Below are 144,179 nucleotides of genomic sequence, written 5' to 3'. Positions count from 1 at the left end.
TGAGGTAATTTAATCTTTTAAAAGCTTAATAATGTATTTTGGCATAGTACGACTTTATTCATTTCCCAGTGCTTTTCAATCGATGTAAAACAAATGTTAATATCTTTTTTACGCATATCACAACTTTATTTCTTTGGTTGTGATACCAAATGCCTATACCACACCGAAACGAACCAAAGCATATTGACATTGAAGACACACGAGTTCAACCAGGGCTATAACGAGTATTTCAACTAGGTGTAGCTAGCCGAGATTCTTGAATAGAGGTTGTTGCGTGTTGAGTTATGCAAGTGTAAGATGTAGAGAAAGTAATTATGTAGTGAAGGTTAGAAGGAAGAGACGCTTCTAGCTCAAAAAAACGTCATCATCGCCTTCACAATTGTCTCTCAGTGCATACAAGTGTGTATAGCATAAAGAGGTAGTATGAGGCTAGAGTGAGTGAGAGAATGAATTCTTTACTATTTGGTGGAGTCTCCTATTTTAGCCGGAGTTGTGGAGTGTTGTGGAAAACCTATTCAGCCACGTGGCAAGGGAATATCCGTTTTGTCCCTTCTGCAACTGTTATGGTGGAGATCGTGGATGTCGTTTTGCACGAAGCCCACTATTTAGTACTATTGTCTCCTTTGCATGGCCGTTGTGATGGTCCCACGCATACCCGTTGTACAAGTGACATTTTCCTGTTGATGCCTTTACCTGCATAGTTATGGTGTTGTCAGTGGTCCTGAATGTACCTTCTTTTACGCTACGTTTTGGACGTATTCGCCCAGGTGTGCGCTTGCAGGTGTGTTCTTTCCAATAATATTCCCCTCGTAATACTTGGCTTTCCTTCGGTTCAAATCCAAATCCGACCCGAATCCAAGACCATATCTCTTCAAAAACCAACCGAAACTGAAGAGGTAGGTCCCAGCAGAGCCCAGTTGGACCCGCAGGACTCACCTTGAAGAGAGACGTCTGCGCGGAAACCAACTGGATCCGCAGGACCCACCATGCTCAGAGACGTGACGTCCTTACGCGCAGTACGCAAGCGGTTCCTGCAGGAAATGCCTCCCAATGGTGAAGTACTCCGCCTGTTCCCGCAGCTGCGGATACAAGCCATCAGGGAAGGCCACCCGCGCAGCAAGGCTACACGCACAAGACACTTAGCTCTCAAATAATTCAGTAGTCACCTGAAGAAGGAATGAGCAAAGCCGGGAACAATCCCGCACAAAGGCGGGAGGGGGAATACTCCCGCCCAAATGAGCCAGTCCGTACGATACTGGAGGATCTTTTGTACTGTACCTGACGAGGTATGGGCAAAAGATCTGACCAGAGATACGACAGCTCATTGACAAACAGTATGGCGAGCAGCATGCTCTTGTACTGTATGTCACTATTAGCCGCTGCCTACTCACCAACTCCTGTCATACCACGTGCATAGCCTGCAGTTGGTGGAAAAGGAATAGTACACAGCAGGCCTGGTCACTATCAGCCGCTGCCTACCCACCAACTGCCAGCATGGCACGTGCGTAGGCCACAGTTGGTAGAAAAGGAATACTATTCAGCCGGCCATACTTTCTTGGAAACCTACCTTCGGCTATAAATACCCCAAATGGTATGATCATCTTATCTTATCTTGTATCTTATATCTTATACCTGATATATGCTCTAGCAATCTCTTAATATACACTTATATTCAAGAGCAATCTAGTCTGATTCTCACGCCGGAGGGTGGTCACAAGGAGGTACCCCCCCCCCCTTCTCAGTGACGAGCTCACGGTGTCTGTTTTGCATGTTATCAGAAGAACCATCTTCAAAGGGTCTAACCCCTCGTGGGAAACATCTATTTAACCCCCAGATTATCCGTAATCTGCCCGGGGTCGATTAGTGTTTCTCAGAAACTAAATTCACAACGCATCTTCAACCAAATATCTCTTACCAATAATTAACATATATCATGTTAAAATATTTAACCCAACACAACAACCAATTAAAACTGATTCGGATTATTTAAAGATGGGGTTGGCTAAGAGTATCCATGTATGTTAAACGTATCCCCAATGAGTCAAGTAGAGACACAATGTGACTAACTTAGTAGAAATGTGTACATTCTGTAAAAATACTAGGAAGGGGTACGTTTACAGAACATTTAAAGATATACATGTAATTAACGGAGGTGTTGGAAATTTTACTTTAGAATCATGAATTTAAGAAATTTTGCCCCAAAAAATAAAGTTATAATGAGTTTGGACATTCTAGTCTTTTTGTGTATTATCTAGTTATGCCTATGCTAGTATTAATATCGTATATGTTTGCGAATTAACAGTGGGGGCGAAGCCCAGGAAAGAAAGGCTCACATTTCAGCCCGGATAGCGATCTATTTCTTCCTAACGAAAGGAAAGACATCATCACATCAACGGGCTCAATACCCAGAATCCGGCACACCCACTCGAAGTGCCGGATCTTGGCAATCGCCATCGGATGCAACTCGGTTAGGTGCACACCGTGCCTCTCCAGGACACGGTACACAAACTTTGTCAATGGGAACCTAAGGTTCCCATAAACAAAGAATGCAGCATATACCCCGATCTTTCCACTGGGGGCATCGTACACAGTCTGGTGGGGTTCAGGAAACTCAGGCTCAAGAGACTCAAGCATGAATTTCCTGACGACGTACTGGTACTGATCGACAGGTAGAGCACACTGGCACTCGCCAGCAGTAAACTCGGGAATTTCTGCAAGTGACAAGGACTTCCGCGGGAAGAATCCCCATGGAAAACCTTAAAAAACCATTTTCAAAACCCTTTGTTTAAGTCCAAAAGTTCACCTCACTTTATTAAACACGCATGAGAAGAACATTGGACTGGGGGGACTTGAAGAGGTAGGTCCCAGCAGAGCCCAGTTGGACCCGCAAGACTCACCTTAAACAGGGACGTCTGCGCAGAAACCAACTGGATCCGCAGGACCAACCATGCTCAGAGACGTGACGTCCTTACGCGCAGTACGCAAGCTGGTCCCGCAGGAAATGCCTCCCAATGGTGAAGGACTCCGCCTGTCCCCGCAGCCTCGGATACAAGCCATTAGGGAAGGCCACCCGCGCAGCAAGGCTACACGCACAAGGCACTTAGCTCTCAATCGTTCAGTGTCACCTGAAGGAATGAGCGAAGCCGGGAACAATCCCGCACAAGGGCGGGAGGGGGAATACTCCCGCCCAAATAAGCCAGTCCGTACGATACGGGAAGATCTTCTGTACTGTACCTGACGAGGTATGGGAAAAAGATCTGACTAAAGATACGACAGCTTATAGACAACAGTATGGCGAGCAGCATGCTCCTACACTGTATGTCACTATTAGCCGCTGCCTACTCACCAACTCTTGTCATACCACGTGCGTAGCTGACAGTTGGTGGAAAAGGAATAGTATACAGCAGGCCTGGTCGCTATCAGCCGCTACCTACCCACCAACTACCAGCAGGGCACGTGCGTAAGCTACTGTTGGTGGAACAGGAACACTGTTGCAGCCGGCCATACCTCCTTGGAAACCTACCTTCGGCTATAAATACCACAAATGGTATGACCATCTCATCTCATCATATCTTATCACATTATCATCATATTATACCTGATATCTGCTCTAGCAATCTCTTAATATACTTTTATATTTAAAGAGCAATCTAGTCTGATTCTCACGCCGGAGGGTGGTCACAAGGAGGAACCCCCCCCTTCTCAGTGACGAGCTCACGGTGTCTGTTTTGCAGGTTATCAGAAGAACCATCTTCAAAGGGTTTAACCCCTCGTGGGAAACATCTATCTAACCCCCAGGTTACCAGTAATCTGCCCGGGGTCCGGTTAGTGTTTCTTCAGAAAGGCTCACATTTCAGCCCGGATAGCGATCTATTTCTTCCTAACGAAAGGAAAGACATCATCACATCAACGGTTTGTTGGACAGCGATGGCTGCCTTACTTGTGGGATTATCCTTCACAATGGGCCCTCTCCAAGTACTTAAACTCTATGGCATCCCTTATTGGGTCAGTCAAAAACTTAAAACAGTTTTTCTTCTTTAAAAGCTTCATATTCTTTCATTTTCTTTACACTAACAATCATGTTTCTTGATTCAAATACAGGGTTTTGTCATATGGCTTGATTTAGTAACCTATTTGCATCATCATGATCATGAAGATAAACTCCCATGGTATTGCGGAAAGGTTTGAACTTTAAACCAACCATGATATTATATTTACATTCCATCATAAAAAAAATGTTGAATTTGTTAAACGGGTGTTACAAGAATGGAGTTATCTAAGAGGAGGACTAACAACGCTCGATCGCGAACTATGGATGGATTAATAATATCCATCATGACATTGGAACCCATGTCATACATCATCTCTTCCCTCAAATCCCTCATTACAACCTAATTGAAGCAGTGAGTATTCTTGGTTACAAAAGTTTATCTTTATAATTATATGAGCATAATACTAGTGTTTCGTTTTCAATAGTGTTGACCGAAGCTGCAAAGCCGCTTTTTGTGTGACATTCGTCAATTTTTCGATTAGTATTTGTATTTGTAAACCCGACCCATTGGGTCGCTTGGTTAATTTGTCATGATTATTAATAAAGTGTCTCGACATTTAATGCTCAACGTTCATTCGCTTATTGCTACGTTCAAATTATTTATGAAGTTCCATGCCTTATCGATAATCAAGTTAAACGCGTAAATTATCCAAAACCGAAAACAATATAATTTAATTATAAACTTTAGGGTTAAAAGTGAAAAACTTTAAAACTTATATTAACTTAAAATAGTTTTAATTCCCATTTAAAAGGTTTATTAAACTCCAGGGGTTAAACGGTAACATTTATTTAATTATAATATTAAAAAAAAGAACCCAACCCTATCCCTTCCCTCCCTCCCGTCACGTTTTTCCGGTGGGCCTCCGGCTGTCGGAATCCGGCGCCAGAGGTGACCGCCGGCCCCCTTAACTTGTTTTTAAATCAAATTAATATATAAAATTCGTAATTCCTTCGTTAATACTCATTAACAAACTCGTTAAACATGTTAATACGCGTTAATCAACCGCGAATCAAACCCGTAACATACGCCGGAAAATCTGGAAACCAAATCAAACGAATTTACGCGAAGACGCTCCTCCACCTAGTATAAATAGATGCCTAAACTCATAAACAACTCGTTCACTTCTCTTAATCCCCCTCTAATATACTGACTTTTTTGTAATTGGGAGCTTCTTTATTAATTTTTCAGGCAACTGGGTTTCGACCAATTCAACATCATTTAAGGTAATTTTTGTATGCATCTGGTTAGTTTTGATCCAACAAACAAAACCCCTAAAGTAATTTTAAAAAATCAATGAATAGAAACCTTGATTTGAAATTAGGGTTTATAATGAAGAAGATGAACCTGGGCTATTATATTTATATATTGGAGTTCATAACTAAACCGAATAGCTTATCTGGTCCAGTGGTTTGCGTCTGATATTGTTAAACATGAGACCCGGGTTCGAAACCCAGGTCAGGCATGCTTTTCTTCTTTTTGATAACCTGTTATTATTATTATTTTAGTTATCCAAAATCATTAGAAACTATTAATGTATTTAACTAATGGAAACCATAACCTTAAAAAATAAGGGCCCAGACCAGTTGGTTAACACCGTAAACCTGTACAACCGAGACCTAGGTTCGAAACCCGGGTCATATATATTATTTTTAGTGTTAATTAATTCAGTTTATTATTAATCAATTGACCATTTTAATCAATTAAAAATCAAATAAAATTTATAAAAACCTTTTTAAGTTAAATAAAAATTATGTAAATTAACTATAAAATATATCTCACCATTTTGCACTTAAAAACCAAGTTTCTCGTTTTCGTAAACCATTATTAAAAATCTCTTATTAATCATAACGTAAACTTTAATTTTCTAAAAATCGTTTTGTTAAAGTAATAATTATAATTATGACTTATAAACGATAGTTCAAGCATTTCGGAAGTATGAACTCCATATTCTCGCTGTTAAGCTACTTACATCTTATTAATAAACAAGTTACCATTAAACATAAATAATAATATAATAACCAAAGAGCCATAAGATTTGTAATAAAATTAAAATAAAATAATAACTAACTTCTAAAATTATTCATGCAATTAATCAACTTTAAAATCTCGTTAGAATAGTCGTTAAAAGTCGTGTTTATTCTTATTTATAGTTCGTACGGATTGACCGCTTCAGTTTCCTTTGTCGCCTTCGAGTTATTCTTATTTCTTTTACTTCAATTACTAAGGTGAGTTTTCATAATCCCTTTTTAAATGTTTTAATGTTTTGGGGTGGCATATGTATCCATTATAAAATTCAAGTATTATTACTTCGATTACTTACAAACTACAATTAAATCATGGACTTGTGTGCTTATTTGTTTAATTGTTATATACGTGGAATTCAAGTGTTTGTCTCATTAAGTATGATCATACGCTCCCCTTTGCACTCATGTCCATTTGTATCGAGTGAAAAAGGGACCTCATTATCCAAGTACGTTGGTAGCCCCAACTGGAGAGGACATTCGTTTGTTCTTTACACTCAAGTCCATCGCATTGAGTGTAAAAAACCCTTATGTGCTCTTCACAAGTTTTCATGGAATTGTATGGATTTTACGTAGTATTTAAACTGTGGAAATCTCACCAGCTATATTTATAGCTGACCGTATTTTATACATATTTTACAGGTACCGTGATTAAAGGATGAAGGACTAGAAGACGCTTAGAATATCTAGGATATTTAATGAACGAGACATTTGTTTTTGTTATGATTTAATTTCAATTTGTATTCTTATTTGAACTTGTGTTACATGATGCTTTAATGAATTAATGTTATTATGGTCACTTATTAGTGTCACGTGTGTTTGGGCAATCTGTATGTCACACTTGGGCGTTTCCGCTTAAGCCGGGGTGTACATTTTGGAAAATATTATAGAGAGCCAAAGAAATCCGGGCCTCTTCCATTTCACTTGCTGGGAGTTCTTATTAACAGTTTGAAGAAAGATCACTATGTGAGTGATGATGGGGAGATTGTATACTATCAGACAGACCCAACAATGACCGCGAAATAGCCTGAATTGTTAAGATTTAACAAGAAAAGGGGATGCTAGAAGACCTAATGATTCTTTTCTTGACATGAAAACATTCAAGAAATTATATTTAGGAGCCCTTATTCATTTTCTTGAATTGAAAATAATGTAAACATATAGAGAATTGAAGATGATTACAACAATTTAGTATTGGGATTCTTGGGAGAACAAATATGTGGCCATGATTGAACGAACAAATATGAATTGTATATGATTTTTTCCAATCAATTAAATGTCCCTTTTTTCAATTTTTTTGGAGTTTGATGTATCACATGTTGTTTGATTGGTAGAATGCTACAACTTATAAACCATGGACAAATTTTAGATTCTTTTAAAAGAAATATACTTGTAGGCCTAAATATATTTAAGAATGTGACAAAATTAAGAACGTGACAAAGATGCATAAACCAATCAAGACATGTGAAACAATGGATGCTTCACTTTTGTGTGGTATTAGTCATTTTATGTGTCATTTTCATAAAATTACAATTTTAACTTAATGTTAACAAAATAACATTTCTATTAATTTATTTTATGTTTACAATTCACTTAGCATTTTTAAGGTTTAGGGGAGTCTACCCGCATCAACCTTCAGGGTGTGATTTTGGATGGCATCTCGATTCACATGCTTCACTACTTCGATACAACCACGCTGACTCCACTCAACATGCTTTCCTTCCCACAAATCCCGCGTCCATCCCTAACCCATTTCAAGCCTAAGCTCAACGTACACTTGTAAATATCTCATTAATCCTGGAAATAGGGAGGGGGGGCTCCCGCTAAGAGTCCGACTCCAAAACCCTTTTCTTAGCGTGTGAAAGTGTAGTATCCAAAATACATAAAGTATGGCATAGTGAATCAAAACAGTAACAAAAACAAAAGGTACTAATACTAGCATGTCACATCTTGCAAGGTATTAACCTTCCTAACTTTGTTCTTAAGTTGTCTCATCTTATGTAGTCAAATGATGTTTTGTTTATTGCTGAATGGTCTGAAGTTAACTTTATTAACCTTAACAGGACTCTTAGATGTTTTCATCTTGCGTTTGGTCAAAAATTAGTGTTCATAAAAAAAAGTTACTAGTGTTGGTGTGGATTTTATGGATATCACTGGACTTGCGTATTCTAATTTGTGAACCGGCTATTTTAATTTATCTTGGATTTCCTATTGATGCTAATATGAATCTTTCAATATCTTGGACTTCTAATATAACAGTTGACGTGATATATTTGAGTTCGTGTGCATCAAAACTCTTAGCATTGAGATTTGAGAGTGCTTTTTTTATCATTGCCGGGTATTAGTGTACCATATCTATCAACCACCATCCACCATTACCTATCCCACAACAATACAATACACAACACATTCCACCACCACATATTATCCACCACAACCTTCCTTTAATCATCAACAACCACTTAAAATGGATGAAAAGTTTGAAGCAGCTAAAATCTACTATAGAATAATTTTCTTATGAATTTAAGTCGCTGAAAAACAAAGAACATGTTTTATTTGAGAAATTGAAACATGTCAGAACATATTTCAAATGGATTTAATGTTTTTGATAAGAAGATATCTTACATAAATATTTTGCCTTTTTTTAATATATTTATCTTAACACATTTGTGGTAGTTTTAATAAAACTTATATGAATTAAATATGTGTTGTTTAATTTTAGTGCGAAATTTTTTCAACCAAACTATGCTGATAAATGCTTAGAAAAATTCCTTGTGGAGTTTTTAAAAGTAATCGGGACAACGCAAATAAGCCTTTTTTTCTACAACTACTTTGAGATAAAACATTGAATCGTACTTATAGAAGATGACATGTTATGGAACTCCTTAAACTACGTCATGATTTTGGTGCTAAAACTTTTTGGAAGACAATATCCATTTTTATATCATGTATTACTTTTTTTGAATGGCAATGTAATAATTCATTAATAGAAACAAGCCTAGCAAGATGTTATGCAAATACAGTTAGAGCGTTACAAAATGATTGCATGTATTATTTCATGGGATGCTTACGTAGTCATTGTTGTTTGTTATTTCATTATCTGGTAAAAGATCATAATTATCTTCAATAATTAAAAAGATTACCAGACGGATTTTGTATAATTTAGAAAGTGAAAAACGTAATTGCAATTTGCAATATTTATTAATGGTATTTATTGAAGTTTTTTTTTAAGAAAAACATTTTTATCTATTTTTAATGGTAATTAAAATTAATAATTAAAGACTTAAAAGTGATTTGAAAATTTGTACGATGCAAGTTGCAAGACAAGCATCGATGAAGTGTGGGGCCTCAATGTATATTCGGCCACTCATTAAAGAGGATGCCGACCACTCATCTCTTTTCCTTTTCTTTTCTTCATTTTGCCACTCGATTAAGACATAAGATAAAAATGATTTTCTGGTCTCTCAATCTTTATGAAAATAGTGGTCACGGTCGTAGCAAAATAAATGTCAAAAATCATAATAAATACTTTTAAAATATGAATGACTTTAAAGAGATGGGGTTAGTTTTAGAGTGGATTTCAACTATGGTTTATGTGGTGGAACTAGGCCTGTAAACAAACCGAACGTTCGGTGAACTACTCGTGAACTGTTCGGCGGAAAGTTCGATTATGTTCGTTTATTTAATAAACGAACGAACATGAACAAAAAATTTGAGTTCGTTTAATTAAACGAACAAACATGAACACATGTTCCGTTCGTTCATTTATGTTCATGAACGTTCGTTTATGTTCATTTATTTATGTTCGTTTATGTCTGTTTATTTATGTTTGTTTATGCATTAATAGAACATAATTAAATATTATCTAGAAACATCATCTGATTAAAGTTTTTATATTTGTTAATTTGTGTTCATTTAAGTTCATTTATGTTTGTTTGTGTTCATTTACATTTGTTCATGTATGTTCATTTATCTTTGTTCAGTTATGTTCGTTTAGATTTTAAACAAACAGACACAAATGCCCCTTTTTAAATAAACGAACATGAACATAAATATTTGTTCGATTAAGTGTCCGCGCTCTTTTAAAGTTAAATGAACGAACGAACAAGAGCATGCCCTTATTCGTGTTCATTCGATTCGTTTACAGGCTTTCATTATTCACAATGATGAGTACATTGGTCTCAATCTCTAGGCTCTGCCGATTTTATTTGTGTTCGTTTGTGTTCGTGAACCGTTCGTGAACACATTAATTTCCTTAATGAACGAACACGAACATAAAATCTCGTTCGGTAAGTGTTCGTGAACCGTTCATGAACACGTTATTTTCTTAATGAACGAACATGAACAAGGCCTTGTTCGTATTCGTTCGGTTCGTTTACAGCCCTAGGTGGAACCCAAAATGCAGGTTTCAACCTCGTTTTGATATTTTGCAGATATGGACCCTGTAACGGTCATTTTTTTTTTGTAATCGGAACCCCGCCGTGAACCCAAAGTTTGTTTTTATATGAAAAGACCGTTCTACCCTTGCAATTCGCAACCCTGTGGTTTTAAACATATAAAATTTGGACCCTCAGTCTGTTATCATATATTCCCTCCAACAATTTTAACCAAACGAATGCTGACTTTTTGTGGTTGACTATCTTTAACCCGTTGACCTGTATTGTAAGTTGCTTATTATAATCTACTAAACATAAATAATCATAATCTTGACTATCTAAACTGATTATTTGCATATAATTAACCAAATTGACATAAAATCAAAATTTTACATAGTTTGACTTTTTGACTTTCCTAAGTCAAACTATGACTTTACACAACATTAACCAACTGAAACACAATATGCACACATATATGTATATACATTCAAATCCATACGTTACGTACATACGTATACACACAGATACATTCAATCACCAGGCACCAACTACTTGTGCTAAATATACCCACGGATATCGATTAATCATTCTACGTTCTTTCAACAAATTACAACAAATAGTCTCACACTAGCCCCACTCAGATATATATTGTGGCAACTATTTATATAAATTTGTGGGCTAAGTTATCAAGAAAAAAAAAAGAAAGAGTAAAGGTTAGATACCCAGGATAATATATAAACCAAAACAAGATTGAAAGTGACTCACCTTGAACAGGGACGTCTGCGCAGAAACCAACTGGATCCGCAGGACCAACCATGCTCAGAGACGTGACGTCCTTACGCGCAGTACGCAAGCTGGTCCCGCAGGAAATGCCTCCCAATGGTGAAGGATTCCGCCTGTCCCCGCAGCCTCGGATACAAGCCATTAGGGAAGGCCACCCGCGCAGCAAGGCTACACGCACAAGGCACTTAGCTCTCAATCACAGTGTCACCTGAAGGAATGAGCGAAGCCGGGAACAATCCCGCACAAGGGCGGGAGGGGGAATAATCCCGCCCAAATAAGCCAGTCCGTACGATACGGGAAGATCTTCTGTACTGTACCTGACGAGGTATGGGAAAAAGATCTGACTAAAGATACGACAGCTTAATGGACAACAGTATGGCGAGCAGCATGCTCCTACACTGTATGTCACTATTAGCCGCTGCCTACTCACCAACTCTTGTCATACCACGTGCGTAGCCGGCAGTTGGTGGAAAAGGAATAGTATACAGCAGGCCTGGTCGCTATCAACCGCTACCTACCCACCAACTACCAGCAGGGCACGCGCTTAGGCTACTGTTGGTGGAACAGGAACACTGTTGCAGCTGGCCATACCTCCTTGGAAACCTACCTTCGGCTATAAATACCACAAATGGTATGACCATCTCATCTTATCACATTATCATCATATCATATCTTATATCATCATATTATACCTGATATCTGCTCTAGCAATCTCTTAATATACTTTTATATTTAAAGAGCAATCTAGTCTGATTCTCACGCCGGAGGGTGGTCACAAGGAGGAACCCCCCCCCCTTCTCAGTGACAAGCTCACGGTGTCTGTTTTGCAGGTTATCAGAAGAACCATCTTCTAAGAGTCTAACCCCTCGTGGGAAACATCTATCTAACCCCCAGGTTACCAGTAATCTGCCCGGGGTCCGGTTAGTGTTTCTTCATTGGCGCCATCCGTGCATAAAGCTAGAACTTTATTTTTCTCCAGTTTTTTCAAACTTCTAAGATGGTTAGAGAAATTCCGGTAACCACAACCCCAGCTACTGGGGGGAATACCGGCAACAACGTTTTTACAAACACTACCCCGGTTACCCAAGCCGGGGCAAGTGAAGTAAATTTTACGAACACTACCCCAGTTACTCAAGCTGGGGCAAGTGCAGTAAATGATCGCCTACTGGGATCCACTGATACCCAATTTGAGAAACGAAGACTCCCCCGCCAAACTCTCGATGAAGTTAAGGCATGGGCGGAGGCACGACAAAAGGAATTCCAGGCTGAGTTGGACGAACGCTTGCGTTCCGTACAACAGGCCGACGAATTCGAATACTGGGAGGATGACTCGGAGGAATCCGACTCCGACGCGAACCCTCGCCATAGGGCAAAAGGGAAGCGTAAGGAAATGGAATCCCAACCGAAAAGGCATTTTGGACAAGCCTTCAAACCAAAAAGCACAGGTGGAAGTCCACGAGACTTCTCCAAAACGTTCAGACCAAACGTTGCAAATGCGGGAACGTACAAATTTGCAAGGGACATTGCGGAAGCAATCGCCCCAAAGAGTGCCAAACAAATGCCTAACATAGGCACATATGACGGTATATCTGATCCAGACGATCATTTGAACAGGTTCATAGCGGGGGCAACCGTCAGCAATTGGACGGAACCCACGTGGTGTTACATGTTCCAAATGACGCTTGTTGGGGCTGCTAGAGCTTGGTTTGATCGTCTACCGGTCAACCACATCTACGACTGGGCAGACTTCCAGCAGAAGTTTAGCCAACACTTCAGCCAGCAACGGAAGTATACCGAGGAGCAATGGACAATCCTCAAATGCATACGACAAGAAGATGAATCTCTGCCAAACTTCATCACTCGCTTCAACTCAAAGAAGCTAAGTTTGGGCAATATCAGCGAAGATCTTGTTCGCGCTGCCTTCATCCAGGGCGCGCATGACCCAGAGCTCATCCGCACCCTAACGGGTAAAGATGGCATGCCATCCACATGGGATGCCATCATGACAGCAGCAAAACGCTATGCGGAAACGGAGAAGCAACTGGGTAGAGATCTCCCACAGAGCACAAACCTCTACACTCAGAAGACGAGAGAAGACAACGTCCTCACCGCCCGACTAAATAAAAAGCGGAAGCTAGGCATTTGGCAGTCAAGGGTAAACTTTGACACCTCATCCGGCTTGCAACATCGATTGGGCGGAAGGGATAATGTACAGCCGCACTGGAACTCCAGATGGACGCCACTCACCAAAAGCGTCACTGAGATATTCGCCACTGAAGAGCTCCCGTGGCCAAAGCCTCCAATAATCCGACATCGTCACGATGCTGATCGGAGCAAATACTGTGACTTTCACAAGACAAAAGGCCACAACACTGAAGAATGCATAGACGTAAAAGACATGGTCGAAGCATTTGTCAGAGATGGGACGCTCGCGCACCTCGTGGGGCAATAAAGGCTGAGCAGGCGGGTGCGTGTAGAACCCCAGCTGGGGAAAACACGAATAAAAATTCCAGCTTCAATGTCGAGACTACATGCTGCGTAAAGAACGAGATCTCGAACCAGGTGCGTATCGGCTCGATGGCACTCCCATCCCAACAATATGGAAGGGAGCTCATTTACACAGTTTGCATGTAAATCAATTCTAATTTGTAAAGAAAAGGCCAAGAGCCACTTCTATTGGAAATGATTCTCTTTAGAACATCGAAGCTGATGATTTTACATTTATACTTTTCTGAACACTGGTGACGGCATTCACATTACGTGAAGTCGTTGCGTGGGAAGGCGGTCCTACCCGCACAAACCCAATAACGTGACAAACCTTCACGCAGGTCAGTTGAAGGGGAAGAGTTCAATTATCCCATTAAATGAAAGTGCCGGTCTATCCGCACGAATCATAATGAGGAAACTGAACAATAACCTATCAACAACCGCGCGTCGAACGGTTAAACTATGCAACACTGGTGACGGCATTCACATTGCGTGAAGTCGTTGCGTGGGAAGGCGGTCCTACCCGCACAAACCCAATAACGTCTCACGCAGGTCAGTTGAAGGGGAAGAGTTCAATTATCCCATTAAATGAAAGTGCCGGTCTATCCGCATGAATCATGAAAGGAAACTGAACACTAACCTATTGACAACCGCGCGTCGAACGGTTCAAAACAAAATTCTTAAAAGGATGAGGAAAACCTACACGCAGGTCAGATATGGGTAAAGTTTTGCCATCCTACTAAGTGCAAGTGACAGTTCTACCCGCACAATCACGAAAGAGGAAGCAAAACTTCACACCTATTATCAACCACGTTCAAAGGTTAACTTATCCTCAAAGGATGAGGAAAACCTACACGCAGGTCAGATATGGGTAAAGTTTTGCCATCCTACTAAGTGCAAGTGACGGTTCTACCCGCACAATCACGAAAGAGGAAGCAAAACTTCACACCTATTATCAACCACGTTCAAAGGTTAACTTATCCTCAAAGGATGAGGAAAACCTACACGCAGGTCAGATATGGGTAAAGTTTTGCCATCCTACTAAGTGCAAGTGACGGTTCTACCCGCACAATCACGAAAGAGGAAGCAAAACTTCACACCTATTATCAACCACGTTCAAAGGTTAACTTATCCTCAAAGGATGAGGAAAACCTACACGCAGGTCAGATATGGGTAAAGTTTTGCCATCCTACTAAGTGCAAGTGACGGTTCTACCCGCACAATCACGAAAGAGGAAGCAAAACTTCACACCTATTATCAACCACGTTCAAAGGTTAACTTATCCTCAAAAGATGAGGAAAACCTACACGCAGGTCAGATGAAGGTTAAAGTTTAGCCATCCTACTAAGTGCAAGTGACGGTTCTACCCGCACAATCACGAAAGAGGAAGCAAAACTTTAACCCATTATCAACCACGTTCAACAGGTCAACTTATTCTAAACACTTGGAAAATTGCTAATTTAAACCAAGTATGCAAGTCATAAGTTTATAAAGCAAGAAACCCAAAGAAGGAAATAACAATCTTATACGCAAAAAGATTTATATTTCACAAACGAATTATTACAAGAATGGCCGGGTAACTACCCGCCTACAAAACAAAATCTATAGTCTATCCTAGCAGCGGGAAGGGATCTTCAGAATCAAGCTTCAGGACTACTTCCACTTGGACCCGCCCCATCAGTAGAGCGTGGCGGTTCAAGGAAAGCCTTGAGGATAGCAAGTCCATCATCAGCAGCAGCGACTTCCTTCACCTTCTCCACCACCGGATGCGGGAAGGCGGCATATTGGTTCACCGCTTGGTCATATGCAGCTTCGGTGTCCACATCGAACAAAGGGAAGTTGGAAGGCGGGACGCCTTTCTCAACGAACCCTAGACCAAGCAGGAAGCCGACCCTTTCCCCATCCTCATGAGAAGCGTTGAGGGCTGCGCTCATGGCATCATCGTAAGTAGTCTCTGAGAAGACCCGATGCACAACCTACAAAGAAAATACAAGTGTCAAAACACCTTTTCTATGTACAAAGGAAAGCGTGAAGACGTAAAGCTAAACATACCTGAGTCAACGCTTCTCGAAGAAGCCATTCCTTGGCAACCAGAGCTTCTTGGAGGGCGGCTTGAGCTTGGGTGCGGGCGCGTTCGGCTTCGCTTTTGTTAAGGTTGGCAAGTAGCACTTCCTTTGCAGCAGCCTCTTCAACGCCCTTAAGCTTCCGCTCGGTGTGGTCAAGCACGCCCCTCTGGTCCAGGATCTCTTGGAGCTTCTTGGCATCTTCCATCGCCAAGGCATCATGAGCACGTTGGAGAGCCTCTAATTTGGCCTTGAGCTCCTCGTTCTCCACGCGTAAAGGCTCAGCAACGGCTTCAGCCTTGGTGGCCCTCTCGGTTGCGTTCCTCGCAGTCTCCTTAGCCAGCCGAAGCTGTTCGTTAACAGCTTGGGCAGCCTTGGAGCGGGCCTCGAGTCGCGCTTGAACTTCAACCTCGAGGGCCTTGAAGGCCTTTTCCTTCTCCGCAGCAGCTGTGGCCAACTGTTGGTTCTCCTCCCGAAGAGCCCGCGCTTGAGATACTTCCTTGGCGCGAGCTGCTTTTAACTTGTCGTTTTCACGACAAAGCAGCTCGACGCGCGGCTGCATCCGGGCCTGGAGAACCCGAAGCTCATTGGTTAGCCTACCCTCCTGGTAGCTAGCCATGGCTTCCCCCAACGCACCATTGGGAGCAGCGTGGCGAGCCCATTCCACGCACTCCACAGGGGTACGAAAGGTTGTTCCTCGGCGTATGTTCCATCGCGGAACATACACTTCATTGGAATCCGACACTGCAAAAAACAAAAAAGCAGTTAGGAAAAAGATGATAAAAAATAAAAGTGAAAAAGGGCCAAAGGAACCCTACGCACCTGTAGGGTCTATAACAGGCCGATAGCCGCCGAACCCATCACCTGAACCCAAAGGAAACCCATCCAAAAGGTCAGGCAGATGGGAAGGTGGCAAAGATTGGCGAGTACTCCCATGCGTACCTGATGGGCCGGCCGTCGGTGCCGATGGCGGGGGCATGGTGGCAGCCGCCGCAGTCGCTGCCGCAGAATCCGCAGCAATCGTAACCGCCGGCTCGGTGAAAGATGCTGTAAAAATCGCACTTACCACCGGCGGTGACGTCATCTCGGCTGGAACAGTCGGCTCAAGGGAGTGAGCAACTGATCCAGCGGAAGCAGGCGCAGGCGCCTGGGTCGTCGCCTCAGGTAGGCTGACCGAGCCTACCGTCATCGGCGGAGGGGTACTCCTCTGCGCTCCACCCTGGAATGCGTCAACATCCACGCCTGCACAAGAAGATAAGTGTCAATAAATTTATAAAGTGAAATCTACAAAAATATGGATGTTTGTACTTACGGGTTTTCTTGAGCCTGAACGTACGGACGGGCGGGGACGAGCCCGATGGAGCCGGTCTCTTGATGCCGGTCACCGTCGCCGTTGGTTCTCCGGAGGTAACAGTCGTAGCCTCCGGAGCAGTGGTCTTCTCACCACCGGGGTTCCCCGCCACTTCTTCACTATCTGACTCGGTGTCAGATAGAAGCACCGGATCAGCTGTGGAGGCCACCTTCTCCTTCCCTTTCCCGCCGGCAGCCTTCTTCTTCCACACCAGCTGAGGACCATCTGCGGATTCCTCAGAAGAAGACAGGATGTCAGGAATTCCAGCAGCGGGTAAAGCATTGAGGGGTTGAGGATAGAGTATCGCCTTACCTGGCTGCCGTTGGCTCAGGATCTCGTGGCCCAGCGGATAGACCTCCACAAACCGATCCGCCGTTTGTTCCAGGATGGGCAACTCGTTCTCGTCTAGAGCACGAGTACCCACCCGCACGGGACCGTCAGCTTCCCGCGGGTACAGGAGCGACTCCAAATCGTTCCCCTCTAAAAAAAAAAAAAAAAAAAAAAAAAGAAACAGTTAGAAGACAAACTCATATCAGCAAGAAAGACAAGACATACCATAAGGAATAGAGTTCAAACCGTATTCGAGAAGGATGGGAAATCGAGACGCCTCCTTCCATACCCGGCTCATCCCCAGCATCACCATCCCGGACTCCGCAAACCGGTAAACCGGAGATTGGACCCGGGATATCTTCGCGAACCATTCCGCCTCCTGGTAGTTGGAAGCGTGAAGGCTCGGAAGCGCTTGCCCCTTCTTAAACTTCATGGCAATGGGGATGGCGCGGGCAGAAATGTAGAAGAACTCCCGCTTCCACGATCGGAGACTGCGCTCGGTCACGCAAATCTTCAAACCCTTAATACGGGTTGTCAGGGTGTACCACCCCTGGATGCACCTCCAAGTATAGAAGGTCATCAGGCGGTCCACATAGGGCTCAATACCCAGAATCCGGCACACCCACTCGAAGTGCCGGATCTTGGCAATCGCCATCGGATGCACCTCGGTCAGGTGCACACCGTGCCTCTCCAAGACACGGTACACAAACTTTGTCAATGGGAACCTAAGGTTCCCATAAACAAAGAATGCAGCATATACCCCGATCTTGCCGCTGGGGGCATCGTACACAGTCTGGTGGGGTTCAGGAAACTCAGGCTCAAGAGACTCAAGCATGAATTTCCTGACGACGTACTGGTACTGATCGACAGGTAGAGCACACTGGCACTCGCCAGCAGTACTCTTATCGTCGGCTACAGCTTCAGCATCATGGGAAGACATATTGCAGAGGAAGAAGAAACGATTTCGGAGGAATGCTCAACTGAATAAGAGAGTAGTCACCAGAAATCGCCTTAGAGATGAAGAGAAGTGAAGATGTGAATTACAAAGGACCCTCTTCCCCTTTATATAGTGATCGCAATTAATGTGGTGAATTTAATGCGAAGGAGAGAGAAATTGAAGGTGCAATGAAACCGTGACATGTGGCACCAGGCAAGCTGGCAACAGCTGTTGACAGGACGAGTGCCATTAATTTCGCGGCCACGCGCCCGAAAAATCGCGCCCATGCGCCGTAAAAAGCGTCTGGAATGACCATATAATGTCACGTCACCATAACTTCCTGCACGTCCTGACACAGTCAGAAGAAACCGTCGCACGACGTTTCAGAGGTTTGGACTGTTCCTATCTTTCCACCAACCTTTCGAATTTCAAAATTCAAATTTTGAAAATATTAAAAAGTAAGCGGGAAAATACCCCTTACCTTGGCAAACAAGTAACCGTAAGACGGATGCGGGTACAGTGTAAAGGCAAAACCCTTCACATACCTAGCACCCGCAGGGAATTGAAGCCAAGTAAAACCTTGGCAAACAAGCAACCGTAAGACGGATGCGGATACAGTGTAAAGGCAAAACCCTTCACGTACCTAGCACCCGCAGGGAATTGAAGCCAAGTAAATTTTGGCGAACAAGTAACCGTAAGACGGATGCGGGTACAGTGTAAAGGCAAAACCCTTCACATACCTAGCACCCGCAGGGAATTGAAGCCAAATATTCCTCGGCAACCAAGTAACTATAAGACGGGTGCGGGTACAGTGTAAAGGCAAAACCCTTCACATACCTAGCACCCGCAGGGAATTGACGCCAGGAATACCTTGGAAGTAAAGTAACCGTAAGACGAGCGCTGGTACAGTGTTAAGGCAAAACCCTTCACATACCTAGCGCTCCGCTGGGAATTGAAACCAAGAAGGATCTTCTGGGCAATGCTTGCGGAAGCGGAAATAACATCCCCGCATAGCGGGAACGTCGAGAACTACGTTGTTTGAAGCTCCAGGATGGAATTGGTGGTTTTAACATAATTGATCACTATGTTCAAAACTACCAAAACCTCATGGAGTCCACACAAGTGGGACTCAACGCTCCTGACTTGCGAGGAGGTTACAGACCTACCCGCATCATACCCAAAGACCAAGCAGGAAACTCGGGAATTTCTGCAAGTGACAAGGACTTCCGCGGGAGGAATACCCATTGAAAACCTTAAAAAACCCTTTTCAAAACCCTTTGCTTAAGTCCAAAATTCACCTCACTTTATTAAACACGCATGAGAAGAACATTGGACTGGGGGGACTTGAAGAGGTAGGTCCCAGCAGAGCCCAGTTGGACCCGCAAGACTCACCTTAAACAGGGATGTCTGCGCAGAAACCAACTGGATCCGCAGGACCAACCATGCTCAGAGACGTGACGTCCTTACGCGCAGTACGCAAGCTGGTCCCGCAGGAAATGCCTCCCAATGGTGAAGGACTCTGCCTGTCCCCGCAGCCTCGGATACAAGCCATTAGGGAAGGCCACCCGCGCAGCAAGGCTACACGCACAAGGCACTTAGCTCTCAATCAGTGTCACCTGAAGGAATGAGCGAAGCCGGGAACAATCCCGCACAAGGGCGGGAGGGGGAATACTCCCGCCCAAATAAGCCAGTCCGTACGATACGGGAAGATCTTCTGTACTGTACCTGACGAGGTATGGGAAAAAGATCTGACTAAAGATACGACAGCTTAATGGACAACAGTATGGCGAGCAGCATGCTCCTACACTGTATGTCACTATTAGCCGCTGCCTACTCACCAACTCTTGTCATACCATTTGCGTAGCCGGCAGTTGGTGGAAAAGGAATAGTATACAGCAGGCCTGGTCGCTATCAGCCGCTACCTACCCACCAACTACCAGCAGGGCACGTGCGTAGGCTACTGTTGGTGGAACAGGAACACTGTTGCAGCCGGCCATACCTCCTTGGAAACCTACCTTCGGCTATAAATACCACAAATGGTATGACCATCTCATCTTATCACATTATCATCATATCATATCTTATATCATCATATTATACCTGATATCTGCTCTAGCAATCTCTTAATATACTTTTATATTTAAAGAGCAATCTAGTCTGATTCTCACGCCGGAGGGTGGTCACAAGGAGGAACCCCCCCCCCCCCTTCTCAGTGACAAGCTCACGGTGTCTGTTTTGCAGGTTATCAGAAGAACCATCTTCTAAGAGTCTAACCCCTCGTGGGAAACATCTATCTAACCCCCAGGTTACCAGTAATCTACCCGGGGTCCGGTTAGTGTTTCTTCACAAAACAAGATTGAAAGTGAGTCTTTAGGAAGTCATTTGGCGTTCTTGTTCCTCCACTTGATTACTTCTAGGCTAATTATATTTAGGCATATTTTTATGGGTTATTTACTCGAACAAGCACATATAGATTATAAACTTGAACTTGACTTGAAACTTACACGGTCAACTAAGTCGTGCATAAATTATGACTTATTTGGACAACCCTAGAGTAAAATGCATATATGATCCATAGCATAGGTTCGTATTGCAAGCTAATTTCATCATATGAGAAATTACAGACATGGTCTATTTGTTCATCAAAATACGACATGTCTAGTTCTTTTTACTTGTATTGTTTACCTGTTTTATCCGTATGACCATTTTACCCATTTTCTTGAGGAATAATGTTTACGTTTTAATGTTAATAGTAATTAAAACGTTAGATTGTTTGAATATTTCTGTAAAGTTAGATGTGGTTATAATTATAAAAGTAAAGGCTATTGGGCTTGGTGGAATTTAAAGTTGTCACTTATTGACCGTTTGATAAAAATATTATATAGGTATAGCTAGAAGTGTTATTTAAGAATAACACAAACAAAAATTTATAAAAACATTCAATTCTTGTGTTATGGGTTGCTCTATATCATTCGTCACATTAGTATCATCTCGGTTTTTTCTGCATCATTCAATCCAACCACTCAGCCGATATTATACTTCATCATTTTCATTTATTATATTATTTAAAAACAAAAATAATTAAGCATTTGTAACACCACAAATCTCTCTTGTCAGTCTTTTTATTCAATCATGGTTTTTTTTTTTATTTCAAAAGAAATAAAAAAAAAAACCATGATTGAATAAAAAGACTGACAAGAGAGATTTGTGGTGTTACAAATGCTTAATTAGTTTATCATTTAAATAAATAATATTTTCAAAATTGATTTTGAGCACCAAGCTTACAACAAAAAACCATGTAGCATACAAAACTTTCTCTTTCATTTTAATAATTTACCTCTTCTATAAAAGTAATAACTCTGGCTCAAATAAGTTGCAGGGTGGAACCAATGGGTCAAGGGGTCTATTGAACACCTGATCTCCAGAACTTGTTAGATTTTGATCGTAAAATCTAAGGTTACTTTCTAATTAAAAGAATATGAGTTTAACCCTCTTGATCAAAAAAATTTGTGACCAGCCCACTTGTTATACAAGTATTTGTTAGTTTGTTTGGAGGGAAACAAAACACAAGCTATTTTGGTCATTTGTAAAATTAACACTTTAATATAACACAACTTACAAATAAAAAAAAAAGCATAACTATAAAAGTATATATTTTCAATTATATAAAGTATAAAGTTGCAAACATGCAAAATAGACCCATCTTTTAAAAAGCCCAGCACGCCAAGGCCGACATCAAACCGGCCACTTCTTGTCCTTTTCTTCTCCAATAATTCATATTTAATGATTTAGTTCTTTGAATGCATATGACAGTGAATCCCAAAGAAAAAAAAATCATCAAACCATTAATTTGACCATATCATCATGAAAAGTTGGTATGAATATATAAAACATTAAACTCCCATTTGGGAAATTATTAAGAACAAATTACATCAAATTATTAAAAAAAAACACCTCTTCATGTTCTAGGTTAATCAAGAGTCATCTAAGGCTCCAAATGCATAGACTTTGTGACTGATGTAAGCATGACTCTTTAAGAATTAATAAAACATATTAATCAAGAATTATCAAAGAATTAATGAAACTTATGATCTTATGCAATCAGCTTCTCTTGCTCTATGTACATCTGCTCAACCCATTGTGGCGCCTTCTCTGATGAACCATACACTCCGGCCCCAGCCCATGGATCATCTAGCTCATGATTCGCCTTGATGGGTGAACCCGAACTCCCACCTCTGTACCCAAAAGACGCCGATTTTCTAAACTTATTAGCATCTTCACTCTTGAACCCCCAGTCCACCTTCCCATCGGGCGAACCCCATTCAGAATAAGCAGGGGATTGCGCCATTGATCGGGGACTCATGGTGGATCCTAGCCCCCGGTCAATGAAACTCTGGCTCCTTTGTTTTGCAAAGGAGCTGGACCTCGTATTCATTACCGCTTGTGCCACTGCACTCGATGAATCAAACCCGAAACTTGTGGGTTTTCTTCCCGGAGACGACGGGTAGGTTGACCGGAGTGGGCTTGAGTCTAGCCAGATTTGTTGGCGAGACGGTGAACCATAAACATCATCAAAATTAGTTGGCTTCATTTCCCCAAATATATTGTTGTAAATATTAGTTGATAAATCATCAATCATTTGCTGCCTTTGTAGCATCTCAAGTTCCATATTCAAATCTCTAGCGTTTAACGACATCTTCAATCGGCTACCTGGAAGCTGTAACGCGGGAGGCGTTACATGAACAAACTTGTTCTGCCACAAATTCCCGTTCACGGGACCAATCGATGGTGACATCGGTGGCGTTGACCCGAGCCCTAACAGGCTCATGGAGCCCGTTTCGACCAGGCCAGCAGAACTCGACTTTGGAGACGGCACTGCTGACCCCGTCGAAGCATACACCGGTCTTAACTCCTCAACCTTATGCGCGAAAAAACAAACTTTTCGCGCACACCCAATTTCATCCTTGCACAACCGGGTCCGGTACTGAGCCGGGTGAAGCCACGATTCAAACACCCCGTGTGCATACTCGCAGTTATCCCCTTTAACGCAGCTTCCTTTACGAAACTCCAAACACGGCACGCAGCTATACTGGTGCTTCCTCGGGTCCCTCCGTCTTGCGTTCTCCTCCGGGTGCACAAACGGGCACTCGGTCCAGTCGTGAGAATAAGCTCTCGAACACGGTTTCACCTTAAACACATACATCCTAAACTCATCAGCACCATAAACACCATCGTTAATATCCGGTAACGACACATCGACTGGGTACTCTTTCTTCGCTGCAACAATCTCAGCCTCTTCAATCTCCTCCTCATCAATTGACAAACCATTCAACAACATAACCAAACACTTCCTAATCGAAGATTTCACCCCCCGAGCGATTAAATCCACCGGTTTATTCCCATTAAAGTCGGTTACATTCGGATCAGCCCCAGCCGATAACAACAGCTTCACGGCTTCCACCGAGGAAGCCGAGCCCCCTGCGACCGCGCAGTGGAGCGCGGTCGCACCGTCAGACTCAGAAGCTTTATTGGCATCAACGTTTTGGGTGTTAATTATGTGTTTAAGGATGTTTGTGCTACCGTACAAGGCGGCAACCATAAATGGGCTTCTTTCTTCAAACCCCATCTTTGTTTTACACCCTATTATAATATTTCTTCCGTACCATAAACCAACATCGTTTAAACCCATATTATTAATCTTAACCTCGGATTCGAAGTTAGAAACATCATCGGCAGCTGCTAATTCTAATAAAACCGAGGATTTGTAGAAATCCCCAAATTTATTTTGTTCCATGATTAAATTTGTGGATCCTTTACACATGAATCAAGACCTGAAGGTATTATAGAGCAACCCTAGTTAGCAATTATTTAACAAGAACAGTTGTCTAAAGATATTATTATGATGATTATTATTGTTACATACCTGGTTGAAAGTGAGTTGACGAAGAAAACAAGTGATGGTAGCTGTAAAGAGATTGTGATGAATATGAATATGAAGAATGAATTGGGATGGACGATATATATTTATATATGTATTTATAATGATGATTAAATTATTATTAATAAAGAAATAAAATAAAAAATGAAAAAGGGTACACGGGTGGAGAAGGGAGGAGGAAGGTGTGACTTTTCTGGATCTGTTTTGTCAGCTTCTTGGAGTGCGGTATGAAATGCAAATGCAAATGCAAATGCAAATGCAAATGCAAACGAAGATGGGTTTTGTGAGTGAATGTTTGACTGGCTTTTACCGGGTATGTGGAGGTTGACCCGGCTGGATAGGCTCAAGCGAATCTTACCCGCTTTAAGAAAAATCAACGAATTTTATATGTTTAGTCCTTGAACTTACAGACAATATGCAAGATGTAAAACGGGCTCAAACATGGGTTGTTTTAGTAATGGCCCAAAATAATGGGCTTATTCTCCACCTCAGTGAGAGTATGATGCCATGTTGAGGTGCACAAATCGGGTTTTTTAAATATCCGGGTTTGAATATAGAATCGGGTTCGGGTATGATCGAATATTAGAAAATCAGGTATTGAAAATACCCGGGTCGGGTTCGGGTCCGGTATTGTCTCTAAACACCATACCCTCTGTATCGGGTTCGGGTCGGGTATAGAATCGGATATTTTAAAACCGGGTCTTTGAATACCCTATTTTCAGGTATTGAAAAAACACTATTTTCTGAGTTTTTTTTTTTGTTTTTTCCATGTATTTTTCAACTATATATTGGATTTTTTTAAGGGAGTTGTACTTTTTTGGGGTATTTATCGGATATTTTTCAGGGATAGATCGGATATTTGAGAAACCCGATTCAGGTATTGGAAAAAACCCGGTTCCGGGTATGGAACCGGTTCCGTTTTTCGGGTATTACCTGGTACAAATCAGGTCCGGTTCGGGTACGGGTTTTAGTACTGAAATGCACACTCTATCCGTACCCTACGGGTAGGGTCGGGTACGGGTATAAAAAAACCGGTTCCAGGTTTTTTTTAGGGTCCGGTTCTGAGTTTGGGTTTTTTGTGCACCTCTAATACCATGATCAAAAGTTCAAAACAATATTTTTTGTCTTTTAAGTTTGTTTATTCTTCCTATCTTCCTATACTAATAAAAAAAATAATAATTCTAGATACATGACATTATGAGGTTAATTCTCACTAACAAATTCTCTCCCAAATCACTTATATTTTATTGATTGAAAAAAAAAAAATATTTTGGTTCAATATATAGTATTGATTATAAATTCAACATATCATATTAATTGGCCAGTCTCAATTGATTGCATTATTAATGCCATAATTATATTGTAAACATAATGTAAAAAATATTAAAATAATAATTGTATGCCATAAAGATATTTTCTTTAAAATTCAAATGCATATAAAAAAGTTTATGTTTAAAGAGTACACTAACATTCAATTTTTGAGACATCTTCATATTGAAGAAAACTATAATATTTTTTTAAACTTTTTTTATAAATATTCAATGTTTAATAAGTCTTAAAAATCATAGACAAATTTTCCATTTTTTATATTTAGTATAAGACTATTGTGACAACTGAACAACAGTGTGTTTATGAGGACATCATGGAAGCTGTTAAAAAGGAAAATCTTTTGTCTTTTTTGTCTATGGCCGGGTATGAAGTGTAAAACATTTTTGTAAAATATTTTAGCTACATCTTTCAGATCCAAAGGCCTCATTGTTTTAAATATTGTTTCCAGTGGCATTGCTTCATTATTGTATATCGATGGTAGAACAACCCATTCTCGATTTAAAATACAAATACGTTGTATGATATAAAGCGACTATATTTGTAATACATTTTTTTATATACTACCATACACTTGATTATCTTTGTGTTTATTTGTATTAAATTATTTATTGTAATTTATACATTAACTTATCATGTGTAATACATGGGTTTCTAAAGCTAGTAGTTAATGAACTAAAAAGTGTGGAGCTTGAATGAATGAAAATAAGTAGAATTTGAAATAGTTTTTATTGTGTGTCGTAATCTAAAAAGTTTGTTTTGATTTATTGATGTTTCAACACATATCTTTTCGTCTCATAAAAAAATAATCTTAACCGTCCGATAGTGTTCCAGAGGATGATTGGTTATCATATTACAAGGCATACAGACATCCAAAAATGGTTCATTAATATCCCATTGGTTTTGCTCGTCCATAAATACCGATTCGGTACCGGTATCCGTTTTGCTAATCTCTAGACTAGCATGGGTACCGGTATCCGTTTTGCTAATCTCTAGACTAGCATGGCAAAGGGTGATTCTTGACAAGGAAACAGATGGTTTGGGGGTGGTTAGCTTGCAAGCATTGAAAAGAGCGTTATTAGCCAACTGGGAGGTTGCAAGTATACAAGAACAAGGGTTCCTCACTTTGGGACAAGATGATAGCGACGTTGTATACGCACAAAAATGAGAAAGCATTTCGGTTAAAAAAATATCAAGGGGAAGCTCTTGGAGAAACATTAGAAACATGGAAATAGAGAAGCTTCTTGAAAGAATGAATATTAGGGAGAGAATTAAAATAAACATGGTAATGAGGATAAAACTCACTTTTGGCTAAATATATTAATGTACTTTATATTATTTTTTAGTTGAATTTGTATTTATATATAATTATAAGGTAAATTATTCAACCCAGATGAACCTTCCGATGCATTCTTGTTCAACCGGTTGTACTATTTTTTAATTAAATTTGGTACGGATATAATACCAATTTTTAAAACATTGGCCACCAAGGAGGCCTTTTGGTAAGGAGCATTAATTTTCTTGAATAAAAATTGTGTTTTTTTTATTTATTTTATGTTTGTGTAGACTACAGAGGAGAATTCGAAGCATATGATGATTAGTTGCGAAATGGTTGGGTTGTGGTATTGCAATGGATCAAAATTTCGGGCCCATCAGACCTATCTTTGGTAATGGAACTGTTGGGTATTCCAAATAAGCAAGGGCTAACAAAAGGAAATCTGAGTTGATCCAAACGGTGTTTGCGATTTGAGGTGGATACGGAAAGCAAGAAATGATATAATTTAAATAATAAACCTCTTTCGATAAGCAGTGGCGGAACTTGAACAGTTACACTGGAGGGGCCAAAAATTTTAAACTAGTCATAAGTTTATACATATAAAGCAGCCAAAATTTTTTTCATCAAATAAATAACATAAATCCGAAAAAATAAGATGTTCTTTCACATAGATGAATATGAGCTTTCGGATAGGGGACAAAAGATATAAAACATAGCATAATTACAAAGACATGGGTTATATATTCTACTTCTGAACCGAAAACCGCGGAGGGGGGCACAACCCCTCCCCGCCCTTAATAAGGTCCGCTCATGTCGATAAGCAAAATGGTGGGAGATATAAAGGCTACATAAGAATCTCATTCTTATGGATCAATCATAAAAAGATTGAAAATTGATCGGGAGAGTTGGTGGGATTTAATATCCCTTGTGCTATTTGTTTCATCTTTTCATTGTTTGTACTTTGGGGCCCTAGTTTTTACTTGGGTTTTCCTTCTTCTTTTTCTTTTTATTTAAATATAAATTTGGCTTAAAAAAAATAAAACAAAACAAAAAACAAACTAGAACTATACCATTGGTTTGTTTTGGAAGTACCAAGCCGCCACAGGCCCAAAGCAGCCTCAAAAGGACTTAGTCACTTAGGAGTATTACCTCATATTGGCCCAAGACCAGAAGGCCCATTCCGACCCACCTCTTCCAAAATGGCAGCCCAGAACCGTAAACCAAATCCCCTTTCATCGAAATTTCTACAATACATCTCGAATTCTCGATCTTCTACTTTAAAGAAGGACAAAGGTTTAACATCCTTGTAGTTACAAATTCACAACCTCTCACAACCTCACTTCGGGTATGTTTGGCAAAGAGCTTTTAGGCGCTTTAAGATTCAAGCTTTTAAGAAAAAGCTCTTACCCAATTAACTTTGTTTGGTTGAAGGAGCTTGAAGCTTTTAGGTCATAAAAAAAAGCTTAAAGCATAAAACTCCAACTAGTAGCGTTTAGAAAAAGCTACAAGCTTTTAATATTTTAATTACTTAAATAAGCTTCCAAAATAAGTATATTCAATATTATTTTTTTAGTTATGTCTATTTTGGTTATTTTATACGTTTTATTAAAAGCTCAAGCAACTCTGCCAAACATCTAAGGTAGCGTTTGGTATGCAGCAATGACAGTAGGAATGGAATGATTCATTACGTGAGAATGAAAAAAGTGGTGTTTGGTTGCTCAAGAGAATGAAATCATCCATTACACTTGGAATCTCATTCCATCAAAACCATGCTTTTCCACCCCCCTTCTTTTTTTTTTCTTTCCATTCCTCTTTCACCATACTTTCTCAACAACACCACTACCACCACTACCATCGGCACCACCACAAACTCCGCCGACACCACCACCATTTTAGTAGCCAGAGCTACCGCCGTGGCTATTGTAGTTTTTTTTTTGGGTCAAAAAGTATTTTGAGATAGGGGTGTTTTTATTTATAATTTGAATTAAAACAGAAAATACAAAGATTTGATTGGTTGACTTTTTTCTAATGTTAAGCTGAATGGCAATTAAATTAAGAAGAAACACAAGATATACACAACTAAGATACAAGAAACAAGAAACAACATCCATGTTGAGTTCGGTAGCATTTGTTTAAGTCAACTTGATTAACTAAGTTAGTGAGCAGTGGCGGATTCAGGAATTTTTTTCAGGGGGTTCACTCTTTTTAGATGTTTTAGTTTTATAGGGTTGGACATAAAATAATTACGGGTTGATTTAGCAATTTGGATCAGTAAGGTTCATCAAGTAATAAAAATACGATACATTAGTAAAATAAACATGAACAAACTAACAAGTTAACAATTTAAATAAGAGAATTAGAAATTTTAAAGTAACAAATAATCAAGAGTGGAGACGGCCAGTGACGGACCCAAAATTTTTTTTTTCATGTGGTCTGAAATTTTCCGGTTCGAGTCGGACTAGGTAATGTAAATTCCGGAGTCCGAAATAGGGATGATTGTATGAATCGGTCTCTGAAATTTAAATGACCAGTGGTCTTGAGGGTACGGAGACAATAGTAAAAGTTTGTTACTTAAAAGATCGTTTTTGGTTGTTTGGTTATGATTCAATTCACTTTTACATGCTACTAATTCTAAGTTTTCAAGTTAATATGTTGTACAATGACTTTAAATTTTTCTGATTTTATTTTGCTTTTACCAAAAGAACAATAAAAATTGTTATAAAAAAATAAATAATGTATGATATATACGTTTAGTAAAATTTAAAGATTTAAAGATAAATAATAAAGTAATATAATAATATAAAAGTAAGAGTCCTTTGGTTGGCCTTTAAAAAAAAAAGACTTTGATAAGAGTGGGATGAAATACTGAAAAGCAAAAGGTAAATTACACCCTATCTTAAAGCCTAGGTCTATACTCTATACTAACCATTAACCCCTCCGGCCTCACAAAGTTGCAGCAGTCGTCTCAGGCCACCGAAAAAATGAAAATCGTCGGACAGTTTCTTCCCAATCATCATCAGTTTTTTGTTCTTCTTAGGGGTTCACACCATAATTTTAGGGGGTTCACTCCCGTTTTTCTACATAACCTTACTCTATAATTCTGAAGCTCACAGGGGTTCCTGTGAACCCCCTCAGACCACCGCCACTGCTAGTGAGCTACATAAACGTAACATTGTTTTAACACATGTAGTGGATGGACAATTAATAATAACTTCAACTGCACATCTAATTGTTTAACGGCTTTAACCGATAAAGTAAAGATGCACGAGGTGATCACAAATAATCACCAACTCAATTATTTAACGACTATAAGTCTATAACTAATAAAATCAAAATTTATGCAGTTGTCACTTTGTCATGAATAGCTTGCTTTGCAACACACATTTTTTGTTTTACGGAGAATGATTGCAGTAACTTATCATCAAATTCTTGTGCTTAATGGGCCCTCGTGGCCTGTTCTTTACCAATTAATACACGGTCCATCAATATTAGTTAGCACACATTTCTTTCAACTTAGCCCAAGTAGGTTTAATTTCATACCCATCTTGTTTTCTCCTAAACCAATAAATTGATCCATCTTATATCTTCTTTTGAGCCCCTACTAAGTCACAATGACCAACCTACTCCCACGTCCAACTATTTCCATTCCTCTATCGGGTGAATTGGGCCACTATGATTGGCTCCAAGGACGTTCAGGGTGCTCGAAATTGGTCATATTTGGGATATCATATTGGCCTTCTTGCGAAGTAGTGTTGGAGATTCAAGAACGAGTCTCAAAGATTACGGAGTTATATCATGTTTTTATTCTACTAAAACCATCACCTACTCTATTGATTATAATCCTTCAATTTCAAGGGTATGAGGAAACATTTAGAAAAAGAGAACATAATATTAGTATATGATAACTTTACTGATAAATTGTTTAAAATAAATAACGAGTTATAAATTAGTTAAGTGTGTTAAATCTAGTAAATTTATGATAATGTTCATAGAAACTTATTAAAGAGAATACAAATTTGGCGCCTCTTCAGTGAAAGATCTTTTACATAAAGCTTGCAGGTGGGCTTATGATCCAATAACATTGTGGTGATAGTTAATGATTGAGATCTTATTATCTTAGATTTGAAACAAATTTATTGGTTTTCTCATTGTGGTGACTTTCCTCATTAATGGTGTTTCTGGGCGAGTTAGGGCTGGAATGCCAAAATTAGTGTGGACAATTGACATCATGTTTCAAGAAAGCTCACTTGAGTATTGAGAGTGGTTATAAACATAGTTAAAAAAGCACAAACATAAAACAAAGAAGCATTTGGTAATACAAATACATCATGCTGAAATTTAGAAAACATCGAAAACTCAACTTCATGTCGGCACTCATGTTTAATAATAACTAGGTAACAAAACCGTTGTGTTACGGCTAGTTAATGACGTTAACTTGTTTGGTATCGGTTAAGTTTGATATGGGTTCAGAAATAGATACAAAACTATAACTTTGTAAACACTCAAAACAATATCGGCATACGCTCTTATGATCATACTGACCCAATAGTTGGTTAGGTTTGTCACGGTACTGACTTTAAAGTCAAAATTAAATTGGTAAACATCCAGACTAGTATTGTTAAAAAAAATAAGAGATATAAAACAACATTTATTCTGATGGTAAAACCTAAACATTGTAAAAGCTAATCAAAGTAGATTCGGTTGTTATCAATTTGGTTTACAAGCTACTGAAACTTAGGGTGCTTTTGGTTTGTGGATTGCATTAGAATTGGAATTTGCGTTGGAATTGGAATTGATGAATTCTATTGAAAACCCATATGTTGTTTGGTTATACATTTGGAAAAATTTGAATGCAAATATAACCAACCCCCCTTTGAAAAATGATTGGGATTTCTGTTTCTATTTGAAGTCGTAGACCACCACTGTCGGTCACGACCACCACTATCCTCTCTTACTTACCACCGCCGTCAGTCACCATCTCCAACTACCACTAGCAATCAAAATTGATGACCTTATGGTTTAGGATTAGGTCTGGCCATAAAAAACACGGGTGTGGCGAAAATGCTTCAGATCTCGCTGAAATTGCGTTGGTGGTGGCGATGGCTTGAGAAAATGGTGCTGGTGGCCGATTAAATTGCCAGTGCCAGTGGTTGCTAAGGTTATTTGCGTAAATCTTTTGAAATATGGAGGAAATATTTCATTAAATGATGAATTTAATTAAAAATTAAATCAAATTCCATACCCTTTTCTTAGTCAACCAAGTACGTCAAGCAATGGAATTCGAATTCTAGATCCCTCAAAATCTCTTGGAATCCTCCAACCAAACTACCCATAAAGTTTAAAGAAAAAATCGATAAATAAACATATTTACGAAAAGAAACTCAAATAAAATATTGAAAAAGCCTATTGCAGCACCGGCCATGAGATTTAACCTTATATGTAACAAGCGTGACACACACTGAGACATGCACTGTCACCCACAAGAGTCTAAAACACACACTTCAATATCATTATATATTATATACATTTTCTGCACGTGTTCCTTAACATCAGTTCGATTACACCACGTCACCGTATCCTTGTCAGCATCCACATGCACCTCACCCTATAAAACCACCATCCATGTTCCACACTTCTTCTTCACCACCACCACCATCCCCATCATAATCTCTATATATTCTCTGGCCATGGTTTGCCCTTGTGACTGGCCCGAACCGGTGGTTCGGGTGCAATCCTTATCCGAAACCGGCAACTCAATAGTCCCCGACCGGTACATCAAACCGCCATCAGACCGGCCTTCACTTAACTCATCCCCTCAAGACATAAACATAAACATCCCACTCGTCGATATGTCCGGACTCACGGACGGCAATCTAGCCGTCCGTGTGTCAACGATGAAAAAAATCTCGGACGCGTGTCGTGAGTGGGGGTTTTTCCAAGTGGTTAATCATGGGTTGAAGGGTGAGTTGGTTGATGGAGTTAGAGAGATTTGGAGGGAGTTTTTTCATAAGTCGATGGAAGTGAAGCAAAAGTATGCGAATTCACCGATGACTTATGAAGGCTATGGAAGCAGATTAGGGCTTCAGAAGGGTGCGATTCTTGATTGGAGTGATTATTATTTTCTTCACTATCTTCCTTCTTCGTTAAAGGATCACCAGAAATGGCCTGAGAAGCCATCTTCTTTGAGGTCAGTTTGAACACATAAATTAAACATGTGTATATAATGCTTTAAATGCAACATATAATTAGACAACTACGTAACAACGTACAACACTATATATATACTGAATTATGCGGTTTTTGTATTTCTTGATATATTTTATACTTTTGGTTTCTTAATGCTGGAGGCTGTAAAGCTAGTTAGGTTCATGAATAATAATGTAATTATGACTCCTTGTACTATGAATGGCATTTTAACCTAGCTTTGTTATCCAAAAATAGCTAACGGCACATCTAGCTTGTTTGCATCTGTTTTTTTTTTTCAACTAATTTTTTTATTCTTCACATTTTGCACGTTCTATGAATGTAATTTTTTAAACTTAGTTTTTTATCAAAAAAAGCTAGCGTTACATTTAGCTTGCCGCATGCTCTTTTGCCTTTTGTTTCTTTTTCTTTTTTTTTTAAACTAATTTTTTTTATTCTCTATGCCAACACATCACAAGGGGTGAGGCTTTTGTCTTGTATTTCTGTATCGATGTAAACACTCTTTTTTAATGAAGTATATTTAATTGAAAAAACATATTATTGGTTCTCAAAATAAACATACATTAAAGTCACTTGCATGAGTAAGTTGTAGTTAAACTTTTACATGATTTAATGTAGGGAAATTGTGGAAGAATACTCCAAGGAGATAGTACGATTGGGTAACGTTTTGCTAGAGGTATTTTCGATAAACCTTGGTTTACGATCTGATTATCTTCAAAATGCGTTCGGTGGAGAAGATGTTGGGGCTTGTTTGAGAGTGAACTTTTATCCAAAATGCCCGCAACCCGACTTGACCTTAGGTCTTTCATCTCATTCTAATCTGGGAGGCATCACCTTTCTCCTCCCGGATGAGAATGTCAGCGGGCTTCAAGTCCGACGTGGCGAACAATGGATTACCGTAAAGCCAGTTCGGCATGGGATCATTGTCAATATCGGGGATCAAATTCAGGTAGATATTTTTCTAGATAAATTTTAAAATTGTGAAGTTCAATTTATATATATTTTTTTAAAATGTTAGGGCCATATATAAGATGGTGGTTGTCACATTTTTTATTTCCAAGAATCAACTACTTTTATTGGTGACCTCATAGAAGGTCATGACACTATTTAAAGAATAAATAAAAAGATTAAATTATGTTCACACTACAACCCGGGTTGCAACCCCAATCTAGCTCACAACCCATTTTTAATTAAATATTCTTTTGTTTTTTTTCAAACAATTTGTTTTTATATAATTTGAGTTTTATTTAATAATTTATATTATTTGACTTCTTTCAAAAATTTAAAAACATAGTCTTGTTTAGTTTATTTTTATGAATATTTCGATATCAATTTTATTAGAAATTGAGCACTTTTAAAAAAATATATTTTTTAATATTATTATATATAAAATTTTGTTTTTTTAATAGTTGTAAAAATTCAAGGTTTTTTTTAATAGAATTACGATATTATCTTTTTTAATGATTTTTATATTTAAAATAATATTGTTTAAAAATAAATATTTTTATTAATTTTACTAAATTTTATAGAATAAATAAAAGGCTAATAAGATATATGTGTTAAAATAATTGGTTTGGATTGGATTGAGTTGTGAATAAAAGTGAAAAGCTGGGTTGAGTTGGGTTGTGTAGGTGAAAGAGAGAGAAATTAATTTTTTATTAAAAAATTAAGTTGGGTTAGGTTGTGAATAAAAAAGTAGTCACATGCATGCAGGTTGTCATATTTTTATATATTCACATGTGGACAACAAGAACATTAAATGCACATGTTAACTTTTGGCTTTTGATGTGATCGTTATAACTTATAAATAATATTGATGCTAGTCATACTTTAATTTTACTTTTGTCGTGATCATATAAAGTTATAAATAGACATAAAATCATAAGTAGCAACCTTGGCTCTTTGGCCTCCCTTGTATATATCATTTTATTTATCTATACATTTGTATTTATTTCTATTTTTAGGTACTAAGCAATGCTACATACAAGAGTGTAGAACACAGGGTGATTGTGAATCCAAACAAAGAGCGAGTGTCGTTAGCTTATTTTTATAACCCGAAGAGTGATTTGCTTATTAGTCCCGCGCCTGAGCTGGTAACCACCGAGGCACCGTCTCTTTACCAGCCGATGACTTTTGATGAATACAGACTTTTCATACGAACAAAAGGACCTCAAGGAAAATCTCAAGTAGAGTCCTTAAAATCATAAAGATGGCCTTGTATGTGATGGAGTACGTAGAATATGTATGTGTATGATATAAATCTATAATATTAATCATGTACAGTTATCATTTTCTTGAAACTAGATAGATATATAAAGGTGTATGTGTGTAAGATAATCTTTTTGCAAGTATGTGTAATAACTAAGAGCATTCGCATCCCTCTTTTGTCTCAAAATTCAAAATTACACTAAAAATCAATATATTCTCTCTTTCTATTTCAATTAAATAATATTTTTTTTATATTTTTATCATTATTTTTTCCCTCTCATTCACTAACAAGCAGTGGCGAAGCTTGGACTAAGACATCGGGGGGGGGACTCAAAATGTATACAAAAATTCACAAATGATGGGGGGCCGGACTCAAATTTTCGGCCGAAAACGCCTAAATTTACACTACGCATAAAAAATTTCGGGACGAAAACAGAGAAATTTACACTACTACGCGAAAAAACCGGGGGGGGGGGGGGGGGCTCCCCCGGCCCTAAGTAAGCTTCGTCATTGCTAACAAGTCACAACCACTTTCATAAAGTACGCATTAAAAAATTATAAAAGGGTGAATAATAACTTTTCAAATATACAGAAAAACCACCGTGTTTTCTCTAATCTACTCACAACATCCTAAACAACTTCCTACATTTTAAAAATGCCCCTCATAAATTATAGTGAATAGGATGTGAATGGTCTAAAGTTCATGATTTTTTAAGTTAATTAATTATTGGTTATGGATTTATGGATGCGTAATAGTAACATGTTACATACTTAATTTACAAATTGGATATATCATTGGACTTGTAAAAGTTGTCTTTTCTATTAAAAGATGGCTTTGAGAGTTATACTTGTAACATACTTTCTTTACGCATTTGGGATTTGGGAATATCATTGGATCAGTTGTAAGTTTTAATTTCTATAGAAAAAAAATAAGGTTGCCTTAAGTGGTCGACAACTATAAAAAGATGCATTGATCGATCAATCTTCTTTAGAAGAACATAAGGTGGTCTGATGGGGCGTCCATTTTACGAGGGGTGAACATCGCGCCCCCTATCTGCATTCCACTAGTGAAACGGTTCACATGGTTAAGTCCAAGGAGAACACTAGCCCATACCTTTCTTTCTTTCCTTTTTTTCTTTTCTCATTATTTCTCTCGTTATATATATAAAACATAGATTGAATGGTGGGGCGGAATGGAGTAGATTTGCTAAGGTGACACTAGCTAGTAGACGAATGGTGAAAAATAGTGAACGGTATGTATACCTCATAGCCTAAACTAACTTACAATTTATCGATGGAGTGCATAGCTGACTGAGCTATAACATATAATATCATTGACTTACAGACAACTTTATTTATGAGATCAATAATTCTAAACAATTGTAACATTAATCAACCATCACTTTCACACGACGTGTTGAGTAACCATGCAAACTTCCATCTCTATCTCCCTCCCGTATTAATAGGCCGCTTGCACCCAAACGATATCATGAATTTATACATATCAAAACTTTTTACAACATACAATTCTTTTGATGAAGGGCACACATTTAAAAATCAACAAAATAATAAAATTAAAGATGTTTAGACCTTACAGCATATCTTTTAAGAATATGGGTGAATTTATTGCGGACTTCAACAAAATTGAGAACTGAGGAACTCACTTTTAAACCATCTATCTAATCTTATGATGTACCTTTTGTATTTTTTGATCTTCCAAAAAAAAAACATAACTCCCATCCCAACAAAACCTAACCATAAAAGTTAAACTAAACTCGAAGACTAAACCAAGATTTTTTTCGAAATGAGGAATGCTAGATAAACATTTTGGGTTTTCTATCTTTTTTTATTTTTCATTTTCTTTTTGTTTTATAATTTTTTATAGCTTTTGTGATTTTTTTGAACGGTTGTTTCTCATTACAAAAATAATATGATGTAAATGATCAATGGTACATCATAAAATGAAGGGAGATAATCAATAATCGGAAAAGAGATTATTTAGTTCTCCACTTTTTTTAGAGTTCTCTTTCAAAGCTATCTTTTTAAAAATATAACAAAAATGATAATTATACATGTGAAAGGAAATTGTTATATAAACACTAAAAGAATATTATTAATAATATCTTAAACTTTGCAAACAGTACACATCAACTCAGCTATAAACCTTTTTGTTAAAATCTAACATTATACATTTTTACATTTTGTTATTTCATTACTGTAAAGTGCAAACCACTTCACCTTTTGGAATTATCCATCAATAAATGAATGGTGAAGTATTCTGAGGGTAGGTTACCTCTTAGGCTGAGGGGTGTGGGGCTTCAACGGGGGCGCTAGAGCCCCTCCGCTCGCGCCCCCAGGCGCTAACACCACACCACCGGGGCGCTAACGGGGCGCTAGCGCGAAAAAACATGCAGGCGTGATGGGGTTAGCGGCAGAAGAGAGAGTAAAGTGGCATAGGGGAGTGTGCAAAGAGCCGTTGGTTTATATAAAGAGCCGTTGGGCTCTTATTTAATTAAAAAAAAACGTTTTTTTTCCTATATAATACCCCATTTCACCTATATCAATCACCACAACTTCAAACATTCACCCAAAATCAACTCATCTTCCCAACTTTTTTTTAAAAAAATGGCTGGAAATTGGTACACAGACCTTGATTCAGATTATATTGACGACGATTTATGGCCGTCACCACACCAACCGATTTTTTATTCGGAGCCGCAAGAATCACCCGGCTTTCAACCATCCAACACACAACCGTCTCCTAACTTTGTTGTTCCGGAGACACAAGAATCACACGGTGAAGCTACGGGACCAAAAAGACGCGTCCACCGGAAAAAACAACTTGCAACGGACGGGTCGGGACCGGCTTCGACTCCGAGGACGAAACGGAAAGCCACTCCGTGGTCATCGGATGAGAAGGAAGCCTAGTGTCGGGCTTGGATAGTCATTTCTGAGGATCGGCGTTGCGGTAATTGTTTTAACGTTTTTAAAAATGATTTTTAATAAAAAAGTTAAATAAAAAAGTTAAATGGAAATCTAATTTATTTATTCATTTTGCAGCCGACTACCAAAAGAGCAAGATTTTTTGGACAAAGGTTAGGGAGACGTTCAGTACAGAGCGGAACGCCGATATGATTTCGGGTCGGTGGTCCGAAATCAGAAAATTTGTCGGCTTGTTTACTAATCTTTTCAACAGGAACAGCGGTCGTATGAGACCAAGTGGCAGTGATGATTTGGCGGTTTACAATTTCACGGTTGAAAAGTGGAAGCAGGAGTGTTTGCGGAGGTATGAGATAGTGAAGACGTGGGACGATTTAAAGTTGTGGGAGAGGTTGAAAAGGTGTTCTAAGTGGGTTGAGCTGGTGGCGCCGGACGTTGATGCGGAAGTAGGGCCGAAACGGACTAAAACTAGTTCGTCTGGAGCGTATAGCACTTCAACCGGGTCGGATTGGCGCGTTGGATTCGACCTAAACATTGCGGGGGAGGAAACGTCTTCACCGCCGAGGAGGCGGCCATTGGGAAGGGACGCCAAGGGGAAAAAACCGGCTGAGGGGGAAGCCGTAAACATCGCCAATCTTGTTGAATTCCTCAATAAATTCAACAAAACCATGGAGGTGGTCTCTAATGACAAAAAGGAAAAAAGTCGAATGAGAGATTTGGACTTTCTTACTAGAGACTTCAGTAACCTAAATCCGGTCGATCAAATGCTAATGGAAAAGCAAAAGGAACGTATCCGAAAGAGGTTGATCGAAGAAGACCAAGCCGAAGAATAAGAATAATGTTTTTTTAGTACTTTAATTTTTATTTTATTTTTAGATATTAATGTGTTTTTTTATTAATATGTGTTTTTTTTAATTATTTATGAGTTTTTTTAATAATACGTTGTTTGAATATATTTATAAAAAAATAAAAAAAAAATTCGCTGGAGCCCCTCCACACCAGGGCCAGGGGCTCCAACGGGGGCTCCAACACCCCCCTTATCCAGTTTCTCTCTCTGCCACACGTCATAATATTATTGGTTGGAGGCCCCATTAAAGCCATCATTAAAGCCCCACACCCCTCAGCCTTATGGAAAGAGGCATGTGCCCAATATAGTAAGGCTGACCGAATTGAGTGGGTGGCCAAGTTGCACAAACTTTTGTCAGGGGTGCCTTAACTTTCATAACATTAAAGTTGAGTTGATAAGACTAATGGGTGGCATATCATTTTTTCATAGATTAAGGCATTTTAAATTTAATGTGAGTTAAAATATTAATGAGATTTAAAACCCTGTATACACAATCATAATAATTTTATAATTAATTTTATGTTAGAAATAAAGAGGTTAACTAATTTTCTTATGATGAGATGAAGTGAACCGCAGCAAAATATGTGATGTGATATCCACTACATGAAGTTAAAAAGGTTAAATATATACCCCATGATGTATATTCATTCAATTCAGGGGACACTAACAAACAAATATCCACCTTTATTTCTGCTCATGATATAAATGACTTGAAAAGACGGGTGATCCATACACATTTGATTAAGAGAGCAAGATAGGGCTGGTGTCTCCCTCGTAAGGTAGGGTCTGCAGGCCGGTGTTTTTCTTTATAATTAGACTGCTTTTTATTTAAAAAAAAAGGTGTATACAGAAAAAAGATAATTTACACAAAAATATATTATTATTATTATTGTTATTGTTATTGAGCAAATATTTATTTTCATTAATAATCCATTGATATAATCAGAAATATACTATACTATGTGTAATAGGTATGTGATACGTAAAATAATTATTTAACCACATAAGCATATGCGAAGATGAGTATTTTTTTATATGAAACATGATGTGTCATATGATTATAAGTTTTATTAATAACGTAAATATATATCTTACTAGTTTTAGAGTCCGTGTTATACACAGGATAATTCAAATTATAAAATTATAAGTAAAACAAATAATTACATAGCGTATATGAAAAAAATGTATTACATCTATGTTTGTATCTATACAATGTGTATAAAAATTGATTTTATTTATATCACAAAATGGTTTTTTTAAATGAACTTAATAAAAAATGTCCGTGCAAAATCGTACACGATGCTTCTTTCTATTAAAAAAATTCATTCTCGGTGTCATATATGTATAATTGAAAGAATTTTGGTTATGAACCAATTTCGAAAATAAGACTTCTCATATGATAGTAGTTCTAACCACTCAGCCTAAATACAAAAGAGGCGTTAACTTTATTGATATATTTATCAATTTACTACTCATCAAAGAAAAGTAGGATATTAAATTGCAACAATAGATGTTCTTCAAGAACTATGATTTTCGAAGTTACACCATAAAAAAAATGTTGATAAGTTTCAGAGGGCTTCATGACTTTGTCATAATGACAACATAAAAAATAACATGTTAACCCATTCAATTTTGTGAATATTTAGTTTCATTTGAGCATAGTTTTGCTTGACATGCTTCCCATACAACGTTCTGATCACCATTGAAGGAAAAATTAATGTTGACATATATAAATATTTGAAATTTGATAAAAGTTAGAAGCATTGATAGGCATGGGGGTGACATGTCGAAAGTGTCGCAATCTTTTCTTAAGTTTTAATAGTTGAGAAAAAAATAGTCAATTTGTCAAATCCCGAACCTTTTCATTATTTCAAAAAATGCACTTAAAAATAAACTTGAAACCCGAATCATATTTAAAATTCTAACTTTCATACTTTTGACATTTTAAAGTCAACACTTTGAACCCATAACAAATTTGACGATAAATCTATTTTGCATTCTCAAACTTTTAAAAATATTCAAAATTTTCATTTTTGACCCGTAACAAATTTTGACCTAAATATAGTTAACTTGTACCAAACAATCTATTTACCAACTTTTGACCCATAAAATTAAATTTAACTTCCACAAAAAACCCGAAACAATTTTCATTTGAGAAACATGATTTGTCGTTGATTTTTGGAATTCACCAAGTATTTTGAAATATATAGTAAAATAATATGTTAATTTTATATTTATAAAAATATATAGATATTATATAAATATAGTGTAAAAGGAAAGTGGATAATTATTGATTTATTACATATATATTAGGGTATATTAGTTTTGGAGGAAAAAAATTGTGAGAATTAACCAAAACATGACAAGTGTCCCAATTTATTTTACTTTATTAGAATAGGTAGATACGTGAAAAATGTTTTAAGATTAGAGGAAATGTGATATATATGATAGTTTGAAGCATATGTGGTCATGCTTGAATGCATCAAGATGATAGTTTATCTTCTCTTCCTCTTCATTTTTTACCTCCTAGTATCTCTTTATCCATCATTTACAGAAGTTCAATCTACATGGATGGACCTATTGTTTTCAATTACACATTGATTTCTAGAACGTAGTTGTGCAAATTCGAAGTCCTAAGCAGAGCTGTCCTAACTAAGTGGATGCGGAGATATAAATCAGATAAGAATGGGGTTTGGAAAATAGTTATTGAATGTATTCATTGGTCTAGAGATGATCGCAAAATGGTTCCGTTTATCAATAATATTTCAGGTGCTTGAAAGGTGGTGACGGAAAGTCATAATTTATTGGAGACGGGAGGGGTGAAGTTAGTGTACCTTTTTAAAGGGCATATGGGAGACCATAAGGTTTTGGTCGGATCTTTGGTATGGTAACTCCCAGCTGAAAGATAGGTTTCCTAATTTGTTTCTTTTGGAAAAGAATAAAAGCTGCAAAATAAGTGAGAGAGGATTTGGCGGTTAAATAACCAATATGGGTGGAAATGGAATTGATGGAGGGGAACGGCAACCAATTTCGTCAATGTGGGTGTGTTTGGGATTGCTTATTTAAGTTAAAAAGACTTTTTGTAAAAAGGACTTATTAACTTATAAGTTTCTTAAAAGAAGTTTTAAAAAAAATGTTTTGATTAGCTTATGTGTTAGGTAAAACTAAAATGACTAAAAAGGGCACTCTTTTTAAGGAGTATAATAAGCTTTGAGGGTTAAAGGGGTGTAATAGGTAAGTCAAACTCATTAAGCTAATAAGTTACATATTACTAACTTTTCAAAACTCCTTTATTTTGTTTTCTTCATAAGTTAAAATCCATAAGGACTTATGGTTCGCCAAACACCTTATACACCTTATTAACTTTTCAAAAAATTTATAAGTTGTAGGTTGATGAAAATAAAGAATCCCAACCACCCCCTTAATGTAACTGATTGTGTTGACAGTGGCTCCTCCGTGCACGGTGAAGAGGCTCTGTTTTCTTCATGTGGCTGTTTTGTTTTGATGGTTACTAAAGTTTATATATTAAAAAAAAATATTTGTCTTTTGGTCTTAGATTTTTGTTTGTGCATTTAGTTTCCTAAGTTATGAAATATGAGTTTATGTATTGCTTTTATTATTATTAAAATAAAAGATGTAACTATAGATTTTAATTATATTGTATATCTATACTAGCATATGCCACCATGTCTCTGGTCTGATGTCAGAGTGTTTTTCCATACATGTTCCTTCTGAGAAGGTCATAGGTTCGAATATTTGAAGCATCAAACTAATAGTCAGCAGTTAAAATCCTGTCTCTATGCCTAAACTCTAATATTATGATTGGTAGGCCAAATGGCTTACCGCTAAGTCAAAAGGTCGTTCAAAAAATCTGTACCAGCGTATGTTACTACGTTATTTATACTACCTTTTGAGGCTACCAAATTCCAAATTGCAAAAAGAACATGTGACTTATTTAGAAAGGGTATGACCAAATTGAGTTGACAGGCCAGCAAGAACCAAACATCAAGTTATGGCCAACTGGATTGCCAATCAAACACTTAACTTTTTATATTCAATAAATGCTAACAAACAAAAAATCCACCTTCCTTCACATGTAAAAATCGTAGGGTAGGCCGAGCCATACTAGCGGATTTGGCACGGCTCACAATCTTCAATCTAAGGTGGGGAGTTGAGCTCGAATTAAACTTCGATAAGATTATAATCCGGTGAGTCGATTCGTTTTAGTTATTTTCTCATAGAAGTCTTAAATAAAAGTGACATTATCAAACAAAATTATAAATGTCTCAAATAGGACTGTTTAAAGGGCAAGACCCTACCCTTTTACCTAATACCCTACTCGACCCTTTACCCTTTTAGGAAGAAATGTGGACCTAATACCCTACCCTCTAAACAATAAAATGGTCGGGTATAAATAAGGGTTTCAAGGGTCCAACCCTTTTCGCCTTTAAAGTTATAATCGCAACTCCTTTTCCGCATTTACTAGTTGTATATCTCATATATGAATCCTAGAACAATTAGATTTTTATTTAATAAATACAGTAAACTCTAACTTCGAAATGTTATCAACCATTTGAACCGATGGAAATAATATTCGCATTCACAAATTATATGTAGAGAACAACTCAGTGTTTTTCATACACATATATAAGGGAAGTATAGAATGAAAACTCATTTGAGTTGTGAAAACCCGTGAAAATCCTATGTAACATCGTTTTTTTTTTGCACATGTAATATATGTTGTTATATTTAATATAAAACATCGAAAAATAAAAAAAAATTGTTTTGCTATTTTTTAACATTTTTTTACTAATTTGTATACGTTTTCATGAGAGAGAAAAATTTATATTTACTTTTACATTTTTTATTAACTTTAATTGTGGATAACAAGTTTCAAACATTAATTAAAAACATGTGGTTGAGAATGAGTTGCTAGAGTTTTCACAACTCAAGTGGATTTTTATTTTAACCTTTCATATATATATATATATATATAAGAGTATGACCTTTTATTTTTTTTTCCTTAGTAGTTGGGAAATTTATGATGAATCATATATAAAATACAAACATCTCCTACATTTCAGATTAATCGTAAATCTGATGTATATATATCTAGAAACTAGTAAACGGGTCAAGGGTTTGAAAAAGGGTCGGACCCTTGAACCCTTTTACCCTTTAAAGTGAAATTTAAATACCCTTTACCCGACCCATATTATATAGTTGGGTCTAATTAAGGGTTTTACGAGTTAGGTAAATGGGTTTCAAGGGTATGACTCTTATCTTGCTCACCCTAGTCTCAAATAACATAATATCAAACAAACAATTTGAAAGAAACTTCAGGGCTATGATGCATATGGTTCCGAATACTTAGTTTGTGTTGGTTTATCTCGGGGCACTCATACCGGGAAAGATGATACATTATTATCACATTTTTTCTACGCGGATGGCATTATTATTTTTGGGGAATGGTTAGCCGAGAATCTTTCCAACATTGTTCGAGCATTTAATTGCTTTTACATGGCGTCCGATTTAAAACAAAAAATTGATAAATCTAATCTATTCGGTGTGGAAATCGAGATTGGTGAGATCTCTTTTTTTGGCTTCGCTACCAAGATGTAAGGCGGATATGTTTTACTTATTTTTGGTATCCCAGTTGGAGAGAATCTTCTCCGGTCAAAGGTTGGTTGTGGATAATTGATAAATTTTGGAAGAATTTAACCAAGTGGAAGGTAAATAGACGTAAGGGGGTAGAAATTAAGGGAAGATGTAGGAAAATAAGAACATATGCAGTGGGCATGTTCACATGCACAGTGTTGCCCAAACATCTTTCTCTTGTTGGCCAATCACATGGTACCTTTTTATTTTATTTTATTTGTTTAATTAATTAAACCTATTTAATTAATGTGGTCAAAATATACCGTCACGCCCTTAAATGGAACAAGCCTTGCTGCTTACGTGGCAGCGGTGTGCCAAATGTTTTTTTATTTTTTATCCATCATTATAGATGTCCAAAGGGATGACTACCTTTTATTCTATATAAGAGGAGGGTCGATCTCAATGCGTCAGGCTTTGATGGACATGAACCCAAATACTAGTCACGGTGCAAGGTTAAGGTAGAGGTACAAATCCTAACTGAATTCGAAGTTGACTCGAAAACGGTTAATGATTGGTATAGAAGAAACCGTTACAACCCGATGGTTAAAAACTGGCTAAGGATTTTTCATGTAAGAACCAGTTAACTGAAACCGGCCAACCAAACACATGTATTTCCAAGAATGATAGCTTGATGGTTGAGCTTTTAAAATGTCTTGTTAGGCTATTATCTAATCTTTTTAAACATATTTAATAAAAGGTAATTGGCAAACGTAGCCATCATTTCTTCTTTTGGCAGACTCAATTTCTTTATAGACACCAAACAAATGGGCCAATGGCCTGCGTTTTAATAAAATGACATGATGTTTAAGTGAGTTTAACAAAGGTCTAAAGTTTTTGAAGAAAATAAGGTTTGTGAAACCCAGATGTAAGGCCCATGCGTAGTGACACTGACATAACATAAGATGTGTTCCATAGTTCCGTTATTTGCAATAATATATATTTTCGGTGTATGAAAACTCATTGGAAATAATGTTAGAATTAATGAATATATCATGAGGTTCTGTATTAACAATCCATGATGTTAGCTGAGTTATTAAAGTCTTGATCCAAAAGTATGACCCGTATACTCATTTTTCAGCAAGTCAAGAAATCGTGTGGTTTTGATTTAGAGTTGGATTTCAAACTGAATCGACCAACTTTTAATTATTTAAATTAAGATTTTACCGTTTGCATTATTTGTTGTTATAATTATAACTTATGCTAGTATTGATATTTAATAGTAGCGCTATACTAATATAATATGAATATTACTATTACTGTTAGTAATTTCAATATAAATTATGGTGCAAGCGTCACGATTCAAAAACTCGATCCGTAGTATATCAATATACAATAAAGATTTGTGTCAAGTTTAGGACATAGTGAGAGACATGGTTGTGTTACTTGTGTACTCCAAAACCAAAGTAATGGGTGTTCAAGTTGTTAAAGTGAGGCCCATGATCTGGTTGTTACTCAAACAAGACTAAAGGCCCAAATTGGATACTACACATCATTAAATGACATAGGCTGGGCCCAAAGGTTCATCGGTTCGGGTTTGAAGGTTGTTTCGGCTGAAATCGAACCTGAATTGGAAAGAATTCAGGAAACTAGAAACCAAGATTTCAAATTTGGTATGATTTTCTGTTTAACCGAATAACCAGTTCTTGATATTGGAATTGATTGGGCTAAGTGAGATTGTGGTCAAATTGTAATTAGATTTAGCTAACCAACAATGCTTATTATAGGATCAGTTACTTCAAACTTATAATACTTATGAGACTACCTGTTGTGGGCTAACCCTCATGTACAAATAGACAACTAACGGCTTAACGACTTGAAACACCGCGCTGTGGGTGTTAAAAACCTTAACCAATCACTAGTTTTTTTTTCTTTTGTTTAATGATTTACCTCAACTTATTCTAATACAAATATATTTAGAATCTATTGCAAACGATGGGTTTGAAATTTGAAGTATGTAACGCCAAACAAAAGCAATTACGGTATTGAAGAAACACTAAGTGGCCCCGGGCAGATTACAGATAATCTGGGGGTTAAATAGATGTTTCCCACGAGGGTTAGGTCCGGCAAAGATGGTTCTTCTGATGACCTGCAAAACAGACACCGTGAGCTCGTCACTGAGAAGGGGGGGGGGGTACCTCCTTGTGACCACCCTCCGGTGTGAGAATCAGACTAGATTGCTCTTGAATATAAGTGTATATTAAGAGAATAACTAGAGCAGATATCAGATAATATATGAAGATATCAGATATGATAAGATAATCATACCGTTCCAAGGTGTTGGAGTATTTATAGCCGAAGGTAGGTTTCCAAGCAGGTACATCCGGCTGTATAGTATTCCTGTTCTACCAACAGTGGGATACGCACGTGCCATGCTGGTGGTTGGTGGGTAGGCAGCGGCTGATAGTGACATGGCCGGCTGTACACTATTCCTTTTCCACCAACTGCAGGCTACGCACGTGCCACAGTGAGGGTTGGTGAGTAGGCATCGGCTAATAGTGACTTTAAGTACTAGAGCGTGCTGCTCGTCGTACTGTTGTCAGTGAGCTGTCGCTGCTTTGGTCAGACCTTTTGTCCATACCTTGGCAGGAGCGTTGAGTTCCTCTTGTGTAGATTCTCCATGATGTTTTGGTAGTTTTAAACATAGTGATCAATTATGTTAAACAACCAATTCCATCTTGGAGCTTCAAACAATCTAGTTCTCAACGTTCCCGCTATGCGGGGATGTTATTTCCGTTTCCGCAAGCATGGCCCAGAAGATCCTTCTTGGTTTCAATTCCCTGCGAGGCTAAGTATGTGAAGGGTTTTGCCTTGACACTGTACCCGCACTCGTCTTATAGTTACTTTACTTCCAAGGTATTCCTGGCTTCAATTCCCTGCAAGTGCTAAGTATGTGAAGGGTTTTGCCTTGACACTGTACCCGCACCTGTCTTACGGTTACTTGGTTACCAAGGTAGGGGGTGTAGTCCCCCTTTTGAATCTTTTTGAATCCTTTTGAAATTCGAAGAGTTGGTGAAAGGATAAGAACAGTCCGAACTGTTGAAGGGACGTTAGTGTCGTCCGACGGTTTCTTCTGACAGTTTCTGGACGTGCAGGAAGTTATGGCGACGTGACAGTATATGGTCATTCCAGACGCGTTTTCAGGCGCGTGGGCTTGAGTTTTCGGGCGCGTGGCCGCGAATTTTACGGATCGCGTCCTGTCAATAGCTGTTGCCAGCTTGCTTTTTCCACGTGTCATAGTTTCATTGCACCTGCGTTTTCCTCTCTTCCGCATTAAATTCATCGCATTCATTGCGATGGGTATATAAAGGGAGGAGGGGATGCATCTCAACTCACAGTTTCACTTCTTCTTCTAAACAATTTCCGGCGAATACTCTCACTTTTCCGTCGAGCATTTTCCTGAAATCGTTCTTCTTTACATCCAAATTATGTCTTCTACTCATGATTTTGAGGCTACCGCCGAGGAGCCTGACGTGTACGTCGAGAACCCGACGTCTACGTCTGATAAGGATGACAAGAGTACTGCTGGCGAGTGCCAGTGTGCTCTTCCTGTCTATCTTTATCAGTACATCGTCAGGAAGTTCATGCTCGAGCCTTTCGAGCCTGAGTTTCCTGCGTCTCATCAGACGCTGTACGATGCCCCCAGAGGCAAGATCGGGGTATATGCTGCATTCTTCGTCTATGGGAATCTCAGGTTCCCATTGACGAAGTTTGTATACCGTGTTTTGGAGAGACACGGTGTGCACCTGACGGAGGTGCACCCGATGGCGATCGCCAAGGTTCGCCATTTTGAATGGGCGTGCCATATTTTGGGTGTGGAGCCCCATGTCGACCGCCTGATGACCTTCTACTCCTGGAGATGCATCCATGGGTGGTATACCTTGGTCAATCGGATCAAGGGTTTGAAGATCTGCGCTACCGAGCTCAGTCTTCGGTCTTGGAAGCGGGAATTTTTCTATATCTCCGCTCGCGTCGTCCCCATTGCGATGACGTTTAAGAACGGGAGTGCACTCCCCAGCCTTCACGCCTCCAACTACCAGGAGGCGGAATGGTTCTCCAAGATTTCCCGGATCCAGACTCCGGTTTTCCGTTTCGCGGAGTCTGGGATGGTGATGCTCGGGATGAGCCGGGTATGGAAGGATGCTGGGGCAGAGGCGCCTCAGATTCCCATCGTCCTCGAATACGGTTTGAACTCTATCCCTTACGGTATGCTCCGTCTTCTTTGCTGATTTAGGGTTTTTCTTCTAACTGTTTCTCTTTTTATTTCAGAGGGGAATAACTTGCAATCACTCCTGCATCCGCGGGAGGCTGGTGGTCCCGCTCGGCTGGGTACTCGTGCTCTTGATGAGAACGAGTTGCCCATTCTCGAGCAAACGGCGGATCGGTTTGTGGAGGCCTACCCGCCAGGCCACGAAATTCTGAGCGCCACGCGGCCAGGTAAGGAGTTATTTAACCCTCGCCCTCTCAATGCTCAAACCTCTGCTGGAATTCCTTTAATTATGTCATCTTCTGATGAGGAATCCGCAGATGGTCCTTTCTTCGTGAGGAAGAAGAAGGCTGCTGGCGGGAAGGGCAAGGCGAAGGTTGCCTCCACCGCCGATCAGGGGAACCGGTCTTAGTCGGAGACCGAGAGCGAGGAGGCGGCGGGGAACCCTGGTGGTGTTGAGACCACTGTTCCGGAGGTTGAGACAGCTGTCACCTCCGAACAGCCCCGTACGACGACGGTGACCGGCGTGAAGAGGCCGGCTCCATCGGGTTTGTCCCCGCCTGTTCGCACCTTCAAGCTCAAGAGGACTCGTAAGTATAAACTTTATTTACTTTAACTGCATATCTTTCCGCCATTATACTTATATCTTGTCTTCTTGCAGGCGTGGATGCTACCGCATTCCAGAGCGTAGCGGGGAGGTTCGTTTCTGGACCCATGACGGTAGGTTTGGTCAACCTACCCGAGGCGATGACCCAGGCGGCTGCGCCTGTTTCAAGTGTTGGTTCAGTTGCTCACCCGGTTGAGGCAACTGTTCCAATTGTGACGTCGTCGCCGCCGGCTGTCAGTGCCATATTCACTGCGTCCTTCACTGAGCGGCGGCCACGGTTGTGAGTTCACCTCCAGTGAGTTCACCACCGGTGGTCTCTACCGCGGCGGCTTCAACCGTGCCTCCGGCACCGGCGACTACCTCGCCCCCGGCCGGTTCAGCAGGTATGTTTGGGGCTTCTAGCCAATCTCTGCCCCCTTCCCATCTGCCTGACCTCTTGGATGGATATCCGTTAGGTTCGGGTGATGGGTTTGGCGGCTACCGGCCTGTTGTCGACCCTACAGGTGCGTAGGGTTATTTTGGCCACTTTTTTTTATCATCTTTTCCTAACTGTTTTTTGTTTTTGCAGTGTCGGATTCGAATGAGGTGTATGTTCCGCTGTGGAACATCCACCGGGGAACCACCCTTCGGACGGATGTGGACTGCGTCGAGTGGGCGCGCCACGCCGCCCCAGTGGTGCACTGGGAGAAGCTATGTCAAGCTACCAGGAGGGTAGGCTGACAAACGAGCTTCGAATTCTCCTTGCCCGGATGCAGCCGCGCGTCGAGCTGCTTTGTCGTGAAAACGACAAGTTAAAGGCGGCTCGTATCCAAGAAGTAGCTCAGGCGCGGGCTATCCGGGAGGAGAACAGGAGACTCTCCGCCGTTGCTGCGGAGAAGGAGAAGGCCTTCAAGGCCCTTGAGGTTGAAGTTCAGGCCCGTCTCGAGGCCCGTTCTAAGGCTACCCAAGCTGTTAATGAACAGCTTCGGTTGGCTAAGGAAACTGCGCGGAACGTAACCGAGAGGGCCACCAAGGCTGAAGCTGTTGCGGAGCCTCTGCGCGCCGAGAATGAGGAGCTCAAAGCCAAACTAGAGAGGCTCCAGCAGGCTCATGACGCCTTGGCCATGGAAGACGCCAAGAAGCTTCAACAGATCTTGGACCAGAGGGGTATGCTTGACCATACTGAGCGTAAGCTAAAGGGCGTTGAAGAGGTTGCTGCTAAGGAAGTGTTGCTTGCCAACCTTAACAAAAGTGAAGCTGAACGCGCCCGTAACCAAGCTCAAGCTGCCCTCCAGGAGGCTCTGGTTACCAAGGAATGGCTTCTACGAGAAGCGTTGTCGCAGGTAAGCTTAGCTTCATAACGTCTTTACGCTTTTCTTTGTACTTAGAAAAGGTTTTGATACTTGGTAATTTTGTTTTGTAGGTTGTGCATCGGGTCTTCACGGACACATCATATGACGATGCTATGAGCTCAGCCCTCAACGCTTCTCATGAGGATGGGGAAAAGGCTGGCTTCCTGCTTGGTCTAGAGTTTGTTGAACAAGGCATCCCGCCTTCCAACTTCCCTCTGTACGATGCAGATACTGAAGCTGCTTATGACCAAGCAGTGAACCAGTATGCTGCCTTCCCGCATCCAGTGGTGGAGAAGGTGGACGAAGTTGCTGCCACTGATGATGGGCTAACTATCCTCAAGACTTTCCTTGAACCGCCACAGCCAACTGATGGTGCGGGTACGAGTGTGTTTGGAGGGAGTGGTCCTGAAGTTTGAACCTTGAGATCCCTTCCCACCTTTAGGATAGATATTTTTTTGTATAGATTTATATTCTTGTGTGCGGGTATGTGCCCAGCCATTCTTGTAATACTTGAATCTTGATGGAATATAAATCATTTGTTAATGCCTTGCGTTGTAAACCTTATATGTTTTGTTTCACGCATATTTTGGTTTAACTTAGCAATTTCTTGAGTATTTTGGATAAGTTAACCTTTCAACGTGGCGGATAATAGGTTAAAGTTTTGCTTCCTCTTTCGTGATTGTGCGGGTAAGACCGTCACTTTCACTTAGTAGGATGGCTAAACTTTACCTACATCTGACCTGCGTGGAGGTTTTCCTCATCTTTTCCTTAATCTTCTAAGTGTTTTGAATAAGTTAAACCTTTCGACGCGCGGTTGTCAATAGGTTAATGTTCAGTTTCCTCTATCATGATTGTGCGGGTAGGACCGTCACTTTCATTTAGTGGGATGACTAAACTTTACCTATAACTGACCTGCGTGAAGGTTGTCCTCATCTCTTAGAAATTTTTGCCGTTTTTTGTGTTTATGCGGGTTTTGCCGCCGTCCACACGCAACGACTTCTTTTCACACTTATTTATGCGGTGAATACCGGCATATCAGTGTTTTGAATAAGTTAAACCTTTCGACGCGCGGTTGTCAATAGGTTAATGTTTAGTTTCCTCTATCATGATTGTGCGGGTAGGACCGCCACTTTCATTTAGTGGGATGACTAAACTTTACCTATAACTGACCTGCGTGAAGGTTGTCCTCATCTCTTAGAAATTTTTGCCGTTTTTTGTGTTTATGCGGGTTTTGCCGCCTTCCGCACGCAACGACTTCTTTTCACACTTATTTATGCGGTGAATACCGGCAATCAGCGTGGAAAGTTCATAAGTATAAATGTAAGACCATCAGCGTCAATGTGATAAGGAGAATCATTTCCATTAGAAGTGGCTCTGGGCCTTTTCTTTACAAGTTTGGAATTGATCTACATGCAACCTGTGTAATTGAACTCCCATGTTCTTGGGATGGGGGTGTCATCGAGCCTTTCAAGCCGATATTCACCTGGTTCGGAATCTCGTTGTTTACGCAGTATGTAGTCTCCAACATTGAAGCTGCAGTTTTATCCGTGTTTTCCCCAACTGGGGTTCTACACGCGTTGGCCTGCTCAGCATCCTTTACGCCACGAGGTGTGCGAGTTCTCCATCTCTGACGAATGTCTCGATGATGTCCTTCAAGTCTATGCATTCGTCGGTGGTGTGGCCTTTTGTCCTGTGGAAGTCACAGAATTTGCTTTGATCAGCGTTTGGACGCTGTCGGATAATTGGAGCCTTTGGCCATGGAAGCCTCTCGGTGTCGAATATCTCGGTGACGCTTTTGGTGAGTGGCGTCCATCTGGAGTTCCGGTTCGACGACTGCATGTTATCATTTCCGCCTAACCGAGGGTGCGAGCCGGATGAGGTGTCAAAGTTTACCCTTGACTGCCAAATGCCTAGCTTCCTCTTTTTGTTTAGTCGGGCGGTAAGGATGTTGTTTTCTCTTGTTTTCTGGGTGTAGAGGTTTGTGCTTTGGGGAAGATCTCTACCAGTTGCTTTTCCGTTTCCGCGAAGTGTTTAGCTGCTGTCATGATGGCATCCCATGTGGATGGCATGCCGTCTTTACCAGTTAAGGTGCGGATGAGCTCTGGGTCTTCCGCGCCCTGGATGAAAGCAGCGCGGACAAGATCTTCGCTAATAGTGCCCAGACTTAGCTTATTTGAATTGAAGCGCGTGATGAAGTCTAGTAAAGACTCATCTTCCTCTCGGATGCAGCTGAGGATTGTCCATTGCTCTTCGGTATACTTTCTTTGTTGACTGAAGTGTTGGCTGAACTTCTGTTGGAAGTCTGCCCAATCGTAGATGTGGTGGACCGGTAGACGGTTGAACCATGCTCTGGCTGCCCCAACAAGTGTCATTTGGAACATGTAACACCACGTGGGTTCCGTCCAATTGCTGACGGTTGCCCCTGCTATGAATCTGTTCAAATGATCGTCTGGGTCAGATATACCATCGTATGTGCCTATATTGGACATTTGTTTGGCACTTCTCGGGGCAATTGCTTCCGTAATGTCCCTTGCAAATTTGGACGTTCCCGCATTTGCAACGGTTGGTCTGAAGGTTTTAGAGAAGGTACGTGGGTTTCCACCCGCGTTTTTTGGTTTGAAGGTTTCTCCAAAATTCCTTCTCGGTTGGAAGTCCGTTTCCTTACGCTTCCTTTTCGCCCTATGGCGAGGGTTTGCGTCGGTGTCGGATTCCTCCCGATCATCGTCCGAGTACTCGCACTCACTGCTCATGTTGAGCTGTTGTCGAGTGCTTCCGAATTCTTCAGCCTGTTGGAGTGAACGCAAGCGTTCATCCAACTCAGCTTGGAATTCCCTCTGACGTGCTTCGGCCCACACTTTAACTTGATCGAGTGTTTGGCGGGGGAGCCTCGTCTGTTGTCTCTCTAACTGGGCATCGGTGAATCCCAGTGAAAGATTGTTTACTGCACTTGCCCCGGCTCGAGTGACCGGGGTAGTGTTCGTAAAATTTACTGCACTTGCCCCGGCTTGGGTAACCGGTGTAGTGTTCGTAAAATGTGTGTACTCGCCGGTGTTCCCCCAGTAGCTGGGGTTGTGGTTACCGGGGTTTCTTGGTTACTCCCTGGCCTTGGGACCGGAGTAACGTTAACCATCTTTCCAGAAGTTTTGAAAAAACTGAAAAAGAATTAGTTCTAGCTTTGTCTCACGGATGGCGCCAATGAAGAAACACTAAGTGGCCCCGGGCAGATTACGGATAATCTGGGGGTTAAATAGATGTTTCCCATGAGGGTTAGGTCCGGCAAAGATGGTTCTTCTGATGACCTGCAAAACAGACACCGTGAGCTCGTCACTGAGAAGGGGGGGGTACCTCCTTGTGACCACCCTCCGGCGTGAGAATCAGACTAGATTGCTCTTGAATATAAGTGTATATTAAGAGAATGACTAGAGCAGATATCAGATAATATATGAAGATATCAGATATGATAAGATAATCATACCGTTCCAAGGTGTTGGAGTATTTATAGCCGAAGGTAGGTTTCCAAGCAGGTACAGCCGGCTGTATAGTATTCCTGTTCTACCAACAGTGGGCTACGCACGTGCCATGCTGGTGGTTGGTGGGTAGGCAGCGGCTGATAGTGACATGGCCGGCTGTACACTATTCCTTTTCCACCAACTGCAGGCTACGCACGTGCCACAGTGAGGGTTGGTGAGTAGGCAGCGGCTAATAGTGACTTTAAGTACTAGAGCGTGCTGCTCGTCGTACTGTTGTCAATGAGCTGTCGCTGCTTTGGTCAGACCTTTTGTCCATACCTTGGCAGGTACAGTACAAAAGGTCCTCCAGTAGCGTACGGACTGGCTCATTTGGGCGGGAGTATTCCCGGCTTTGGGCTGGAGTATTCCCGGCTTGCTCATTCCTTCTTCAGGTGACATTACTGAATTATTTGAGAGTTAGTGCCTTGTGCGTGTAGCCTTGCTGTTAGTGCGGGTAGCCTTCCCTGATGGCTTGTATCCGCAGCTGCGGGAACAGGCGGGCTACTTCACCATTGGGAGGCTTTTCCTGCGGGAACAGCTGGTCGTACTGCGCGTAAGGTCTTCATCTCTCTGAGCGTGGTGGGTCTTGCGGAACTAGTTGGTCTCTGCGCAGACGTCCCTCTTCAAGGTGAGTCTTGCGGGTCCAACTGGGCTCTGCTGGGACCTACCTCTTCAGGTATGCATTTAAAAATATTAAAAAGAAAAAGAAAAGAAAGAAAAAGAAAAGAAAGCATAAATGATAAATAATGTGGGCACAAGTGACAAAAAGTGAAAATACGAGGGCGGGACAAAAAACTGAAAAATACTAGACATCATTATGAAATGCGGTGGGCCTTATAATAAGTGGTAATTATTTAAACCCCTATTGTAAGGTAAATAGTCATTTATTACCCTTGTCAATTTTAATCTTCTCAATACAGTTGGTGGTTATTAAACTCATATTATTTTAACCACATTAAAAACTCACGAGTTATCTGTTTGTTATTCGAGTATACTTTTTGATAATAATAAATATACCCTTTTCATTGTTGCATTTTTCGGAAATTAATTAGTTATCTATATAAACTTTATTTTACTTATTAATAGATATAATAAATATTTATGACAAACTTAACACTTCTTGTATTTTTACGATAATTAATGCGTTAAAAGGTTAATCTTTCCACTTATGATGTAATATTTATTCCTAAGGTTTCAACACAAAATCAATTTAAACACATAATTGACACCTATATACGGTAAACCTAGTGCACGAGACTTACACATGTGCAGGTCTAGGGTAGGGTTTCAGGTAAATTTAGTTTGCGATCACATCATTACCTTGCATTTCCTACAAGAGATTGTTTTCACGTCTTAAACATATGACCACTAGGTCTAACATCAGCAAGAGCTTGTTTTAAATACAATACAAAAGACGATTTTTAGATCACATTTCTTTGTTGATTCCACTATACATGATTATGTTCTATGTAGTATCTAAAATGCTTATATGATTTTCTCAATTCGTACTCATAAATTCTTATACATCAGTGCTTTAAAAAAACAACAGTTTCGGTGTCTTTTCAATATATGTAATATTTTTTATACCATGCATAATAAAAGCTTATAAATTTTTCTCGTATTTATTTACATAAAGATTAATCGTTGCGAATACACTTAAAACATTATTATATAAGATAACTTCAAATAAAAATGATTATTTAATAAGTAATTAAATAAATATCCAAACCAAAGAAAGCTTTCTCTGTTGCAGAAACTTCTTTCACGTCTCTTCCTCGAATACAAAAACAAATCATGAAGATAATAATAATAATAATAATAATAATAATAATAATAATAATAATAATAATAATAATCCATTATTCCCACTTCTTTCTTCATGACATTTGACCTCTGAACATCATGGAAGCATCTGACATTGAAGCCGTACTTGAATTCCTCCGAAGCAACAATCTCTCAGTCTCCGAATCCGCACTCATCGACGACCTCTTCGAGAAGTCACAACTCGATGCAACTGATATTCACAATTTCCTCTTTCCAACACTTTCACCTCTCAAGATACAGCCGATCAAACCAAAGGAAGAAGATCCCGTAATAACCTCTGATGCTTCGTCTGATCAGGAGTTCGTCAGCTTGGCTTCCTCCACCGCCGCAGCCGGTAACGGATTGTGTTTTTGGATTACGTTTACAAGTGAAGCTAATCATGTCTGTAAAAATTGTGATAGATTCGGGTTGGTTTTCGGGTTTGAATTTAAACATCTCAAACTTGAAAACCCGAACCCGAATTACCTAAACCTGAAATAATTGGTGATCTGGTTGGGTTTCGGGTTTAAGTTTAAAAATTTCAAACTCGAAAAAACCCGAACACGACAAGACAAAATTGTGACAGGTTCAGGTCGGGTTTTGGGTTTGAATTAAAAAATCTCAAACCCAACAATTTTTTTCGGGTTTGGGATTTTTCGAGTTTGAGATTTTTTAAATTCAAATCCGATACCGGCACAAATCTGTCACAATTTTTAAGGGTTCGGGATTTTTCGGGTTTGAGATTTTTAAATTCAAACCCGAAACCTGACACAACATTTTTTTGGGTTCGGGTAATTTAGGGTAGGGTTTCGGGTTAGAATTTAAAAATCTCAAACCTGAACCAAAATTACTCAAACCCGAAAAAACTGTGACAGATTCGGGTCGGGTGTCAGGTTTGAATTTAAAAATCTCAAACCCTATATTTTAACTGGATGAACACGCCCTAAATTCCACATTGCTTTGACTAAACATGAAAATGAATTGTTTATTTAGTCTCACACATGGTAAATTAGGTAATTTTCTGTTTGTTTGGATTTTGGTTGACTGGGATTTAAGGATTTAGGACCACAGTCTAATTTGTTTGTTTTTGATTTATGTTCCTTAACTTCAGGGGTCTTGTTTGTTTGTACCTGAGATAAAAAAAAACAAACAAATAAATAAATAAATTTGTTTTCTTGGATTCCTAGAAAATAGGAGTTATATTGTTGCTGAAAAATATGAATTCCAAATTGTCAAATGAAAAAAGTCAAAATTTTTATTTGTTACCAACTCTGTTAGAAAATTTTCACCCCTGTTCATCCAAAATCTGCACTGTTGGTGTTGAAAGTTTTTCACCCGGGTTTAGTTCCGTATCTCGTATGGTTTAATATATTTTCTCCTTTTATTGGTTCACAATGCAAGTTGCAACCACAAATACCCATTGGTGGGCCCATGGGCTTGAAACCCGTGCAAATCTATAGTATATCTAAAACTCGTGCTCAGCTCGTGAGTCGTTTTTCCCTAGCTTGAGCTTGATTCGGGCTCGGCTCATTTATTTATTAATTAATTTTACATACATTCTTAGTTTTTTTTATATATTTTAAGAAAAAATTTAAACAGGCCTAAGCTCGGCCCAAGCTCGTGTGCAGTACCTTAAACGAGCCAAAGTTCAACTCAAACTTAGCTATGCAGTGTGAAATTATACATAGAAGTCCAAAAGAGTTAAGGTTTGACGAGCCTAAATGATCTTCCGACATATGGCTCGATAACTAAACGAGCTTTATTTGACGCTCGGGCTTGGCTCAGGCTCTGCTTATTTTGAGCTTTTTATTGATCCGATCTTTAGTAGCTCGTGAGTGGCTCGGCTCATTTAGGCGTGGGCCTGTCTTGTTGAACTTGGCCCAATATGAGGCTATCTCATCAATGATGATGATGGTTTTGGTGTATAGTAACTCCTTCAGTTTATGGTCAAAATAGTAATATTTAGGATCAGAAATCAATAATGGCTTACTTCAATTCACCATAAAGCAAGGGCATTTAATGAAATCCACATGTGTACTAGCAATGCCAAAAGCTTAAAACTTTTGAAACAAGTTCAAAAAGATCATCAATATTTGAGTTCAAAATTGACCGTTTGACCACAAAGATTTAAATGCAAGTCTGATTTAGTGACATTAATTATTTTTGTGACTGATTTGTGTAGATTTCAAAAACCCATACGCGACCCGGACTCTTAGAGGTGCCAGCTCTTACGCTTCATCCGATAGATTATCTCAATTCGGAACGGCTCGTGACTACCATGAATTCGACATGCAAAACGACCTAAATTGGTATAGAGAGAAAGATGAAGATTATGCTATGCCATCTAGCTTTGACAATTTTGACCCTTTTAGTGGTCAAAGTGAGGACAAGTTTGTTATGACTTATGAGAAAGAGAACCAAAATGACAATCTTGACCTTGATTTTGATCCGTTGTTAGAGAAAAGTAACCGTCTTGATAAAGTATGGCCAACCTCCATTGGATATTTGGATGATGATATTCTTGATGTCAAGAATAATAATAAAAGTTGTGATGATGATCTTGTTGGTGATTCTAAGAGAAACCATGCCTTGCAAAACAAGACGTACGGGAAAGATGTTGACTTTGACCAAAATAGTGATTATAATGCTGCTAAAGTTGATGAAGGTAATGCTGTTGATGAATTGTTAACGAATGGAAACGAAGACGAATATGAAGTATTTGATTTAAGAATAATACACAGGAAAAACAGGTTGGTTGACACACAGTTTGCTTTATTTATGAATGCTTTTTACTTGTTTAATGTAAAATATTTTGACTATAATATGTAGGACGGGTTTTGAAGAGCATAAGGACCTACCGATTGTTTTAAACAATGTGATTGGCTCTCGATATGTTGTGTCAGAGTATCTTGGTTCAGCTGCATTCAGCAAAGTCGTACGGGCCCGTGATCTTCAAACAGGAATTGATGTTTGTTTGAAGATAATTAAGAACGAAAAAAATTACTTTGACCAAAGTTTAGATGAAATAAAGCTTTTAAAGCTTGTAAACAAGAATGACCTGGAAGATGCACGACATATTTTATGGCTTTATGATTACTTTTATTTTCATGTAAGCAGTTAGAAGTAATTAGATGGGTTGATACAATCTTTGTTTCGTTTCCGTTAATTAATTAAACAATTTCTTGATTTTTTTACAGGAGCATCTTATTATTGTTAGCGAACTGCTGCGTGCTAACTTATATGAATTTCAAAGATACAATAAAGAATCCGGTGGGGAGCCTTATTTTACCATGGCCCGGCTACAGGTTTGTTAATTGTTATGGGATTGACTTTTATAAATAATTAATGTGTTAATTATGATTACAAATTGAAGTCTTGGTGACTTTCAACCCTTTTGACATATAAGTTTATTGATTTAACCCATTTGAGATAATATGGAACCGAAATTGACCCATTTATACAAATGGGATAAGTCATTACTGCGTTAACATGCGAATGCCTTTTGTTATCCAAATTATGGATTTTTATAAATAATTACTGTGTTAAGTATGATTACAAATACAAAATGTGGTGACTTTTAACCTGTTTGACCTTTAAGTTTTTTGACTTTCCTGCTTAAGATAATATGCAACTGAAATTGACCCATTTATACAAATGGGTTGAATTGGGTTTACATACAAATACCTTTTATCATCCAAAATATAGACTTTTATAACTAATTAACGGGTTAATAATGATTAATAATAGAAGTTTTGGTGACTTTCAACCCTTTTGACCTATAAATTTATTGATTTAAGTTTTTAACCCATTTGAAAAGTTATACAACCGAAACTGGCCCATTTATACAAACTGGCCGAATTGGGCACCTCTGCAATCTTTTTCTTGAAATGTTGACTTTTGTTCAAAATTAGGCAATAACGCGACAATGTTTGGAAGCTTTGGATTACTTGCATGGATTGGGGATAATACATTGTGATCTAAAGCCTGAAAATATTCTTATCAAAAGCTATAGCCGATGTGAGATCAAGGTTATTGATCTTGGAAGTAGTTGCTTTAAAACCGACAAATTGACGTTATATGTGCAATCTAGATCTTATCGGGCTCCTGAAGTCATAATCGGTCTTCCATATGACCAAAAAGTTGACCTTTGGTCACTTGGATGCATCTTAGCTGAACTCTCATCTGGTGATGTATGTCTTCATTATATATTATTGATCTTTCACTTTTACTATTATTTATATTAATAACACAAATGTCATAAAATAGCTATATACTTCTGTTGGTTTTGTTAATCATAACTTAACGTGTTTTTGGTAATTAAAAGTTTTAAACAGTTTTAGGCCCCGCATGGTAATTTAAAAGTTCTTTTTTAATTTTCGCCTCTATTTGATAATATTTGCTATTTGCCCTTATTAACGAGGGAAATTACCAAAATCGCCATTTTGACTATGGGCTTTGACAAAATGGCCCTTGACTTTTTTTTTTCTGTTTACTCAAATATCATCTGACTTCTTTTTTTAATTAACAAAATGTCTTCAAATACAAAACTGCTGCGTCTGATTGAAATCTGCTATGCCATATTGAAATCTGTTGTCGCAATCATAATGGCTATTTTGGTGATTTTTCATATTAACAAACCTCTTGAATCTTTTTATGGTTTTTTTATAACATTTATGGGTTATATTTGAATTCACACAGGTTTTATTTCCAAATGATGAACTTGTGTTCTTGCTTGCACGAGTGATTGGAATGCTCGGGCCAATTGACTTTGATATGCTTGCAAGGGGTCAAGAAACGAGCAAATACTTCACAGACGAGTTTGATCTTTATCACATAAACGAGGTATGTTTGTTTGTTTCCTTCTTTCTTAATCATAATAAAAGGATAAGAAAAAAATTACTAAACTTTATAAAAATTTTGGTCTTTTTTAATGCATGCAGGAAACAAATGAAATGGAATACATAACCCCCCAAGAAACATCGTTAGAAGAACGCGTACAAGTTTCTGATACATTATTACTTGATTTCATCGGGAACTTACTTGAAATCAACCCAAAAAGACGACCAACAGCTAGAGAAGCTTTGAATCACCCGTGGCTCTCGTTTACATACGATCAAAGTTAATATTTGTTAATTTCTGTTTATTAATAATCCGGGTCGGTTTTGTATCTAGAGATGAGAGAGTGGTGTATACGGTCTTACACTCCTATGCATACATGACTCCCAGTTTTCATAAAGGAAATATAATATTTTTTGTACTAGTTAAAAATAAGTTGTCCAAATAATATGATATGAGCCACTCTTATTACTTTCATTTTTTTATAAAAAGTTATTCACAAGTATTATAATATTTAAGTTGACAGTCTTTTTGACGTTAACTTATGAGAGGATAGACAGTTGGGATTGGGTTAAAACTTAAGTTAAAAGTAAAACCAACAGTCAGTTAATCAGATTCCCCGTGAACTTGTGCACGGTGACAACTGTTTGTTTTTCATGAGGTTTTAAATGTGAGTTGTCTATTTCTGTAAATCTTTGTAACTGCAGGACAAAACGTAAAATATACAAAATATATTGGTTGACTAAACAGAACAAATTGAACAAAAGCTGTCTTGTGGGAATCATATATCTATTAAAAAAGAAAAAGAATTGAGAGGGATTGGGCAGCGGCTAGCCCCTGAAAGTATAGTGTATTGTCAAAATACGATTTTCTTAAACATGTATTTATTATTTAATTGTTGAAAACTAGGTGTATTTTTCATTGTTTAAAAACTGGTGTTTATCGCCTGGTTACTAACTTTGTTGATTTTTAAAGTCCGTTAGTTGATAACATTGGATTGTAAATTTATGAGATTCGGGGTTTATCAAATTAACCCGAATTCTGGATATACATATTCATACAAATTCAAAATAGCTTGGTGCGTTGAGAATCATATGATGAGGTTTGATATGGGATAAAGTTGGGCAAAGTTGTTTAATCGTGAGCAAACTATCTAGGTGTGTAAGCTATCAAGGCTTGAATAGTAGTGTAATTTAGGAAAAATCACCAAATTAGAGTACCATTTGACCATCAAAACAAAACAAAATGGACTTTGAATTTTAGTCCTCCTAAAATAGATATATCTAGAGACAGATAAGCAAGAGATGACATATAGGATGGTTAGGATTTAACCCGTCTTAAAAAAAAACCCTTAAACATACAAAGGAGTCCACGAAAAGTTTAATCAAAATAATACACGTGTGATATGGGGCCTAAATCATTCGAGTAAAACTTGGTGCAATACCAACTTGAATGACCTGAATGATTAATACGAAAAGTATAAGGGTGGTACGGAATATCTCAAGGGACGGTTTGGTGGAGATCAAAAGTTCATGGACTAAGTTGAATAACTTGGTGTCATAGTTATCTTTTATTTATTATTATTAAATAAAGTAGAAGTCTAGTATGATTATTGCTTTCTAGTTTGAGTAGAATTATAATTATGGGTGTCATATAAACCCATCAAAAGGTTTATTTCTAGTGTGGTAGAAAATATTTTGTTCTTGTTTCTTATTAATGAAAAGAGTCGCATAAATGTTTTATACAATATCGTGTTTGGTGTTCTTGATTCACTTGTTTAAGGTTTAACAATTCGGTGGCTGTAAAAGCAGGGGGCGCAAATCAGTCGACGATTATAAAAGTATGGACTAAATCAACAGGGATATAAGTCGATTTTGGTAACTTGCTAGAAGTCAAAGTCGATTGTGCTGAGTTTTGTGGTCAAACAACATATTTTGGTTATTTTTCAGAAAATTAACCAGAATTCGAATCCGTTTTGGGGGGTTGGGTCTATCTTCGGCCGAGGAAGTATCTAAATATGCTTTTGTGGCTTCAAGAGCACAATCATGGAGTGTGCAGGACCATATTCTTCGAGGTTGTGATGTTTATGGGTTGGATTCAGATTATGGGTTTGCGATGGATCTTTTACGTACTTCACTTCCCGATTTTGATCTTAGCGGGTTCTCTAATAAGGGCACCGCCCCCCATAAAGCCCAACATGCTTTGACGAGTGCCGTATTTAGTGGGGTCATCCAGAGTTTAGAAGTGAATTTTGATCTATCCCCTCGCCAAAAGGCGGTGTTTGAATGCCTTCGGGCTCCTCGGGTTTAGGGTTTTCTAACAGCCATCCCCATTGAAGGATTGGACCAACATATGTCGGGATTGGAGTACCGGGCTGTAAGGCCCCAAACCCCGGGAACCCCACAGTTGGTAATCATAGAAAACACTTGTAAAAATATTTAAACTTAAAAATAATTCATTTCATTAAAAATAAGCAATTCAGAGTATAATTCAGCGGAAAACATAAATAATAAAATAAGTTCCCAAAACCCAGGAATCTTGCCCAAAATCAACATAGTTATCTTTGAATAAAAACTTTTAAAAATAAATGTTTAATAGTAAAACTTCAATTCCCGTATGCCCTTCACCGTCCAAGTAGCTTCGTGCACGTCCAAGCGATAAGACATCCTCTTCCTAACCTGAAACTCACACTAACATGTACACAAAGTCAGCTTGAGCTGAGTGAGTTCAAGTTTTAAGTAAATAATATCAGTAAATAATAGTTATGATAGTCATACCAAAAGTTTTATAAAGTAAAAGGGTGCATCCATCAAATCATCATTACCGAAAACTAAACATCCTCATACATACATATACAAAATATATATGTAAACATCCACCCAATTACATCTATATATATATATCAGAGTATATATATATAACATCCACGTATAACATCAGGGTCGAGCAAACGTACAACCCAAACACGTAACATCAGTGCATGCAAACACAAAGTAGGCATACACAACATCAGTAGTCGAAACGACTACAACATCGCCAGATATAGGCCAAGCAATAATGTATATACATATATATATATTTAACATCCCAAGGCCTACCATATGCTAGCAAGTCTATATAAATTCGTTTAAAACATTTCATCATGTAAGAAATCACTTAGGTGTGCATGCTAGCCCAAAAGTAAAAAGAGTAAAAAGGGCATCATGAACTCACCTGAAATCAATCGAACACCTGCAACGAGCTAGGAAATCCCTAAGTGCACAATCACAAGCGAGAGCCTGTAAATTATACACAACACGTTACTAAACTAGACCGTAAGAACACTCTTGCCTAATGGGCCGTTCAAGCCCAACGCTTTGGCCCAACACTTGACCCAAAGCTCAACAACTTGGCCCAAGGCCCAACACTCGGCCCAAGGCCCAACAACTTGGCCCAAGGCCCAAGGATAATCAAATCGGGTCGAATGCGCGTGTAATAAACCTTAAAACCATTTGTTAAACGAATCAGCCCCGAATGGACCAAATTCCATTTTAAATATTTTCATTCATCAAGATTATGTCACCCAAGTTGATAGGGTTGACGGTTCCTTTTTACAACTCTTACTTTAACGTTTAAACGAAAATTCGCGCACCGCCGACTCGATTGACGAAGCACTAACCACAACAGCCCCGAGCATCAAAAAAATAATTTTTCCACAGCCCTTAAACCCCCCTAGGGCTGTACAAACTGATTTGGTCGGTCACCCGATCAATTTACGCATCAAACTTAACAATTTGAAATTCTACACTCGATAAACCCTAGTTTTCGAACTAAAATCGATTGACCGACCTAAACACCTCCAATGACCATGAAATTTTAATATGATGTAAATGCCATACCTGGAGATCTTTCTACACCGGAAACTCTAATTTTTATCCACGGGAAGTGGGTCAATTACACCTTGGCCGAAAATCTGTCCAACGAAAAGTTTCGGCAAAATTGAGCATCAAAACGATTATGGGTGAACAAAAAGAGTGTTGGGGATTGTAGTACATACCTTGAACTACTTCTAGGAGCTTGGAATCGATCAAAAAGTCGAAGAAATGAAAGGGGGGAGGGGCTAGAAGGGCCCGATCGCAGCAGCAGCTGTATTAGGGTTTAGGTTTTTTTGTTTTAGTGTTATATCATAAAACTTTATCATTCTAGCCCCCAGAAAATAATAATAATGCAACTTGGGAGAAATGTTAAGCGATGAGACGTAACGGGATGACGTAAAGGCTTCTGAGGAACGTCAGATAAATCCCGAGAATTATACATACTCTGCAATCCTTAATTCTTGAAACCGGATTTAACAGGCATTACACGGGCTATCGTTAAGTACCGGCTAATGATCGCTATATTTCCGACTGATGAGCCTTGCCCAGTTTGTCGCAAGGTCTGTTTGGATTTTTGTGGAGAGCATACGGTGCATTGCAAATAAATGCTTGGTTTTTAATACAGACATGATTTGGTTAGCGATGTTGTGTGTGATGTCAAGTCACAGATCGATAATCAAACACGAACTAAACGAATAACTCTCGTTTATATTAATCAGAAAATATAACTCAAAAACTAATTACAACTCTCAAACCCTAACTCGGTTTGACTCTTGATGAACCCTAACTCGGTTGCATCCAAATGAACCCTAACTCGGTTACATCTCGTGTGTGTCTCTAAATAAACCCTAACTTGGTTGTATCTCACCCCTCACATTCTATAATGTCTAACCATAACTTGGTTTATATAGACTAACATAACTTGCTAATCAAGACATTACCAAATATAAAAACCCTAATAACTCTTGGCCTGGGCCTTACACTCGGGCCAAACAACAATTGAGCCAACAATCACCCCCTTAATTGTTGTATCCGACTCACCCAACTCATCCCCTAATTTCCTACTCGAAATTGGCGGATCTTCAACTTCACGCTTGTCATCATTCTTTTGATTCTCCCGAGGCTTTTCTTGATCTCTTGCAATGTTCTTTGGGCTCCACTTGGCTTGAAGTAACACTTGCTTCGTTTGATTATCATTCGTCTTCCCTTGGGCTTGAAACTCTTCCTTGACCACGCGTTTAGTTTCTTGAACACTCTTGTTTGGATTTTGGAACTTGGATATGTGATTGGAAGCTGACTCGTAACTGGCTTGTCTTCTTTCAGTCCAACACTTTGAAGTTCCAAAATTCAAAGTCCAAAGAAAAGTGTTCAAGAAACTAAATGCGTGGTCAAGAAAGAGATCCAAGCCCAAGGGAAGACGAATAATGATCAAACGAAGCAAGTGTTACTTCAAGCCAAGTTGAGCCCTAAGAACATTGCAAGAGATCAAGAAAAGCCTCGGGAGAATCAAAAGAATGATGACAAGCGTGAAGTTGAAGATCCGCCAATTTCGAGTAGGAAATTAGGGGATGAGTTGGGTGAGTCGGATACAACAATTAAGGGGGTGATTGTTGGCTCCGACTCACCCAACTCACCCCCTAATTTCCTACTCGAAATTGGAGGATCTTCAACTTCACGCTTGTCATCATTCTCTTGATTCTCCCGAGGCTATCTTCAACTTCACGCTTGTCGTCATTCTTTTGATTCTCTGACCAACATAACTTGTTCACCCCGTATAAAAACAAACTGTTGAGCCAGCATGATGTTGTTAAACGGGCAGGGATTTCGACTAAAAATGAAGCCCCTGTTAACTTGCTTACGGTTCCGCTTGAAAGGAGGTTTACTTTACGGCCAGCTGATATTCTTGTGTTCGGGTGGGCAGGGGGGAAACACGCCTATGTGGATCTTACAGGAGTGTCTCCTTTTATTGGGCTCAGGGACGTGGGCTTGTTGTGGGTCAGGCTGCGTTGAAGGCTGAATCGGGCAAAGTTGTTAAACACGAGAAAGTTTGTTTAGAGAATCAACATGTGTTTCTCCCGTTTGCTTTTGATACATTTGGTTTTCTAGCCCCAGTGGCTGTGACTTTTTTGAGCAGAGTTAAGCGTGTCGTGCATGCCACTTTTTTGACTCCTGAATCCCAAAGCTTCGATTTTAGTAAGATTAGCCTTGCTATTCAAAATGGGGTTGCGACGCAGCTTGTTGCCCGCTTGTTTGCCACTTTATTGTAATCGTTTTGAGTTAACGAGAAATTCAATACAAAAAAATTCTATAATTTAATAGCTACAATCATATGCATGAATATATGTAGTTTAGCTTACATATAGTTATAAATCGATGGTCTAAGCATAAATATATATAGTTTAGAACTTTAGATCATGTTTAATTTAGATTATATGAAATAGTGGTTGGTTCTTGATTTGGATGAAGCTATGGTATGTACCTATGTCAAATTTGTTAGGATTAAACGCACATACGAACCGAATACACATACGAAAACAATAAACAAACATGAGGTTTTAACACGGTTTGGTCTAAACTGACCTATGTCCATGGGTGACAACTAGATATTCTTTTTTGAGTGACAGTGACTACAAGTAAATAATCCGGTATAAATAGAGATTGAACTCGTATGCTAAACTATTTTTATATCTATACTAACTCAGGTCAAATGTTGAACGACAGGGCCCTATAGCTTTAAGGAAAAAAACAACTTTAGGCCCACCAACTTAAGGTCTTATGATTATGATACACACCTGAGAAATATTTTTTATACCACCTTTTCTCCTGATTAATTTTGGACTATTATTTTTTTTTTCTTTGAAATTTTCAAATTTGTTTTTCATATTCGCTGATTTGAGATAAGAAATTGAAGATTTATTAGATAACCCGAGTAGTATTATTAGATCAAATTTCATCTAACTTTTGTCTATGAAAAGTGCCTAAAATAAGATCTTGCTTAAGGCCCTAAACTAGGTTGCGCCATCCGTCTTCGCGGCCATATATCATGCATCGGTTACCTACTTACGTTCTTAATACGTGTTAAAAGTCATGGGTCTTGTAACAAAAGGTGACAAAAAGAAACTTTAGCAAGCTTATTTAATGGAAAGCAGGGGATGCCAATGGAGGATTGTGAAGCCTAAAGCAGGACATATATATCCCCAGTGGATACAGCCCGGTTCTTGTATAGGTGGTACCGACAAGTCCACAACACAACATTCCACCAAACACGAAAGTCCAAATTAATTCTATTACACCTTTTATGCTACATAACTACATAAGTAGTGGTGTCATGTGGGACCTCAAATAATAATGTAATTACTTTCAAATGAAACGTATTTTACAATCCATTTATATACCTAATCTTCCTAACAGCCCAACACCATTATCACTACCATTTACTTTTCTTTATTCTAAAACTATGGCTTCATGAATATACATTTAGATAAAGTCTAAACTAATATGGATAAAGATTTGAAAAAGGTTTTGACTTCAACTTTTAATCTTAAATATATATATAAATGAAATCTTTAAAAGCTATTTGATTGCTTTCCATCTCTTCTCAAGCCATCAGAGTGACCAGATTGTTTTATTTGTAAATAGAGGTTTCTCATGCATTTGAATCGAATTCACGGGTATGGGTTTCACCAAACCTGTATAACCTTAAACGGATTATAACATCTTATTAAATTAAAAATTAATCTCACCAAATATTTAATATGAAAATCCTATAAAATAGGGATACACTAAAAATTAATATCCGATTAAAAAATGATATTATTATAATTAAGAAACAATTTTATAGTAAAAAAAATAAGGGGGTCATGAGACCTGATAGCTTTTAAACCGGGTTATAATATCTCATTTATTTGTGAAACAATTTCATCATCAAACCTAAAGTCTATTATTAACTAACTTAAAATAAATAAAATTAAGATCCAAAAAAATATTTAATATTAGAAACGAATAATGTAAACAACATCTATAATAATGGGGATAAAAACTAGTTCTTAATATGTATTAGTATAGCGTTAGGTTATAATAAGAAGTACTACAATAATTCTTATTACCTTGTACTAAAAGAGATCATAAAAATTATTGATTTAGTGATAATATATTAATGCCCAAATTACGTTTTTGGTATGTGGTATCGGCATATTTAACATTTTTAGTTCAAAATGAATCTTTTGACATATTGTGGAATAAGGTATGAGGTTTAAGATCTATAAACTCTTTCAATCCTTTGATGCTAACCTCGTTCTTATTCCGTTATAAGGACAATTTAGTCATTTTACATCTAAGGACAATTTATATAATTTATGAAGATCATTTAATAGTTGGAAGTCTATTGTTAAATTTACTAAAAATAACAAATAAATTTAGAAAGTTTATGTTTTGATTTCATGTATAAACACTTAAACTTGTAAAGTTACAAAAGAAGCCCTAGTTTTTTTTAATAAATAACTTATGTGCCCAAGATTCTAGGCATTTCATGTGCTAGAGCAATGATGAAGGTGAGGGAAAGTGTGCGTAATGTATATTGTATGCAACATGCTTTGTCTTGCACTTGGTCTTGCCATTGTAGCAATTAAAAAAATTATTATATATCTTATTAATTCTTAGGTTTGTTTACCAATAATAATAATAAAAATAATAATGTTAAATGTATATTGGGATACTAAGAAAATAATCTGAATTTTGTTAAAATTTAGATCAGAATATCAATAGAAATAAATAAAACTAGGGTTGAGCACGGTTTGGTTCGGTTCGATTATTAGGCGAAACCCAAACCAAAACCTAAGTAATTGGTTATTTGAATATGCAAACCGTTCAGTTTTCGGCTTTCCGGTTTTCGGTTTTTCGGTTAATTTCGGTTTCGGTTCGGTTATTTTCGGTTTTTTGTCAATTATGTCTTGACATTGCAAAAAAAGAAATTAAAAAATGAAAATGCATATTTTAAGCTTGCATAACAACGTGTTAGAGTACCACATTCCACATATATATTGAATTAAAAAAAACAAAAATATGCACGCGTTATGTGAAACTATACGAATACAAAGTTGCTAAATAGAGTTTAACAATTGAAAAATATTAAAAGTTTAGTTCCGATCTTCATTCATCATCTTATTTATTTATCTCAAACATTTAGTCCATTCCTCATCATCTTGATAATCTTTATCATCATCAATCGGTTCGGTTTTTCAAAAATAGATAACCGAATCGAAACCGAAATTTCGGTTTTTCCAAAAAGCAAAAAATTAACCGTCGGTTAATGTTTCGGTTCGGTTTTTTCGATGCGGTTTTTTCGGTTAGTTCGGTTTCGATTCGGTTAATACGGTTTTCTGCTCACCCATAAATAAAACTCATCATGTACCTAATAGTTTTTTATAAAGTACATTATGGGTTAATTTTATTCAACTTGAAACCATGCATGTTTTTTCCACCCAAAAATATTCTCTAGTCTATCTAAGTTATTTTCAAAGTTAATAAATATAACACAGAATTACATAAATTGTTCTTTATCTTTCACCCAAATTTCACTCGTCGTCTCTGATTTTCAAAATTGTTCTTTTTTGTCCTTTACGTTTCAAAATCCTTCAGCGTTTGTCCTTTTCGCCTAACCCAATTAGAAATCCTCGTTAAGTCAAGTCATGTGCTTTGTACATGAGGGCAAATTAGTCATTTTACCTATTAAATTAAAAAAATATTTTAATAAATAAAGAAAAACAAAAAAGAAATAAAAATATATATTTAATTAATTCTCTCTCTTCTCCTCCTTCTTCCTCCTCCTCCTCCACTAACAATCTCCGGCAGCCACCACCACCACCGTCTTCTCCGACATAGAAAACCACCTCCAGCTCCACTCCCACCTCCCACCACCACCGTGGGGATGTAATACGTTTTAATAGCATTTTATGAAGCGAAAAAGAGATTTTAGCTGTTTTTTATATCATTTTTGGCTTCATTTTCGTTATTTAAAAAAAATATTATGAAATTCTGTTCCGTTTGGCTAATTTTTAACATTTTCACATATTAATTCCAATTTTCAATCAATTTAACATGTGAAATATCTCATTTTCAGGCATCTGAGAAGCCGTTAAATCCGGCAAACGAAATCGTTGCCGAAAGTTGTACGGATTTCAATGACGGATCCTGACGCCACTGATTCGTCCAGTGATGACGAGGACGAGTTGTTTGTGAGACGGCGGGTTAAAAAGTATGTGAACGAGGTTAATATTCAAACCTCGTACAAAACGGCGGCGGAAAGTGGTGGTCGGAAAAAGATTGAGGTTAAGCAGAAGGCGATGAAGGGTGCTGGTGCGGTGGTGACGGCGGGTGGTGTTCGGAAGTTCCGAGGAGTACGACAACGGCCGTGGGGTAAATGGGCGGCTGAGATTAGGGACCCAGCGAGACGTGTTCAGTTGTGATTGGGAACATATGACACTGCGGAGGAAGCCGCTATGGTGTACGACAATGCACCTATTAAACTACGTGGTCTCGATGCTTTGACAAATTGATATTGAATACTGGAGGTGGTGGTGGTAGTGGTCGGTGAAAGAGTGGTGGCGTGTCACACCCCGACCAAGACGGAAACGTCGGGGCGCAACTGATTGTTCATCGCACACGACATTATTAAGTGACAATATTTAATCAACTCATTTAAATTCATAAAAACACAAAGAGTCACATAACTTGTTCATACAATAACCGAATTCAAATCCTAGTAAATAATATATTGTTCGTTTTGCTAATATCCTAATAGTCTTGATAACGTTTTTTCTTCAAGTCCTCGAGTCAACCAAAAGTCAAACCTGTAACATTGCATAAATAGAATTTGTCAACACAAAGGTTGGTGAACAATTTCATAGTTTTTGAACAATAGATATATAATACGAAATTCCACAACTTGTATACAAAACAATAAATAATAGCAACAATTTAGATAGATGAAATCGTTAATAAGAATACATTCACAACACCTTTCTATAAGGGGATGCCAAATATACTCGGATTTTGTATGAAATCGTTAATAAGAATACATTAACGACACATTTCTATAAGGGGATGCCAGATATACTCGGATTTTGTGAATCAACCATCCAAAAGCGGTAAACACATTAGCACTTAAGCATATAAGCATATAACACCAAATCGAGCATTTATTTAAGTAAAGTATACAATAAAGTTTGTGGTTTAAGACTCAAGTATAAATCATTTGGATTTGAATAAGTTTTCAACGTCACCCCCAAAATATAAAAGAGTGAAAACGGGGGATGAAAGTACTCACGTTCAAGTAATAAACTTGAAAGATTTGATGATTTGGAGATTAACCGGAACGATGAGTTTAACGAACGAAGCCTAAAGGAGAAGAAGTCTTGTATTATAAAAGTTGTCTTAGAAGTCTTTAAATGAAAATAAATGATAAGAAATGTAAACAATTTAAAGTTTAAGGTTTAAAATATAAATATTTAAGAAATTATAATAATAGTCCTTTAAAAATGTAAATTTGCTCGAAACCGAGTTAAAGTATCTAGCCCTTAATTTTACTCAACCTATGTTAAGTAATGTGACATTTGTCAATTTCGGGTTATTTTATACTTGTATTCTTAATGTAAACCCGACCCGTTTTGTATCCCGAACCTTTCGATATTATCAAAATGATGAATTGTATGTTAAATATTTGTTTTATAGTTGTTGGATAAAAAAACACCCTTTTCGGTTCTTAAAATTCCCCGAAAACGCTCAAAACGAACTCCAGGGACTAAAACTACCAAAATGGAGACTTGAAGGACCCATTTGTAGTTTGTGCTTTCTTGGGTCTATAACCAACCCATTTTCATGAAACACCCTTTATGAAAGACCCATTCAACTTACCATATATATACACACCCATCTTCTTCATTTGTGCTTGTTCATTTCTTCATTTCTCTCTCAAATTCTTGAATTCTAAGGTTGTTCTTCATAAGCTAATCTTTCATTTTAACTAACTTCTCAATACTTAAAGCTTGATGTTACAACATATATATAATATACACTCCTTGTTTACCTTCGGTCTTTCATTTCTCCGGTCTCGGCCGGTTGAAATGTCGGATTAGTAAGGCAAGGTTACATGGAGGACTTTGTAGTCCTTGTTTATATATATAACAAATCTAACCATATAACTTGTTATACTTGCTTAAATTCTACATATTTTAGTTTATTTTTCATATTTGTCAAGTTCCATGGTATTGGGTATGTGGTGACTAGCCTCGGTTTCATCCCGAGTTGAGAACCGAACCAAAAACTGAACTTTTGTTTAAAAGCATTATTGTTAACTTTTTGAATGTAAAACTTAAGTATTATTATTTATAAGTTATTTTACAAGTTCCATGGTAATTGGGTATGTGGTAACCATCCTCGGTCTTATTCCGAGTCAAGGACCGAACCAAAAACCGAACTTTTGTTTAAAGCTTTATTGTTAACTTTTTGAATGTAAAACTTGAGTATTATTATTTATAAGTTATTTTACAAGTTCCATGGTAATTGGGTATGTGGTAACCATCCTCGGTCTTATTCCGAGTCAAGGACCGAACCAAAAACCGAACTAAACCGAGTTCACTCGCTTAAGACACACAAGTGTGTTTTTAGCCACCAAAACTCATATTTTTCTTCAAGATTATATTTTAAATCAATTTTAGTTAATTTCTAAACATACTTGGCATGTCGGTAACCAACTTGATCTTATAACAAGTTCGAACCGATAAGGTCGTATACTCGCTTAACGAACGTTAGGGTTCTTCACAATAGAACTACATACTTGGTTAAGTCTATTTTGATTTTAATGAGTTATCTCATAACATTTATTATTTTGGGAAGTTAACTGTGAGCTTGGTCAATTATCAAGTCTCGAACCGACAAACCCGAACACTCGTTTAAACCTCGTTTTGGTATTCTTATAACCAAAGGTTTTGCAATATCGCATTTTAACCCACATTATTACTTAACATAGGTTGAATAAAAAAAGAAAAAAACTAATGAACAGAATACCGAGACCCGGTTTCGAGTAAACTTATTTTACAAAACTCGTTTCTTTAATTTCTCAAATATTTACATTTTAAATCCTAAACTTTATTTATTTACTTTATTTGTCATGTATTTTATTTTAAACCCTTCCAAGACTACCTACTAACACAAGACCCGTTTAATATAGGTCTTGCTCGTTAAACCGATCTCTCCGATTATTCACGACACTATCTTTCAAGTTACTTGTTAATGTGAGTACTTTTTCATCCCCCGTTTTCCATCTTTCGTTTCGGGGGTGGCATTGCATACTTATTCAAATTCAAATGATTTATACTTGAGTCTTAAACCACAACACGTATTGTATATGTTTACTTAAATAAATGCTCGATTTGGTGTTATATGCTTTACATGATTATGTGCAAATTCTTGAATGCTAAGGCGGGTAGCCTCTTGAATGCTAAGGCGGGTAGCCTCATCAAAGTATGATCATACGTTAATTCCGAGTATATATGGTATCCCCATATAGAAAGGTGTCGTCAATGTATTCTTATTGACGATTTCATTATTGTCGTCAATGTATTCTTATTGACGGTTTTATTTTCTAAATTGTTGCTATTATTTATTGTTTTCATATACTAGTTGTGGATTTCATACTATATACTTATTGTCTAAAACTATGAAAATTGCTCACCAACCTTCGTGTTGACAAACTCTATTTTATGCAATGTTACAGGTTTGATGTTAGCTTGATTGGATTACTTGAAGAAACTTATTATCTTGGCTTTAGGATATTAGAAAATAAAAGAACAAGTTATTTGTTTATCTATCTATTTGGCATTTTGTATGAACAATTGTTGTGTTATTTATGATGATATGGATTTAAATGAGTTGTTTAAATATTCTAACTTTATAGTGTCATTGTGCAATGAGCAATCATGTCGCGCCTCGACGTTTCCGCCTTCATTGGTCGGGGGTGTGACAAGTAATAAGGTGGGTAAAAATGCAAGAAAGCAAGTCCCTTTATAATATAGATACTAAAACGGGTTTTAACTAGTGTTCGGGTGGTCGGTTCGGGTCTTGGTGACTTGACCAAACCAAAAGTCAACTTTCCCAGAATAATAAATGTATGAGATAACTCAATAAATCTTGAAGAGACTTAACCAAGTATGTAGTTCTATTGTTTTAGAACTAACAACGTCCGTTAAGCGAGTGTTCGGTTTAATCGGTCCAAACTTTGTTATAAGATCAAGTTGGATTCAACATTCCGAGTACTTTGTGAAAATAATTAAAATCAGTTTATGAAGTATTTTTAAAGAAATATATAAGCTTTAATGGTTAAAAACACACCTGTGTGTCTTAAGCGAGTAAACTTGGTTTAGTTAGGTTTGGTTCGGTTTTTATCTTGGAATAAGGCCAAGAATGGTTACCACATGTCCAAACATCATAGAACTTGTAAAATAATTTATAAATAATAATACCAAAGTCTTACATACAAAAAGTCAACAACAAAGTCTTTAAACGAAAGTTTGGTTTCCGGTTCGGATCTTGTTTCGGGATAAGACCGAGGTTAGATTCTACAAACCCATAACCATGGAACTAATTAAAATGATTTTAGAAACTCAAATCTTACATAAAACATGTTTATACAACTATTTAAACAAACTAGTAAACAAGAGTTCGGCTTCCGGTTTGGAGCTATTTACGGAATAACCGATGCTAGTCTCTATAAACCCATAACCATGGAACTCAAAATGTAAAATAGAACTAAGATGAGCAGAGGTTAAACAAGTATAAAAAGTTAGATGGTTAGATGCGGAAAATATATAATCAAGGACTACTACGAGTCCTCTATGTAGCTTTGTCATATGGGGACACTTAACCGACCGAGACCGGAGAAATGCCTGCCGAAGGTACAAAGGGTGCTATTATATATATGTTGTATAACAATCTTCAAGTATTAATAAGTGTTAACAAGTTGATTATAATGTAAGACTATGGTCAGTTTGACTTTGGAAAGTCAAACTGCCAAAAAAATACGAAGAACACCTTTGAATGCTTGAGAATTATGAGAGAAATAGATGAATGAGCATGGATTGATGAAGGGGATAGGGGTGTATATATAGGGTGAGTTGAAAGGGTCAAGCATGGGGTTAAATATCAAGGTTTGCATGCAAAAGAGAGGTCAAGACAAGTCACAAAACAACAAAAAAAGGAGATGAAGCTGCTGGTCTGCTCTGGTTTGCTGTTGGTTCGCTGCGAGTCGGTTCGTGTCCGGAAGTTCGTTTTTGATGTATTTTGAGCGTTTTAAGTCCGTTTTCGAATCCGTAAAAGGGGTTTTTCAAATTAGACAAGCGGGAATGTTTTAGTAACATAAAATCCAATATTTTATATATTTGAAATGTTCAGAATATAAATCGGGTCGGTTTACAACATAAAAACAAATACAAAATAAATACAATTTGACCCGAAATCGAGAGATGTCACATGGTGGTTGTCGGAGATTGGTAATAGAGGAGGAGGAGGAGGAAGAAGAAGGAGGAGGAGGAGAGAGAAAAAATTAATTAAATATATATTTTTAGTTTTTTTTTGTTTTTCTTTATTTATTAAAACATTTTTTTAATTTAATAGGTATAATGACTAATTTGCCTCACATGACCTGACTTAACGAAAATTTTTAACTGAGTTAGGCGAAAAGGACAAACGCTGAAGGATTTTGAAACGTAAATGATAAAAAAGATCAATTTTGAAGATCAGGGACAACGAGTGAAATTTGAGTGAAAGATAAAGGACAATTTCTGTAATTCTGTCTAAATATAATATAATTAAATTTATTTTTATTTTCTCAAAAATAACTGTTAAGTATAAAAGTAGTTAGCGCCTACTTGATAACAATGCTTGTATAGTACACACCCTAAATGTATATGCTATGGTGCATTGATAAACTTAAAATTACAATATATATTGAAAAATATATACAGTGCACATTAACTAAGTTATTTTTATGGTTTTAGTTCCTTTATTATAATATAAAGGTTCAATTTGTTTAATCGTGTTGACATTTATAATTCTATGAACGTGACCACCGTCACAAAATTTCATCACATACTGTGAACATCACTAAATTCCATCACTTGCTATGGTGTTGCTTGATCACTTGGCTTCGTCACGAAAGTGCCCCGCCACTCTCAATAAAAATACATGTAAGATTATGTTTTATTAAAATAGTATGTTACTTTTAGCATAGAAAGTGTTATAAACGAAAGATAGAAATTTGTTGATTCAGGAACACACTTAGAAGCTTCAATAATAGAAACTTTGAAAAATGGATGATTTATAACTTTCCTCGTCAACTTCAAATTCTTCACAAAAACATAAATATGATCCTACTTTTAATAGGTACTTAGGTTAGTTTCTAAATAATACAAAACCACTATTTTCAACAACCGGTAAATGCTAATAAATATATGACAAAAACATAAATATGAACCTACTAATAAATATGTAATCTTTATATAGGTGAAATTGGCTTCCTTTATTTGTAAGGTGTTTTTTTTAAACTTGGTGGTGTTATTAGACGAGATAGCTTCTTGGTATTTCGTCGTCTTTAATTTTATTTTGTTGATCGTTCAAAAAATAGTAAAAGCCAATGTTGGTGTTGTAAGGCCTCCCATTAGGTCAAGTGGTGGACCAACATTGGTCCTTGTTATTTGTTTTTTTTTAGCTGGGATATCTTAACGAATGTAGAAAATCGATCAAATTCGTATAGATTCGTTGCCTCAACGACCAGGAAAGATAACACTCGGGTTTTACAGATGCCCAAGTTTTGTCGACTGATGCCACCCTATTGGTTCACTTCAACTATTTTTATCTTTTTTGCTTTTTTTAGTTTCAGTACCGTAACGAGCGTAAACGAAACCTACCGAATTCGCATCTTCTCACCGCCTCAACGCTCGGGACAGACAACGTTTGGGTTTTACCAACCTCTAGGTTTTACCGACAGAATAAACGACATTTTAAATATTTTATTTTTTATATGTTAATTTGAGGAATTTTATTTTTGGGTTTTTTAACACTCGGGTTTTACAAACATTTTTATAACGTAAACAGCTTAACAAATATTGACCAAATTTCCGTCGACTCGTCATCTTAAAGCTCATCTTTCAACGCCTGAGCTTTAGCGACCAAAATCATCGTACAACATGCGGGTAAATCACTAGTTATTAATAAACAACACATATGCAAATAACATATTATAAAAAAAAACATGTTACTTTTAAGTTTTAACATAGAAATTGTTTTTACTTTTTAATAGTCGATACAGAGAAATTTGCTATCATTCACGAACACTCTTAGAAGTTTCAAACATAGAAACTTTCGAAAATGGCTGATTTGTAACTTTCCTCGACAACTTCAAATTCTTCACAAAATCATTATATATTCGAATGATGACAAGGGCAACAAAATACCATATTAAAACAATTATTTATGCAAGCAATTATTATCATTTAGCATCTTGTGTGATAAAAGTATAAAACGTGGACATATATCTAGCAATAAAAAAAATCTTCAGATTTTAGAAAGCAGCATTTTATAAACTCTTTTTTTAGTTTTTTATAGTCTATATAAAAGTTTAATTTTAACGTTTCACAAAAAATAAAACAAAAAAACAAAAAAAGTCGTCACATATTCAAAAAGCAAGTGGTCAAAGCTAGCAACCTATGAGTTATGACCAAACCTTTGCATACCTGTGACCTGGTCACACGTGTCCTCCAGTTATCGCTTAACTTATATGACAGGATGTCACTCTACCGTCACCCTATTATATACACAACACATTCCATTCTCAGTCGTTACTCGTAACAGATATTATCTTAAAATTCGATTTTCCGTTTCATTTCAAACTATTAATAATAATAATTTTCTCTCATCAAATTTTCCTTTCAAAATCAACCTATGCAAAACACCATTGATCACCAAACCTCCAGATGACAACAATAACCACCCGTGTCATCTTCACCTCTAAATTCATATTCATCCTTCTATTGTTATCTTTTATACATACTGCTTACGGCCTCGGTGGCTCCGCCTCCACCGTGGCCGTAAGCTACGGTTCTAATATAACCGTCTGCGGCATCGTTGCTAGTCAACCGAGCCAGCGGATTCAATGCTGGCGCAACGGACGAGTGTTTGATGTATACTCAGATGTCTCGTTTCTCTCCATAGCTGGCGGCCGGGACTTGTTCTGTGGCGTCAGGTCTGGCGGCTCCAGCTTAATGTGCTGGAACCCGAATTTGACGCCAAGGCGTCTGTACTACAATGAAACGGTGATTTTGAATCAGTTATCAATCGGAGATAGACAAATTTGCGCGATTACGAATAGCTCCGGATGGAATGTTAATTGTTGGAGAGATCCTAATGACTTTTCGGCTCGAAATGCTCGGATCCGTATGATTTCAGCTGGATTATGGTTTAGTTGCGGTGTTTTGTCAAATAACACCAATGGAATTGATTGTTTCGGTACGAATTCGGTCTTGGCGAGTTCGATTCAAGGCGAATTTAATAGTTTCCGTATGTTGAGTATTGCGGTAGGAGGTGATCACGCCTGTGGAGTCAATTCGACCGGTTATGTGATTTGTAAAGGTAATAACGATAACCGGAAGATCGATGTGCCTAATCATGAACCGTTTGAGTTTTCGGCACTCGCCTTAGGTTTGAATCATACTTGTGCTTTAAGAAGTTTAAATAATACCGTGGTTTGTTGGGGAGGTAGAGGTGGGAATATGAGTGGTTATAAACTTATTAATGCTTCATTTGAATCTATTGTTGCTGGATTGGATTTTACTTGTGGATTAACAACTAACAACCTTTCTGTTACTTGTTGGGGAGAAGGGTGGGCTAGAATTCGGAATGATTCGCTTTCGTTATTCCAGCTTCCGGTTCTTCCAGGACCGTGTGTTAGATCGGCTTGTGAGTGCGAAATGTATACGCAGTATGATACTCTGTGTTCTGGATCCGGTTCCATATGTAAGCCTTGTGATTTAGCTAGTTTAGCACCACCAATACCACCATTATCACCACCATCGCCACCACTACTGCGGCCAGCGTCTTCCCCTTCGAGACCTTTAAGAAGGGGGTTATTGGCTTTTGCAATAGTAGGATCAATTGGGACCTTTGCAGGCATTTGTACCATGATATATTGTTGGTGGACTGGTATATGTTGTGGGAACAAAAAGATACATAACTCAGTTCAACCCACAATCACCAGTACCAATCAAAATGGTCCTCAGTTATCAAGCAGCAGTACGATCTCAAGATCTTCGACGATTAGGCGACAAGCATCGCGAGTTATCAGAAGGCAACGAAGCGGGACATCTTCGAAACATGCTGACCGTGAAGAGGAGTTCACGTTCGCTGACCTGGCGCTAGCAACCGATAATTTCTCTCTTGAGAACAAGATAGGTGCAGGGAGTTTTGGTGTGGTGTACAAAGGCAAACTGTTGGATGGTCGTGAAGTCGCCATCAAACGAGGCGAAACGAGTCAAAAAGCCAAGAAATTTCAAGAAAAAGAAAGCGCGTTTGATTCGGAACTTGCTTTCTTATCGCGGTTACATCATAAACACTTGGTCCGCCTTGTTGGGTATTGTGATGAACGCGAAGAAAAATTATTGGTTTATGAGTTCATGAAAAACGGCGCATTGTATGATCATTTACACGATAAGAACAATGTCTATAAAAGTAGTAGCTTGTTAAATTCTTGGAAAATGAGGATCAAGATTGCATTAGATGCTGCTAGAGGAATCGAATACCTTCATAACTATGCGGTCCCGCCTATAATTCACCGAGATATCAAATCATCTAACATATTACTCGATGCGAACTGGGTTGCTAGGGTTTCTGACTTTGGGTTGTCTTTAATGGGCCCTGAGCCCGATTCAGAGCTGGGGCCCACTAAAGCAGCTGGGACAGTCGGCTACATTGATCCAGAATATTATGGATTAAACGTTGTCACTGCTAAAAGTGATGTTTATGGCCTTGGAGTTGTCATGTTAGAGCTTCTAACGGGAAAAAGAGCAATATTCAAAAGTAGTGATGATGGGAATGGGGGTACACCGGTAAGTTTGGTGGATTTTGCTATACCAGAAATTATTTCTGGCGGCCTGACAGAGATGCTTGATAAGAGGGTAGGGCCGCCACATGTGAATGAGGCAGAGGCGGTGGAGCTGATGGCTTACACCGCTGTGCATTGTGTGAAGTTGGAAGGTAGAGAAAGACCGACAATGAGTGATATTGTCGCTAATTTAGAAAGAGCTTTATCGTTGTGTGATGACAGTCACTGTAGTGTTTCAAGTGATCATATTTCAATAATTTCTGAATGAGTTACTAGATATTTTTTGTTTTATGGGTTTGGTTTTTTTACATATCTTGTGGGTGATTTCATCTGGGTGTATACTTGTAAAGATTAAAGGTTAGGATTCTTTTCATGTTCTTTTGTTAGTTAAAGATTTACATAATAAGATTTTGATGCACCAAGAACCAAAAAGGTTGGTGCTTAGTTTAGTTTAGAAAGGTCTCAATTTTAGCTTTCTTTTTGGATTTGGTCTTTGGAACAATCTGATTTCATCTTTGATCTTTCTTTGCATAATTCCACAAGTGTACAAGTTTTAATGCAGGTAGTGCAATAAGTTTATGCTTAATAATGGTGTGGAGGTTTCCATGAAGTAGTGGTTTTAGACTAGGTCTTAGAGAAAGGGAGAGTGGTCCACGTTGGGTTTAATTCAGAAGTAGATATATCATGTATGTTGACCACAAAAATTCAACTGAAATCTGCAAACTTGTTCCCATACATGATATGTCAATTATGGTGTTCCTAGCTACCAAAATAACAAATCTAAGAAATAAATTTATTAACTTTACAAGTTAGTTTACATTTTTCTTTTTCTAAATGGCCACTTTTATACATCTTAATTAATCACAATCCAAATTATATAATCACTAATAAAATTTCTCTAGCGGTGTAGAGTGGTTCTCAAGCTCTTTTAGTATCAAGCTTGACTCATTTTAAACTCCAGTTGTACACCTTGAGCTATGCTCGATTTTTATTCATTAGCGCTTTAACTTACGTATTTATATATATTTCTAATTGTTTTTTTACGTACTGATAGCTATAAACTAGACATAACATTAATTATTATGTAAATATATTTTGCTTTATATATTTGTATCCCTTAACTTTATATACCTATACCATTTCTTATTCACTTTTTGGTTTTATATGTTATTGCAATTAAAGAATAATGTAAATATATGTGTGATACTGAAAATGCTATATAACTAAAGTGCTCGTTAAAGCTTACGAGCATAGTCGTTCAAACTCATTTAATCTTGTCAAGTCGATCTTAAGTAATTTATAGGTTTCTCATGAATATTTAAAAAGTTACCTGATGTGATGTGATTCTTTCTTTTTCAATCTCATTATATAAATTTAATGTTTCAAAGATACAATCAATAAATATAAAATGCTTTTTAATGTGCATTTAAGCTGGCCGGTGTTGCCTCTCAATTCAAAAGTTGTTTACCGAATATTTATTATTAAATGGGTTACAGTTCACAACAATCAAAATCGACATAACAATACACTTAATTTATTTAAAGCTATTACTTAAATTAGCATTATTCTTGAACAATGTTAATGCTATAGATATCCGTTAAAAGCTTTTATTGGTATCAGTTATACTGTTATCGACCCGTATGCGGTTTAAGTGCATATATATTATTTATGATAAGATTAATGAATCATAGTACTTATAGATGAGCTGATCATATGAAATGTACGTATGTGGTATGTAACATTTATTTATCTTCCAACGTATTATATTAAACAGAAAAATGTAGATGATCGAGTGAGTTGAGTTTGTATATCTGAAGTCTGATTCGTGAAATTAAAGTGGATAATATAAATTTCTTTCCTGATTATTATTAAGATAAAAGTTGGTATAATATAAAGATATATTACCTACTAAATTTGCATATAATAATCCGAAAATAAAGCCAGAAGCACACGTACAAAGTGATCTCGTATATTTATTGAAGTCCTGTGGTCTCAACTCCCACCACGTAATTCATGTTGGTCCTTAATCATGTTCACCTCCTTTCCTTATCTTCTTTATTTATAATTTAACTGGCATTCTTTCGTATAAAATACGAGCTGATTTTAGTAGCGACAATTCCTTACATGACTCTAACATGACAAAACAGGGGGGTTTTGGGTCGGGTAATATGACCCGTGTTATTAAACAAGTCAACCTGATCAACACATCTAGTAAATTGGTTAATACGAAAATGACTCGTTTAATATGTTTAAGAGTTTTTAGAAAAGTTCATATTTAGCTTTTAGAAATGGTTATTTAAAAAGTATAAAAACTTGGAGCTAGACTTTTTTTATATATATAAAATCTTTCCTTCTAAACAAATGAACTTAGTTCTGTTTAAAATCCATATCATCTCTTAGTTTCCAGAAACTTACCGGCTCTAACTATTCATTCTCAAAATCTTTTTTGTTCGATTCGTCTAACTTCAAGCTAGACATATAAAACTAATTTGATACTGTAATTTGGAACGAAAGGTAAAGAAACAAGAAATATAAAAAAAAACAATTAAACATACACTAATTACATAAAATGTTTCATTAAACGAGTCAACCTGAAACACTATCTAAACACAACAGTTTAAGTGGTCTAACATGACATGAATAAATACATGGACCAGGTTATGATTGTAGAATTCAACCTAGCAACCTGATATGATTAACACATGGTTTCACCGGTTCAACACCTTTTGGTATATTTTTAAAAAAAAATTTGTAATAGAAGATAATATTGTTTCTACTCAGTTTAAATTAGAAACCATCATGCAAACGATAGCAATGATTAGACGAGGTATAAATAAAATATAGCTAACAACCACGTGATCGACAATTTTTTTAAAGAATTGTTCGTAGTAATAAATAGTCTTACTTCAACCATAAACTATGATTTAAATAGAGTATAAAATTTTTTAACAACCCGTTTGTTGATAAAATAATACTTTCAAAGCAGCCAAAACGTTGATTATTATAAGGGTCCAAATGACTTTTAAAGATGGCAATGAAAAAAATAATAAGATGAAGGTGATTTGAATATACTTAAGATGAAAATTGTGGAAAAGGTAAATCTGGTTTTAAAATTAGATAGAAGAGTGTAGAAGACTTCAACCAAAAACCGTGTAGGATATTAATTGTCACATAATTAATGAGATTTTAAAATTGTAAACATTGTTAATCACACTTTTAAACACGAGAAAGCATGTTTGGAGAATCAATACGTGTTTATCCCCTTTGCCTTTGACACATTTCATGCATAGTAATTTATCGGCCCATAAGAACCAAAACTTTGTTTTTAGTAGGATTGAGTTTGCTATCCGAAAGGGGTTGCGACGCAGCTTGCTGCCCGCTTACCTGCCACTTCATTGTAAATCGTTTAGATGTTTTTTTGAAATTAGTAACATAGATTCTTCAAAAAATAATAATAATAATAATAATGATAAAAAAAATAATGAAGGAACGCTGAAAATAAAGAAACTGTAAGGATGTCCCATGGCCCAAGGTGGTTTGTCCCTGGTTTTTGTTTAAGCTTTGCCACTGTCTATATAGACACCCTGACTGAGTGGTTGGTTCATCATCATGTTGATATTGAACCTATCTGAATGTCGGTGAGATATATGGATTTCATTATTGTCGACTTGTATTCGTTCGGTTGGACGCAAATAGCATAAGTGCCTCAAGAGGGGAACATAGAAAAAAATAGAGTAAAACCATACACCTTTGCTTAGAGTAGTAGCTTTATTACAAAATTAAATACAAAAAATATTAAAAAAAATACTAAAAATTATGTAAACATTTCACACCTAACTCATCATAACCTAACTCCATAACGAGGGTGTTAGTATAGTGAGACCCTAGGTGTAAAATGTTTTCATAATCGGATCAGTTACAAAACTAATTCTTACCAGTTACCAGTCCAATACCGATTTGAAAAAAATATGACATCCTCTAAAATAATGAGGATTCAAGTTACATAGCGGACAAAAATGGTATATAGATTTGCCATTTAAATAAAAACAACATATCATCATCAGTATATATATATAACATTACTACAATAAACAAAACATATTAGTAGGGTTGTGTAACGGTTCGGAACCGTGAGAAACGAACTGGAATCGAAAATAACAGAAAAATAGGACCAAAACCGGAACCTATTATAAAAAACTGGTTCGGTTCCAAAACGGGTAAAGTCGGTTCTTGCTAATCGGTTCTATGCCAAAACCGGTTCGATTATTTATTTATCAAATGGGTTCTGCAAGCTTTGCAAATTGCAAAACAAGTTTATATAATTATATGTTTCTTTCGTAGTAAAATTAATTTAAATTACAAAATGAATATCCATTTTATTTTTGATTAAAACCTAATTATTGAAGTTAAATAAATCATCAACGGCGATAAATTAAAGGAGATTATACTATTTTATATTAAATTTACCTTGAAGGTTTGAATCAAATTGATCTTGGCTGCTTGGTATTGAACGCAAAGAAAAAGATTTGAATTAAAGAATGATTGAATAGATGTTAGCTAATAAGTTAAAAATTAAGGTTTGTTAAATTTATTTAAAAAGTTTTTAATATTCCAGTTCTTTGGTTCCACGTCTTGAACCGTCGGTCTTACCAGGAACCGAAACGAGAACCGTTTAATGCAAATATTGAGAATCGAGAACCATAAGGTAGCACACGTTAGCGGTTCTGGTTCTGGTTCCTCGATTCTGACGGTTACGAACAATTTCTTGCTCACCCCTACATATTAGTAAACCATACAGGCTTAATTAACAAAATAGAAAATCTAAATGATAAATTAGTCGGTAAAAAAACTAGAATCATGTCCGATCACCAGATCGATAACCAACCGATTCATATAAAGACGATTCAAATAGACTTAATCTAACCAATTATGTATTAACCATGTTCTGAAAACAATGTTAGTGTGTACAAAGTCTGCATTATATCTATAAAACCTCAAAAATACTTCAATTATTTTTATATTAGACAATACAAATCAAAGTAATGAACTTAGAGTAAAGAAACTATTTTCAAACATCTTCTAAAGTCTTCCATGGTTGATTAAGCTATTGAAATCTTTATGAATAAAAAGACAACCTCAATCATATCAAGATTCCAGGCTTAGATTCTTGGGTATCTCTTTCTCTGTCTTTGTGTTTCCATTTTATTCATCCAATCATTGACCCACAAAAGTCCCTTGTAACCAAAATAAGCCATTGCAATCAAACTCACCAAAATGATCACAAACAACATTAACTTCCTCAAATTTCCCATAATTTTCTGTCCAATTATTCAAAAAGACAACAAGGGTGAGCCAGAAAGCCAATGACTTGGAAGGGTAATAAAAACAGACGGGTTAGGCGGGCTGGGGTAACGGGCCAAGCCACTTTTAGCCCACAATTTTATCCTTTTAAATACAAGCGTGCCAAATATTATCCCGAAACTTATATCTAGGTGTATAAACGAGCAAAGCCACTTGTAAGCTACTGGAGATCGGCTTGCTAAAGAACTGGCATCAAGCTGAGCTTAAATGAGCTGATTGAGCTCCAACCCGAGCTCGAGCCCAAAAATAAGCTCGTTTAATATCCAAGCTCCAGCTTCATTTATCAAGTTAGGGTTGGCTCACGTGCCTAAACGAGCTTACAATTTATGTAACTTCAATTTAATATATAAAATATATATTTACATAATAACTATTATAATATATAAAATTATGATCAAAATAAGTAAATAATATCTATTGTCTTATATAAATTATTGATAAAAACTACATAAAAAGAAATGGCAACTATAATTTAATTAATAAATAACAAACGAGCCGAGACGACCCTGAAAATCACTCACGAACCAAGCTCAAGCTTTAAAAATAGAGCTCGAAACTCGAGCCCTCGTAGAACAAATTGAGCTCGAGCTCGGCACGCTTATGCCTCTCTTTATATCATTCAATAACCTCTCTTATAACTATATTTTGGAGTATTGCATTAAAAATACTCTTCAACCCGTTTAACCATTTTTGTTTTAAGCTAATTAAAGAATTTTTACCCGTTAAGAGTTAATGACCCAATTACCCCTTAGCAAATGACTAACCTGAAACGTTGAAACTTGGTGGTCATGTTGTACTCTATCTTTGCGTTTTTTACGCTTTCTTACATGATTTTCCACATCGGCCTCCTTTTTCTAACAAATTAGCACAAAAATTTATATAAATTAACCCTTCAATAAAACACTTTTTTCTTTAAAAAAAGAAAATAGATCAGACCTCAGGAACTATAGATTTCCGAAGGTGCAAGTCGGATTCATCAGGTTTGACTTTACTCTTACAGTCAAAGTCGCAATCAAGAAACCCGATACCAAATTGACTTTTAGTTATATCTTTAGGATCACGGCCCGTATTGTGATAAGCAGCTTGTACTTGATGACATGGCCAATCCTTTTTAACGGTTTGACACTTGCATCTTACTATAACCTGTTAAAAAGTAATTAGAACCACAACTTGTAAATTGCACTTTAACGGTATATACCAAGTTGCACCTTTTGTTCTTAATGTTAATTAATTACATGAATCATCATTCACATTTAGGGCTTGCCACACATTTCGTCATTTACATTAGCTGGGGACTGGGTTAAAATTTTCAGTTAGTTTTTCGAAATGACTAACAACTTCAAATAGATACAAAAAATAATAAACAAAAAAATAGAAAACAATAAATTTATCATCACTAGGGGGCAGTCAAATCTGTTTGACCAATCTCTCTAGTTAACTTACAAAATCAGTCCCTGTAATATTGCATAGTTTTTGAAATCAGTCCAGTAGTTTGTTTTATTAACAAGGATAAATTGGTCATTTTACAGAAAACTAACAGAAATTTTAACATCAGTTAGTGGAAAGAATGAAAACTGTAACAAATACTTAGCATAAAAGATGATTCGTGCATTTAATAAAAAAACAAGAACGAAAGGTGCAATTTACTATATATACCTGAAGGACGAAAAGTGTAATTTACTCAAAAAGCTTATGATCAAACATAAAACTTATTATTACCTTTTTAGAGCATTTTTCTGGTGACGGGCATTGGCCAACATGACATATTTCTGCACACAGATGTGTGCAGTAGGGAAGCTTTCTGTATAAACAAAAATGCATAAAACTCATGACAAACTTGATACTGAATGTGTCTAAAATGTTGACTGAAAAAAGTCAAACCTGTGGCAGGGTCCGCCACATGAGCGGGCAGCTATTTGTTCCTTTTCAGACAAAGTGTTGTAATATAAGCACTCAAAAACATGCACCATTGCACCACAATGACATGACCGTTTTATTAGCGTCTTGCATGGGGGGCAATCTTCATTATGACATGGCAGCGGACATGGATGTGGACACAAAGGTTTTCTTTCCTGAAACAAGTTGCGAACTTTAATAAAAGTAGACATTTTTACGGATCTATTATGCATGAAGTGAATCATAGATTAATATAACAATATTAATATAACAATATTAAAGAGTAAATTACAGTTTTCGTCCTTTAGGTATATAGCAAATTTCATTTGTCGTCCATAAACTAAGGAAATTACAGAAATTGTCCTTTATGTTCATATGTTGTATCAGTTTACGTCCTTTCCTTTAGTGGGCGTTAATTTTTTTTTTTTTAAGAAAAATACCCTCAGGTGCAATGACATTACTAGATTTAACAGACAAAACTAACGCTCGTTACAGAAAAAGACGTAAAATGTTACAGCATACAAACATAGAGGATGATTTCTGTAACTTCCTTGGTTTAAGGACAAAAACTTGAATTACTTTAAACTGAAAAAACATAAAAGACAAATAGTAAAAGTCAAATAATAAAAGTCTAACCCGTTGGCAAGGTAGATTGCACTCTTCACATTGAATCTTGAGGTCGTGGCACGTTTTAGTGCAAAAATGATTGCCACACGCCAAAAGGTTTCCACAATAATTATCACAAGAAAATCTTGCTTTATTGGAGCAGACCATCTGCAATACAACAATAAAAGTTTATCTTTCTTTACCGGTTCACATAAGAATTAATTTTAAATGTGCACCTACCATTTTCTCAGCTCCAATATGTTCACCAACACATGACCTCCAAACAAGTTCAGGGCAAGGCGGGCAGTTAGAACCGGGAGTACTATCATTGTGAAGATTTTGTTTCTTCTTCTTTGGTCTTAACGTAAACTCGGGATTAGGAGGAGGTATAGGACCGTGACACCTTCATTAATATATATTATATATAATAAAGTAACCAAAAAAAGAAGTAAAATACATGAATGAAATATGACAAGGAAATGATGTGAAACCTTAGTTTGCATTTATGCCCACACGCGTACTCTTCATCACAAACCAGACGGCATGGTGGGCAGGCTCCATAATGGCACTTATGTGGCTGGAAAAGTATAAATATATACCATTGGTAATTCAACCCACTAATAAATGGAAGTCGAATGAACATGCACTGATACAATTATTTACCTTAGTAATTGACTTATGTCTACATAAAGGCGTAATGTGGCATCTTTTGGAACATTTAGGAGGTTTTTGCTCCTTTTCAGTACCGCAAGGAACCTGATACATATTCCCGAAAAGATTAATTACAATCAAATATTTGACTATATGTATAGCAAAATTTGGTACCAGTGTTTCACAATCTATATCATAAATCTTGAAAGAAAAGCTTATAACTTTATAAAAAAATATCATAACCAAAAGCTAGAGGTATCCAGCATAGAAAAAAGCACAATCCACTAACCTCAAAATGTGTCTCACCACAGAAACATGAAATAGTCACCATTACCGGACATGGAGCGCAAGCACCTCTACAAGAATATAACTTAAGTCTATTAAAATCTAACATATTATATAAATAGAAAATCAAATAATCAGAAATAATATATAAATAATACTAATTACCTATGGCAAGGAGATGGGCATTTGTGATTTTTGCATCTCAGCTTCTTGTCACATATCTAATATTCCCAAATTATTAAAAAAATAAATTCTTTATAGATAATTATCTTGAAACTAAAAAATGGGGACTGCCATCAGAAATCATACCTCTGAACAAGGAGGACAATCACCATCACAACATTTCCTCTTGCACGCATGGCGTCCACAATCCCGCACTCGTTGGCATTTTCTTTCACATACTACATCTTGATAACAAGGAACCTATTAAAAATTCAATTACATTCAAACTTCAAGAATAAACATTCAAAAACCACTAAACATGTAAAAAGCTATCATCTTTTCACCTGTTTCTTCAAGCTCCCACATTTACAACCCTTCGTAACCACAATTCTACACGTTTCAACACACGGCCCGCGATGACACCTCTCGGGACACCGGTGGACCCCACACTGCAACTTCTTATCACACGTCCCGCCACACGAAGGCACCACAACATCACAAGCCATCCCTTCATAAACCCGTTTCCCACACGGGCACGCTCGTTTCCCCTGCAACGGGCAATCACCACACCCTCCTTCATGACACCCTTTGCCACAATAATGTTTCCCGCACCCGAGTAACTTCTCACACGGAACCTCACACCTAAACTCCCTTTCGAAACACTCTCTTTCTAACTTCACCTTACCACACAAACACCTATAAATCCCTTGAGCCTTACACGGCGGGCACTCGCCATCGTGACATATCTCACCACAACAATGCACTTTACAATCCAACAACCTCGAACACGGTTTCCCACACGAAAACTCCTTAAACCCACACCGCTTCGTATCCGCCACACCCCCGCAAAAGCACCGGGCTTTCACGAGTTTCGGGCAAGACGGACACGGACCCGGGTGACACAGCAACAAACACTTATGCCCACAATTATACTTCAAATCCCTATCACATATCTCCCCACAAGAATGCGGTAAAACCCACGGATCATGAACTGGGTTTTCAACTTTACCACAAAAACAATAATAATTCTTAGGGATCAGGGTTTTCGGGAACTCGATTCGGCATTTCGGGCAGTTCCAGACGGAATTTGTATCCGATGCGCCGCGCGTGGCGGCGCGTAGGGAGGATAAATCGGAGGATTGGCGGGCCCATGACTGGATGCAGACGAGGTGGAAGACGGCGAAGCAACGGGCGGAGCAGGACCAGGTGGGGTCGGTGGGACGGATGCGTTCGAGGCAAATGAGGCAAGATAATGCGCCTGAGCGTGAAGAAGTTAAGAATGATTGGATTTTGGTGAGGTCTGGAGATTGGTGACCGGATAATTGGGTGTAGGAGTGGAAGATGGTGGTGGAGAAGTCGGTGTGGTGTTGGTGGTGGGGTTTAGAGGAATCGGAGTCGGAGGAGTCGGTGTCGGAGTGGTGGGACGGCGGTGGTGGTGGACGGTGGAGTGCGTTTGGTGGTGGTGGTGGTGGTGGTGGCATGTTTGGAAGTGTGGAACTCGAAAACTTAGATTTTGACTATGTAATGTATACAGATTTGGCACGACAGTTATAAAGACTCAGGTAAGTTTTAGAGCAAAATATTCGTTTCTTCAATTTAAGCGAGAGAAATGGAAATTATAATTTAACTTAAAAACTTACCATCACGGCCGCCGTGACCACTGCCTCCACCACCACCAACAACCCCGCCGCCACCACCCCGACCGCCGCTGCCGACATCGCCACCACCACCGCAGCCGCCGCCACCGACACTGCTCCCATCACCTCCGTTGTATGAAAATTTATATAATTATTATTGCCGACCAAAAGACCAAAGTCTGGGTTATAAAAATCTAATATCCCATTTTCAAACCCTCCTTTCATAAACAGGTGGTGGTGGCGGCAGTGTTGGTGGCGACGGTCGTGGTGGTGGCGATGTCGCCCGCGGTGGTCGAAGTGGTGGTGGAGGCGGTGTCGGTGGTGGCGGCGCCCATGGTGGTGAGCTTTAAGTTAAACTACATTTTTCATTTGTCTCCCTCAACTTGGAGAAATGACATGCTCTAAAACTAACCGGGTTAATTCCCGTTAAGAAAATGCTCAGTGGAGGCCAACAGAGTGAGTTGGGATTAATGTAGGGAATTTTTTTAAGTTGAGATTAATATTGACCAATATACCAAAATTTATATTATTAAAATCTAATATGTCTTTTCTATATGATTAACGGGCGGATGCAATTTGTAACCTCATTCATATGCATTCTTGACGTTTGCAAACTCATCTGCTTCGAGTGTAGCCGTCAAACTCATGATATAACTAAATTTTAACATGCATATTTTTTTCACAAGTTTAATAATTTTATCGTCTGATTTTTCATGGGTTTCTGGAATTTTCTTTACAAATCTCATAGCAATTAAAGGTCTAAAAAAGCACTGATTACTGCAATGGCTAATTTTCAATGTCTAAAACGACTACCGAAGCTAATCACTAAGGTTTATTATAATTCATGCTCAAAAAAGCAACTCTACTGATTTCATTAACAAGTTTTAGAGGTGACATGTGAATTCTTTTATGTGAACTAGAGCAAGATGCATGTGCTTACACCAAAAATTGAAGAAGGCCTTGATCTTAAATCTCACTTTAGACCTCCGAAAGCATTGACCCGGCCCTGGCTACATCTATATCACCATCACCATACAAAGTTTGAGATATTGAAAATATGTAAATATTATTACGGCATGTTGTAAATGAAAGTTTGTTTTCAACATGGTGAAGCTGAAATATAAAGCACCACTAGACAAGGGTAAAGAAAAAAGATATATTTTGAGTAAACGACTCGGGTTAATGGACGTAATTATGGTTTTGGTAATCTAGGAAGGTGTCATTTGATACTGTACTCATCCCGAACATGTGAAATTTATTTTTTCAATCCCATACTTTTCCATATCCAAATACATGTCCAAGAAGTTTCAAGTAGTACTCCAGTCGAGCTCAAGATTTTGGCATCTCTAGTAATCTTTATCCATGGCTTCTCGTATGTGGGTCTTGATGTATAATACCATTTGGCGTTAGTTCCATATCAAAATACATGTCCCAAAAGTTTTCAGTAGTATTCCAGTCGAGCTCGGGTTCTTGGCATCCCTAGTAATCTTAATTCATAGTCCCTCGTTTATGGGTGTTGATGTATATACAAACAATGACTGTTAGTTTGAAATACATAAGCTTTTTGCATACATTGCATGAAGAAACACTAAGTGACCCCGGGCAGATTACGGATAATCTGGGGGTTAAATAGATGTTTCCCACGAGGGGTTAGACCCGGCAAAGATGGTTCTTCTGATAACCTGCAAAACAGACACCGTGAGCTCGTGACTGAGAAGGGGGGGGGGGGGGTACCTCCTTGTGACCACCCTCCGGCGTGAGAATCAGACTAGATTGCTCTTGAATATAAGTGTATATTAAGAGAATGACTAGAGCAGATATCAGGTATATGATATAAGATAAGATACAAGATGATATCAGATGATCATACCATTCCAAGGTGTTGGAGTATTTATAGCCGAAGGTAGGTTTCTAAGAAGGTACAGCCGGCTGAATAGTGTTCCTGTTCTGCCAACTGTGGGCTACGCACATACCATGCTGGTAGTTGGTGGGTAGGCAGCGGCTGATAGTGACCAGGCCGGCTGTGTACTATTCCTGTTCCACAAACTGCAGGCTATGCACGTCCTCCGACAGGTTGGTGAGTAGGCAGCGGCTAATAGTGACATACAGTACAAGAGCGTGCTGCTCGTCATACTGTTGTCAGTGAGCTGTCGTATCCTTGGTCAGATCTTTTGTCCATACCTCGTCAGGTACAGTACAAAAGATCCTACAGTATCGTACGGAACTGGCTCATTTGGGCGGGAGTTCTCCCGGCTTTGTGCGGGAGAGTTCCCGGCTTTGCTCATTCCTTCTTCAGGTGACATTACTGAATTATTATGAGAGCTAAGTGCCTTGTGCGTGTAGCTTTGCTGCGCAGGTAGCCTTCCCTGATGGCTTGTATCCGCAGCTGCGGGAACAGGCAGAGTACACCATTGGGAGGCTTTTCCTACGGGAACAGCTTGCGTACTGCGCGTAAGGACGTCACGTCTCTGAGCATGGTGGGTCCTGCGGATCCAGTTGGTCTCTGCGCAGACGTCCCTTTAGTTAAGTCTTGCGGGTTCAACCGCGCAGACGTCCGTTAAGGAGTCTTGCGGGTTCAACTGCGCAGACGTCCCTTTTCAAGGTGAGTCTTGCGGGTCCAACTGGGCTCTGCTGGGACCTACCTCTTCAAGCCCCCCCAGTCCAATGTTCTTCTCATGAATTGTTAATAAGTGAGGTGAATTTTTGGACTTGAACAAGGGTTTTTGAAAAGGTTTTAGTTTTAAGGTTTTCCATGGGGATTCTTCCCGCGGAAGTTCTAATGTCACGTGCAGAAATTCCCGACTTTCCTGCTTGATCTTTGGGTGTGATGCGGGTAGGTCTGTAACCTCCTCGCAAGTCAGGAGCGTTGAGTTCCACTTGTGTAGATTCTCCATGAGGTTTTGGTAGTTTTGAACATAGTGATCAATTATGTTTAAACAACCAATTCCATCTTGGAGGTTCAAACAATCTAGTTCTCGACGTTCCCGCTATGCGGGGATGTTATTCCCGTTTCGGCAAGCACTGCCTAGAAGATCCTTCTTGGTATCAATTCCCTGCGGAGTGCTGGGTATGTGAAGGGTTTTGCCTTGACACTGTACCCGCACTCGTCTTATAGTTACTTTACTTCCAAGGTATTCCTGGCTTCAATTCCCTGCGGGTGCTAAGTATGTGAAGGGTTTTACCTTGATACTGTACTCGCACCCGTCTTATGGTTACTTGGTTGCCGAGGTGTTCTTGGCTTCAATTCCCTGCAGTTGCTAAGTATGTGAAGGGTTTTGCCTTAACACTGTACTCGCACCTGTCTTATAGTTTCTTGGTTGCCAAGGTAAGGGGTATTTTCCCGCTTACTTTTGAATCTTTTTGAAATTTTGAAATTCGAAGAGTTGGTGAAAGGATAAGAACAGTCCAAACTGTTGAAACGTCGTCCGACGGTTTCTTCTGACTGTGTCAGGACGTGCAGGAAGTTATGGCGACGTGACAGTACATGGTCATTCCAGACGCTTTTTCAGGCGCGTGGGCGCGATTTTTCGGGCGCGTGGCCGTGAAATTAATGGCACGCGTCCTTTCTACAGTTGTTGCCAGCCTGCTCTTTGCCACGTGTCATAGTTTCATTGCACCTGCGATTTCTCTCTCTTCCGCATTAAATTCATCGCATTAATTGCGATGAGTATATAAAGGGGGATATGGTCCTTTGTAATCCACACTTTCACTTCTCTCTTCATCTTATAAACGATTTCCAGCGAATACTCACTATTCCGTCGAGCATTCTTCTGAAATCGTTTTTCTGTACATCCGAAACATGTCTTCTACCCGTGATTTTGAGGCCAGTGCCGAGGAGTCGGAGTTGTTCGTCGAGAACCCGACGTCGACGTCCGAAAAGGACGACAAGAGCACTGCTGGCGAGTGCCAGTGTGCTCTTCCGGCCGAGCTTTTTCAGAACATCGTCCGGAAGTTCATGCTCGAGTCGTTCGAGCCTGAGTTTCCGGGGCCACACCAGACGGTGTACGATGCCCCCAAGGGCAAAATAGGGGTGTATGCTGCATTCTTCGTTTATGGGAATCTCAGGTTCCCATTGACGAAGTTTGTATACCGTGTCTTGGAGAGGCACGGTGTGTATTTGACGGAGGTATACCCGATGGCGATCGCCAAGATCCGCCACTTTGAGTGGGTGTGCCTCATTCTGGGCGTGGAGCCCCACGTAGATCGGTTGATGACCTTCTACTCCTGGAGGTGTATCCAGGGGTGGTACACCTTGGTCAATCGGATCAAGGGGTTGAAAATCTGCGCTACCGAGCGCAGTCTTCGGTCGTGGAAGCGGGAGTTTTTCTTTATCTCCGCTCGCGTCGTCCCCCTTGCGATGACGTTTAAGAATGGGAGAGCACTCCCCGCCCTTCACGCCCTTAACCACCAGGAGGCGGAGTGGTTCGCCAAGATCTCCCGGATCCAGACTCCGGTGTACCGCTTTGCGGAGTCTGGGATGGTGATGCTTGGGATGAGCCGGGTGTGGAAGGAGGCGTCCCAGATTCCTATCGTCCTCGAATACGGTTTGAACTCTGTCCCTTACGGTATGCTCTGTCTTCTTTGTTGATATAGGTTTTTCTTCTAACTGTTTCTTCTTTTTATTTCAGAGGGAAACGACTTGCAGTCTCTCCTGCAGCCGCGGGAGAGTGATGGTCCCGCCCGGATGGGTACTCGTGCTCTCGATGAGAACGAGTTGCCATCTTGGAGCAAACGAGGGATCGGTTTGTGGAGGTCTACCCGCCAGGCCACCCTATTCTGAGCGCCACGCGGCCAGGTAAGGAGTTATTCAACCCTCGACCTCTCAATGCTGAAACCTCTGCTGGAATTCCTCTAATCTTGTCATCTTCTGATGAGGAATCCACAGATGGTCCTCCGTTGGTGCGGAAAAAGAAGGCATCCGGCGGGAAGGGGAAGGCGAAGGTTGCCTCCACTGCCGATCCGGTGCATCGGTCTGATTCAGAGACCGAAAGCGAGGAGGTGGCGGGGAACCCTGGTGGTGATAAGACCACTGCTCCGGAGGCTGAGACGACTGTCACCTCCGAGCAGCCCAAGACGACGACGGTGAGCGGCGTGAAGAGGCCGGCTCCATCGGGTTCGTCCCCGCCTGTTCGCACTTTTAGGCTCAAGAAAACCCGTAAGTACAAACTTCCTTTACTTTTAACTTCATATCTTTCCGCCATTATACTTATATCTTCTTTGTACAGGCGTGGATGCTACCACATTCCAGGGTGGAGCGGGGAGGAGCGCCTCCGGACCCATGACGGTAGGTTTGGTCAACCTACCTGAGGCGATGACCCAGGCGTCTGCGCCTGCTTCAGTTGGTTCAGTTGCTCACCCGGTTGAGCCAACTGTTCCAACTGTGATGACATCGCCGCCGGCTGTTAGTGCCATATTTACTGATTCTTTCACTGAGCCGGCGGTGACTATTTCTGCGGGCTCTTCCGCAGCGGCGACCACGGTTGTGAGTTCCCCTCCGGTGAGTTCACCTCCGTTGGTTTCTACCGCGGCGGCCTCCACCATGCCTCCTCCATCGTCGGCAACTACGGCCGATCCTTCAGGTATGTTTGGGGCTTCTCGCCAAACTCTGTCTCCTTCCCATCTGCCTGACGTTTTGGATGGATATCCGTTAGGTTCAGGTGATGGGTTTGGCGCTACAGGCTTGTCGTCGACCCTACAGGTGCGTAGGGTTATTTTGGCCTTTATTTTATATATATATATATATATATATATATATTTTTATCATCTTTTCCTAACTGCTTTTTGCTTTTGCAGTGTCGGATTCCAATGAAGTGTATGTTCCACGATGGAACATCCGCCGAGGAACAACCCTTCGCACGCCTGTGGAGTGCGTGGAGTGGGCTCGTCACGCAGCTCCCAGTGGTGTGTTGGGGGAAGCAATGGCTAGCTACCAGGAGGGTAGGCTAACCAATGAGCTTCGGATTCTCCTGGCCCGGATGCAGCCGCGCGTCGAGCTGCTTTGTCGTGAAAACGACAAGTTAAAAGCAGCTCGTATCCAAAAAGTAGCTCAGGCGCGGGCTGTCCGGGAGGAGAACAAAAGGCTTACCGCAGTGGCTGCGGAAAAGGAGAAGGCCTTCAAGGCCATTGAAGTTGAAGTTCAGGCCCGTCTCGAGGCCCGTTCCAAGGCTGCCCAAGCTGTTAACGAACAGCTTCGGCTGGCTAGGAAACAGCACGGAACGCAACTGAGAGGGCCACCAAGGCTGAAGCTGTTGCTGAGCCTCTACGCATTGAGAACGAGGAGCTTAAAGCCAAGCTAGAGAGGCTCCAGCAGGCTCATGATGCCTTGGCTATGGAAGACGCCAAGAAGCTCCAAGAGATCTTGGACCAGAGGGGCGTGCTTGACCACACTGAGCGGAAGCTAAAGGGCGTTGAAGAGGCTGCTGCAAAAGAAGTGTTGCTTGCCAACCTTAATAAAAGTGAAGCCGGACGCGCCCGTAACCAAGCTCAAGCCGCCCTCCAGGAGGCTCTGGTTGCCAAGGAATGGCTTCTTCGAGAAGCGTTGTCTCAGGTATGCGTAATTTCATAATATCTGTACGCTTTTCTTTGTAAATAGAAAAGGTTTTGATACTTGTATTTTTTCTTGTAGGTTGTGCATCGAGTCTTCACGGACACATCATACGATGATGCCATGAGCGCAGCCCTCAACGCTTCTCATGAGGATGGGGAAAATGCCGGCTTCCTGCTTGGTCTAGGGTTCGTTGAGAAAGGCATCCCGCCTTCCAACTTCCCTTTATATGACGTTGATACTGAAGCTGTATATGACCAAGCAGTGAATCAGTATGCCGCGTTCCCGCATCCGGTGGTGGAGAAGGTGAACGAAGTTGCTGTTGCTGATGATGGGCTAGCTATCCTTAAAGCTTTCCTTGAACCGCCACGCTCTACTGATGGTGCGGGTCCAAGTGGAAGTGGTCCTGAAGCTTGATCATGAAGATCCCTTTCCACCATTAGAGTAGATTTTTATTTTTGTATAGCTTCTTTTGTATGCGGGTATGTACCCAGCAATCTGTAATATTTGAATTTCGATGGAATAAAGATTATTTGCCAATTCCTTGCCTTGTTTATTTTACGCATATTTTGATTTAACTTAGCAATTTCTTTAGTACTTAGATAAGTTAACTTTTCAACGTGGCAGATAATAAGTTAAAGTTTTGCGTCCTCTTTCGTGATTGTGCGGATAAGACCGTCACTTGCACTTAGTAGGATGGCTAAGCTTTACCTATATCTGATCTGCGTGGAAGTTTTCCTCATCTTTTCCTTTGAAATTTTCTAAGTGTTTTGAATAGGTTAACCGTTCGACGCGTGGTTGTCAATAGGTTAGTTCGGTTTCTTCTATCATGATTGTGCGGTTAGGACCGGCACTTTCATTTAGTGGGATCACCAAACTTTACCTATGACTGACCTGCGTGAAGGTTTGCCGTTTTGTGTTTATGCGGGTTTTGCCGCTTTCCACAAGCAACGACTTTACACTTATGTATGCGGTGAAGACCGGCATATTAGTGTGGAAAGTTCATAAGTATAAATGTAAGATTATCAGCATCAATGTTTTAAGGAGAATCATTTCCATTAGAAGTGGCTTTGGGCCTTTTCTTTACAAGTTTGGAATTGATCTACATGCAAACTGTGTACTTGAGCTCCCTTACATGTTGTTGGGATGGGAGTGCCATCGAGCCGATATGCACCTGGTTCGGGATCTCGTTGTTTACGCAGTATGTAGTCTCCAACATTGAAGCTGCAATTTTATTCGTGTTTTCCCCAACTGGGGTTTTACACGCATCAGCCTGCTCAGCGTTCGTTACGCCACGAGGTGCGCGAGCGTCCCATCTCTGACAAATGCTTCGACGATGTCCTTCACGTCTGTGCATTCTTCAGTGTTGTGGCCTTTTGTCCTGTGAAAGTCACAGTATTTGCTCCGATCAGCATTGTGACGATGTCGGATTATTGGAGCCTTTGGCCATGGGAGCTTCTCAGTGGCGAATATCTCGGTGACGCTTTTAGTGAGTGGCGTCCATCTGTTCTGGTTCGAGTGTACGTTATCCCTTCCGCCTAACCGATGTTGCAAGCCGGATGAGGTGTCAAAGTTTACCCTTGACTGTCAAATGCCTAGCTTTCGCTTTTTGTTTAGTCGGGCGGTAAGGACGTTGTCTTCTCTTGTTTTCTGGGTGTAGAGGTTTGTGCTCTGGGGAAGATCTCTACCCAATTGCTTCTCCGTTTCCGCAAAGCGTTTAGCTGCTGTCATGATGGCATCCCATGTGGATGGCATGCCATCTTTACCCGTTAAGGTGCGGATGAGCTCTGGGTCGTTCGCGCCCTGGATAAAAGCAGCGTGAACAAGATCTTCGCTAATATTACCCAGACTTAGCTTCTTTGAGTTGAAGCGAGTGATGAAGTCTGGCAAAGATTCATCTTCTTCTCGAATGCAATTGAGGATTGTCCATTGCTCTTCGGTATACTTTCTTTGTTGGCTGAAGTGTTGGCTAAACTTCTGCTGGAAGTCTGCCCAATCGTAGATGTGGTGGACCGGTAGACGATCGAACCACGCTCTAGCTGCCCCAACAAGCGTCATTTGGAACATGTAACACCACGTAGGTTCCGTCCAACTACTGACGGTTGCCCCCGCTATGAACCTGTTCAAATGATCGTCTGGATCAGATATACCGTCGTAAGTGCCGATGTTGGACATCTGTTTGGCACTTTTCGGGGCGATTGCTTCCGCAATGTCCCTTGCAAATTTGGACGTTCCCGCCTTTGCAGCAGTTGGTGTAAATGTTTTGGAGAAGTCACGTGGGTTTCCACCCGCGTTTTTTGGTTTGAAGGTTTCTCCAAAATGCCTTCTCTGTTGGGAGTGTGTTTCCTTACGCTTCCCTTTCGCCCTACGACGAGGGTTTGCGTCACTATCGGATTCCTCCGAATCATCGTCCAAGTACTCTCCGAATTCCTCAGGCTGTTGGAGTGAACGTAAGCGTTCATCCAACTCGGCTTGGAATTCTTTTTGACGTGCTTCCGCCCACGCTTTAACTTCATCGAGTGTTTGGCGGGGGAGCCTCGTTCGTTGTCTCTCTAACTGGGTATCGGTGAAACCCAGTGAAAGATTATTTACTGCACTTGCCCCAGCTCGGGTAACTGGGGTAGTGTTCGTAAAAACTGTATAGTCGCCGGTATTCCCCCCAGTAGCTGGGGTTGTGGTTACCGGGGCTTCTTGGTCACTCGTTGGTTTTGGGACCGGAGTACCTTTAACCATCTTTCCAGAAGTTTGAAAAAACTGAAAAGAATTAAGTTCTAGCTTTTATGCACGGATGGCGCCAATGAAGAAACACTAAGTGACCCCGGGCAGATTACGGATAATCTGGGGGTTAAATAGATGTTTCCCACGAGGGGTTAGACCCGGCAAAGATGGTTCTTCTGATAACCTGCAAAACAGACACCGTGAGCTCGTCACTGAGAAGGGGGGGGGGTACCTCCTTGTGACCACCCTCCGGCGTGAGAATCAGACTAGATTGCTCTTGAATATAAGTGTATATTAAGAGAATGACTAGAGCAGATATCAGGTATATGATATAAGATAAGATACAAGATGATAGGATATCAGATGATCATACCATTCCAAGGTGTTGGAGTATTTATAGCCGAAGGTAGGTTTCCAAGAAGGTACAGCCGGCTGAATAGTGTTCCTGTTCTGCCAACTGTGGGCTACGCACATGCCATGCTGGTAGTTGGTGGGTAGGCAGCGGCTGATAGTGACCAGGCCGGCTGTGTACTATTCCTGTTCCACCAACTGCAGGCTATGCACGTCCTCCGACAGGTTGGTGAGTAGGCAGCGGCTAATAGTGACATACAGTACAAGAGCGTGCTGCTCGTCATACTGTTGTCAGTGAGCTGTCGTATCCTTGGTCAGATCTTTTGTCCATACCTCGTCAGGTACAGTACAAAAGATCCTAGTATCGTACGGACTGGCTCATTTGGCCGGGAGTTCTCCCGGCTTTGTGCGGGAGAGTTCCCGGCTTTGCTCATTCCTTCTTCAGGTGACATTACTGAATTATTATGAGAGCTAAGTGCCTTGTGCGTGTAGCTTTGCTGCGCAGGTAGCCTTCCCTGATGGCTTGTATCCGCAGCTGCGGGAACAGGCAGAGTACACCATTGGGAGGCTTTTCCTACGGGAACAGCTTGCGTACTGCGCGTAAGGACGTCACGTCTCTGAGCATGGTGGGTCCTGCGGATCCAGTTGGTCTCTGCGCAGACGTCCCTTTAGTTAAGTCTTGCGGGTTCAACCGCGCAGACGTCAGTTAAGGAGTCTTGCGGGTTCAACTGCGCAGACGTCCCTTTTCAAGGTGAGTCTTGCGGGTCCAACTGGGCTCTGCTGAGACCTACCTCTTCATTGCATGTTCACCTTGATATTGATAATCATGATTCACATGTGAAACCCCTTGGATCTTGCCTATTTATAATTAGAGAAATATAAGTAAAAGTCACGACCATAAAAATAAATTCTACAATGAAACTTTTAATTTCTTTAATGGAAAAGATTGACACACACCCTACTCCACCTATATACTAGACAAAATTTAAACATGTAACCTTAGATTAGCGCATTTATCTAAACAAGTCATACGGGTTGACAAGTTGTAAATGCGTTAGTCGGGTTGACATGTAACTGTAATGGGTCAACCTGTTTAATTAAACATGCGTATTAAACAGATCAACCTGAATATGACATGATTTTAAGCAGATTAGATATAACTGTCCAAGACCAGATTATTTTCTTCTCACGTATCAAGTATTACCACCCCCACCGCAAGACGTACTTTGTTTCATAGATAGAATAGATTCTTTACAACAGTTTTTACAAGTCTTGTTTCATGGTTACCAGTCTAGCTGCAATAAGATCTAAAGAGCTCAATTGATATTAATCAAGTAGTTACCGTGATTAGTTTACTCGAAAACAAACCGCATAAGAAGCTTTACAGATTCAAATTTCTCTCCTTTTTTGTTATGCAATGGAACAGCTCGAATTCCGGTTTTCAACTCAGACACAGGCAAGCATGTTTGACCCGCAAAATCATCCTTCTCAGATACATCATGTTCTCGCACAACGATTTTCAATAAAGCTAGCTCAGGGACCGTCAGTGGGAATGTAAATTCTTCATCCCATACGGGTATCCAATCATCTTTAATCACTCGGGTTTTCTTCTTGATAACATCCACCGGGACTCCAACCATATACATCTGTTGGTCAATTCGACGTTAAACAAACTACTTATCAATTTGCATATGCAAAAGTTTCTATTAGTTGGTCATAGTTGGATCTATAACTAACCTTTGTGTAGAAATCTGGTGGTGAGTATTTATCAAAATGAGTCTGACTAAAATCCATACGCCACCCATCACCCGCGTATACTTTCACCTGAAAAATCAGGTTGAATTATAAAATTTATCCAAGGTTTCATTATTAAATGAAACTAATTAAACACCCCCTCAAGACAAGTTTTACTTACCTTTAAAGTTTTCTTCACATATGATGTTACTTGTGGATCAAACACCTCATTATTTGGACCCTTGGTCATTAGAAAATCAGGCTTTTTAACATAACCACACCCTCCATTGGATCGGAACATTCCATGCATCATCCAAAGCGATTTTCCGTACCCCTGCTTATATTGAAACCGGTTATTCATGTTCTTTTTTAATAACATGTCAAACGGGTATATAGGCCAAACGTCGCTTACTTTATACAAAGTTGTTTCAACTTTAAAACTCACCTGCATATTGGAAGCCACCATCTGAGCACCATGCATCCATGCAAGAAGTGGTTTGAAATTTGTCGAGGTAACGCGTGTACCCTTCGGGTACACCCTAAGAATATTTTTTTGAGTGAACCTAAAGAAAACATACTTGTTATACAAAAAATGTAACAATTATGTTATGAAACTTTATGGTTAATTACCTAACCAAATCAGTTCCACAAAGAGAAGCGGCTTTTTCAAGAGTTTGTTCACTCAAACTAAGACGCTTCGCTTTTCCTGAATCAACTGTTAACGCCTCCTTTAATTCCTTACTTGCTTTAGCAGCATGAATTCCAATGAGTTGTTTGTACTCGGGAGGTGTTTTCTGTTCGGGATTCTCACTTGCATCATCTTCGTTTTCATCCTCAAACTCAATGTGAAAAAATTGTGACAAATCATGATTTAAGTTGGACATATTACCATCCATGCTACTATTAGCCTGCTATTAAAAACCAAATAAAAAAATAATACTTTTATAAAATGGTAAATTGAACTTTAAAAGGCTAATTAGCTCACCCTTTCAAGGTTTTCTTTTGGTGGTTTTGTTGAAAGAAGAATACGATGCTTTAATTCTTCGGGTGAAGCGAATTCGTCTTGATCTCCGTCTTTTGGGCAGTAAAGCATATCTCCAAATATTTCTATGACCATCTAAAAGCCATAGCGGTTGCATTTAGAAATCAAATAAACAAACATACCCAGTATAATCTCACTCATAGCAAAGCTACTATATGAATTGCATCCTTTTTTTTGCAGTATAGAGTATAGAATTCAAATAAACAAGAAGGCTAAACGCTAACCTCTGCAACTTTAGCTTGAAGATTTGGTGTAAGATGATCTTCTAAAGTGATAATCACCGGATATGGAGAATTCACAAAAGCGTGCTCTTTAATCGACTTCAAACATTTTTCAAGTGTTACGGGAGTTGTCATAGTCCTAATGCCATCTAGATTTTCAATCACTAAACTAAACTTTCATAAATAGTGTCAAAGATAAGTTATAAGGCTTACCGCCCATGAAGAACATCAATTCCGTCTTTTGAACTGTTTGGCCACAAGTCGAGTTCAATTACCCTCACACCCTTATGAAGAGCTTTTATAATCGGCACTTCACTACAATCACTATTGAGTTGATTTCCTGTGAGGTACGAGTTATGGCCTGTATATATGAAATAATGTTGCAACGGTGCAGCCATGTCATGGTGTCCCTGAAAATATACGCGACGCCATGACTTTTTCTTTCTATACTTACTACAACTAGAGGGTCTAAACTCTACAATTTTCTTACAAAAACTTGGATTTTATATCCAAAAAAAAAAATTAATAATAATAATAAAAATAACCCCTTAAAGTTTATAAACTTTACCTACTATTGGATTTGAACCAATGACTCCCGCCGTATGAAAGCAATACTCTAACCGCTGAGTTAAGTAGGTCATTTATCTTCACAAAGAAAACCATTAGTTGATTACAAATTAAGAGCAATACCTATTGTACCTTCTTGAAATTCTACTAATTCACCCGCCATTACTTCATCAAGACCATGAATACGAGCAATACCATCACCTACTTGAAGTACAGTACCGGTATTTACAATCTTTACATCTCTATTATATTTCTCAATACGTTCACGGATAATATTACTAATTTCGTAAATTGCAATGGTCCTTGTAGCAGGGGACATGAAAAATGTGCATTTCATGAGGCCTTACCATTTACCACTTACCTGTCCATTCTAAAATTACTTAAAATATTATCCAATCACAGTGCAAGACAAGATTCAGGCTTAATTTGTAACTCCTCAAAAGTCAAAATTGGCAACCACAGTGAACTAATAAAAACCTTATAGAGATCTGAAATTGGTCAATTACTTGAACAATATAAACAACAACTAACTATTTGAATTTTTAACAAACCTCGGATCTGATGGGCGCGTTGAAGTGATCGAAAAACAAGTATTTGAAGAAATCGTCAAGAGTAAAACAACATAGATTAAAGTTTGGTCGGATATGATGCAACACCTGCTCCATGATTACCCTAGCATGATCAACTGTGACCCCTTCTTCTCCTTGAAACTCGACCAAGAACTGTCGAAAGTGATCGGGCAACGTCTGGGACTCCCTATTGGTGCACAAACTGAATGCATCGATCACGTCTGGCAGTGGCTTAAGTTCAGTGATCTTAAACTTCCGGTTAAACCCGAACATCTTGTAGTATTGATAACCCTCCTTCATCATTGTTCTTGTTCTTGTTGTTATTGTTTTTTTCACGGTTTTATAAATTATATGTGCCATGATGCATTTATAAATTTATATATCATGGTTGACTTTTATTGAAAATGTGAAAGCAAATTTTATTAAAAAAAAAATATCGAGTTTGTTCCTCACGTTCAGGAGACGACAATGGGAGGTGGGTCGGAGGGTGTTTAAAATAATGTATTTAAAGAAGTTGACTTTTTATTTTTGAAATTTTGCAATGTATGATTTACCGACAACTTGGGAGCGACTGTGACTTCTCAGCCGATAATAAGCCAATAAATGGATTAGAACTTAGAAGTTAGAAGTAGTATTCTTTTGAACATCAGCCCATGAGCAAAGTGTGTAAGCCCAAATCCAGGAGTGCTTGGGTTCGATGAAGCATGTTAGAAGGCTGTTGGGCCAAAGTAGTGTTAGACAAGATGAGTTAAGCTAGTGTAGTTAATGTAGTATCAAGTATGCATGATATATAGCATTATTACAGTGAAGGATGGTCCCTATTAGCCCGTGTGCTTCAATGTAAGGTTCTTTAGGGTTGGTTGGCATAGAGCAATAAATTGAATAAGAGAATGAAATACATGGTAATGGAATGTAAAAAGGAATGAAATTGTTCATTGCATTCCATTATCATGTTTGATTATCATGTAGGAATGAAATGATTCTTCACTTTATTATTATTAGTAAATATTATTATTGTTAATAATAATAATAATAATATTTACTACTAATAATAAACTGATAATATTTATTATTATTATTTACTAATTTTTAAAGCCTGCGCGTTACAACGAGATTATTTAATCAAATAAAAATAATCGTAAAAACGTAGAATCACGCATGCACGTTGTGAAATGTTAGCTCACCAAATTTAAATATAATAATTCTAATATAATAATAGTTATATTATAATATACAAATCAATAATGATATTAATAATAATAATAATATACTATAATAATATTGACAATATAACAATAATTATAATATAATAATAATAATAACAATTATTTATTATTATTATTATTATTGGGTCATTTTCATTCCTTAAGGGAATGAACAAAAACACCCATTATTAAAGGAATGAAAATCCTATAATTAAGAGTTTCATTCCTTAAGGAATAACCCATTCCATTATCACATGACAACCAAACATGTTTTAATTTATTCTATTGGAACAATTCATTCCATTCCACCCTTCATTCTTTCATACCAAATACTACCTTAAAGATTAATATTTGTAGAACCAAATCCTGTTGGTCGAGCCTGGACTTGGTTAGGTTATAGGAGTCTGTTTGGTATGAGGTAATAGAATGAATAAGGGAATTAAATGAACGATGTAATGGAATGGACAAATGAATGAAAAGAATCATTACCTGGTGATTGAAAAAAACCAGTTTTACTCATGTGACCAAAACCTGGTTCGGTTAACAACCATTAGTCCAAACACCAGTTAACTAGTATTTGCATCTCTAGTTAGAAAGTAGGGGTGCACAAAATCGGTTCGGTTATAAGGGCTTAAGCATTACCATAACCGAATGGTCGTTTAACCGTCGGTTATGGGTCAGTTTTGGTTAAGTTCGGTTAATTTTTCAAAGTCGTTTTTTTTTGCAGTTTAAAATGGTTCGGTTACGGTGTTCCAAGCTCTATTATAAAGTTCCGATATGTTGGTTCCACGCTTGGTGATGGTGTTCGAAGCTACGTTATAAATAGTTGCAACATAAATTTAAATATTTGAAGTTGGAATATGGAGGTATAAAAGATGGAAATAAATGTATAATAAATGGAAAAACACAAGAATACAATGCTCACTTCGGTTTCGGTTAAAGTCAGGTAACGAAGAAACATTAATCGTATCCATAACTAAATTGTTGGCTATTTAGATTCACTTAATTATAACCGTCGGTTTTGTTCGGTTATGATTAATTTTGGTTGATGGTTCGGTTTTTGCTCACCCTATTTAAAAGTTCTAGTTACCATCAGTGATCAGTCCATGAGCAAAGTGTGTAGGCCAAAGAATTGAGAAGCAGAAGTAACATCATGTCCACAAGCAGAAGCATCTCAAGGCTGTCGGCCCAAAGTATTAGTTAGATCAGATGAGTTAAACTACTGTATTGTTGGGTGCCAACGGCCCGGATGTAAGATGATCCAGGTCATAACCCAATCTCAAATCTGCCATTGTCATGAGTTGAATAGACAGAAGCTATGGAAGAAATTGGCATCAAGGCCCTCATTTGTTGAGGAATATGTTCAAATCCATGGTTGATGGCGTCTCTATGCTTTCTATACTTAACACGAATGTGTTGAATGTGGTTCCATACTAGTTTGACTGTAACTAATATAGATAATATATCTATGGTCTAAAGCAGGCACCTAGGGCGTGGTACCAACGTTTCACCGACTTCGTCACCACTTTGGGATTTACACAAAGTCGGTGTGACAACTCCTTGTTTGTTTATGATCACGGTCTGGACACAACATATCTATTGATTTATGTAGATGATATTATGCTTACAACTTCATCTAATAAGGTTCAGGTAACTATTATGGCTAAACTTGCGGGGGAGTTTGCAATGAAAGATTTGGGTCCACTAAGTTATTTTTTAGAGATTTCGGTCACTAGAAATGCCAATCAACTTTTTCTATCTCAGCAGGCTTACATCACAGATATTATTAACCGGGCCGGCATGCAATCCTGCAACCCTGTACCCACCCCTGTTGAATCTAAACCCAAACTTAGCAACACCAACAGCCCTGACTTTGACGACCCAACTTTGTATCGTAGCTTAGCAGGAGCGCTACAATACCTCACGTTGACGCGCCCGGACATTTCCTATGCGGTGCAACAGATTTGTGTTCATATGCACTCACCTAAAGTAGTACATTGGGAAGCTTTACAACGTATTTTACGTTATCTTAAAGGTATGACAACCTATGGTTTAACCCTCAGTTCCTCCAATTCTCTATCTTTACATGCTTACACAGACGCCGATTGGGCGGGATGCCCCGACACTCAGCGATCTACGTTACGAAATCTACTATCGGAACTTAATAAACCATTATCGCACGCTACTCTGGTTTATTGTGATAATGTGAGCGCAATCTATCTATCGGGAAATCCTGTTCAACATCAACATACAAAACACATTGAATTGGACATACACTTTGTCCGAGAGCAGGTTCAACGAGGCAAGATTCGGGTTCTTCATGTTCCTTCCCGCTTTTAGATTGCCGACATATTTACCAAAGGCCTTCCGAAGTTGTTATTTGATGATTTTCGAGCCAGTCTCTGCATACGTCCTCCCGCTTCGACTGCGGGGGAGTAATAGCATATATTATCTATATTAAAAAAATATGTAATTATTATGAGAAAATATTTTTATTGTATTAGAAGATTGTAAACTGACCCTATATAGAGGGTATTATAATAATGAGATTGGCAAGCCTTTAATCACTTATTCTCTCAGTAACAATAACACACACTTAGCAAAACTATAAGTCTTAAAACTATATATATTATATTTCATGAGTCTCATAAAGTTAGAAAAAAAAGAGTGACACTCAACTCATTTAAAATGGAGTGTTACTTTAATTATAAAATTAGGCTTATGATGTAAGGGAGAAAATTGTGAAAGTTGTTGATGGTCATACTAGCCACTAAGAAATATATCCCAACAACATATTCAACTTGCAGCATGGTATAAAACAGACTAACATATGGCACAACTCATAAGGTAACAACTTTCTTACAATCTATGGTTCGGAAAGGGGAGAAATATAAACCAGGCTTGACTCAACTCTGAAGGAGCATGAGCTGCAAATCTAAATGAATACCTGCAACATACCTTTCAGAAACTAATTTTGTTTTCCAATATATACATATCAAATCTTGTTTTGCCTTGTATTGACCATATGCTCTACTGCATCGGCAATTCTATTAAACCACTTTGGTCTTCCCTTTGACAGCATTTGATATCCCATCACCAATCCAAGTAAAGTTCCACACCCATATCCTAACATGACCTTTTTCCACGTAAATCCACTGAATGTATCCGGGCTATCTTCTGACCCAACTGAATTTTGAATAGTTTCATGGTTGCTTTCACATTTTTTTGACAAAGGGAATCCACATAGCTTTGGATTCCCTAAATACGAGTTATCCTCGAATGTGTTAAATTGTTTCTCTCGAGGAATGCGCCCTTCAAGATGATTTTGAGAGAGATTTAGGACTTCCAGAAAAGTCAAAGCAGTTAGTTGTTGTGGAATCTCTCCCACAAGTTGGTTCCATGACAGATCTAACGACTCGATGTTTGATAGATTTCCAACATTATAGGAATATGACCTTTGAGGCTGTTGCGGGACAAGTTGAGAACTTTCAATGACTTTAGGCTTACAATGATGTCTGGAATACTTCCTTCAAATCTGTTGTCTGATAGATCAATTGTTGTGAGAGTAGTGAAGATTCTCACAAGTTCATACGATACACCTTTCATAACCACAATGGTGTGGTAATAGATGTTCGGGCCTATAGGACTTTTTGAATAGTTCTCTTCAGTTGATTCCTCACTTACATTCATCATGGCTTTTAGATTCTGAAAATATATCAATGGAAGAGTACCAGAGAACTTATTATGAGCAAGGTCGAGTATATGAAGCTTTGAGAATTGAAAATCAGCCATACCGGAGGTTGTGATGGATCCATGGAAGTTGTTGGATCTAAGGACAAGTACCTGTAAATCTGTAATATTGGAAGAGTTGCTAACCAGTTAGGGAACTCGTCTTCAAACTGGTTATTTCCAAGATCAAGCACTTCCAAAGAAACACATTTGGCTAAAGATCTTGGCAACTTTCCATGAAATAGATTCCTGTTCAAATTAACCTCGCCTAACCATTCACAACCACTTATCATTGGAAAGGTGCCATGAAATGCATTGTTCCCTAGATCAACCATTACAAGACCTTCATTGAAGTATCCAAAGCAATTTGGAATTGTTCCATTAAATTTGTTACTGGATAGATCTAAGATCTGAATGATGCTCATTTTGCAAATTGACAAAGGGAATGGTCCTTCAATCAAGTTAGACTTGAGATTTAAATGAATTAAAAATTCCCATGTTCCTAGTTGGATGCCCGTTATGAAGTTATGTGAGAGATCTAAAGTGTAAAGAGAATCCATCCACAAATCGCCTGTCCAACTAGGTAGTTGGCCATGAAGATCATTATTGGATAGATCTAGAGTACAGAGCTTTTTCGTTGATTTTAGGATATCTGGAAAAACGGTTATCTTACAGGAGGCCAATCTCAGTGCACAGAATTCAGGGTTGACAGAGTGATTAGCATTAGTGGTTACGACGGATAAACCACTGTATGACATATCGAGTCCCTGAAGGTTTGTGAGTCTAGATAACAGCATATCTAACCCCCAAACACCTGAGAAATTGCTATTTGCGAGGTGAAGAGGTAGGTCCCAGCAGAGACCAGTTGGTCCCGCAAGACTCACCTTGAACAGGGACGTCTGCGCAAAGGCCATCTGCTCCCGCAGGACCCACCATGCTCATAGAATCTTACGCGCAGTACGCAAGCTGTACACGCAGGGAAAGCCTCCCAATGGTGAAGTACCCCGCCTGTTCCCGCAGTTGCGGATACAAGCCATCAGGGAAGGCTACCCGCAGACAGCAGGGCTACACGCACAAGACACTAGCTACTTCAGCAGTCACGTGAAGGAATGAGCAAGGCGGGAACAATCCCGCCCAAATGAGCCAGTCTGATTCTGAAAGATCTTTTGTACCATACCTACCAAGGTATGGATAGGACAGACGATCTGACCAGAACAGCCCATGAGCCAATCACAGGGTGACAGCTCACCGACAACAGTGCGAGGAGGAGCACCCTCTAGTACTGTTTGTCACTATTAGCCGCTGCCTACTCACCAACCCTTACTGTGGAGCATGCGCAGCCTACAGTTGGTGGAATAGTGTTACTGTTGGCCGTAACCTATTCACCAACCAGCATGGCCTGCGTACAATCCACAGTCAGTGGGACGTGCATAGTCTACAGTTGGTGGAATAGTGCAGCCGACTTTGTTACTGTTGGCCGTAACCTACCCACCAACCAGTATGGCCTGTGCGTAATCCACTGTTGGTTGAACAGGAATACTATTCAGCCGGCTGTACCTTCTAGAAAACCTACCTTCGGCTATAAATACTCCAACATCTTGGAATGGTAAGATCATCTGCTATCCAGTTATCTAGCAATCTCTTAATATACACTTATATTCAGAGCAACCTAGTCTGATTCTCACGCCGGAGGGTGGTCACAAGGAGGAACCCCCCCTTCTCAGTGACGAGCTTACGGTGTTTGTTTTGCAGGTCTCCTGAAGAACAGCCTTCTCAGCTAGACCTCATTCGTGGGAAACATTACTTAACCCCCAGATTATCTATAATCTGTACTGGGTCACTTAGTGTTTCTTCATTGGCGCCATCCGTGCATAAAAGCTAGAACTATTTTAGTTTTCACAATTTCTGAAGAAATGGTTAACGTTACTCCGGTCCAAAGGCCTGTAACTGACCAAGAAACCCCGGTAACCACCCCAGCAACTGGGGGGAACACCGGCGGTTATACAATCCTTACGAACACTACCCCGACTACCCAAGCCGGGGCAAGTGGAGTAAATATTCCATTGGGGTTCACCGATACCCAACTGGAAAAACGAACGAAGGTCCCTCGCCAAACACTAGATCAAGTGAAGGCGTGGGCCGAAGCACGGCAAAGAGAATTCCAAGCCGAATTGGATGAACGCTTGCGTTCAGCTCAACAGGCTGACGAATTCACCAGTACTCGCCAACACCTCAATATGAGCAGTGACTGCGAGTACTCAGAAGACGAGTTGGAGTCTGATACCGACGCGAACCCTCGCCATAAGGCGAAAGGGAAGCGCAAGGACACGGACGTCCAACCAAAAAGGAATTTTGGGGAAGCTTTTAAACCAATCGCGGAAAGAAACCCGCGTGACTTCTCCAAAACCTTTAGACCAACTGCCACAAATGCAGGAAGGTCAAAATTCGCAAGAGACATTGCGGAGGCAATCGCCCCGAGAAGTGCCAAACAAATGTCAAACATTGGCACTTATGATGGTCTATCCGACCCAGACGACCATCTGAACAGGTTCATTGCGGGGGCTACCGTCAGCAACTGGACGGAACCCACGTGGTGCTACATGTTCCAGATGACTCTGGTCGGAGCAGCCAGGGCATGGTTCGATCGTTTACCGATCCACCACATATATGACTGGGCGGACTTTCAGAACAAGTTCAGCCAGCACTTCAGCCAACAGAGGAAGTACACTGAAGAGCAGTGGACGATCCTCAACTGCGTGAGAGAGGAGGATGAATCTTTACTAGACTTCATCACTCGCTTCAACTCCAAAAAGCTTAGTCTCGGCAACATAAGTGAGGATCTGGTTCGCGCCGCCTTCATCCAAGGCGCCGAATACCCAGAACTTATCCGCACGTTGACGGGTAAGGATGGCATGCCATCCACATGGGATGCCATCATGACGGCGGCAAAGCGCTTTGCCGAGACGGAAAAGCAACTGGGAAGGGACCTTCCCCAGAGTACGCACCTCTACACGCAGAGGACAAGAGAGAACAATGTCCGGATCGCCCGGCAGAACAAAAAGAGGAGGCTAGGTATTTGGCAGTCAAGGGTAAACTTTGACACCTCATCCAGCTCTCGCCCTCTTGTTGGCGGAAGGGACAACACACACCCTTCAAATCGAAAACACCGGTGGACGCCACTCACAAAGAGCGTCACGGAGATATTTGCCACGGAAAAATTGCCATGGCCCAAACCCCCATCGATCCGGCAGAAACCTAATGCGGATCAAAGCAAATCCTGTGATTTCCACGGGACAAAGGGTCATGGTACTGAAGAGTGCACATCCTTGAAGGATATTATTGAAACATTTGTTAAGGATGGAAGGCTTGCACATCTCGTGGCATCGATCAGGAAGGGAGGAAGGAATGACAACCGGTACAGAGGTAACGGACGAAAGCCCGTCGACATCAGCATCAACATGGTTCATGGCAAGGTCAGAGGAAGAAAAAGACGGGTGATAGAACCATGCGCATGGAAGGAAGCTGAGGTGCGCTTCCCGCGAGTGCCAGGAGGCCCCAGCAAAGAAGGCCCCATCGTCATCAGAAGCCAGCTGGGGCACTACATCACCTCCCGCACTCTTGCTGACAACGGCGCTTCGTCGACAGTGATGTACAGGCAGTTCTTTGATAAGCTGGATGATGAAGACAAGGAACGCTTGGAAACGGTCTACGCTTCAATGGAAGGGTTTGATGGCAGTACAGAAACACCCCTGGGTATCCTATCTTTCCCCGTTACTCTTACTGATGGGAATCATTCACGCACAGAAGACGTGGATTTTGTCGTGATGAAAAAGCCACACCACACATACGACATCCTATTCGGAAGAGATGGGATGGCAAGATTCAACGCCGTGGTATCTTCAGTCCACGGCATGATGGGATGGCCAACAGCTGAGGGTGTAGCAATGATCTCTGGCATTCCCCAGGTATGCATTGCATCTGTCTCATCTAAACCCAAACCGAAGAAGGCTAAACCAACCGTCACTGAACCAGAAAAATGAGCCTTCAATGGCAAATACCCCGACCAGGCCGTTACCATTGGACCAACAATTGTTGATCCCACCCGCACCTTACTCAAGCGCTTACTGCAGAAAAACGCTGACATCTTTGCGTGGACACCAGCTGACATGACTGGTGTACCCCGAAGTAAGGCGGAGCATAAGCTCAAATGCGATCCGGCTGTTACGCCAATCGTACAAAAGCGCAGGGTAATGGGGCCTGAACAAACTAACGCGTGTAGAACCCAAGTCAAGGAACTCCTTGACGCAGGCATCGTACGCGTTAGTAGATATCAAACATGGGTTGCAAATCCCGTAATGGTACCGAAGAATGACAAACAATGGCGCATGTGCATAGATTTCAAAGATTTGAACAAAGCATGCCCCAAAGATTGTTATCCGTTACCAGAAATTGATCTCAAAGTGGATTCGTTGGCGCCATTTCGCCTTAAATGCTTCTTGGATGCGTATAAGGGGTACCACCAAATCCACATGGCCATTGATGACCAGGACAAAACCGCATTTTGGACGCCCGATGGTACATTCTGTTATAAAATGATGCCATTCGGACTTAAGAATGCAGGGTCCACGTACCAACGACTAATGGACAAAGAGTTTCATGCCCAAATCGGGAGAAACTTGGAAGTCTATATGGATGATTTGGTCATCAAAAGCCTCGAGCCTGAGGCGATGTTGAAAGACATTGAAGAAACTTTCAACACGCTCCGAAAAATAAACATGAAGCTAAACCCGAGCAAGTGTTCATTTGGGATGGAAGAAGGGAAGTTCTTGGGAGTCATTGTTACTAAAGATGGCTTTAGAGCGAACCCTGAAAAGGTCGAAGCCATTGTTAAAATGGAATCACCTACCACCATCAAACAGGCTCAGACACTGAATGGGCGACTAGTCGCACTTAATCGCTTCTTGGCAAACCATGCGGATAAGTCGTTTCCTTTCGTGTCAACACTGAGAAACTGCTTGAAGAAAACGCACTTCCGCTGGACACCAGAAGCGGAAGCAGCTTTTCAGGAGATTCGGTCACGCCTGATCGAACTCCCAACGCTTACAGCATCACAAGCGGGAGAGGAGTTAATCCTATACCTTTCCGCAACAGATAGAGCAACCGGGGCAGTCTTGCTAGTAGAACGAAAGGGCATCCAGATGCCAATCTATTATGTTAGCCGTGTACTAACAGACGTAGAAACCCGGTACTCTACCCTCGAAAAATTGGTCTTAGCACTTATACACGCTTCACGCAGGTTAAGACGATATTTCCAGGGCCACCCAATCACCATTCTCACCAACTTCAAACTCTCAAATGTTCTAGGCAAACCCGAATTATCGGGACGTCTAGCCAAATGGGCAATTGAATTGGGAGAATATGCAATTAAGTACAAGCCAAGACCAGCCATAAAAGGCCAGGTCTTGGCCGATTTTATTGCAGAAGTCCCCGTTTCGCAGGAAAAAGAATGCCAGGAGGAGGCTCAACCCTCCCCAGCACAGGACGTCAATGATGTCTGGCGACTCTACACTGATGGAGCAGCCAGTAACGAGGGTTCAGGCGCAGGGTTAAAATTAACCAACCCAGCAGGCCAAGAATATACTTACGCTATTCGGCTGGACTTTCCAAGTACGAATAACGAAGCCGAATATGAAGCATTCTTGGCCGGTTTGAGAATTGCGCGTAAGATGGGAGTGAAAAACTTAGAAGCCCACGTGGATTCCATGCTGGTGGCCAACCAAATAAATGGAACATACACGGCTGTGAATGACACCATGGCCCTGTACCTCGCCCAGGCAAAAACCCTTATGCGTGATTTTAGTGATTGTAAAGTCATACACGTCAAGCGCAGCGAAAACAAATCTGCGGATGCGTTAAGCAAGCTTGCATCACTAGCCTTCACCCACTTGGGAAAGGACATCCGCATTGAACTCCTCGAAGCACCATCAGTCCCGCACAAGGAAATTTGTGTCATCCAGAACAATACAGAAACATGGATGACACCAATAATAAATTACCTTGCAGCAGGAATACTACCAGAGTAAAAAACACAGGCAAGAAAACTACGCTGTAAAGCACTGAATTATCAACTCGTCAATGACATCCTTTACAGACGTAACTTTCTTGGCCCACTCTTGAGATGCGTGGACAACCAAGATGCCGACTACCTCCTAAGGGAAGTACACGAAGGCATCTGTGGGGTACACGCAGGCCCCCGCGCTGTTGTAGCCAAGCTAAACAACGCGGGATACTTTTGGCCGGGGATGCATACGGATGCACTGGCATACATCAGAAAATGCAGGTCTTGCCAGCTTTACGCACCTAACACGCATCGCCCAAAAAACGAACTGGTTCCAGTCACTTCTTCGTGGCCATTTCAGAAGTGGGCCATCGATGTGACAGGCCCATTTCCTACAGCAGCAGGAAATGTTCAGTTCCTAGTGGTAGCCATCGACTACTTCACCAAGTGGATAGAAGCAAAACCTTTAGCCCAAACAACTGCAAAGCATATCAAAAAATTTATTTGGGAATTTATAATTTGTCGTTTTGGACTTCCACAGAATTTGGTGAGCGATAACGGCACCAACTTTGCTGACAAGAAGCTACAACAGTGGCTGAAAGAACTTCAAATCACCCACACCTTTACCTCAGTGGCACACCCGCAAGGTAATGGTGAGGTGGAAAGAGCAAACAAGAGCATCGTCGAAGGCATCAAGAAAAGACTTTTGAAACACAGATCCGGCTGGGTGGACGAGCTTCCGCACGTCCTTTGGGCAAACAGAACGCTGAAGAAGGCCAGTACGGGGGAAACCCCGTTCAGCCTCACTTATGGCACGGAAGCCATGGTCCCGGTCGAAATTGGTCTACCCTCACCAAGGGTCTTGAGTCAGCCAGAAGACAATGATGCGGAAAGACGGTTGGATCTTATGCTAACCGAGGAACGCAGAGACTTAGCCGCAGTGCGTGAAGAGAATTACAAACGACAAATGCAAAAGTACTACAACACGCGGGTAAAACTCTGCAACTTCAAGGAAGGAGACTACATACTGCGTAACAACGAGGCTTCGAACCAAGAACGCCCAGGAAAGTTGGCCCCAGTCTGGGAAGGGCCATATGTTATCAAACAAGTTCTGGGAAAGGGCGCATACCGGCTCGAAAGGCTCGATGGCACTCCCATCCCAAGAACATGGAATGAAGCTCAATTACGCAAATGTTATATGTAGATCAATTCCAAATCTTGTAAAGAAAAGGCCAAGAGCCACTTCTAATGGAAATGATTCTCCTTTCATAATGTGTTTACCTTTATTCTTATGAACTCCCCACTGGTGCCGGTGTTTACCACAAAGGGGGAGAAGTAAGTCGTTACGTGTGGAAGGCGGCAAAACCCGCATAAACACAACGTTAAAAATAAGGGAAACCTACACGCAGGTATGATGTAAGTAAAGTTTAGCCATCCTTGTAAGTGCAAGTGACGGTCTTATCCGCACAATCACAAATAAGGAAGCAAAACTTTAAACTATCATTTACCACGTTCAAAGGTTATCCTAAAAAAATAAAATAAAAAAAAAAAAAAAAATAAGGGAAACCTACACGCAGGTATGATGTAAGTAAAGTTTAGCCATCCTTGTAAGTGCAAGTGACGGTCTTATCCGCACAATCACAAATAAGGAAGCAAAACTTTAAACTATCATTTACCACGTTCAAAGGTTATCCTAAAAAAATAAAAAAAAAATAATAATAATAATACAAGGAAAAAAGGAAACCCTACACGCAGGTCAGGTATGGGTAAAGTTTAGCCATCCTACCAAGTGCAAGTGACGGTTCTATCCGCACAATCACGAAGGAGGAAGCGAAACTTTAACCCACTATCAACCACGTTCAAAGGTTAACTTATCCTAAATACTTAGAAATGAGGAAAACCTGCACGCAGGTCAGATAAAGGTTAAAGTTTAGCCATCCTACCAAGTGCAAGTGACGGTTCTACCCGCACAATCACGAAAGAGGAAGCGAAACTTTAACCCATCATCAACCACGTTCAAGAGGTTAACTTATTCTAGAACACTTGGAAAATTGCTAACTTAAACTAAGTATGCAAGTCATGAGTTTATAAAGCAGGGAATCCAAAGAAGGAAATAACAATCTTATACGCAAAAAGATTTATATTTCAGTAATATATTACAAGAATGGCCGGGTTACTACCCGCCTAGAAGAGAATCTATACAAGTCTAAGCAATGGAAAGGGATCTTCGGGGTCAAGCTTCAGGGCCGCCTCCACTAGGACCCGCTCCGTCAGAAGAACGGGGTGGTTCGAGGAAAGCTTTGAGGACAGCTAACCCATCATCAGCAACAGCTACTTCATCCACCTTTTCCACCACTGGATGCGGGAAGGCGGCGTATTGGTTCAATGCTTGGTCGTAAATGGCTTCGGTATCCACATCGAACAAAGGGAAGTTGGAAGGCGGGACGCCTTTCTCAACAAACCCTAGACCAAGCATGAAGCCGGCTTTTTCCCCATCATCATGAGAAGCGTTGAGGGCTGCGGTCATAGCATCATCGTAGGAGGTCTCTGAAAAGACCCGACGCACAACCTACAAAGAAAAAAATACAAGTATTAGAACCTTTTCTTACAAAAGAAATGCGTGAAGATAAATCTAAACATACCTGAGGCAACGCTTCTCGAAGAAGCCATTGGAGGGCAGCTTGAGCTTCGGTATGGGCGCGTTCGGCTTCGCTCTTGTTAAGGTTGGCAAGTAAAACTTCCTTAGCGGCAGCCTCTTCGACGCCCTTAAGCTTCCGCTCGGTTTGGTCAAGCACCCCCCTCTGGTCCAGGATTTCCTGGAGTTTCTTGGCATCTTCCATTGCCAAGGCATCATGAGCGCGTTGGAGAGCCTCTAATTTGCCTTTCAGCTCCTCATTCTCCAAACGCAGAGGCTCAGCAACGGCTTCAGCCTGGGCAGCCCTCTCGGTTGCGTTTCGCGCAGTTTCCCTGGCCAGCCGAAGCTGTTCATTCACAGCTTGGGCAGCCTTGGAACGGGCCTCGAGTCGCGCCTGAACTTCAACCTCGAGGGCCTTGAAGGCCTTCTCCTTGGCGGCGGCAGCTGCCGCCAGCTGTTGGTTCTCCTCCCGGAGAGCACGCGCTTCAGATACGTCTTTGGCGCGAGCTGCTTTCAACTTGTCGTTTTCATGACAAAGCAGCTCGATGCGCGGCTGCATCCGGGCCTGGAGAACCCGAAGCTCATTGGTTAGCCTACCCTCCTGGTAGCTAGCCATGGCTTCCCCCAACGCACCATGAGGAGCAGCGTGGCGAGCCCAGTCCACGCACTCCACAGGGGTACGAAGGGTTGTTCCTCGGCGTATGTTCCATCGTGGAACATACACTTCATTGGAATCCGACACTGCAAAAGAAACAAAGACAGTAAGGAAAAGATGATAAAAAAAAAGGGGAAAAACAAAGGAACCCTACGCACCTGTAGGGTCAATGACAGGCCGATATCCGCCAAACCCATCACCTGAACCTAAAGGAAATCCATCCAACAGGTCAGGCAGATGGGAAGGTGGCAAAGATCGGCGGGAAGCCCTGCGCGTACCTGATGGTCCGGCTGTCGGTGCCGGTGGCGCGGGCATGGTGGCAGCCGCCGTGGTCGCCGTCGTGGTCTCCGCCGCGGTCGCCGCCTCCTCAAAAGCAGCAGTAACCGCCGGTTCCGTGAAGGATGCTGTAAAAATCGCACTCACGGCCGGCGGTGACGTCATCTCGGCCGGAACAGTTGGCTCGACGGAACGAGCAACTGGACCAGCGGATGCAGGCGCAGGCGACTGGGTCGACGCCTCTGGAAGGCTGACCGAGCCTACCGTCATTGGCGAGGAGGTACTCCCCTGCATTTCACCCCGGATTGCGTCAACATCCACGCCTGCACAAAGAGTGTTAAAAGAAAATTATGAAGTGACAAATCTACAAAGGCATTATGATTATACTTACGGGTTTTCTTGACCCTGAACGTACGGACGGGCGGGGAGGAACCCGATGGAGCCGGCCTCTTGGTACCGGTCACCGTCGTCTTCGTTGGTTCTCCGGAGGTAACGGTCGTAGCCTCCGGAGCAGTGGTCTTCTCACCAACGGGCTTCCCCGCCACCTCTTCACTATCTGACTCCGTGTCAGATAGAACCACTGGATCAGCTGTGGAGGCCTTCTCCTTCCCCTTCACGCCGGCAGCAGTCTTCTTCTTCCGCACAAGGGGAGGACCATCTGCGGATTCCTCAGAAGAAGATAGGATGTAAGGATTTCCAACAGCGGGTACAGCATTGAGGGGTTCGGGATAAAATATCTCCTTACCTGGCCGCCGGTGGCTCAGGATCTCTTGGCCCGGCGGATAGACCTCCACAAACCTATCCGCCGTTTGCTCCAGGATGGGCAACTCATTGTCGTCCAGAGCACGAGTGCCCACCCGCACGGGACTGTCATCTTCCCGCGGGAACAGGAGCGACTCCAAATTATTCCCCTCTGAAAGAAAAGAAACAGTTAGAAAATAAACTAATATCAGCAAGAAAGACAAGACATACCATAAGGAATAGAGTTCAAACCGTATTCGAGAAGGATAGGAAACCGAGACGCATCCTTCCATACCCGGCTCATCCCCAGCAGCACCATCCCGGACTCCGCAAACCGGTAAACCGGAGATTGGACCCGGGATATCTTCGCGAACCATTCCGCCTCCTGGTAGCTGGAAGCGTGAAGGCTCGGAAGCGCTTGACCCTTCTTGAACTTCATAGCAATAGGGATGGCGCGGGCAGAGATGTAGAAGAACTCCCGCTTCCACGATCGGAGACTGCGCTCGGTCACGCAGATCTTTAAACCCTTAATACGGGTTGTCAGGGTGTACCACCCTTGGACGCACCTCCAAGTATAGAAGGTCATCAGGCGGTCCACGTAGGGCTCAATACCCAGAATCCGGCACACCCACTCGAAGTGCCGGACCTTGGCAATCGCCATCGGATGCACCTCGGTCAGGTGCACCCCGTGCCTCTCCAGGACACGGTACATAAACTTTGTCAATGGGAACCTAAGGTTTCCATACACAAAGAATGCAGCATATACCCCGATCTTGCCACTGGGGGCATCGTACACAGTCTGGTGAGATTCAGGAAACTCAGGCTCGAGGGACTCGAGCATGAACTTCCTGACGATGTACTGGTACTGATCGACAGGTAGAGCACACTGGCACTCGCCAGCAGTACTCCTATCGTCGGCTACAGCTTCAGCATCATGAGAAGACATTTTTGCAGAAAGAAGAGTGATTTCGGGAAAATGCTTGCCTGAAAAAGGGGAGTATTTGCCGGAAATCACTAAGAAGAAGAAGAGAGGTGAAAGTGTGAATTGCAAATAACCCTCTCCCCCTTTATATAGTAATCGCAATTAATGCGGTGAATTTAATGCGGAGGAGAGAGAAATCGACAGTGCAATGAAACTATGACACGTGGCAAAAAGCAAGCTGGCAACAGCTGTTGAAAGGACGTGCCAGTAACTTCGCTGCCACGCGCCCGAAAAAACACGCCCACGCGCCTGAAAAAGCGACTGGAATGACCATGTTCTGTCACGTCACCATAACTTCCTGCACGTCCTGACACAGTCAGAAGAAACTGTCGCACGACGTTTCAGATGTTTGGATTGTTCTTATCCTTACCAACCTTTTGAATTTCAAAATTCAAAAAGATTCAAAAGTAAGCGGGAAAACACCCCTTACCTTGGCAACCAAGTAACCATAAGACGGACGCGGGTACAGTGTTAAGGCAAAACCCTTCACATACCTTGCACCCGCAGGGAATTGAAGCCAAGAATACCCCGGCAACAAAGTAACTATAAGACGGGTGCGGGTGCAGTGTTAAGGCAAAACCCTTCACATACCTAGCACCCGCAGGGAATTGATGCCAGGGGCACCTTGAAAGTAAAGTAACCGTAAGACGAGCGCGGGTACAGTGTTCAGGCAAAACCCTTCACGTACCTAGCGCTCTGCAGGGAATTGAAACCAAGAAGGATCTTCTGGGCAATGCTTGCGGAAACGGAAATAACATCCCCGCATAGCGGGAACGTCGAGAACTACATTGTTTGAGGCTCCAGGATGGAATTGGTGGTTTAAACATAATTGATCACTATGTTCAAAACCACTAAAACCTCAAGGAGAATCCACACAAGTGAGACTCAACGCTCCTGACTTGCGAGAAGGTTACATACCTACCCGCATCATACCCAAAGATCAAGCAAAAAAATCGGGAATTTTTGCAAGTGACATTAGGAAACCCGCGGGAAGAATCCCCACGGAGAACCTTAAAACTAAACCCTTTTCAAAACCCCTTGCTTAAAGTCCAAAAGTTCACCTCACTTTATTAAACATTCGTGAGAAGAACATTGGACTGGGGGGACTTGAAGAGGTAGGTCCCAGCAGAGACCAGTTGGTCCCGCAAGACTCACCTTAAACAGGGACGTCTGCGCAAAGGCCATCTGCTCCCGCAGGACCCACCATGCTCATAGAATCTTACGCGCAGTACGCAAGCTGTACACGCAGGGAAAGCCTCCCAATGGTGAAGTACCCCGCCTGTTCCCGCAGTTGCGGATACAAGCCATCAGGGAAGGCTACCCGCAGACAGCAGGGCTACACGCACAAGACACTAGCTACTTCAGCAGTCACGTGAAGGAATGAGCAAGGCGGGAACAATCCCGCCCAAATGAGCCAGTCTGATTCTGAAAGATCTTTTGTACCATACCTACCAAGGTATGGATAGGACAGACGATCTGACCAGAACAGCCCATGAGCCAATCACAGGGTGACAGCTCACCGACAACAGTGCGAGGAGGAGCACCCTCTAGTACTGTTTGTCACTATTAGCCGCTGCCTACTCACCAACCCTTACTGTGGAGCATGCGCAGCCTACAGTTGGTGGAATAGTGTTACTGTTGGCCGTAACCTATTCACCAACCAGCATGGCCTGCGTACAATCCACAGTCAGTGGGACGTGCATAGTCTACAGTCGGTGGAATAGTGCAGCCGACTTTGTTACTGTTGGCCGTAACCTACCCACCAACCAGTATGGCCTGTGCGTAATCCACTGTTGGTTGAACAGGAATACTATTCAGCCGGCTGTACCTTCTAGAAAACCTACCTTCGGCTATAAATACTCCAACATCTTGGAATGGTAAGATCATCTGCTATCCAGTTATCTAGCAATCTCTTAATATACACTTATATTCAGAGCAACCTAGTCTGATTCTCACGCCGGAGGGTGGTCACAAGGAGGAACCCCCCCCCCTTCTCAGTGACGAGCTTACGGTGTTTGTTTTGCAGGTCTCCTGAAGAACAGCCTTCTCAGCTAGACCTCATTCGTGGGAAACATTACTTAACCCCCAGATTATCTATAATCTGTACTGGGTCACTTAGTGTTTCTTCACGAGGGATATGTAATCGATGTTGACGAGTTGTAGAAATGACCATGGGATTAACTCACGCAATGATGGAAGTGTAAATACCGATGGTATTGTCCCTTCAAGCTTGTTGTGACTGAAATCAAGCGCCTCCAATGAAGAAATACTGAACAACCCAGATGGTATTACCCCACTTAACATATTGTAAGCTAAGCGGATATCTTTCAATGAGGTGAGTAAGGAAAACCAAGATGGAATAACTCCTTCAAGCAAGTTACTATATATGTATAGGTGGACAAGCCTTTGAAGTCCAGTTATGTTACTGGAAGCAGGAAGACCCGTCAAAGAGTTATCCGATAAATCAAGTGTGACAAGCTGTGTTAGGGAAGTAACAGACGAGGGGATGATCCCTCCGACATTAGTAGACTTCATGTCCAAAGTGACAAGGTGCGAAAGGTTTCCAAGGGATCTCGGAAGGAACCCTGATAGTTTACAATCATAAAGATTTAAGACTTCCAAAGATCTGAGATTGACAATCGAATCTGGTATACCCCCAGTTATACCTGTTTGTGAGAGATCTAACAGCCTAAGTGGAATGTTTCTGCTTCTGTTAAATTTTGGTAGTGAACCAATGAGTGCTATGTTCAATGATAAATCGAGCTTTTGCAAGTTTGGAAGGTTGAAGATGTCATCAAGTAATGATTACTGAGAAACTGAGGGTGTATATAATCAAAATGATTATAAGAGAGATCAAGCGAATCCAATTTAGATAGATGTAATATTTCTGAGGGTAAGTCGCCCGAAAATGAAGAGCTAGAGAGGTTGAGGTGAGTCAAGCTACTTGCAAACCTGCCAATTTCCGGTTGAAGGTGTGACGAACTTAAATCATGGAAAGCGAGATTAAGATTTCTGAGTTGTGTCGAGTGCGGTGTCTGGTGCAACGCTGTTCAATGTCTGTCTAATTTCCAATTTCCAAACAACGAGTATTATTTTTGAAAATGGTTAATGAGTTTTAAATGGTTCGGGCTTTAAACTTTGGTTGGGCTTTTCTGTGATTGAACTTTTAAATTGGTTGAGCTTTAAACAAATAGGGGTAACGTCATAATTTTTTAGGGGTAACGAAATACGAAAACCTGCCCAAAAAAGTAATTTTTTACACTATCGACGAAAAGTTGAAGGGTAGCGGAGGCTACCCTGCTAAAGGGCTAGGTCCCCCTATGGATTAAGTTGATTTGATGACTTGAGAACTTTGGACAATGATTGCTTACAATATATGCTGCAGGCCGACTTTCTAGAGGCCAGATACTTATAAGTCTTTGGTTAGGCCTTAAAATAGGTTTATTGTTTTGTCTACTTGTATAAAATTCCAAATTTTAAATTGATTAATGAGAAATATGCACATCAAGACAGTTTCTATGACAAAGTTGATTAAAACTTTGTAATCAATTAATATGGTGGCCCATAATCCATTTTCAGGTGTTCCCAAATTTAAAATTATATATAGAATATTGTTAGAGTTAAGTGTCATTTTAATACATGTGGTTTGTCTAATTACGCAACTTTAACACTGTCTTTGAATTTATTGCAAATGATTACCTCACTTTTCTAAAATTTGCAATTTTAGTATTTTTTTTTTTCTAACCCCGTCTATTTTGTCCGTTAAGTCAGGGGCAAATTAGTAATTTTGATTATTTTATTTATTTTCGCTTTTAGCTAAGTGTCATTTCATATCTGTGATTTGTACAATTACGCAACTTTAGTACCTTTTTTTGAATTTATTGCCACTAGATACTTTGATTAGTTTTGGATATACAGACAAACTAAGATAGGCATTACATATTACAATTAAAATATCATCTCCAACCCTAAATGAATATATCAACCCCCCCTCCCCGTACTCATTGATCCTTTAAACTCTAACCATTGTTCATCTTCAAGTTCAGTGAATTACGATATATTGTTTTGTCCATGTGATTCGTCAACCGTCATTCATCTACAAGTTCAATTGATGTTACACTAAGAGATGTGAAGTTGTGTGATTTTATTTGGCTTGATCCTCCGATGTGTTAAAGAGTTACTGCTATCATACCTGAACTTTGAAAAAAAAAATCAATGCACATAAAGAAAATGCAAGAAAAATAGCTAAGATGAACTCAGATCTTAATCTACTAGAAGTAAATTGGCAATCAAGAAAAAAAGGCTAAAAAATATGTTATACATTTCATGGTTGTTTTTCATCTTCTATCATGTATTTAGTTATATTTTAATTGCAATATGTAATGTCTCTTTTCACTTGTCTATCTATCCAAAACTAATCAAAGTATCAAGTTGCAATAACTTCAAAAAAAGGTACTAAAGTTGTATAATTGAACAAAACACAGGCATGAAAATGACAATTAGCTCAAAAGAGAAATAAATAAAAGAATCAAAATTACTAATTTACCCTTGACTTAACAGAAAAAATAGACGGGGTTAGAAAAAAAGTACTAATTAGAAAAGTGATGTAGCATTTGCAATAAATACAAAGACAGTACCAAGGTTGCGTAATTGGACAAACCAAATGTACTAACATGGCACTTAGCTCATATTGTTAAGTTGTTAACTATTCGGTCAGAGTGGCATCTACAGAAAGAAGTTTTTAAAGTTGAAGTTATTAAAATTTGACATACGAACCACAATGTTCCAAGAAAGACTTAGATGGATTTTTTTTATTACAATCTTTCTGCTTCACAATTAGTTAATCGTTAGCTATTATTGTACTTGATTTTATTACTATCATTTTGCTACTTTTATTGTTATAGTGTTAATAGATTATATATTTTGTTACTCGTTAGGGCTTACGAGCCTTTTTATTTCGGCTTGGCCGAGGTATACAAATTCTCGAAGCCGGACCTTGTAGAAATAACTCAATAAGAAAACAAAGAGAGGATCCATGCTTATATAATGGTTGTCCAAGAACCCAAGTGGTAAGGCTTTTACAGTTCTGGCCAACCTTGAGGGACTTCAGTTTAGGCTCTCTGGAATATTTCTTTTTTTTTTTTTTTATTATTATTTAAATTGGGCTGATTCCGATTCAGAGGGCATAACCGAACTGGCAGCATTAGAAAACTCCGGTTGGACCGTTCATTCTGGACCGGTTTCCAGAACAATGAACATGTTAAAACGTATTTGAAGTCGGTAAAAATCTGTTAAGAAAGATAAGAATGGAAGTCATTTATTCTGTAACTTAATTTTAATGAAATAGAATATTTAATATTTATGTTTTAGAAAATGGAAATATATAATTGGTTTTTAGTTTGTTAAAATATGTAATTAAGGATCTTAAAATGAAAAACGTGTAATTGATTTCTTTTTTGTTTGAATAAATATGTAATTGATAACTTTAGCAAGGGGAAGTATATACTTTTTTTCCTATCCTTAAATACCCCCATGCTTTAGCGCCTTCAATAATTTTGTGAATTGAGATACCTTTGAAACCTTTTTTGTTTTTTATTTTGAACCGTATACTTCTATAAACAACCAATACCGGACAAACAACAAAACACCCTCAATGACCTTCACAACCCGGAGAGAATCTCAACACACAACAACTACATGAAAACGAATTTACACAAATTTGACCATTCTATCGATCTATACGTTGTCCTACTTTTAACCCAAAGAAAGTCAAGAAAGTTAATCTCTCCAATTATCTCTTTTACCTTTCAAATGCTACAACACGTAATAATAACAATTCCATGAAACGCCTCTTTCTCTACCTCTCCGAGCTTGATGGACTTATGAAGCTCAAGTAAATCTCTAATCGGGAACTCAAAAATCAGAGGAGCTTGCACTAATAACTTATGTGATCGCGCACTACAGGCGCGGCCAAGCAGCCTGTTAATATGTGATCATCCAACTCATTTCCAAAATCACAAAAAACACACTCACTGTTAGGGATCCTTATGTTTCTTCTTTCTAATGCACCCCGTGTAGAAATCTTATTCATTTCTGCCCTCCAAACGGGGATGTTACACTTCCCTGGAGCCCACTTGCTCCACCTCATAACATAACTGTTTTTCATATCCTCATTTTTAACAATCAACTTCTTAACCGAAATCACCGGAAATTTACCTTGTTTTTCTCCCTAGCCACTCCCAAGAGTCCGGACCCTCCTTCCAACTCGCTGAATTCATAAGGTGAAAACATTTCTCCCACTCAGCTCTTTCTTGAACTGAAGATGGAGTCGTAGTCCAATTCCAAACCCAACCGACCCTGCCTACAACCCCCTCCAAGACCTCTCCTTGGCTTTGCACAATTTATGTTTTTCAAGCTTGTACGAGTAAGGACAAGCCTCCTAAGACTTGAAGTCTTGAATACTGCAACGAAGAAAAAAATTGCAAAGATGGGGACATGGAAATATGCTCCACCAATCAAGAAAGACTTGGGATTTTCTAAACCCAAGGAGGGGTTGGAAGTCTTCCCTTGCTTTTCTATGTCCCACTTAACTAAAAGCATTTTTGAATGATAAGAAATCTATGGATGCCGTTCATTTACTACTTGCCTATAAAAAACCGACCAGGGAGAATTAAAGCACTAACGAGTATCCTATTAATTAATATTTAAGCTTAGTTCCAAAATGCAGACAAGGCAACCAAAAATGTGCTTACCGTCTTCTTTTCATATTGTTTTCCTCATATACGGTCTTGTCATAATGTTTCTTAGTGCTTCAGTCGTCTCTGCTTCCTCTGACGGGAACGAGACCGATCATCACACTTTGTTGTCATTCAAGAAGATGATCACCCAAGATCCATATGGAGCTCTTAGCTCATGGAATGATTCCATTCATTTCTGTGATTGGAATGGTGTTTCATGTGGGAAACGCCACAGAAGAGTGACTGATGTAGTGCTAATCTCGCTGGGCCTAGTAGGCTCTTTGTCTCCACAATTAGGGAACCTGAGTTTCCTTCGTGTCTTATTTTTGGGGAACAATAGCTTTCACGGAACCATCCCTCAGGAACTTGGTCGCCTTTCTAGGCTACATATCCTTGTTCTTCACGAAAATAATTTCAGCGGAGTCATTCCAACGAACTTGTCTAGTTGTTCTAACCTAGAAGAGCTTTCAATCGGTTTTAATAACCTAGTTGGAAGTATACCCAAGGAGATCAGTTTCCTCTCCAAACTAATTCTTCTTGCAATTCATAATAATAGTTTAACGGGTGGAATTCCACCATTCTTAGGGAATATTACATCGATGGAAGGGTTTTCGGCAGGCGGAAATCCATTGGGCGGAAGCATTCCACACACCTTAGGCCATTTAAAAAGCTTAAGAAATATTGGGTGTGGCCTTTGTAACTTACATGGAATCATCCCTCATTCCATTTATAATAATTCACTCCTTGCTGGTTTTTCTTTTCCTTGGAATAAGCTTACTGGCAATCTTCTTTCAACCATAGGAACAATGTTCCCTCATCTTTCACTACTCGAATTAGGTCATAACCAACTGACAGGACCTATTCCACAATCTATATCTAATTGTTCAAAGTTAAAATCTCTTGAACTCCAAAGCAAATATTTTAGGGGGGCGTTGAAAATCGACTTTGCAAACCTAATAGGTATTAGTTTAGTAATTCTCCATAACAACAACCTACATGGACGTGAAGAAGCTGATGAAATGAAGTTTATTGATTCTTTGAAAAACTGTAGCAAATTACAGAAGCTGGAACTTTCTTATTGCAATTTTCAAGGAATGCTCCCAAAATCAATCGGTAATCTTTCTCATCAACTATCATATCTAAACCTTGAAGCAAATAAACTTCATGGAAACCTCCCCTCAAGCATATGCAATCTAGTTGGCTTGACCGATTTAGATTTAGCACGCAACCAGTTCACAGGAAGCATCCCCACTACCATTGGTAAGCTTCAAAATGTAGTAGATGTTCGTCTAAATCATAATCAATTTTCTGGCCCAATTCCAGATACCATTGGGAACTTAACAATGATGATTACACTTGTTTTATATTTCAACGTATTGGAAGGGCATATCCCATCTAGCCTGGGAAATTGTTATAGCCTGTCCATCTTGTCCCTTGGTTACAATAAACTCAGCGGCAAAATACCTAAACAAATTCTTCTACTTCCATCTCTATCAATAGTTTTAGAACTTGCTCAAAACAACTTGTCTGGTTCACTTCCAAAAGAGATTGGAGACCTAGAGAAGTTGAACTATCTAATTTTGAATGATAACAATTTTTCTGGGGACATTCCTAGCAGCCTTGGTGATTGCATTAGCCTTGTATATTTATCCCTGAAAGGAAACTTATTTCAAGGCATGATACCACAATCATTAAATTCATTGAGAGGTTTGGTTACACTCGATCTTTCTAATAATAATTTATCTGGGCAAATTCCTCATTTCTTTGAACAATTTTTGGTAGAATATTTGAACCTATCCTACAATGATTTTGAGGGTGAAGTACCGATGATAGGAGTGTTTGCCAATGCAAGTGCATTCTCAGTTCGGGGTAACGGTAAACTTTGTGGTGGCTTGATTGAACTTGGATTACCTAAATGCAAGGAGACAAATAAACATAAAAAGAAACATAAAAAGTTTCCTGTGTTTGTAATAGGTGTTGTGATCGCATTCACAATACTTCTCACCACATTATGTTTTGTCTGGTGTTACAAGAAAAGGAAGGGCCAACCATCTCAATCATCAAGGAACTCACAATTCTTACAAGTCTCATACAGTGATCTGCTCAAGGCTACCAATGGCTTCTCAGAAGTGAATTTGATTGGCCAAGGTGGCTTCAGCTCGGTGTATAAAGGAATCCTTGATGGCGATGACAAATATGTTGCAGTTAAAGTTGTACATCTAGAGAATCATGGTGCTCAAAGAAGCTTTATGAGGGAGTGTGAAGCATGGCGCAATATTAGGCACTGAAATTTGTTGAAGATAATAACTTCATGTTCAAGTGTTGACTTTCAAGGCAATGATTTTAAAGCATTGGTATACGAGTTCATGCCCAAAGGGAGTTTAAATGGTTGGCTGCATTCAAGTGTACATACATCCAGATTGAACCTTATTCAAAGAATAAATATTCTCATTGATGTTGCAACTGCTCTTGATTATCTTCACAATTGTTGTTTGCCGCCTGTTGTTCATGGAGACTTGAAGCCTAGCAACATTCTACTCGATGAAGATATGGTGGCCCATCTTGGAGACTTTGGTTTAGCTCGACTCCTTGGAACAGATTCGAACCAAAACAACTCTACTCGTGATATAGGAACAATTGGTTATGCACCTCCAGGTCTAGTTCTTGTATTCCCATATTCTCATATCCCCGTTACCTTATTACAATTCTCTAGCATAATTATACTTATACGTTGCAGAGTATGGTCTTCAAAATGAGATGACAAGTTGTGGAGATGTATATAGCTTTGGCATATTGTTATTGGAGGTGATCACCGGGAAAAGGCCCACATGTGACATCTTTAGTGAAGGCCTTAGCCTTCATAAATTTGCTTACATAGCATTGCCAGACCATGTAACCGACATTATTGACGGCGACCTTCTAAAATACCATAAGGATGATGCAAATGTTATGCAGAGCACAGACTCAAAAGCAAAGAAAATGGAGGAATGTTTGGCTTCAACTATGAGGATTGGGGTATCATGCTCAGTGGAGTCCCCATCACAACGAATGAATATCGTAAATGTTGTCCATGAGCTGCAACATATTCTGGATACAGTTAAAAATATTTAGGTACCCTAATTTCTCCTTTTACTTTACATGTGTTTATTAGTAGACTCATAGGGTAATAAATTAATATTCTCTTATTTGCTCCATCCATGTATGCATTCTTTCAGATCTGACACCAAGCTTTCATGACGGAGTTGAAAGAAACTGCAACAAAGAGTGATGTATGCCATGGTTAAATAATTGCTACTTTTCAAACATGTTTATTTTGTTAATTAAACTTTGTGGTGACATAAGTGTATGACTTTTGTGTTGTAATAAAGTAAACAGTATTTGTATTGTTGAAAAAGTTAACTCATGCTGTCATGCAGCAAAGGTTCTACAGATCATGAAGTAGTTGAATGGTACCAGTATCCATTTAATCTTCTGGAGACTCATAAGTGCATTGCATTACTATTTCAGGATTAAAATTGAACACATTTTACGAAAATCATTATTCAGAAGCATTATACACAACTCATTGTGTTCCTTGCAAAAATAAAAATTTTCAAAATCTTTGTTTTTCCTTGTTTCTGCTGATTTGTGAGCTAGTCTTCCTAAGTTTTTCCATATGCAGACTAGTAACCAAGAGCACATGGCATTTCTAAAAGTAGCACACTGCTTAATAGACTTGCTTATATTTAGATGATATTCGTTACCATGTGTTGAGCATTGATGGTGCATATCTTTCTCTCAAAATAAGAGATTGTAATATGTGTATTTGTAGAAGTGAATCATCATCATCATCTTACTCACTAAATCCCACCAATAGCAAAACTATGGTATGGTCTGAGGAGGGTAAGATGTAGAGAACCTTACCTCTATCCCGTAGAAATAGAGAGACTGCTTCCAGTGAGACCCACAGCTCGATAGTAGTTTTGCATCAAGCCTTGAACATAAGGCACATAACACTCAACCATTGGGACACCGGCCAGCTGATTGGTGCATGCACCCTTATCTTTCGGCTATCAACGCCACCACATGATGCTTGATTAACCTTCCGCCACCACATGATGCTTGTATTTGTAGAGGTGAATGAGAAGGAATAATCGATCAGCAAAAATTACAATCTCTGGTACTCTTACGCTGCTGTACAAGCTATCAAAAAGTATACAACAAATTAGTTCAATATACATAATACATAAGTAGTACAAAATAAAAGAAATGAATGATGAAGTATGAATGTAACAAAAGAACTTGCAGGAAGTGTGCATGAAATTCAGTCCGGATGCACGCTTGATCATATTAACAAGTGCTAAAGAACGTTTTAGTGTTGTGTTGTGTTGATGTTTGATTGTTACAATTTCATTTTTACTTATGGTCTTAACAAATAGCAAGGGGACAATAGAAGGTTTTTTTCTTTGTTTTTTTTTTCCTTTTTTTTTGGAACACCCAATATGGAACAGTTTCACTTAATTCGTGCGACTAGGGATGAGCTTGGTGCAGTATCCGTATCCGTACCTGTACTTGTACGGCTGTACCCCATTGTACCCGTATCGAAAATCAATAAAAACATGTACCAATACTCGTACCAAACTTTTAGGTATGGTACTGATATGGGTGCGGGTATTTCGGTATGGTAACCGTTTTTGTACCACTTTCCGTTTATATATCGAAATCTTCGACGATCTTGAAACCGGTACCAGTACAAGTAACAAACAACTTGAATTAGTCCGGGTATCGGTACTCGTACACGTACATGACGGGTACCAAATTAGTACAAGTACCCAATTGGACGCCGATTTAATGAAAAGATAGTATTAAAGAACTCTAATTCAGTCGCCGACTTTAAGTGATTTGTTTGTTCGAGTCTTGGATGCTATATTTTTTAATATTGAAGAAGCGTTTGGTACTTGTTCAATAATAGCATGGTTGGAGAATTTATTTTATATATTAAATATATGATGAATCCCAATTAAACCCCTACATATCCAAAACGGGTACAAAATACCAAGCGTACCCGTACCTGTACCTGATTGTACTTGTACCGAAATTCAACAAAATCGAGTACCGATACCCGAACCGAATATGCTAAATCGGTACGGGGTACAGGTACATGTAAAGGTATGATGCGGGTCCGAGTACGGGTATTGGGGACAAAATGCTCAAACCTACGTGTGAAGGTTCAAACAATAACTTATTATTAAAAGAGCCATGAAAATCGAATTTCGCTTGTGTGTATTATTTTATATGATGTATTGTCCGCTTGTCATACTTTGTAGAGAAATCAATTTCTATTTAAGTCACCATGTTCACAAATAATTCATTTTCATCATTTTCCATGGTTGTTCAATTTGAATAGTCAAAGTTTTTAAAAGAAAAAACGATCGCTAATTGTGTATCGTGGGTAACTGGGTAAGTAGAAAACTAGGATCGAATCTAGAATTTCTATTCATTTTCCATAGATTGGTTTTTGTTAAATAATGTTGGGCTTGAAGAATATAGGCTTGTAGAATATGGGCCGGTGTGCATGTGAAACTAACTTGGGTCTTGTAACTTTTGAGAATGAGTCTCGGTCCATTGGATAGACAAATCACTAATTGTGATTTGTGGGCAAGTATCCAAATAGGCAACCGTAACCGAATCTAAAATAGTAAAATTCATAAGTTGGATGCACTTTTGCATGGTACAAAATATGAGTATATGACCAAATTTTTTAATATTAATATATTTGGAAGAACCATTAACGTAAGCACACAAGGATTCTAGAGAATGGGTAGCATAGCAACGGTAAGTAAATACTCATTTCAGTTCATTACTATAATTAGTTAGTAGAGAAATAACGTTTCCAATCCATTTAGGAAAATATTACTTATATTTTGAGACGATTGGTTGGTAGACATTTTTTTCTACTTGAAATATGTTAAGAAAATTAATTAATGCATTTGATTTACAACGTAATCATGTTTGGTTTGCAAAATTATTTAAAAGTTAGAATAGTATGATTATGATGTTGGTGACTGGCGGTTATGATGGCATACATGACGGTGATATATATTGATGGTCATTGTGCCGGAAACAATGGCAGAGATAGGGGTGGTGGTCATGGCGACCATAACAGTAATGGGCGATGACCATTTAATTGGGGTGGTTGTAGTGGTGGTGTTGACAGATGCGTGTTCAATACTCGGTTTCAAAACCGGTAAACTTGAAAACCCAACTAAAGTACTTGAATATGGGCCCGAGCTCGAAACCATCCTGGCTCGACTCAGGCTCGGCTCGGCTCGTGAACAGCCCTACTTGAACATGTATTAACATTTGACCTTAGATTTTAGTTGCCGGGTTTTAAATCCTGACAGTATGTTTGATAGATAGCTTTTAGGAGTTACAAGTTTCAAGCTTTTAATAAAATGCTCATAGTCATTAAATAGCCTTATTTGGTTAAAGAAGCGTCAATGTTTTAGGTTAGGAGTCCATATTAAAACGCTCATACCACTGGCTGCTAAAAGAAGCTGCAAGTTTTTTCTTCTGATTTCTTTGCTCGCTAGATATCAATATCATTCAATTGATCGTTGCTTCAACTTCAACGCATCAAAGGTTCGTTTACTTCTGATTGCTGCATGTTAGGGTTTATAAATCCATATCTGCAGATTAGGAGACGATTGTTCTGCTTGTTTCGTTAGTGATGAGTGAGTGAGTGAGTGACTTCTCTGCTTTTGGATGAGACACCTTAAATCTCGATCTACCTCGATTCCGGGGGCTTAACGAGCTATTATTCTCCATGATTATTGTTTTTAAGTTTGTTGAAACCCTAACAAATTTGAACACTGATTTGCAAAAAAAGGAGGGAATAGGTGACGATCGATGATTCAACTTCAGAGAAACATGAGAATCGCTCATTGCATTACAATAGACCCAAATCTCCATAATATGTTCCATCACCCCAATTCAGGTCAAGTTCCTTCAAATCTGTAAATTAATTTCTACATTTACACCATAATTACTGTATTTAAAATTTGATTTTATGCTGAAATCAATCAATTGATTTGATTTGACAGACCTGGTGTTTGTTTCTTATCATTTTATACCAAAAAAAATATGGATTTTTACTACAATGTTATCTTTTTTGTAATTATAATTTATGTGACTTTGTACTGGAATTAAAGTGGTTAGTTTCACTCTGTTTAATCATGTTGCATATTGACAGAAGGACTGTTTTGACTTACATCGATGATCATGGTAACCGACATCGAACAAGCAAAGGTTCTCCCATGAACCTCAGCGCTTCAATTTTTATGGTAGTTGTTCGTTTATCGACATTATAAAGTTTGTTTAATGACATTATATTACCAGGGCTGTTAGTGGCTTTTTTCTTAAGGTTTTAACAATTGGTGTTGTGTTTAACATTAGTTTGTACTGCAAGTTTTTCAACAACTTGCAGTATTATAAACCTTATATTCAATCCACCAAGATGATAATTGCTTTGGCTGGATACTTTGCTTGACTATTTGACAAAATATAGAGGTGGAAAAATGGGTGTATCAAATATTTTGTGTTTTAATTATTAGAGGGGTTTTATGCGTAAAAAAAATCCATTTTGGCCAACTATCATTCGTTTGACCCGTTTAGAGATGTAACACAACCCAAACTTCTCTCTTCCTTTATTTTATTTTAGAAACATTTGACATGTTATGCCCATCTAGTGCCCATTTAGAGAGACAACTTTTTTTTATTAAATGGCGGTGCCATTCTTGATTTTTGGTATTGCCAATAATTACTGAACACGATGTAACCTTGAATTTCTTAACTTGCTTCAGGAAATTATGCAATGCATCGTTTTGGTATTGCACGTAGTTCCTCTAATATTAGAAAATGTTAACAGTTATTGTTTGTGTGATTATATATTTACTGCAGCTAAGTGAATGAGAAGCCAATTTATCCTGTAATGCAATTCATCACTGACCAACCAAGTTTATTGGCTCATAATATTCAGGGTTATTCTACAATTTAGGAATGTTATTAAGGTCATGTTTGCGGGGTCGGTGGGTTCGACCCGCACCCGATATTCATGTCAAATTTCAGATACGTGAACCCGAACACGCCACGCATAATTCATGGCATATTCTTTTTCTTTATTTGTTACCACTTCATGTAATAACTTGCTTTCATCTGGAAACCTCTTCTGCAGAATGCAAGTGATCCCATTAATATTTATTTTCCAAGCAGGCCATGAGTGCATTGATGAGAAGGAAGAAAGAAAGACTCAAGGTTGCTGTATCGAATTTATCCGGGAGATCTTGGAAAGATGTAAAAATATTTTTGTATTTTTTTTTTCAATTTGGTCATCACACGATAAACCATCTGCTTTATGAACACATTCTTTTATTTAACATGTATGCATATAATAAGAAGAAAACATATGTATGATTACCAAAAGAAATACATATTTTCAGTTGTCAAGAGGAATGGAGGGCATTAAGGTTACAATAGGTCATGATGATGAACTAATGGCAGATGTTGTACTCTTTGCCTTTGGTAATATTATGCTTTCAAGACCCTCCAATAATATGCAAGAAGTTTTCAACCGTTCACATTCATATTTACGAAGTTATATTGAGAGGTCATTTGAAATATTAAAAAACGATTTAAGATATTTGGTACAATGCTTAAGTATAGCGTGTAAAGACAAACTGATGTTATCATTGCTATATCTGCATTGCACAACTATATACGTAATTCTCAAAAAGATATCATGCTTACTTCAATGGAACAACATCCAAACTACATACCATGAGATGAACTGCATGATATTTGTAACCATGACACAATCACCAGCGGTATATTTGAAGGAACAACGAATGAGATGAAACATGTTCGCATCAATGATTGCTACTTTGATATGGAATGCACGGCATTAATGATTTAATGGTATATTATTATGTTCTCGACTGTTTGTCAATAACTATGTTTTATTTAATTGAAAATGACCATGTTTTATTTATTTGAGAAAGAGCTTATATATGTGTGTGATTACTTTAGTATTATGCTTTTTAGTTATGACCATTTTGGTCATTTTATACATTTTATTAAAAGCTCCAGCTACTCTGCCAAACATCTAAATATATCTAAAAGGCTATAGCTTCCAACTACTAGCTACAGCTTTCAGATACCAGCTTCAAGCCACCAGCCACCAGCTTCCAGTCATTTTTGCCAAACATACCCCAAATGCTTATGTATGTTGTTTTTCGATTGGTGGCATAAAAGTCTTCAATATATGCCATGTTTGACCTTCTACCTGAATTATTTGACTTCTTGTAGTTTAATTTGACTTTTCTACCTTCAAATTTCGTTTTGCATAGTTATGATATTGTAATCAAACCCATGTATTTTATAAAATGGATATCAATACGATCGAAGATGATACACTGATCAATAGTGGACTAATCATGTCTTATACATGTAATAATATTGTAATCAGACTGTGCAGCACAATGCGAAATGAATACATAACTGATTCGATTATGCGCGTTTGAACTACCTTCATTTGAACGGCTCTGACTATAGATGTCAGTTTTTCGTTTCATTTCATTTTACAATACCTTTGAAGATCATATGCTATTTAAAGCTCTATATTATGTTTATTAAGGTTAATAATTTATTAATATTGAATATAAGAAAAATAAAGTACTTTATTTTTACGTTCTTTATACATTTATATGCATTTTAAAAATTAGACGTGTTAACACGACATCACGAAATGTACAAAAACATTGTAATAGTATTATTAGGAAAATGTACGTTAAAGAAAGGTATAATATATGTTGACTCTTGACTGGCCTAACCTGGTTTCTTCCTTCCCTTGTGATACGTCACGCAAAATGGCTTTAGCCACTAGAAAAATCTTTTTGTTTTCTTATTAGTATTGTTATTTATATATGTATATCAAAAGAAAGTGAAGGGTACGTCTATACTAATATTTATGAGCAGATATTTTTTTTTTTTGGACAACAAAATTTTATTAATAAAAAGTTGACTCCGAAGTTTTTCTAAAACACATGTGTATAGGGTGGGTGTAATTGACCCTAATGCTACATGTAAAAAGAATTACATAACACCTTTGTAATATTTATATGTATTTAAAATCACATCAACTAAACCTACCTGGTCATATAGAAATGCCTTGCAAGTTGAATCAGATCTTGAGGTCATAAATTCAGCATGCATGGCAACCTCTTGACGCTTAATTAGTAGGGTTCATCACGAGTTGAGTTCAAGGCAACTCAACATCAATTGGAATTTAGCCGGTAATAATATGAGTTGAGCCGGCTCGATTCGATACTTCCAACCCATGCCAGTCAGAATTGTATTCTTATTTGATTATCCCGCAACTTGAGTTGGCTCTTGTCTCGACAAGTTGACATGTTTACAGTGGCGAAGCTTAGATCAGAACGCCGCGGGGCGAACACAAAAAAAAAACGAGGGTGGGGAGGGCTCAAATTTTGTAAGTTTATATAACAGATAAAAATTTTCTGACAGAAAACGGGTAAATTTGCACAACTATGCTTGCAGAGCCAGGGCCAGGGGTCCTAAAGAAGCTTACCTTTATATGCATCAACCGTGCCATTACAACTCTGCATCAACCGTTATGTTTTAGGGTTCTGCCCCTTAATAGCTACCTTCTTTAGTGTGTTAATATAATGCAGCAGTGAAACTTTTTTTTCTCTTGGATTTTGGATTTAAGTTTTTGTATCAAAGATATTTTAGATTATAGAGTTTGAAGAAACTATTTGTTTAAACTTAAATTAAAAGTCAATGCATGCAAATTTTCAACCAGATAAATCTTTACATTTCATTTAAACAGTTAAAAACCAATACGGTTTTCCCAATGCATACCCCCTTTTGAAAAAATATGATTATTTTGATTATGTATTTTAAGCTTTGATCAAGTCAAATCAAGCTTTGGTACAATTTTCATGTATATAAGCTTAAAGCTCTGCAGTGCAAGATTGACACTTATCTGAGTCAGTGATGCTCTTGGTGACCATATGAAACTGCTGTTTATGCCCCCAAGCTTGACTCAGATCCGTCAACCTCATTAGTAACGTTAGAGGGGGCTCGAGGTCGAGACCGGGACCACCCTGTGACGCTCAAATTAGCGTCATTTCCCTTCTTTATACCATAGTGCAAAAGACCATATCCTAAAAGTAACTTTTAACAAACATCATTTAGCATCGCCCAAGCTTAACAAAACATAACTCAAAAAGGGTCAACACAGTCTTACCGAACGAAATCCAAACAGTATTAAAAAAATAAAACAAAGATCAAGAAACCAAACCCCTAAATATACATCCAAAACCAGACCATCAACCGAAAACATAGTTTCATCAGAAATCTAACCATTTTGTGTAGTAAACACATGTAGACGGAGAGATAAGTCCATCAGGCGTGCACTGTCTAATTCTCGGACAAACCCCACAAGGAACCGAGACCAAAGCCCCTGCCTTTGGACCCTGATTCGCACCTCCAGTCGGCAGACATCTGTAACACACTTGACCAACAGGAATCGAATGGTACTCCCCTAATCCAGTGCTCTTAACATCAATTATCATATTATCCAAAACCATAGACCTCAAAATCTCAATAATCTGCTGGCTCGTGCACTCCGTGTTAGTCAGCCTATTCGCCTTAAAAAAATCATAAACGCCGTCAGCCGTTGCAACCTTTAACCTGCGAATGATCTTTAAACAAAGGTCTTTGAGTTGATCAACGTAGGCTACATCAAGCACGCCGTCGTTATACCACGAACCGCCTGTGACTTCCGTTGACGGTTGAAAATCCGCTCCAATGTAGTGTTTTCGACCCTTTTGTTGCACGTGAACGACTTCCTTTATCAGCGACGCGTTTAGAAGGTTTTTGATAGACTTGTTGATAACTTGATCGGGTAAATTGGTTTCGGACTTCAAGTCGCGTGACCAGATGGCCATTTCTTTTCTGCTTTTGATGGCGTCGAGTACTTTTCGGTCGACTTCAGCTAGACCGTCACCTGGTTTAGATTCTGGTTTCTTTCTTTTGTTTAAGAGACTCATCCTGATGAATCTGTAACAAATATTAAATAAAAAACCCTAAAAAAAACACTTAATTTGTCAAATATGATAATCAATTTCTAACAGAAGAAATAAAACCCTAAGGCAGTTTTATGAGAATGGAACAAAAATGAAACCTAATTGCGTTATAGAATTGATAGCAAATGGAGATATTATTAAAGATTGAATAGATGGGAATTGAACCTTGACGGTATTCAACTACAAGAGGGAAACCAACTGCTGAACAGAACAAGGCTGAGCCGGCGGCAGTGGCTGAGTTATAACCTATTAATAATTTGGAACTTACATTCAAAACCCTTCAAATCGTCTATTTTCTATTAAGTAATAAAAACGGATTATTCCATTTCCATATACCGGAGGCGGATCTAACCGAAACCAAACCGAATTTCATTAGGTTTTTATTCGAAACCAAATTGGGTTTTCGGTTTTTCAATTTTATTTTCCGGTCGAGATGAATAAGCTGAATATTAATGCTTATTTAAGTTTTCTGTTTTAGTTCAATCCAATTATACCTTTAGCCTAATAACAAATGATGGTAAAATATTAGTTAGTAATAAAATTATTCAGTTTATTCCAAAAAGTGAATCAATGAGCGTTCTTACATAAAGCTACATAGAGTTTGACGCTTTGGTTTCATTTGTGCTTGCAATTCTTGGGCAGAGCTCATAACTATACGAGCCAAATTTGGTGCTTGATTCATAATTATAATCTTAGGTCTAAACTGAAAACCGGGCTTGTACTCTACTCAAGCCAAATTATGCCTTGTAAGTTGTAAGTTAGCTTGTGTTTTATTTTTACCTTTCTTTTGATGAATATGTATTTTGTTTATACAAGTTTCAATTAACCCAAAGGTTTGAAGTATAATAATAAACTTTGAAGTAGCTAACTATAATCTTCTAGTAACAAAGGTTTATTAATGGGTGCTCTTCATATTCATGATAATGATATTACAACCATCTTATGATTGTTGTTGCTGCTGCTGCCGCTGCCGCCTTGTTGTAGTTGTTGTTATTGTTGTTGTTGCTATTGCTGCTATTGACTTCTTCTTCTTCTTCTTCTTCTTCTTCTTCTTCTTCTTCTTCTTAACTGTTGGTGCTGCTGCTGACTGGTGCTTGTAAGCAGTTACTTCATCATGTTGGTGAAAACTTGCCCCTTAACTCTAATCATAACACCAAGACAATTTGTAAAATGCATCATCTTTTTAAGTACTAAAAAGTGTATAAGATGTTTATATGTATGTTACACCATAGTCATTTAAAACTCTATACACATGTGGGAAGGAGATACAATAAGGGCTGTGCACGGTTTGGTTCAGTTCTAGGCGAAACAAAAGTCATCGGTTTTTTGAATATACAAACCGTTCGGTTTTGGTTTTTTCGGTTAGTTTTGGTTTCCGATTCGGTTATAGTCAATTTTTTTCAACTATGTGTAGGCATTGCAAAAAAAAATTAAAAATGAAGATGTGTTTTGAAACTAGCCTAATAGCAAAACCATAAGAGATGGAGATGTAGGAATAAAGAGAGAGAGATTTTATGAAATAGGTGTGTATAATACATGAGATAAGATGGAATATTTATAGAAAAGGAAAACTTGAAGAAGAAACTAATCTATATTAAGAATTGATAACCATAATGTTAATATATTTATAACAAGATGATAATTTTAAGCTTGTAAGAGTATACTAGAGTACCACCAATATATTGAATACGAAAAACAAAAATAGACATGACTTCATCATCTTCACTAAGCCAATGGAGTTAGGGTTTGAGGAGAGTAACACAGTTTAGATCATGCAAAAGCACGGCGGCGGCAGGGGGCGGGCTAGGGGCGGTTCGGCGGAGCCTTGAGCAGCATTGAGGAGTTGGGGCTTGAGCATTGAGCAGCAGGGTTCTCTTCTATATGTGGTCTGATGCTATAAACTTATAAAACCCTAATTACTATATTGCTAAATTTATATGGGGTGCTTCAAAAAATTTCTATATCTCTTTTAAAGATATTTTAAAAATCATTGGTGTCCCGGAACCCCGAGGGCCACTATGTAGGTCCGCCCCTGACGAGTAGGTTGCCAAATTCAACATTTCAACCGCTTCGTGAAAGCTTAAGCATCTCATATGTTTTGCGCAATGTAACAATATTAAGTTCGACTAACAACTCATGTAACTCGTTTGTTTTCGTCATAAAATTCCTTTTTCAAGTTCATTCTATATATTGGTTCCAACTTGTTTTAAATGTACGTGTGGACATATAGTTTCTTAATCAGTTAACGTTAACATAAGTTACATAATTATGTTATATCCATGCACGTGTACCAACACATGTTAGACAAGTTAGAACCTTAAAATATACAAGGTTGTGAGAACTGATCCTAGCCCTTAGATGGTTTAATCAATGGATAAACATGATTGGTTGTATTCATGAATCATGAGGGGTGACTCAGTACTAGATATTTGTAATTTTGTATCTATGGACAAATATTGGTTTGTTCGGTAGCAAATATTTTATCAACCATAACTTTTTAGTCACTAAGAACACATATAAACTTTTGTGGATCATTAGGGGTGGCTCTGTCTTCCTCCCAGATCGTCTTTGTGTATGCATACGTGTTTGGGTGTGGTTTATTATTAAGTTATTTTTCATAAAATGGGTTTAGAAAATTGACGGTTATGTTAGGTATTTGGTAAGATTTGAAGGGATGGGAAATAAAACAAACTTTCTTACGTCATATTCCTCAATAGGTGTCTACTTTAATTTGACACCTGATAGAACATCTACGGTTATTGAATTAAATTGACAAAATTGTCAAAATAGCCCGATTTAAGAGATTTTCAAAATAACGCTATTTTTTTATATAGATTTCATTAACGAGGAAAGGTTAAAATGGAAAGAAAGTAAAAAATGAGATATGTGAAAAAGATTTTTGTCATACAAAAGAATCCCCTAACAGAAAGTAAAAAATGAGATCTGTGAAAAAGATTTTTGTCATACAAAAAAATCCCCTAACAAAAAACTCAAAAAAATAATTAAAAAAAAACATAGCTCAAAATATAAATAAAAAACGAAAAAAAATTAAAAACTCAAATGTTCCTCTATCATTCTCGTTCCCAGAAAAAAAAATCACAATGTCGAGATCAAAGACACGATGATGAAAATAAACAAAAGACATAATTATAACTAAAAAAGAAATGATATATCGCAAAATACAACACAACGTCGAACAAATTATAACACAATTTTGAGTTTTATAACGCAATATTAAGAAAAAAATACAATGTCAAAAAAAAAAACACAATCAATAATGAAAATAAACACAAAACACAATAATACACAAAAAAACACAATGATCTTTTTCTCTCAGCATTGTATTTTTTTAACAAGGAATATGGTGAAAACATTTCTTTGTTTTTACTTTTTGTCGGTTTTTTTATTAAATTTTAAGCTATGTTTTTTATAGGCTTTTTTGTTTGGCTATAAATACTTCTCATTTTTGTCATCCTTTATAAAATAACTTGGCCTTTCATTAATGTTCATCCAAACCCATTGACAAAGACAACGTTTGAACCAAATCCGTCGGCTCAGACAACGTAATCATATATTATAAATTAAA

General features: G+C 39.0%; 5 protein-coding genes and 5 pseudogenes across 8 annotated transcripts; 5 read left to right on the top strand and 5 right to left on the bottom strand.

Moving 5' to 3' along the window:
• Positions 1 to 7,174, top strand: part of LOC143530880 (omega-3 fatty acid desaturase, chloroplastic-like) — a 10,542-nt pseudogene extending 3,368 nt beyond the window's left edge.
• A 15,262-nt stretch (positions 7,175 to 22,436) lies between these two features.
• Positions 22,437 to 24,386, bottom strand: LOC143530863 (zinc finger CCCH domain-containing protein 29 pseudogene; annotated as a pseudogene). Its single transcript, XR_013134927.1, has 2 exons — positions 24,324 to 24,386; positions 22,437 to 24,231 (listed from the first exon to the last, which is right to left on the bottom strand). The product of XR_013134927.1 is annotated as a zinc finger CCCH domain-containing protein 29 pseudogene (transcript).
• Positions 24,387 to 32,620: 8,234 nt separating this feature from the next.
• On the top strand, positions 32,621 to 35,376 carry LOC143530829 (jasmonate-induced oxygenase 1-like). Its single transcript, XM_077026261.1, has 3 exons — positions 32,621 to 33,127; positions 33,763 to 34,093; positions 35,109 to 35,376. The coding sequence occupies exons 1-3, from the start codon at positions 32,628 to 32,630 to the stop codon at positions 35,349 to 35,351; spliced, it is 1,074 nt and encodes a 357-aa protein (XP_076882376.1). The 5' UTR covers positions 32,621 to 32,627; the 3' UTR covers positions 35,352 to 35,376.
• Positions 35,377 to 56,347: 20,971 nt separating this feature from the next.
• On the top strand, positions 56,348 to 61,462 carry LOC143530828 (uncharacterized). The gene is made up of 7 exons (XM_077026260.1): positions 56,348 to 56,603; positions 58,431 to 58,998; positions 59,078 to 59,357; positions 59,446 to 59,553; positions 60,160 to 60,438; positions 60,947 to 61,090; positions 61,189 to 61,462. The coding sequence occupies exons 1-7, from the start codon at positions 56,348 to 56,350 to the stop codon at positions 61,369 to 61,371; spliced, it is 1,818 nt and encodes a 605-aa protein (XP_076882375.1). The 3' UTR covers positions 61,372 to 61,462.
• Positions 61,463 to 78,696: 17,234 nt separating this feature from the next.
• On the top strand, positions 78,697 to 81,732 carry LOC143530862 (putative serine/threonine-protein kinase-like protein CCR3 pseudogene; annotated as a pseudogene).
• Positions 81,733 to 86,216: 4,484 nt separating this feature from the next.
• LOC143530879 (NF-X1-type zinc finger protein NFXL2-like) lies at positions 86,217 to 92,018 on the bottom strand. Its single transcript, XM_077026300.1, has 15 exons — positions 91,913 to 92,018; positions 91,687 to 91,796; positions 90,391 to 91,563; positions 90,194 to 90,307; positions 90,050 to 90,105; positions 89,889 to 89,955; positions 89,612 to 89,704; positions 89,440 to 89,525; positions 89,189 to 89,351; positions 88,979 to 89,116; positions 88,328 to 88,518; positions 88,166 to 88,247; positions 87,383 to 87,589; positions 87,211 to 87,300; positions 86,217 to 86,403 (listed from the first exon to the last, which is right to left on the bottom strand). Exons 1-15 carry the CDS (start codon positions 92,016 to 92,018, stop codon positions 86,245 to 86,247), a joined length of 2,835 nt encoding a protein of 944 aa, XP_076882415.1. The 3' UTR covers positions 86,217 to 86,244.
• A 10,561-nt stretch (positions 92,019 to 102,579) lies between these two features.
• On the bottom strand, positions 102,580 to 105,748 carry LOC143530827 (phosphoinositide phospholipase C 6-like). 2 transcript variants are annotated; one of them, XM_077026258.1, is made up of 9 exons: positions 105,412 to 105,748; positions 104,507 to 104,703; positions 104,297 to 104,432; positions 104,016 to 104,147; positions 103,661 to 103,941; positions 103,476 to 103,593; positions 103,212 to 103,364; positions 103,034 to 103,120; positions 102,580 to 102,942 (listed from the first exon to the last, which is right to left on the bottom strand). In XM_077026258.1, exons 1-9 carry the CDS (start codon positions 105,730 to 105,732, stop codon positions 102,649 to 102,651), a joined length of 1,719 nt encoding a protein of 572 aa, XP_076882373.1. In that variant the 5' UTR covers positions 105,733 to 105,748; the 3' UTR covers positions 102,580 to 102,648. The 2 variants fall into 2 exon arrangements, with proteins under 2 accessions (XP_076882373.1, XP_076882374.1); XM_077026259.1 differs by having other exon boundaries at positions 103,661 to 103,938.
• Positions 105,749 to 109,592: 3,844 nt separating this feature from the next.
• LOC143530857 (receptor-like protein 53) lies at positions 109,593 to 111,194 on the bottom strand (annotated as a pseudogene).
• Positions 111,195 to 128,506: 17,312 nt separating this feature from the next.
• On the top strand, positions 128,507 to 131,558 carry LOC143530855 (receptor kinase-like protein Xa21; annotated as a pseudogene). The gene is made up of 2 exons (XR_013134926.1): positions 128,507 to 131,102; positions 131,185 to 131,558. The product of XR_013134926.1 is annotated as a receptor kinase-like protein Xa21 (transcript).
• An 8,179-nt stretch (positions 131,559 to 139,737) lies between these two features.
• LOC143530858 (uncharacterized) lies at positions 139,738 to 140,565 on the bottom strand. Its single transcript, XM_077026286.1, has one exon. The coding sequence runs from the start codon at positions 140,555 to 140,557 to the stop codon at positions 139,856 to 139,858; it is 702 nt and encodes a 233-aa protein (XP_076882401.1). The 5' UTR covers positions 140,558 to 140,565; the 3' UTR covers positions 139,738 to 139,855.
• Positions 140,566 to 144,179: the final 3,614 nt, after the last annotated feature.

The sequence above is a fragment of the Bidens hawaiensis genome, unplaced genomic scaffold (assembly GCF_021521415.1).
Source record: "Bidens hawaiensis isolate Kalapana, Puna unplaced genomic scaffold, B.hawaiensis_p1.1 tig00009039_1, whole genome shotgun sequence".
NCBI classification, from domain to species: Eukaryota; Viridiplantae; Streptophyta; class Magnoliopsida; order Asterales; family Asteraceae; genus Bidens; species Bidens hawaiensis.
This window is presented reverse-complemented; position numbering and strand designations above follow the sequence as displayed.

Coding starts and splice junctions, on each gene's coding strand:
- LOC143530858 (XM_077026286.1), bottom strand. CDS start 140,557: ATGAGTCTCTTAAACAAAAGAAAGAAACCAGAATCTAAACCAGGTGAC.
- LOC143530827 (XM_077026258.1), bottom strand. CDS start 105,732: ATGATGAAGGAGGGTTATCAATACTACAAGATGTTCGGGTTTAACCGG. Junction 103,942..104,015: donor CAAAAGAAAACCTTGAAAGG/GTGAGCTAATTA, acceptor GGTTTTTAATAG/CAGGCTAATAGTAGCATGGA. Junction 103,121..103,211: donor ATGTGAAGAAAACTTTAAAG/GTAAGTAAAACT, acceptor CTGATTTTTCAG/GTGAAAGTATACGCGGGTGA.
- LOC143530879 (XM_077026300.1), bottom strand. CDS start 92,018: ATGGGCGCCGCCACCACCGACACCGCCTCCACCACCACTTCGACCACC. Junction 91,797..91,912: donor CACTGCCGCCACCACCACCT/GTTTATGAAAGG, acceptor TGATGGGAGCAG/TGTCGGTGGCGGCGGCTGCG. Junction 88,248..88,327: donor TGTGGCGGACCCTGCCACAG/GTTTGACTTTTT, acceptor TTGTTTATACAG/AAAGCTTCCCTACTGCACAC.
- LOC143530828 (XM_077026260.1), top strand. CDS start 56,348: ATGGAAGCATCTGACATTGAAGCCGTACTTGAATTCCTCCGAAGCAAC. Junction 59,554..60,159: donor TTACCATGGCCCGGCTACAG/GTTTGTTAATTG, acceptor GTTCAAAATTAG/GCAATAACGCGACAATGTTT. Junction 61,091..61,188: donor ATCTTTATCACATAAACGAG/GTATGTTTGTTT, acceptor TAATGCATGCAG/GAAACAAATGAAATGGAATA.
- LOC143530829 (XM_077026261.1), top strand. CDS start 32,628: ATGGTTTGCCCTTGTGACTGGCCCGAACCGGTGGTTCGGGTGCAATCC. Junction 33,128..33,762: donor GAGAAGCCATCTTCTTTGAG/GTCAGTTTGAAC, acceptor GATTTAATGTAG/GGAAATTGTGGAAGAATACT. Junction 34,094..35,108: donor ATATCGGGGATCAAATTCAG/GTAGATATTTTT, acceptor TTCTATTTTTAG/GTACTAAGCAATGCTACATA.